The 144,179-nt window shown below is 35.6% G+C and overlaps 2 protein-coding genes across 2 annotated transcripts; both read right to left on the minus strand.

Moving 5' to 3' along the window:
• Window positions 1-59,834: 59,834 nt before the first annotated feature.
• On the minus strand, window positions 59,835-67,219 carry LOC143613879 (cullin-1). The gene is made up of 20 exons (XM_077087500.1): window positions 67,115-67,219; window positions 66,244-66,422; window positions 66,058-66,157; window positions 65,785-65,970; window positions 65,294-65,341; window positions 65,009-65,212; window positions 64,833-64,910; window positions 64,665-64,754; window positions 64,500-64,580; window positions 64,343-64,405; window positions 64,222-64,257; window positions 63,582-63,668; window positions 63,352-63,501; window positions 63,210-63,265; window positions 62,166-62,286; window positions 61,443-61,604; window positions 61,218-61,361; window positions 60,912-61,130; window positions 60,354-60,521; window positions 59,835-60,249 (listed from the first exon to the last, which is right to left on the minus strand). The coding sequence occupies exons 2-20, from the start codon at window positions 66,375-66,377 to the stop codon at window positions 60,148-60,150; spliced, it is 2,229 nt and encodes a 742-aa protein (XP_076943615.1). The 5' UTR covers window positions 66,378-66,422; window positions 67,115-67,219; the 3' UTR covers window positions 59,835-60,147.
• An 18,287-nt stretch (window positions 67,220-85,506) lies between these two features.
• LOC143601641 (uncharacterized) lies at window positions 85,507-116,156 on the minus strand. Its single transcript, XM_077079027.1, has 6 exons — window positions 115,679-116,156; window positions 115,479-115,568; window positions 114,366-114,481; window positions 114,174-114,270; window positions 89,110-89,696; window positions 85,507-87,463 (listed from the first exon to the last, which is right to left on the minus strand). The coding sequence occupies exons 1-6, from the start codon at window positions 116,154-116,156 to the stop codon at window positions 85,856-85,858; spliced, it is 2,976 nt and encodes a 991-aa protein (XP_076935142.1). The 3' UTR covers window positions 85,507-85,855.
• Window positions 116,157-144,179: the final 28,023 nt, after the last annotated feature.

Raw genomic sequence — 144,179 nt, forward strand, 5'->3', positions numbered from 1 at the left:
ATAAAATAGTCAACCATTCGATACAATCATCCATAATTTGTCTTTTAAAAACATAACATATAACATAGTGGCAAAACATCACGACCAATCTTCAGATGTCAGCCTCTTCAGTATTGCAATGTGTCTCCCTCAAGCCAGCTGCCTCAGTCGATTAGACTGCGTGCATACTAAAAGTCAGCTACGCTGAGTGAGTTCTAGTTAATCAGGCAACGTATGATTCATTCTCATATCTACATATGCACCCGAAGGTACATACCTTCCTATTATCTAACATACTTACATGCTTATGTACTTTCATTCTTTCTTTCATATTAACATACATACTTTTATTCATACACATAAATTTTATTAAGCCTTCCGCCCTATAACCTTCGCCGATATTATTAAGGTCGGTTCCATACATTCGCCGACATTATTAGGGTCGGTTCCCTACATTCGCCGACATTATTAGGGTCGGTTCCCTACATTCGCCAACATTATTAGGGTCGGTTCCCTACATTCGCCGACATTATTAGGGCCGGTTCCCTCGTTCTATCTATATATTCCGTACCTTTCAATACATTCATAATTAACTATTGCTGCTCATATCGTATTTCTTATCTTTATAAAACCCACAACGAACGGGGGTTCTAGGGGCGGCAGCCCCTAGCGGGGTCCAAGGAGCAGAGCCCCTGGCTGGGGTTAATTAGATTAGGACTCAAATATACGTGGGCTTAATTAGATCATAACCAGCTGCCCATTAAGTATCTGGGCCCAACTGGATTTAGGCCCAAAACCCATCATAATGGGGTGGCCGAGAACTCCAAGCAGAGAACCCTGATGACCAAAAACATGTTCTGGCCGAAGACTCTGGTTTGACCGAGAACCCTGGGTTGACCGAAAACCCATTTTAACCGAAAACTCAGCGGCCGAAGACAAAGTGGCTAAGAACTCGACCAAGATCTCCTGCTAACCGGGTTCTCGTGTTGACCGAGAACCATATGGTTTGACCGAAAATTCTCAAATTCGGCCGAGAACCCCCAGGTTGGATGTTTCTGGTTCATTTTTCTATTCTTAATTCCATTTTAGGCTCAATGACCGTTAACGTTCATGATTACACCTTCAATCATTTATATCCCATTTCCTTAACTGTTTTACCTTCTTAATCGCTCCATCATCAAGTTCCAACCCAATCTAGGTATAAAGTTTCAACCTTTAGTGTCAAAACGCTCTAAGCTTGATCTAGGGTTTCCTTTAAGAACCGTATATAGTTATGAGTTCATTAAGTCGATTTTAATCATCAAGTTTGTATTTTTATGAAACATCTAGACCCGATCTAATCTATGTTCAAGTTTTAAGGCTAATCGTTCACAAAAATGTAACCTTTAAACATAAAGAACATACATTTAGATGTTTCTAGGCTACGGATAGCTTGATTCTTGACCTTGGACTTGCTATCTAGTTGTAAGGTCGAAGATCCGATGGTGTTATAGTCGGTTTAAGGGGTTGGACGGCGGCCGGCGGCTAAGGAGGTGTTTCTTGGCTTAAGTGTGTGTTTTAAGGTGTAGAGAGAATAAGATGGATAAGTTGGATAAAAATGGAAAGATTTAGGGTTTAAGGGGTATTTATACTCCCTTAAGCCCATGGACCTAACGCACATCTTTCCCTTTTAGTCCATGATTAATTATCTTTAATTAATCTCCTTTTCTTTCCCTTTTTACCTTTTTACTATTTATCTATTTACTCAAGTAATTTTCCATTATAAGAAATAATATGTAAAATATTATTATTTGAAAATTCGGGATGTTACATAAGGAGCAGATGACCTGCCAAACAAAGGAATCGGTGTTGCCGGTGATGACAATGTCGTCAACATAAACTAGAAAGTAGCATACGGTTCCCCCGTGATTGTAAATGAACAACGATGGATCAGCAAGAGATTTTGTGAAACCAAGATGTAAAAGTAACTTAGTGAGTTCCAAATACCAAGAACGAGGTGCTTGTTTGAGTCCGTAAAGAGACTTACGAAGACGAAAAATGTGATTAGGAAATTCTGGATGAACGTATCCGGGTGGCTGGGACATGTAAACATCCTCATCTAGAGTACCATGTAAAAATGCATTATTTACATCTAGTTGGCGAAGAGACCAATTTTGAGATAAGGCAATGCTAAGGACCGTACGAATAGTAACGGGCTTTGTGACCGGACTAAAGGTTTCAAAATAATCTTTGCCATGTTCTTGGAGGAAACCTTTTGCAACAAGGTGTGCCTTGTATTTGTCTATGGAGCCATCCGGGCGACGTTTAATGCGAAAGATCCACTTGCATCCAATCGGTTTGTGATGCAAATGAGGAATGAGTTCCCATGTGGCATTTTTGAGGAGTGCATTGAATTCACAATCCATAGCTTTACGCCAATCGGGATCTTTTAAGGCTTGGTTGTGAGTGGTGGGTTCGACAGATGGTGGAATCGGGTGAAGAGTAGTGGTGTTGACAAGGTTGGAGTTGAAATATTTTGGGTTCGGTTTGCGTTTGCATTTCCGACGGGATTGAGTGGGCAAGGTATCGGACGCATTTGGTGATGAGGAGTTGGAAGTGGATGGTGAATTCGATGCAGAGGTAGGAGAGGTTGATTGATGTGACTCAGGTGAGGGTGGGTTGTTGGACAGTGAGGTTAGTGTAGAAGGAGATGGGGTTGAGGATGATTGAGGGAGTGAGTTGTTAGGCTCAGGTTCGGGGCCAGAAGTGGAGTGTTGGGCTGTTGGGCAAAGTAGGCTCTTGGGATGATAGGTGAGGTAAAGAATTTTGTGTGTTTGGAGCACTTGTTACAGTAGGTATTCCGAACAAGGAATCCACCGTAGGAAGATGGGAAGAAGCGCCTTGTGGAGTTTGAAAAGGGAATTGATTTTCTACAAACTCAACATGGCGTGAGTGATAAAGGCGACGGGTTGTAGGAGCATAACATTTATAGGCGGATTTAGAAGGTGAATAACCCAAGAAAATGCATTGCTCGGAGCGCGGGTGAAGCTTGGACTTTCCATACGGGCGTAGCCACGGGTAGCATAGACACCCAAATGGTTTGAGTTTTGTGTAGGTTGGGTGTTTTTGAAAGAGAAGAGTGTAAGGAGTGTTGAAATCAATGATGGGAGTGGGTAACCGATTAATTAGATATATCGCGGTTTGGAAAGCATGTGTCCAAAACGAAAGAGGAAGCCGCGCATGGTGAAGGAGAGATAATCCGGTTTCTACGATGTGTCGATGACGACGTTCGACAACACCATTTTGTTCCAGAGTATGTAACATCCCGAAATTTCCAAGTAATATTAATTATATTACTTATATTAGAGAGAAAGTTTACCCGGGGTATTAGGAAATAAATAATAGATTATGAGTTGGTATGGGTCGGGCTAGTGTTGGATTATTGGAGACGGGTTAAATGAGAATGGGATTTCAGGGATATAAATACCCCCAAGTTCCCAAAATATCTTCATTTTATGTCTATTCCATTCACACACTCAAAACACACACATTCCAACCGATCAAGATTCGAAGCCGAGACCCGAGATTTTGTGATAGATCTGAGTTGGTAAGGTAAGAACAAATCCAACAAAGCTAATATTACTGAAAATGGTTAGGATTGGATGGGTTAACCGGACCCGAAACCCAAACTGCCCAAATCGGACCCCTAAAACGTCGATTTTAGACCGATTTGATGGTTGGGATTTGTAGGCGCCGATCATACGATTCCGTGGGTACCAAAATCGAGTTATTTGGCCAAGAAACGAAGGATTTATGGGCAAACAGATCTGCAGCGCGATAACTTCGCCTGCAAGATTAAGTTCGCCTGATGAACTTCGCCTTCAAGCGTAACTTCGCCTTCAAGCCAAGTTCGCCTAAGGTTTAACTTCGCCTGAAGCCAAGTTCGCCTAAGGTTTAACTTCGCCTGAAGCCAAGTTCGCCTAAGGTTTAACTTCGCCTGAAGCCAAGTTCGCCTAAGGTTTAACTTCGCCTGAAGCCAAGTTCGTCTAAGGTTTAACTTCGCCTGAAGTCAAGTTCGCCTGATGGCAACTTCGCTGTAAAGCTAAGTTCGCCTAGCTGGTAACTTCGCCTAGAGCTAAGTTCGCCCGAGGGTTAACTTCGCCTAAAGCCAAGTTTGTTTAGAAAATAAATTAAAAGCGATAAGTTAAAGTAAGCTAATACTAGGCCACCAGATTAGGTCAGGCGAGTATTGATACGTGTAACTTGTACAGTTAGCCGAGCTCAGTTAAAGAAGGGATTTACAACTATCGGAGGAAGAAGCAGAGTTCAGGTGAGTTTCTAGCCCCATTCCTTGTTATGTTTTCGGGGCTGTGTGCATACTCAATGTGATAGTTAATACACTTATCCTAAGAGATAAGTGTATGCCTTATGTGGATGATGTGAAATGTATGAATGATTGCTTGATGGTACGTGAACGATCTTCGGATATTGCACGTACTGTCAAGTTGTAACGCTATGTATAAGGTAAGTATGTTATGTATGTTTATGTGTATGAACGTGATAAAGATAATAAAAGAAAGAAATGATAATGTATGGTTGTATGGTAACGAAGAGGGAATCGAACCCTACTAATATTCGAGAACTAGGGAACCGAACCCTACTAATATTCGAGGAAGAAGGGTACCGAGCCCTAATAATACTCGAGGAAAGAGGGTACCGAGCCCTAATAATACTCAAGGAAAGAGGGTACCGAGCCCTAATAATACTCGAGGAAAGAGGGTACCGAGCCCTAATAATACTCGAGGAAAGAGGGTACCGAGCCCTAATAATACTCGAGGAAAGAGGGTACCGAGCCCTAATAATACTCGAGGAATGTAGGGCGTGATGCTCTTTATAACGTAAGATATGAAAGTAAGATAATACAAAAGAAAGTAAGAAAGTATGAACGAAAGGATATAATTTTATGTGTATGCCGTGTATGGTACATGTGATAGATATGATTGATTTCATGACGGTACGTGGACGATCTTCGGATATTGCACGTACTGTCAGGATGTAAATAAAGATATTAATATTGTATGTAATGTGAGGATGATGTATAAACATTATGAATGAAAGCTTGTCGGTACATGAACGATCTTCGGATATTGCACGTATCGTCAAGGGAAATGATTAGCTCCTTACATGGATATTAAATAATAACTTATAGATAGTGTTCCTTATATGGATATATATAGAGTTCCTTATATGGAAAGTATAGTGTTCCTTTTATGGAAAGTATAGTGTTCCTTTTATGGAAAGTATAGTGTTCCTTTTATGGAAAGTATAGGGTTCCTTCTATGGAAATTATAGGGTTCCTTCTATGGATAGTAAAGTGTTCCTTCTATGGAAAGTATAGGGTTCCTTCTATGGATAGTAAAGTGTTCCTTCTATGGGAAGTATACAGAGTGTTCCTCCTATGGAAATTCTATATAGTATGGTAATGGCAAAGGTTCTTTTAATAGATATTACGTGATGATCCTCCTATGGACATTTATACGAGGTTAAGGTAGAAATATGTGTCTTCGGATACGTTAAGAAATATATGAGAATAAAATTGTATGTTGCCTGATTAACTAGAACTCACTCAGCGTAGCTGACTTTTAGTATGCACGCAGGTGAGCTGATTATAGAGTTAGCATGAGGATGACACACGGCATGGATTGAACGGCTGGCATCTGAAGAAAGAAGTAAAGATGTTTTAAATATAAAGTTTTGTGTTATGGTATCAAAGAAAAGATTTAATGTTTTGTAACAAATGATTGATGTTTTATATTCCGCGAAAAGTTTTAATAAACTCTGATTTGAAGGACTGTGTTTATGAGTAAATCCGACGCTAAAGTAGGGCTACCGGGTTCGGGGCCTTACAGAGTATGAGGTGGAGTGGTGAAGTGAGAGATCCCTTGGGATTGGAGATACTTGGTGAGACCAATGTATTCACCACCATTGTCGGTAAAGAGAGATATTAATGGTGTTTGAAAAAATTTCTCAACAAGTGTTTTGAACTGGGGAAACAAGACGGATACATCGGATTTATGCTTCATTGGGTATAGCCAAATAAACTTAGTATGAAAATCAACAAAAATCACATAGTAAGTGAAACCATCAATGGATTTTTTTAATCGGTCCCCAAACATCTGAATATATCAATTGCAAAGGTTTGGTAGTGGTAAACGAATTCAAGCCGAATGGGGTTTTATGGCTTTTATTAATAGAGCATGAGTTACAGTGAAAATTGTCAAAGTTGAAATTTAAATCTAAGAATTTGGCTATATTTTTGAAAATCCGAATAAATGGGTGTCCAAGCTTGTGATGCCAATCAAGAGGCGTTGTGGTGGAAACGGCATTTATTTGAGGCGAAGAAGGAAGATTGGCTACATCAAGGTAATTCTCTCCCCGCATTAGACGTGCCCCCGTGCGAAGGTCCTTGACAAAAAAGTGAGTGGGGAAAAATTCCATCGAAACATGGTTAGTCTTACATAATTTAGCAGCAGAAATAAGTTTGTTTTTGAAATGAGGGACACATAATACATCTTTTAGAGAAAGAGAACCATGTGAAATCGGAAGATAGGATTGACCAATGTGAGTGATGGTAAGAGTATTACCATTGCCAAGAACAATCTCCTCGGGCCCACCATAGTCAGAGACGGAATGGAGAAAAGCACGATCGGGCTCAACATGATTTGACGTGCCAGTATCAAACATGTATGAGGAAGTAGCAACATTAGCGGTTGGTGAGGACTTGTTGGAGTTCAAAGAAACTTCTGTTTGGACATGATTGTCACGAAGAAACCTCGCGAGTTTCCTACACTCCTTTGCTTCATGACCTGGAAAGTGACAAAATTGACAATAAACATTAGAACGAGTTTCGCGAGCGCCTCCATTTGAATTGGGAGTCCACTGAGAATGAGCGTTCCTGTTGCGGCGGTCGATGGTAGGTCGGTTGGAGTTACGGTTTTGGCGAGTGGTGTAGTTAAGAGTAGTCATGGTGGGTTGAGACGAGACGGCTGTCATAATGAGTGCTAGTTCATAGTCAACGAGTTTCTCAAACAATTCTGGAAAGGTTTAAAGTCTTCACCCAACTGGCAAAGGATATGGACCATGAGGTCTTCATCCTTGACAGGTTCTTGAACCAATGCGAGTTTGTCAGCAATTGTCTTCATGTCACGAAGATACTCAGCAACAGGACGGCTTCCTTTCGGGTTAGAAGCAAGTTTGGTTTTCAAGGATATTACTCTTGACCGAGATGAGTTTGCGTAGCTCGTTACGAGCAGCTCCCAAGCTTGTCGGGATGTTTCAGTGGATGCAATCAAGGGTTGAATTGCGGTTGAGCAGCTGCCAAGAAGAGCTGCTAAGATCATTTGGTCTTGTCGATACCAAGGGAAGAAATCTGGGTTTGATTTGGTTCGGTCCGCGTCGAGAAATTCTGCCGGTGCCGGTTTGTTTCCAGTAATGAAATGAACCAGGTCCATGCCAATCAGTGTTGATTGAACATGTTTACGCCAACTGGAGAAGTTGTCGGTGGTGAGGGTAATGTTGAAATGGGTGGAGGCGGTGATCTGAATGACTGTTTGTGGTGCCATGGAGGTAACCGGAATTCTGATTGGAGAAAAAAACGACGAGGATCAAGACTCGTTTGAGTGTTTAAGCTCTTGATACCATATAAGCACAGATTTGTGTGAATGAAAAGCTTAATTATACACATCAATTACAAGGCTTAAATAGCCAAAGTTACAATCTGTTACAATCAACTCATTCAATGGGAATGAGGATCTTTAGGCAAAGAATAAGCTATTCAAATACACCATTAATCCAATCTAAAAATATACAAAGGTAATAAGGAATGGTGCTGAAAATCTAGAAATTATTTTGCAATGTTATTCTCATTAATATAATTTGAGCGGAAAATTTTGGGTATGAATGAATTTTCAAATTATATGTGTCCCAGTTTTTTACTTTATTGGAATAGGTAGATATGCTCTAAATTCTCACCATTTCTTTGGTAAACTAATAACACAATTTTATTGTAAAATATGGTAAAATCTTTATACAATTCGTTTATTGTTTAAGAAGATTAACAAAACGTAAAAATTTACCTAAAGCTTACTATTTACACACTTGAATACACATAAATAATTATTAAGCTATTATACTTCACAATAAATGTATCATATAAGTATTAAGATGTATAAATGCGTAATTAATGTGGATAACATTTAGTGTTACAAATCGAAGTGTTACAATTTTAATAAGTAAATTATTTATTTTATAAGGACCAATACTTGATAAATTTTAGATCTCTTGTAAGTGTTAAACAAACGTTAAATCTCATTTAGCATAACCTATATTTGTAGGTTATCACGACTGAAGAGGTAGGTCCCAGCAGAGCCCAGTTGGACCCGCAAGACTCACCTTAAACAGGGACGTCTGCGCAGAGACCAACTGGATCCGCAGGACCAACCATGCTCAGAGACGTGACGTCCTTACGCGCAGTACGCAAGCTGGTCCCGCAGGAAAAGCCTCCCAATGGTGAAGGACTCCGCCTGTCCCCGCAGCCTCGGATACAAGCCATTAGGGAAGGCCACCCGCGCAGCATGGCTACACGCACAAGGCACTTAGCTCTCGATCATTCAGTGTCACCTGAAGGAATGAGCAAAGCCGGGAGCAATCCCGCACAGAGGCGGGAGGGGGAATACTCCCGCCCAAATAAGCCAGTCTGTATACTGAAGGATCTTTTACTGTACCTGACGAGGTATGGGCGAAAGATCTGATCAGAGATACGACAGCTCACTGATACAGTATGGCGAGCAGCATGCTCCTGTACTGTATCACTATTAGCCGCTGCCTACTCACCAACTACTGTCATACCACGTGCGTAGCCGGCAGTTGGTGGAAAGGGAATAGTATACAGCAGGCCTGGTCACTATCAGCCGCTGCCTACCCACCAACTACCAGCAGGGCACGTGCATAGGCTACTGTTGATGAACAGGAACACTGTTGCAGCCGGCCATACCTCCTTGGAAACCTACCTTCGGCTATAAATACCCCAAATGGTATGATCATCTCAACACATTACATTATCTTATATCATCATAATATACCTGATATCTGCTCTAGCAATCTCTTAATATACTTTTATATTTAAAGAGCAATCTAGTCTGATTCTCACGCCGGAGGGTGGTCACAAGGAGGAACCCCCCCTTCTCAGTGACAAGCTCACGGTGTCTGTTTTGCAGGTTATCAGAAGAACCATCTTCCAAGGGTCTAACCCCTCGTGGGAAACAGCTATCCAACCCCCAGGTTACCAGTAATCTGTCAGGGGTTTGGTTAGTGTTTCTTCATTTAGCCAACACTTCAGCCAGCAACGGAAGTATACCGAGGAACAATGGACAATCCTCAAATGCATACGAGAAGAAGATGAATCTCTGCCAAACTTCATTACTCGCTTCAACTCAAAGAAGCTAAGTTTGGGCAGTATCAGCGAAGATCTTGTTCGCGCTGCCTTCATCCAGGGCGCGCATGACCCAGAGCTCATCCGCACCCTAACGGGTAAAGATGGCATGCCATCCACATGGGATGGCATCATGACAGCAGCAAAACGCTATGCGGAAACGGAGAAGCAACTGGGTAAAGATCTCCCGCAGAGCACAAACCTCTACACCCAGAAGACGAGAGAAGACAACGTCCTCACCGCCCGACTAAATAAAAAGCGAAAGCTAGGCATCTGGCAGTCAAGGGTAAACTTTGACACCTCATCCGGCTTGCAACATCGGTTGGGCGGAAGGGATAATGTACAGTCGCACCGGAACTCCAGATGGACGCCACTCACCAAAAGCGTCGCTGAGATATTCGCCACTGAAGAGCTCCCGTGGCCAAAGCCTCCAATAATCCGACATCGTCACGATGCTGATCGGAGCAAGTACTGTGACTTTCACAGGACAAAAGGCCACAACACTGAAGAATGCATAGACGTAAAGGACATGGTCGAAGCATTTGTCAGAGATGGGACGCTCGCGCACCTCGTGGCGCAATAAAGGCTGAGCAGGCGGGTGCGTGTAGAACCCTAGTTGGAAAAAAAAAAAAAAAAAAAACGAATAAAAATTCCAGCTTCAATATCGAGACTACATGCTGCGTAAAGAACGAGATCCCGAACCAGGTGCGTATCGGCTCGATGGCGCTCCCATCCCAACATGGAAGGGAGCTCATTTACACAGTTTGCATGTAAATCAATTCCAATTTGTAAAGGCCAAGAGCCACTTCTAATGGAAATGATTCTCTCTAGAACATCGAAGCTGATGATTTTACATTTATACTTTTCGGAACATTGGTAATGGCATTCACATTATGTGAAGTCGTTGCGTGGGAAGGCGGTTCTACCCGCACAAACCCAATAATGTGAAAAAAACCTTCACGCAGGTCAGTTGAAGGAGAGGTTCAGCACCCAAAATGAAAGTGCAGGTCTATCCGCACGAATCATAATGGGGAAACTGAACAATAACCTATCAACAACCGCGCGTCGAACGGTTAAACTATGCAACACTGGTGACGGCATTCACATTACATGAAGTCGTTGCGTGGGAAGGCGGTCCTACCCGCACGAACCCAAAAACGTGACAAACCTTCACGCAGGTCAGTCATTGGTAAATATTGGCTATCCCACTAAATGAAAGTGCCGGTCTTAACCGCACAAATCGTGAAAGGAAACCAAACCTATTGACATCCGTGCGTTGAACGGTTAATCTGAACTTAAAAAAGGATGAGAAAAACCTACACGCAGGTCAGATATGGGTAAAGTTTTGCCATCCTGCTAAGTGCAAGTGACGGTTCTACCCGCACAATCACGAAAGAGGAAGCAAGACTTCCGGTTATCAACCACGTTCAAAGGTTAACTTATCCTCAAAAGATGAGGAAAACCTACACGCAGGTCAGATATAGGTTTAAAGTTAAGCCATCCTACTAAGTGCAAGTGACGTCCTATCCGCACAATCACGAAAGAGGAAGCGAAACTTTAATCCATTATCAACCACGTTCAAAGGTTAACTTATCCTCAAAAGATGAGGAAAACCTACACGCAGGTCAGATATAGGTTTAAAGTTAAGCCATCCTACTAAGTGCAAGTGACGGTCCTATCCGCACAATCACGAAAGAGGAAGCGAAACTTTAATCCATTATCAACCACGTTCAAAGGTTAACTTATCCTAATGCCTTAGAAATTTCGAAGAAAGATAAGGAAAACCTACACGCAGGCCAGATGAAGGTTAAAGTTTAGCCATCCTACCAAGTGCAAGTGACGGTTCTACCCGCACAATCACGAAGGAGGAAGCGAAACTTTAACCCATTATCAACCACGTTCAAAGGTTAACTTATTCTAAACACTTGGAAAATTGCTAATTTAAACTAAGTATGCAAGTCATAAGTTTATAAAGCAAGGAACCCAAAGAAGGAAATAACAATCTTAGCAAAAAGATTAATATTTCAATAATATATTACAAGAATGGCCGGGTAACTACCCGCCTAAAAGAATAAAACTATACAAGTCTATCTTAGCAATGGGAAGGGATCTTCAGGATCAAGCTTCAGGGCCGCTTCCACTTGGACCCGCTCCGTCAGAAGAACGGGGTGGTTCGAGGAACGCTTTGAGGACAGCTAACCCATCATCAGCAGCAGCTACTTCGTCCACCTTCTCCATCACTGGATGCGGGAAGGCGGCATACTGGTTCACTGCTTGGTCATAAATAGTTTCGGTATCCACATTATACAAAGAGAAGTTGGAAGGCGGGACGCCTTTCTCAGCAAACCCTAGACCAAGCAGGAAGCCGGTCCGTTCCCCATCCTCATGAGAAGCGTTGAGGGCTGCGCTCATAGCATCATCGTAAGAGGTCTCTGAAAAGACCCGACGCACAACCTACAAAGAAAATACAAGTATTAGAACCTTTTCTTACAAAAGAAAAGCGTGAAGATAAAGCTAAACATACTTGAGGCAACGCTTCTCGAAGAAGCCATTGGAGGGCAGCTTGAGCTTCGTTATGGGTGCGTTCGGCTTCGCTCTTGTTAAGGTTGGCAAGTAAAACTTCCTTTGCGGCAGCCTCTTCGACGCCCTTAAGCTTCCTCTCGGTGTGGTCAAGCACCCCCATCTGGTCCAAGATTTCCTGGAGTTTCTTGGCATCTTCCATTGCCAAGGCATCATGAGCGCGTTGGAGAGCCTCTAATTTGGCCTTGAGCTCCTCATTCTCCACACGCAAAGGCTCAGCAACGGCTTCAGCCTTGGCAGCCCTCTCGGTTGCGTTTCGCGCAGTCTCCCTGGCCAGCCGAAGCTGTTCATTCACAGCTTGGGCAGCCTTGGAGCGGGCCTCGAGTCGCGCCTGAACTTCAACCTCGAGGGCCTTGAAGGCCTTCTCCTTGTCGGCGGCAGCTGCCGCCAGCTGTTGGTTCTCCTCCCGAAGAGCCCGCGTTTCAGATACTTCCTTTGCGCGATCTGCTTTTAACTTGTCATTTTCACGACAAAGCAGCTCGACGCGTGGCTGCATCCGGGCCAGGAGAACCCGAAGCTCATTGGTTAGCCTACCCTCCTGGTAGCTAACCATGGCTTCCCCCAACGCACCATGAGGAGCAGCGTGGCGAGCCCAGTCCACGCACTCCACAGGTGTGCGAAGGGTTGTTCCTCGGCGGATGTTCCATCGTGGAACATACACTTCATTGGAATCCGACACTGCAAAAGAAACAAAGGCAGTAAGGAAAAGATGATAAAAAACATAAGGGAAAAAGAAAGGAACCCTACGCACCTGTAGGGTCAATGACAGGCCGATAGCCGCCAAACCCATCACCTGAACCTAAAGGAAATCCATCCAACAGGTCAGGCAGACGGGAAGGTGGCAAAGATCGGCGGGAAGCCCTGCGCGTACCTGATGATCCGGCCGTCGGTGCCGGTGGCGCGGGCATGGTGGCAGCCGCCGTGGTCGCCGTTGTGGTCGCCGCCGTGGTCGCCGCCTCGTAGTCAGCAGCAGCAGTAACCGCCGGCTCTGTGAAGGATACAGTAAAAATCGCACTCACGGCCGGCGGTGACGTCATCTCGGCTGGAACAGTCTGCTCAGAGGGAGCAACTGAACCAGCGGAAGCAGGTGCAGGCACCTGGGTCGACGCCTCAGGTAGGCTGACCAAGCCTACCGTCATTGGCGGAAGGGTACTCCTCTGCGCTTCACCCTGGAATGCGTCAACATCCACGCCTGCACAAAGAAGAAAGTGTTAAATTTATAGTGATAAATCTACAAAGACAGAAATTATGATTGTACTTACGGGTTTTCTTGAGCCTGAACGTACGGACGGGCGGGGAGGAACCCGATGGAGCCGGCCTCTTGGTACCGGTCACCGTCGTCTTCGTTGGTTCTCCGGAGGTAACGGTCGTAGCCTCCGGAGCAGTGGTCTTCTCACCACCGGGGTTCCCCGCCACCTCTTCACTATCCGAGTCAGATAGAACCACCGGATCAGCTGTGGAGGCCTTCTCCTTCCCCTTCCCGCCGGCAGCAGCCTTCTTCTTCCGCACCAACGGAGGAGCATCTGAGGATTCCTCAGAAGACAGGTCAGGAATTCCAGCAGCGGGTACAGCATTGAGGGATTGAGGAAAGAATATCGCCTTACCTGGCCGCCGGTGGCTCAGGATCTCGTGGCCCAGCGGATAGACCTCCACAAACCGATCCGCCGTTTGCTCCAGGATGGGCAACTCGCCCTCGTCCAGAGCACGAGTACCCATCCGCGCGGGACCGTCGGTTTCCTGCGGGTACAGAAGCGACTCCAAATCATTTCCCTCTGAAAGAAAAGAAACAGTTAGAAGACAAACTCGTATCAAAAAGAAAGACAAGACATACCATAGGGAATAGAGTTCAAACCATATTCGAGAAGGATGGGAACCTGAGACGCATCCTTCCACACCCGGCTCATCCCTAACATGACCATCCCGGACTCCGCAAACCGGTAAACCGGAGATTGGACCCGGGATATCTTCGAAAACCATTCCGCCTCCTGGTAGTTGGGGGCGTGAAGGCTCGGTATCGCTTGGCCATTTTTAAACTTCATGGCAAGGGGGATGGCGCGGGCAGAACTGTAGAAGAATTCCTGCTTCCACGCGCGAAGACTGCGCTCGGTGTCGCAAATCTTCAGACCCTTAATACGGGTCGTCAGGGTGTACCACCCCTGGATTCACCTCCAGGTATAGAAGGTCATCAGGCGGTCCACATGGGGCTCGATGCCCAAAATCCGGCACACCCACTCAAAATGGCGAATCTTGGCGATCGCCATGGGGTGCAGCTCGGTCAAATGAACACCGTGCCTCTCAAGGACACGGTAAACAAATTTTGTCAATGGAAATCTAAGATTCCCATAGACAAAAAAATGCAGCATAAACCCCGATCTTGCCTCTGGGGGCATCGTACACGGTCTGGTGGGATTCAGGAAACTCAGGCTCGAGATGATCGAGCATGAACTTCCTGACAACATACCGGTACTGATCGCCGGGCAGAGCACACTGGCACTCGCCAGCAGTACCCCTGTCGTCAGCTATAGCTTCAGCATCACGAGAAGACATCTTGCAGAGGAAGAAGAGAACGATCTCGAGAGAATGCTCGATTGAATAAAGGAGTATTCGCCGGAAATCGCCTTAAAGATGAAGAGAAGAGTGAAAAGTGTGGATTACAAAGAACCCTCTTCCCCTTTATATAGTAATCGCAATTAATGCGGTGAATTTAATGCGGATGAGAGAGAAATCGAATGTGCAATGAAACTATGACACGTGGCAAAAAGCAAGCTGGCAACAGCTGTTGACAGGACGCGCGCCCGAAAAATCGCGCCCACGCGCCTGAAAAAGCGACTGGAATGACCATGTTCTGTCACGTCACCATAACTTCCTGCACGTCCTGACACAGTCAGAAGAAACCGTCGCACGACGTTTCAGAGGTTTGGACTGTTCTTATCCTTTCACCAACTCTTCGAATTTCAAAATTCAAAATTCGAAAATATTAAAAAGTAAGCGGGAAAATACCCCTTACCCCTTGGCAAGCAAGTAACCGTAAGACGGATGCGGGTACAGTGTAAAGGCAAAACCCTTCACATACCTAGCACCCGCAGGGAATTGAAGTCAAGAACCTTGGCAAACAAGTAACCGTAAGACGGATGCGGGTACAGTGTAAAGGCAAAACCCTTCACATACCTAGCACCCGCTGGGAATTGAAGCCAAGTAAACCTTGGCGAACAAGTAACCATAAGACGGATGCGGGTACAGTGTAAAGGCAAAACCCTTCACATACCTAGCACCCGCAGGGAATTGAAGCCAAATATTCCTCGGCTACCAAGTAACTATAAGACAGGTGCGGGTACAGTGTAAAGGCAAAACCCTTCACATACCTAGCACCCGCAGGGAATTGACGCCAGGAATACCTTGGAAGTAAAGTAACCGTAAGACGAGCGCTGGTACAGTGTTAAGGCAAAACCCTTCACATACCTAGCGCTCCGCTGGGAATTGAAACCAGGAAGGATCTTCTGGGCAATGCTTGCGGAAACGGAAATAACATCCCCGCATAGCAGGAACGTCGAGAACTACGTTGTTTGAAACACCAGAATGGAATTAGTGGTTTTAACATAATTGATCACTATGTTCAAAACTACCAAAACCTCATGGAAAATCCATACAACTGGGACTCAATGCTCCTGACTTGCGAGGAGGTTACAGACCTACCCGCATCATACCCAAAGACCAAGCAGGAAACTCGGGCATTTCTGCAAGTGACAAGGACTTCCGCGGAAAGAATCCCCATGGAAAACCTTACAAAACCCTTTTCAAAACCCTTTGCTTAAGTCCAAAAGTTCACCTCACTTTATTAAACACGCATGAGAAGAACATTGGACTGGGGGGACTTGAAGAGGTAGGTCCCAGCAGAGCCCAGTTGGACCCGCAAGACTCACCTTAAACAGGGACGTCTGCGCAGAGACCAACTGGATCCGCAGGACCAACCATGCTCAGAGACGTGACGTCCTTACGCGCAGTACGCAAGCTGGTCCCGCAGGAAAAGCCTCCCAATGGTGAAGGACTCCGCCTGTCCCCGCAGCCTCGGATACAAGCCATTAGGGAAGGCCACCCGCGCAGCATGGCTACACGCACAAGGCACTTAGCTCTCGATCATTCAGTGTCACCTGAAGGAATGAGCAAAGCCGGGAGCAATCCCGCACAGAGGCGGGAGGGGGAATACTCCCGCCCAAATAAGCCAGTCTGTATACTGAAGGATCTTTTACTGTACCTGACGAGGTATGGGCGAAAGATCTGATCAGAGATACGACAGCTCACTGATACAGTATGGCGAGCAGCATGCTCCTGTACTGTATCACTATTAGCCGCTGCCTACTCACCAACTACTGTCATACCACGTGCGTAGCCGGCAGTTGGTGGAAAGGGAATAGTATACAGCAGGCCTGGTCACTATCAGCCGCTGCCTACCCACCAACTACCAGCAGGGCACGTGCGTAGGCTACTGTTGATGAACAGGAACACTGTTGCAGCCGGCCATACCTCCTTGGAAACCTACCTTCGGCTATAAATACCCCAAATGGTATGATCATCTCAACACATTACATTATCTTATATCATCATAATATACCTGATATCTGCTCTAGCAATCTCTTAATATACTTTTATATTTAAAGAGCAATCTAGTCTGATTCTCACGCCGGAGGGTGGTCACAAGGAGGAACCCCCCCCCCCTTCTCAGTGACGAGCTCACGGTGTCTGTTTTGCAGGTTATCAGAAGAACCATCTTCCAAGGGTCTAACCCCTCGTGGGAAACAGCTATCCAACCCCCAGGTTACCAGTAATCTGTCAGGGGTTTGGTTAGTGTTTCTTCAACGACTCTACCTCTTAAAAGAATAATTACATTATTGTAAACTATGTTTCAAGGTAGGGATCCTAATTCCTAACCCTTTCCTTGTTGTTAATTAATATACTCAGATTGTTGTAAATCATATTGATATCATATAACTTTGGGACTCCTAACATTTTTTGACATCCCGATTCATTTGGTCGTCCATTCAATTCATGACCAAATTATGATTTGTTATTTGACATGATAGCATATTATATATCTATTATCATATTGTACTCATTATCGCATATATCTGATTTGACGCTTTGAAAGTGTGCTTGAGATATATTGTTGCAGTACCTTTTCGGTTGTTGTATTATGGTACCCAGAGCATGTTCATGCTTTGTGGGTGACTACAGCCATGACATTGTAGCATCGATGGTGTTGCACCGACCGTGACAATGAGCCTAAATCACGGCGTCTCTTAAAGGAAAGTGTGGCCTATAGTTATTAAGAGGCGTATGGATCGATCATAGGTTTAAGAGGCGTATGGATCGATCATAGGTTATATGAGTATGTATGGTATGTTCATGGGTGGTTGAGTGTATGCCAACACCCCATTGCACTATATTGGGTGCATTTATTTGGTAGGACTATGTAGCCCCACTAGTATGTTGTATGTTTATGCTCCGAGTATCATCCATACGATACAACTTATTTTACTAACTTTCTTTACTTTGCATCGTATCTTTGAATGTAATTTTATACCTTGATTCATTATATTGTTGTTACTTGAGCCCTTTTTATATATATTTGCCATTTCGCTCATGCTGTAAATCTTTTTCAAACACAGGCTCACATGTGACTCTGAGCGGAGTGTGAAGAGAGAAAAATTGAACTCTTTTGGGTAGAGGAAGTTAGTCACATTCTTAGCTTATACTGGTTTATCTAGATTTAATAATTATGTCAAAAAAAAATTATGTCTTATATTTTGATAAATATGATAGTGACACGTCAACAAATTTAGAGTGAGGTGTTTCAGAAATCGTAGTTGAATAAAAACTAAAAGTTTAATAGCAGTATAAGACTTGGTAAAAGTTAAACCAAACTTAAAGTTGAACAAAGCTAAAATCAAACTGAATCATCTGAATATCAAAATATCTAATTGAAAACATAACCGGGGCAATCAAATTGCATGTCTTCTACACCACGTATCTTGTAGGTTTCCTGCCGATTTCAATCATGAATTCTTCAAAATATGCTTGATTGTTGATATAATTTGCCATTTGATGCCCTGCAGGTATGCGTCATACCGCATCATGATGGGGATATTGGGCGGGACCTGGTACCACTACTGGATTTGTTCTCAAAAATTATTGAGGTTCACGGTTAATGGACATGTGAGCTGCGTTTTGCATGGAAAACATTGGTAGGTCTCAAAGTTCAAATACACGTCCCGCCCGATAAAATTCCAACACGAAACGTGTGCTATTTTGAAAATACAAACACAATATAAATTAGATGAAATTTACATATATATATATATAGAGAGAGAGAGAGAGTAAGGATCCTAAGAGAACCCTTTGCAAATTGAGAACTTTGAGAACTATTTTGGACCACTAAAAACACATTTAAAAAAAATATTTAAAAAAATCATAAAACAAAAAATATTAAAAAATTTTAAAAAGTAAAAAAACCAAAAGTCTTATATTTCATTCCGGTTTCATTAAAAAAAACAAAAAAAACGTCGTATTATACACATATGTATAATTTTATATAATCTTTAGTTACGTAATATACACATATGTACAATATCATTTATCTTAAATTATACACATGTGTACAAAAAAAACATGTAAATATACATGTATGTATATATTATACATATGTGTATATAATTTAGCTAAACCGAGTTTTTTTTATGAAACCGGGATGATAAAATAAGAATTTTGGTTTTTTTACTTTTTTTACTTTTGTGTTTTTTTTATTTTATGATTTTTTTTTTATTTTTGAGTTTTTTGTGGTCCAAAATGGTTCTCATAGTTCTCAATTTAAAAAAGGTTCTCTCATGATCCTGATCCTATATATATATATATATGTGTATGATTGATTTCTTTTGAGAATCACTTTGAGCTTTAAGAACTCTAAAGAACTCAACGTAACAATTTTTTTTTCGAATTTTTTTTACACATGTGTAATACGTAAGTGTAAGTGATGTACAAAAAATTACGTTATTTTTTTACACACCGAATCGACTTTTTACACATGTGTAACTAATGTTTAAACTTGTGTAATTATCAAAAATACTTATTCTTTCTCCTGCTTCATTTTTTAATTAAATTTAATCTCAGCCACATATTTCAAATCATTTAATTAAATGTGTGGTTCAAAATTGAGTTCTTAAAGTTTTTAAAACTCACCATGGTTTTCAAAATAACCCTCCCATAAATATATATATATATATATATATATATATATATATATCCATACACTTGCTGGAAAATGATTTTTATTTTTATGCATTCGTTGAATAAAAGGGTGATGATTTTTACCAAATTCTCCGGCGCCATCACTCAGTCAACGGAAGTCAGACAGGTGATGATATTTATCTTCTTGTTTTAGAAATGGGCACGATCAATGAGTCATTACTACCACAGCCACTTGAGGTAAAGGTAGAAGAGGGCAAAGCCAAAGTTTATAAACCTCTCATTGGGCAAACACCAAATAATTATATATATGTTCATGATTTGGGGTACCACAGGTGTCGGACCAGGATATATTCATGCAAACACCAAATCTCCCATTTATGAGGAGGTGTTTCTTTTGCCCGCATTAAGGACGTGGCTCATTCTATTTTGGGTGCACGGAGAATATGAGGAAGACCCATGTGAACGGAAAGTAATCTAGTTTATGGATTACTTTTTGGTAGTATCGATGATGAACCTGATATATTTTTGTGTATTATTGATAATGAATATCCGAAATCAAGGATGATGTTTTTAACATTCCAACAACCTAGTAGCGATTGTCCAATGTTGGACTCATAAATTAAAAAGCTTGTTAAAGCTATTAAGAAGAAAATCCATATGAAAGCAGTGTAATAACTACAGTCTTTCCTTCCCATATGATTCATTTCTCTGCATAAATATGTATTAACTTTACAAATCACTTACATACATAAACATATACATAATAACATGTAACATATGATAGATATATTTCATAATAATAAAAAAAAATAAAGTATCAAAAGTTCTCACCGAGTCAATAGCCTCTAATTTTATGTCCGTAGAACGAATGAACTTGTGAATCTCAGGATCTATAGGTTAGATATATCTTTTGGTCCCATGTATCAAATATTCTGGACTAAAACGTGTACCCACCGTCAAGAATATATGCATTAACAAAAAATTATACAAGTGATTATCATAACACTCCAACACATCAAAAGATCTTAAAATAGTACATAATATTTTCAAACAATAGATAATTTGACATGGCAGTAACAAGTTTACGAATTTAGCAATAATGCAATATATTATGAGCCTGCAAGTTGCCGAATCATCTTACCTGGTATCGGTCGACAGGTCGCACAACTTGAAAGATGGATAGGCTGCACAAAATAAAATAACAAATAATATGTCAATTGAAGCCATGAAAGTAAATTAACAAATTATATATAATAATTAAGAAGTTTGGCGACGCAATCACGTGATTGGTCGCCAAACTTCTTATTTGCTTTTAGTTTGTTTTACAAATTCAAACTCGTATTGGTTCGCTATCGAAAAATGCGAGGGGTTTTTATCGTTGATACCGTCAAATGATTCCGGTCAAGTTCCCGTCAGCTCGCGGTCGCAACCCAAGGTTTTATCCCCGTGAGTTATTTTTAGTCCATCGATTCTGGACGAATCCGCAACGCGCCTATATTTTTGATTTTCTTCATGGTCTTTATGTAAATATGTTAATTTGTTTTATTTTGAGTGTGGACGAATTAACTTATTGCTTTAATTTCGGAGTCGTAACTGACGTGAGGTCGAAGACTCACTCAAAAATAAACCGATTACAACTAATAGATAGCGATAAGCGGGTATTGAACACAGGGAGTTTGTGGAAAATATATTACTAAGTAGCTTTATTATTAAACTATATTAAACTAAGTGTAAAAGTAAATTCAAAGAGTTGGTTGTTTGGTTTTGATTAACAAAAATAACTAAAATAAAAAACGAGTTTTAAACAATATAAAAAAGAATGGCCTCTCCCGATTTCAGGTTTCCAATGTTGATAAATTAACGTTTACTTGTGGGATGAACTATACAAATATAGTTCGGGAAAATGTGTTTGGATGTGACAAAAGAGGACTAAGTACTTGGATTATAAATATGCAAGGTTATCACTCAATAATCAGTTTAGTATTGCTAACCCTAATTCTTTTCTACTAAATCTCGATTGCCTATGGCACCAAGAACGGGTAGTCAAAAACACGAATTTATACCATACTAACAATTACAAAACAAACTCACAATCACCATAGCAAAATAATCATAAGATCAAAATACTATCCCACAAATAAAGTACTTGCACTCCAATATTCGTCCTTAGGGTGTTCTAAAATGAAAGATAATTAAAAGACATGAAAAAACGACTAAAAATAAGAAGAAAATCAGGCAGTTACGACCCCCACCGTGGCCCACGGTTCACACCGTGAGTCACAGTGTCTTTCACCATAATCTTGACCGTGGCCCACGGTGGGCTTCACGGTGGGACAGAGGTGACGGTACGGTGGCCTCTGTCCATTTGCTCCTCTTTGGACAGTGGCCCATGGTTTGAACCGTGGGTCACGGTGGACTCTGACCATGCACCCTTGTATTCACGTTTTGACTTCTTTCGCGTCTCTGGTTCCTTAGGTTTCTTCGTTATACATCTTAATAGCTCCGGAACCTCCTTTGTACCTACAATTCACCGAGAACACCGTAGTTATCTAATTCCACAAAATAAACCAATTCAATACATGATTACTAACGGCTTTAGGTAAATTAAGGGTTGTCCCATGGACCACCCGTCACATTCCCACACTTAATTGTTTCTTGCCCCCAAGCAACATCTCATCACCAACTTTCTATTACATTCAACTTGTATCCACCAATCTTACCACAAATCCGGTTCAGTTAAGGTCCCAAATCATACCCTATTCCCTCGTTTCTATCGGTTGCACTAGTCCACTTGATGTTACATTTAAACCATAGATTTCTAACCAAACCTAACATGCTTTCGGATTTTACCTATACATAACACACATTTACACAATAACCTTTCCTTAGTGATCATCCATACATTTAACATTTAATCAATTCTCCTCGCATACGCTTGTACAATCATCAAATCTCCACCTATGTAAATGCTTTTGACATGAATGCAAATCAAGAGGGCTTAAAACGGGTTATAATGGGGCCAAGTTGTAAGGGTGTGGAAGGGAATATTGAAAGTAGCTCAAGCGATCCGATCTGACTTATTACAAACAAACTAAGTAAACAAAGAAATAAACAACTATATACATCACTAACATCATCATTTTTCAATCTTTTTAAGCTAATATAATACATGAACATTTCATACTTAAACATTGCAACTCTAATACAATATTTTTTTTAAGCATGATAAACATATTGCTTAACATATCTAATTGATAAATACTAAACAATTACATCGAAACCTATTAAGTCGGATCGTTTCGCAATATAACACCGGGGTTGATTGAATAAAAGAATAGGCCTAATAAAGTTTTCTAAAGGAACCAACCCCCCGCCCCTCTCATATCCACGCTCATATATGTAATGTATGAGGCCCAACCCCCCAAAACCTACACTCTCACTCATCCAAACGAGGCTTAACCTAAGTGCCTCTATCAGTTTTGCACAAATGCCATGCTAAGATCTCGAAATGCACTAATTGTACAAGTTCTATCGGAGAACATCAACCATTTCACCAATCCTTTCTTTCTCAGTTATCAAGTATAAACGAACGTGTTATGCAAGTTATTACACCGAAAGCATGCTAACCTTGATTAGAAAACTACATAATCTCCTTATAAAAACAACAAGGCGCATGTTATTTAGGGAATTGTGACATGAAAAGGGACCAAAACCTTTACCCCCCAATCTTACCACTTTCCGGTTTCTTTAACACATTTTTTTTTAAATTTCCTATTTTACTGATTTTTTTTTTTAATTTTTTCTTGATTTTTTTTAAACGAAATTTTTTTCAAAACAAACGAAAATTTCCTCATCCCCACACTTGGGATACATTGTCCCCAATGTACGGTTTTGAGAAAAATGAAACAAACTACTTCATAAACACAACTTTCTTTTCAACACAACCCATAATACTTAATCAAAAGTATTTTTTCCACCACCCATCCACCCAAAAACACAAAAGATAACAACTTATACAATAATATACATAATGGAGTTCACCTGGAATCACGAAGCTCAATCAGTTGTAAGGCGGGTGGGCCGGCCCAAATATAGATGTCATGAAATCTGAGAACTGTCCAAAGTTAAACGCCCCATCGTCGACGCTGCTTCCTTCTTCTTGTGGTGGTGTTGGTGCCATTGATTGCATCGGGTTGATCCACATGGAGTGATGAAGAGGTGGTTCATAATAGCGTACCTAACCGTCATACGGAGGTAAAGTCGTGTAATCTACAATCTGTGGATCCGGTACAACGTGTTCACCTGCATGTCATTGATCATGCATCCTCTGATTCCTATCATCCAAGTATCTCATATTCATTTCATGCTCTCGGCCATAAGCATTGGCACGGTTCCACATCTCTAACATGTCGTGCCTCTCTTTTTCGGCTCATTCAACATAGGCCCCCATGAAGGTCTGATGGTCAAATAATGCACGCGACTCATCCGACCAATTTTCATACGTGGAAGGCCTATGCCTCTGCACCACCTCATTCATTGACCCCACATGGGCCCAATTATTACCATAGGAGTTATAACCATCCGAATAATCCCAACCCTTGTGTTGGGAACTGCTGCCACCACCCACATCCATGTAATCGGGTTCACCTACCTCTTCCACCTGTTCTATCACATCATCGTCCTCTGCCTCTACATCTTCTCTAACCGTTCTCCATCTCACCTTATCATACACAAGCTCGGGATGTCTATCAGTTGTTGTGTATACCCACCCCGGTAAATCCGATAACTTGAACTCTTTGAATACCTTGGTCATTCCAATCGAATCCTCATTTATCACTCCATGATTCTTTAACAATGCCGTGATCAGCCGACAATGCGGTATTAACTTCCGCTTGTTACTTTCTCGGCTGTTCCAAATGTTGTGAATTACTAAATATCGGAAAGAAATGAGAGGCTTCCCGCACATCAATGCGTACAACACCGGAATATCACTGTTCCTCACTACCAAAATGTCCCCCCGACGGGGCACCACATTATACAAGCAAATAGACATCAATAATTGTGCCTCAATCTTCAAATCCTTTCTCTTAATTTGATCTCTCGAACCTCCACCTCTTCTAAGAACCTTTTCAAGCATGCTGTGCCATTGAGGATGCTTGTTGGGACATTCAAACAAATCTTTAACAGAAGGGTAAATATATGAGTTGCTTGGTTTACTGTCAAATAAAGCGATCTGATTGAATGTGTCAAAGGACATCACGACATCCTGTCCACCCACTGTTCCAATTAATTTCATGTCGTGCCCCTTCTTGTAGGTGGGACATCTCAATGTGGACACTCATTCTTCAATTTCTCTATCATACAAAGTCTTACTTTCCTCATCGTAACACTTAAGAGCTGCTTCCCAACCTAAGTCTTTAAATCTGTCAACTATCCCAAATGCCTCAAACCCGGGATCCGTGACCTCTTTCTCACACATGTATCCTTCAATTCTTTTATGCAACGTGGCCATCTTATCAGTGAACAGCTCTGCTTTCCATTCCAACGCGTACTTTGACAATCCCCCACCTTTCCACGTGGGTTTTACCGTTTGTACTTGCACATGTGCTTGCTCTTCCTGCATTCTTTGCCTCTTTAATTGGGCTGCTCGACTGCTAGAAGTTGATGCCTTTCCCATACCCTTGTTAGAGGTTCTACCCATCTACACACTACAAACAATCCACGCAAACCAAGTTAATTCAACATAAACTTCCCCACACTTGCTTGTTACTATGGTTGTGGATAATCACTCGTTAATCAATTTTACCAAAAATTTTAAGAATTTCACCAACACATGATTTCCACATTATCAATTAAAAAACCATAAGTTTGTAACATTTATCCACTATCCACAAACATAATGTATAATCATTATACTGATTACTCAAACAAGCAAGTGGTTTATAGAACAATTATGAACAACTTACAACTTCATTGCAATAATGAAAATAAATTCCATACCTTGGTGTTGTAGGAGATGAAGATAAAGAAAGCTTCAAAATAAACCAAAACCCACAAAATTTTCGGACTAAATTGTCCAAAATCGACCAACAAAACAAGAGCTTCTATCAAATGCAATGATATAATCAAAACCCTTGTGAAATTATAGTCAAAATAGGCTTAAAAATCGGTTTAATTGGTGAAGATATGAGAAAGTTATGAGGGTTTGAAGTATGAATGTTAGGGTTTGTAGAAGAGGGATTATGAGGAAGATGGGTTGAGTTGGTGATAATAAAAGTAAGTAATGTAAGGTAGGTGAAATATGCGGTGTGAATTGGTTAAAAATTGATTTTTAAAAATTGATTTGCTCCAAAAACCGGGTTCCCCTCGTCAGTCGACGCCGAACCGTGGCCCATGGTCTCAACCGTGGGTCACGGTTGAGTCAGATCTGGTCATTGGCTCGAAGTGGATCGTGGCCCACGGTCTCAACCGTGGGTCACGGTTGAATTGTGTCAAATGAAACAGAAGGCACCGTACCGTGGTGCCACTCTTCACCGTGTCTCACGTTATGCACCGTGGGCCACGGTTTAGACCGTGGTCCACGGTTCACCCCTGAACTTTTTTTTTTATTATTATTAATAAAAAAACATACTGAAAGGAACCAAAAATAACCGAAAATGATTAAAAACTTATTTACCAAATTAAAATTTAAAATTACCCTACCCCCCCCCCCCCCCATAAAAAACCCGAGTTGTCCTCAACACAGTAAAAAAATCATAAAGACTTCCACACACTTGATTTGGACAACTCCAAAGCGAGAAAGGTAATTTTGAAAACCAATTGAATAAAAACTAAATTAACCTATACTAAAATATACAACATACCTTGGCATCTTAATTTGTTTCATCATCCGGTGAGCTTAACAAGTAACTCACCCTATCCACACCGAGCATATTGATGTCCTTTCCTTCCAAGTAAGGTTTAAGCCTTTGACCGTTCACCACTTGTTTCGTTTGTTCTTGAACATCTTCGATCTCCACATCGCCAAAATGGACCACTTTTGTGATGACATATGGGCCCATCCACTTACTCTTTAGTTTACCCGGAAATAACTTCAACCTTGAATTGTACAACCACACCTTTTAACCCACTTCAAAAGTCCTTTTTCTCAACTTTGCATCATGGACCTTTTTTAGCTTGTCTTTGTATGCGGAAGCACATTCATACACTTCATCCCGGATTTCCTCAATCTCATTCAACTTCAACTTTCTCAATTCACCAACTTCCTTATAATCCACATTCACATTCTTGATCGCCCAAAACGCCCTATGTGCCAACCCCATTGGTAAATGACACCCTTTCCCATAAACTAACCGATAAGGAGTTGTGCCAATAGGAGTTTTGTAGGCGGTCCAATACGCCCACAATGCATTATTTAACTTAGAATACCAATCCTTTCTATAGACCCGCACCGTCTTCATCAAGATTTCTTTAATTTGGCGATTGGATACTTCAATTTGTCCACTTGTTTGTGGATGATAAGGAGTAGCAATTCGGTGATATACATTGTACCTTTTTAATAATTTCCCAAAGTTGAAATTCTTAAAATGCGACCCGCCATCACTAATAATAACCCGGGGGATACCAAACCGAGCAAAGATGTTTGATTGAACGAATTTGCAAACTACCGAATGGTCATTGGTTCTTGTTGCTACCGCTTCTACCCACTTGGACACATAATCGACCGCAACCAAGATATATAAAAATCCATTAGAATTTGGAAACAGACCCATAAAGTCAATTCCCCATACATCAAAAATCTCTAACACCAAAATCGGTTGCAATGGAATTTCATCCCGTTTTGAGATACTGCCCAACTTTTGACAATTCAAACAATGTCGGGCATACTCACTTGCATCTTTGAAAATGGTGGGCCAATAAAACCCACATTTAAGCACCCAATAGCCCATTTTCTGACCGCTAAAATGACCCCTACATGCCGATGCATGTGCATGAGTCAAAATCTCCCATACCTCAGAATCGGGAATACACCTCCTTATCATTTGATCCGAACCAATCTTGAACAAGTCCGGCTCATCCCTAATATATTGTTTCACTTGGGCCATGAACCGTTGTCTTATTTTCTTCACCCAATGACTTGGAATAGACCCCGTTGCTAAATAATTCACAAAGTGGGCATACCATGGTGTAGTTGACACGGCTAACAATTGTTCATCGGGAAACCGTTCGTTTATCTCCATCGGGTCATCAACACCCTCCAATGGGATTCGGGATAAGTGATCCGCCACTACATTTTCACACCCCTTTTTATCCCGAATCTCTAAATCAAACTCTTGCAAAAGCAATACCCATCGAATTAACCGTGGTTTTGCATCCTTCTTCCCCATCAAATATCGAACCGCACTATGGTCCGAATAAACGATCACCTCACTCCCCCAAATATATTAGCGAAACTTATCCAAAGCATACACCACCGCAAGCAATTCTTTTTCGGTGGTTGAATAATTAAGTTGCGCGTCGGATAATGTTTTACTCGCATAATAAATGACCACCGGTTTTTTATCAACTCGTTGACCCAACACCGCTCCGATAGTAGTATCACTAGCATCACACATGATCTCAAACAGCTTTGACCAATCCGGTGGTTGTAGAATGGGAGCTTTCACCAATTGTTCCTTCAAAACATTAAATGCTTGCAAACACTCATTAGTAAAATCAAAAGGAGCATCTTTTAACAACAAATTACATAAAGGATTTGTGATCACACTAAAGCCTTTAATAAATCTTCTATAAAAACCCGCATGCCCCAAAAATGACCTTACCCCTTTAATGTTTTTAGGTGGAGGTAAAGATGATATTACCCGGAATTTTGCCTTATCCACTTCCATTCCCCTTTCTGAAATAACGTGACCCAACACAATACCCTCTTGCACCATCAAGTGACTTTTCTCCCAACTTAAAACTAAATTTGTCTCAACACATCTTTTTAAAACTTTTTCTAATTCATTGAGACAAGTTTCATAAGTTGGACCAAAAATGGAAAAGTCATCCATAAATACCTCAAGTGAATCCTCGGCCATATCTGAACAAATACTCACCATACAACGTTAGAATGTGGCGGGGGCATTACACAATTTGAATGGCATTCGCCGAAAAGCAAAAGTGCCATACGGACAGGTAAAGGTGGTCTTGTGTTGGCCATCCGGGTGAATAGCAATTTGGTTACAACCCGAGTACCCATCCAAAAAACAGTAATACTTTTGACCCGATAATTTTTCAATAATTTGGTCAAAAAATGGTAATGGAAAATGGTCTTTAGATATAGCGGCATTTAATTTACGATAATCAATGCAAACTCGCCACCCGGTGACCGGTCGGGTGGCGATTTGTTCACCGCTTTCATCTTTAATTACCTGTATACCTGCTTTTTTTGGTACCACCTGTGTAGGACTTACCCATGTGCTATCCGAGATGGGATAGATAATCCCCGCATCTAACCACTTGACTACCTCTTTCTTCACAACTTCTCTCAAATTTGGATTTAACCTTCTTTGAGTCTCTCGAGTTGGTTTTGCATCCTCGTTGGTGATGATTTTGTGCATAACTATAGATGGACTAATGCCTTTTAAGTCGGCAATTATCCAACCTATGGCCTCCTTGTTCATCTTCAACACCTTCAACAATTCTTGCTCTTGAGACTCTTCCAAATTAGATGCAATAATGACCGGTAATGTGTCATTATCCCCCAAAAACGCATACTTCAAGTGGCTAGGCAAATCCTTCAATTCCAATTTCGGTGGGCTTTCCAATGACGGTTTTGTACCTGAATCGATCACAGCAGGCAGACTTTCAATTTGATGAGTCCATGGTGGTTATCCCTCTTTTACTGCCAACACATCTTAATTTTTCTCTTCCATCCTCAATGCACAAAGATGTACCTGTTCAGAAAAATCACAAACACATGCTTCCAAAGCATCTTCCTTATAATCATGCAGTTCACACATGTCAACAATATCTGCCATGAAACACTCATCACCACATAAAGAATTAGATCCGTTAGTGAACACATTTAATCTCATTTTCTGATTTCCAAAAGCCATATCAACTGTACCCGATCGACAGTCAATAATAGTATGAGCGGTGTTTAAAAACGGTCGACCCAATATAACAGTTTGTTGTTGGGTCGAATCAACCGATAAGTAATCTAAGACCAAAAAGTCAACCGGATAATAAAATTCTTCAACTTTTACTATCACATCCTGCACAATCCCTCGGGGGAGTTTATGAGACAAATCGGCTAACACAACCGTTGTCTCAACTCGTTTTAAATGACCAAAATCATATTGGTCATATAACCCCCCCCCCCCGGAAGAATACTTACTCCGGCCCCAAGATCTAGTAACGCCTTAGACATTTGTAAATCGCCTACTTGAATGTTAATTAAGGGCGGTCCCGGATCTTGAAGCTTAGGAGGAAGATCTCCTTTTAAAACCGCACTTACCCGCTCAGTTAAATCCACTCGTAGAGGCACTTTTTGTTGCCTCTTTTGAGTGCATAGTTCCTTTAAAAACTTAGCATACGCGGGCACTTGTTTAATTGCCTCAAGTAAAGGTAAATTTACCTTTACTTGTTTAAAAACTTCCCACATCTCTTCTTTTTGAAAACCCCTTCTTGAAATGATAATTTTCTTACCCGGTTCAAGTAAAGCCAATGGAAATGGAACGCATTTGGTTCCACTTCCATATTTTTATCTTTTAAATTTGAAGTTTGACCAGGTTTTTGTAATGGATTTTCAAAAGTGACGTGTTTAGTGGGTTTATTTGTTACTATTTCATCATCACTTTCATTACCCGTAATATCCTCAAACTTCCCTATCAACCACACCCGGTGATAAATCTTATTTGTATTCTTTACCACTTCTCAAAACACTAACGTGGTTAATAGGAACATTATGAAAAGAACTATGAGAGGGATTTACCTTTTTGTCACTTGGCAATTGACCCTTATTCTTCTTCAATTCCGACACTTCAGTTGCGAGTTGACCCATTTGTGTGGTCAACGATTGGATAGCCTTATCTCTAACTTCATCCTTTTGCATTCTCACTTCATCAAGTTGATTTCTTCGTTGCATGTCTTGTTGCATCAACTTCAACATGTCCATAACCTCATTTCCACTTGATGCACTTTGACCCGTTGACCCGCTTTGACCTTGAAACCCTTGATTATTCCCGCCATGAAAATTACCTTGGTTATTATATTGTTGGCGAGGAACATAATTGTCTTGATTTCCTTGAAAATTTGGGTTATATTGAGTGGCCGGGTTTCCATATCGAAAATTTGGGTGATTTCTTAACCCGGGGTGGTAGGTGTTGGAGTTCATGTTGTAATTCCTACCACCTCCCCCTTGAAGTGCATTAACCTCTTCCACCGGTGCTTGACCTACCGCGCACACCTCCGAAGCATGACCCAACTCGTTACAATTTGTTCAAACATCAATTACCTGATTAGTGGTTTGTACATTTCCTTCTTCCACGGCTTGCACTTGCGGTCTACCAATCTCCGGTCTTGCTCTTCTACCAGTTTGGGCCTTTCTTTATGAAGTAACCGCCATTTGTTCCAAATAAGCCCAATCATCTTGTTTATAATTGGTACCAAATGTACCATTAGTGATCGACCGAAAATCACGTTCATCCTCCATACTCAAACCCTCATGAAACGCATTCAACAATTCCCATAAAGCAATACCGTGAAGAGGATAATTCTTGATCATCATACTGAACCTCTCGAATGCTTCATGAAACATTTCCCCCGATTGTTGTTGGAAGGTTCTCAAACTTCTTCTCGCATCGTTGGTCTTTTGGGCCATATAGAATGCTTCCAAAAATCTTTGTTGCATTTCGGCCCAAGTTTAAATAGATGCTGAAGGCAAAGTATAAAACCATCTCTTTGCTTTTTCTTCCAACGAAAATTTAAATAGAACCAACTTGACTTCATCCGATGTAAAACCTTGACCCCCGATTGTGTTGCAAATGAAGTCATATGCCTCCAAGTGGAAGTAAGGTTCCTCCGTTGCTAGACCCTTATACTTTGGAAGAATTTGAAGGGAATTGGTTCTTACTTCAAATGTCCTTCCTTGTTGATTGTGAGGGATAACCACCGGAGACGGATTATTAGTAATTATGGGTCGGAAATTGGCTTCAATCCCCCTTACAATCTCTCTTACATGCCTTCTTAGTACCCCCATTGGTACTCTTGGTTGACCCATTTGCCTATAAACGGGCCTTGGCTGCGCAAATTGTCGTTGAAACTGTGGTTGGGGCATCTGCGGCTGGAATTGTTGATCTTGAGGTTGCCCTTGCGGTTGTTGAATAATCGGTGGCAGTTGAACTTGATTAACAACAACCGGTGGTTGTTGTTGAGCTTGTTGTTGAACTAGTGGTTGAGCTTGTTGTTGGACAACCGGCGGTGGTTGTTGTCGATTAAGCTCTTGAAACTGTTCCGGTTGATGCCATTGACCATAACCAAGATTTCCCTGATTTACCCTTTTGCTTCCATGTAACATTCGTTACTTTTCAAACTCGAAAATCCGACCCGTTTCAAATTTTCGGTTTTATTTATAAATATATGTATAAATATAAATGTATATATTTCAAGTTACGTTTTATGCATGTTCGTCAACCGACTCATTTTGATGTTTCGATGCATTGGTATTATTCTTTTATTATATATATAATTATTGTTTATTTATTTAATAATATTTAAGACGCGTTATTGTCGTTATTCGTTGTGTATCTATTTCGTATTTTTCAATAATGAATCTCCGATATTAAATGTCTATATTTAAACGAGTCGCAAACTAGCCAGGTATAATATAAAACAATCCATAACATTTTATTACACTATTATATAACATTGAAAAGTACAATGTTCAATTTGTAAACATTCTTTAACTGCAGTTTTAATATAAAATGAAAGTACATGGGCTAAATATGTAAATTGTATTTAAATTAATAATAATAATAAATAATAAAAAAAAGTAGCAGCAGCTCCACCCATCTGTTTTTGTTTCTCACGTTTTTCCGGCGGAAAGTCCAGCGGCCGGATTCCGGCGCCGACGACCTTCAATACATGTATAAACACCTCGTTTAATCCGTTATTTTGCACCAAACGACTTTGCCATTAACGTTAAACATTATTATTCGATTATTTTCACCATTAAACAACCAATTAACTCGTTTTAATCACCCGCTCGTCGGAATATGAACCAAAATCGCAATGACTCAAGTTAAACGATAAGTCTTCAATTACTAGTATAAATAGGACGCCATGTATCAGCTAAACTTGTCCCCAATCATCTTTTTCATCTCAAACACTCTCAACCTCTTGTAATAATCTCTCGAGTTTGTTTTTCGGCGAGGTCTCGTTCTCTGTCAACCCGGAACCATTAGAGGTAATAATTATATGGTTTTGATTGTTTTCAGCCGCATAACGAAACCCCTAAATCGATTTCAGCAAACATGGATTCAATTAGCATATTTGAATCCTAGGTTTGTATGAGAAAAAGATAAACTCCATGTATTATATTTATTTTTTCTTTTCTGTCTAGATTAACAAACAAACAGTCAGCTCTGTTGGTTTGTTACCTTTCTTTGGCCACCAAGACCCAGGTTCGAACCCAGGTGAGGATCATATTCTTTGTTTTTATTTTAAATCATTTTCTTTTATATAATAACCAAACTAAAATCTATAAAAATTATTTAAATCAAATAAAATTAAATTAAATTAATTTTAAACCATATTTATCAATTGTCACCTAAAAACCAATCTTTCAAACTCGTCAAGGCTCGTTTAAACTCATAAAACATTTGTATATCAATTTATAGTTCGTTAAAATTAAAAATTCGTTAACATATTCTTTTCAAAATAAAATATACTAATAGCACCCAAAATTTCGTAACGTTATGATATTCAAACTTGATATTAATCTAGTTACTTAAAGTAATATTAAATTAATAGATCGTTAAAATTCCGTTAAAGCTTAAAATAATATTATCATGTCCAATGCCATAAAATGATATAATATATATTCAACACATCTAAAATCCTGACAACCCGATTTATCTACTTTTTTATAAGTTGTTTGTTAATATTTATTTTGTAATTTTAATTCTAGTTCATGAAGTTCAATTGCTTCGGTTTCATTTACGCACTTTCGGTTTTATTTCAAGTTTGTCTTTAACTTCAAGGTGAGTTTCTCACACCCCCTTTTTACTCTTTTACTACTTTTGGGGGTAGCATATATATCCTATCCAAATTACAATTTCGTTTATTCATTATTTATAAACTACAATTCGCTACATGGACTTGTGTGTTTACTTGTTACTTGCTACAAATTACTTGCTCATGGAATACTTCAGATAGTATGATCATACGCCCCCCCCCCCTTGCGCTCAATACATTTGTTGTTATGAGTGCAAAAGGGCCTCATTATCCGAGTACGTTGGTGCACAATCCCAACTGGAAAGGACCTTACTTGCGCTTATCTGAGTACATTGGTGCCCAATCCCAGTTGGAAAGGACATGACTTGCACATTTACACTTGTTCATGGAATTGTATGATTTTTATATACGTATATCAAAACTTGTGTGAACTCACCAACTATTCATTTAGTTGACATTAATTTATATATATGTTATAGGTACCTTATTTAGAGAACGATGCAATGACGAAGACATTAGTACTTAGGTTATATTAATAAATGGTCAAGATGTTAATTGTTCTTGTATTTTCTGTATTTCTCGTTACAAACTTGTGTACTTAGTGTTTAAATTAATTAATGATAATATTGTCACTTAATAGTGTCACATGTGTTTTTGGCAATATGTACGTCACACTCGGGCGTATTCCGCTTTAGCCGAGGTGTTACAGATTGGTATCTGATATAGGCTAAATTATATATAAATATTATAACTATTTCTCACACTTTTGAGTGGCTTTAAAGTAAATTTTATTGAAAAGTTGACCAAGTTGTCTCATATTCATATTTTTATTGGTTTCAAGGTTTAACGAACTAAAACGAAATATTTTTATCAAACTTGAGTTCAACGATTGAATTATTGAAGATTTTCTATTATTACTATTATTATAAGCTTAAGCAATGTAACTTAGTAAAAGAATAATGGTTAAAAGAGAATGAATAAAACTATCGTTGGATTGCAAGAATACTTTGGATCCATTTATTATTTGAATTGATTCATAACTCTAAGTTTTAATTTTTCTTATATTTATTTGAGATATGAGTTGATTTGTGATACATAATATAACAGAAATCAATGGGCTGGATTGGAGCAAACCACAAGAGAGTCGGTGTGGCTGTTAAGGGGCCTAATATGGGCTAGGTCATAATATCATATATATATATATAAACATAATGTGACGAAAGAATGGGGGGATCGGCTGTATTTTTGACTCATTGGTGGTGTCACCTGATACACATTAATTGGGGGACTACTATTGCATAATATACTAAGAATAATTGGAAGTTGTGGTGCTTTGTGAACATAAGTCAACAAGAAAATAATACACCACAAATTTGTGGTGGGTGTTTGTTGGTGGTTTTCTCGAGGGGTCAGCTAACATTCATGTGGTGGAGCTCGTGAGAGAACAAAAGAAAGCAAAGAGCAATCAATAAAATTTGAGTTTTGTTCTACCTGTGCTACTACGGAAGTCAAACGAAGGAGAACAATTGGTTTGTCTTATTTATTTTTATTATAAATCATAATTGTGAACTCTATTTTATTTTTGTTTCTTATTTGATTATGAGTAGCTAAATCTTTATACTGTCTAGGTTTTGGTTGAGCAATATGTTATATTAATAGTTTGATGAACTATTTATTTGACTTTGACTGATTTAATATTATGGTAAAGTTTTTAATTGGTTTGGTCATAATATAGTTAAGTAATTGAATCTAGTTTATTGTTTTAATATTTATTCCACTTGTGTTTAATAGTTTTTTGGTGATTGTTAGACGCTTGATTAGGTTGTTTACTTTGTGTTTTCAACTTGTTTGCGGTTTATGGTCGATATAACCGTAGGGATATTTTATAAAAGTTTATTAGATTTTATTGTTCTTTCACTAGAGAGGTCGGGAGGCAATTTAGTGTTGTGTCATCTTTGTCTTTTGCGGGTTTGGGTAATAATTGCATGGGAGTGGGTTGTCCTAGGTCCCTAAGATTATTGTGATACAAGTTGTGTTCAAGTTAATTAAAAATACCCCCTATATATTAATATATTATATCCGAAGAGACCGGGAGGTGATTTGGGTTGTGGGGTACCATAATATTATTAGGTAAGGTGAGACTTGGAGGTGATCCAACCCTTTAACAATTGAGCTTCACATGTCATTAGAGTTCTAGGGTGTCGTTGGTGAGGCCGGGAGGCGATCTAGCGTATTTTAGTGGTCTTTAATGTCATATTTTTTTAAGATATTGTTTTTCAACCAAGTCAAGTTCGTTAACTATTAATTTAACTAGTATGATTCCATTACCTAGGTAGTCGTTTCTCATATTTGTTTAAACCCCAATTTTTATAAAGTTTTATTTTTATTTTAAATTTTAATTAGTTAACTATTATTAGTTTTATTAATATAAAAAAATATAAAAAAATTCAGAAGAAAGTCTAGGTTAGTAATCATTAAGTTTAATAATAAGAGTTTACCCATAGTGTCCAAGGTTCGATATCCGTTCTTACTTGCTAACTACATTGCGTCCGGTACATTTGCCGATTGTGTGTGGTTTTTTTAGGTGAATTCGGTAAAACTTGGTTTTTAATATTATATACGTTTTTCACACACCAGTATCAGAGCCATGACTATAAGATAGGACATTAGACGTGGTGTTCTAGTAGTGTTCTACTTGGTTGTTACTATTATACTAATGATTCAATTACTTCAATTACACAAGCACACACAAGTCCAAGGCTTATGCCTAACGCAAAGATTTTCAATTTCAATAATCAAATTTTCGATTTTTGGTTTTCCGATATTTCTTCCTCTTAAAGATGGTTCTATATGGCGGGTATGTAGTAAACTGAAAAGGGGGACATGCCTGTTTTCCGAAACTCTTGACACCAAGGTTATTGAAACCTAAGGATAAGCAATGCGTATAAATCCCAAACAGACGCGGGACCCGGTTGCTTACCTGGAGAGTTAGGAAAGAACATGAACTCTATTAAGCCAAAGCATATCACTTTCAACGCCATACGAATCACAACTTTAAGTTTTCACCGCGACCATGTTCTCTTTGTGAAAAGAATATGGTTGCACTCCTCTATGTTTTACAATGTGTTTTAACTGGAAGTCTGTACACGAATACCCAGCTTTCGGTTCGATTTAATTACGCATTTTTTTACGAGAATAGCTAAGTTTAAAAAAAATTTGTGACACGTTTCTTTATATATACGCTCATTTACGGCTTAAACTTTTAAAAGTTGGCAAAGTAATAACCGAATTTCAAACGATTCCTTTGTTATTTTACTAATATGTTTTAGAATTGAAAATTCAAAAATTTATGGTGATATATAGATGGATGAATTTCGATTTGATTACTATTCATTTACTACTACGTTTTATAATTGAAAATTCGTAAGGTCATGGTGATATATGAATGGTTGAATTTCAATTTGATTACCTTATTGTTATATTCATTTACACTTATGTTTTAGAATTGAAAATTTAGAAAGTTATGGTGGTACATGAACACTGGATTTATAATTCGTTTCTACAATTTATTGTTAAGTTTAATATTTATTCCATATGATTATTCAATAATTTCTTAGATTTTCGTTTGTTGAATGTGAAAACTCATGACGTCTCATTGGAATTCCAATTTCGATTTTAAATTTTGTTTCATATGATTTCTTTTCTTTACTTGTTTCATTGATGTATATATTAGTCGTTTTTATACTTACGTCCCAAGTCACGCAAATTCCTCACGTTTCGTATCACGCCTTCTCGTTTTCCTAAGTTGTCACACTCAACCGGCGAAATGACAATCCAAGTTATCAAGCAGATGGCCTACGCGATCCCGATCATTCCACGTTTAACCACACCCACCTCCATCGCTATAGTAAATTCAAATTCAAACCCAACACCATTCTTGGAAACGCAAACTAAACCCAACCGAAAGGCCTCACGCTGAAACACACCCTTTGTATGGTATGTGTAAATCTCACCACTTTACTTCCCTGAAACGTTGATATACTTCAATTTGTGGTAGATTCAATTACCACTTATTGCTAAAGCCCACCCAAACTCAACGCCACTCGCCCATCTGCAAGACCTGTACCTAACCATTTGTCTCAATCACATGTTTGACCTCATGCTTCAAGCCTACTATCATTGTGGTGACCCTAGCACACCCGCTATACTTTGGAAGGCCTAACTTGGTTCCGCCATGCAATATCCTAACCTCGCATCCTTTGTCGACCTTACACGATTTTCCGGTTTCAATACTTAGATCTTTACAAAACTCATCAAACTCGTCTATATTTTCTTTTGCATACATTGCTACATTTTGTCTCTTTTACTAACATCTCGCGCTTAAACCCAAATCTTTGGTTGTTTTTAACTTTCAATCAAATGGGTTTTCTTTAAAGATGATTTATTACCTCTATTACTATTATTATTATTATTATTATTATTACCATTATTATTATTATTAAAGTTATTAACATCATTATTAATATTACTACCACCATTATTATTAGTACCATTACCGTCATCATTATTTTTATTACCATCATTATCAATATTATTATTAAAAAAATTTATTAATACTATTTATTATTATTAGTAATATTATTATATGTAGTATTATCGTCACCATTAATAATAATATAATTATTATTTCAAACCGTATTTAAAGTAAAATTTTTGTTTCAAACAAATCTTAAGCCCTTTAAGGCTATTTTTCATTCAACAAGTCGGATACCTTGACACTCATTTCTTTCCTTTCTACCTAGGTTGCGGGCCAAAAGAAAACATCTGCTTTTATGTGAAAGTTTCATAAAACTTGCAAGTCTTTGCGATAGCTAAAAAAAACCTTTTGTCTAAATAAATTTTATTTTTAGATTTAAAAGCATCACGATTTACAACCAATTTTCGTAAATTAAAGTTCTCCCTTCTTTCCCCTTCGTTAACGCCAATGAGTTTCGGCTAAGAAATCATGGTACCATCTCCCACATCAATCTCTCATACCCCAAATGAATCGACATTCGAGAAGACAAGCGTCACAAGCTACATTTCTTTTCTTTAACTTCTCCTTCACGTATTTTTCAGACGTACCCAAAGTGATTTTTACATTCACTTCTTTAGAATATTGTTTACGAAATTTATTTGGATTGTTCATTGATCTTTGATCCATATTCGTTTGTATTTTACGAAATGTAAATTCGTACATCATTTTTATTCGCTTTATTAAATCGGTTTACGTTTGTTATTTCGAATTCTGTGATCTATTACCAATTACCCATCAACGTAACCGTTAAGTGGAAATTGGGACTATGAACATGTATGTGTACATAGTTACCTAATATAAACCGTATTTTCATTTTATTTCTACGTTTTACTATCGGTGACCGATTCTCTCCAAACGAATTCGTTTACATAGAACCGGGACTGTGTCCCATGTACATGCCGAGTTTATCTGATATTATATTTTTTTACACAAATTGTTTTGTTTATTCTTGTACTTCTCTTCCACTCAATGTTTTATTTGAACCATTTTATTGTTCTTGATTTCATCAATTTAAGACAGTTACTTTATTTTAATTTCGAAGTTCTAATTATATACTTAATAAGCACAAAGTTACTATTGAATATTTTTCTCTTCACAAACTTAATCGATTTCAATATGTTAATATCAAATTTTCGTTTATCCATTTCATTACAAGTTATTATCAATTTACATGTTGATTAGATATAATTGTTTGTTCATCTCAACGTTGCCATTGGTCACGTAGATATTTTATTGGAGATTTTCATTTGATAAACATCATGATATTATGATACTTAAAAGTGTCGTCTATCTAAGCTATTCTCAAACCCAATGCGTTATCAATTTACATATTATATTTCGTTGGTTAAATGCTGCGTTTGTGTAACATCCCAGTTTTTCATTCGGTTAATGATATAGTAATATATCTTAAGGAGTAGCGGGCTTGGTTAATAGAATTAAAGATGGACCAAAAAGGAAAGATGGGCCTTAGGTCCATGGGCTTAAGGGAGTATAAAAACCCCTTAAACCCTAATCCTTTTCATTTTTATCACTACACCATAGCCTACACCTTGATAAACACACACAAACACTATCCTAAAACCCGATCCGAAATCCGAAGGTGAAAACCGGAGCTTGTTGGTGCTAGAACATCGTGAAGAACCAAGACAACATCAAGGCTTAACCGTGTCCGTTGTTCGACTCGTTTAAGGTACGTTTAGGATCGGAAATCATTTATTTAGGTTCGGATTCATCTAGAAGTCATAGATCTGGGTTAGTATGGTAAAAACGAATCCAACGAAGCTAAACTTGCTGAAATTGATTACAGTTTAATAGGTTAATTGTTAGTATGACGAACCCATAACCTATATGCCCAAATCGCATCCCTTAAACATGATTATTTGGATGAACAAAAGGTTAGGGTTTGTAGGCGCTGTAATTCCGAATCCAATGATACCAAAATCGTGATGTTTTGTTAAGAAACGAGGATTTAATTGCAGATCTAAGATTTGGTTGACCAGTTCGTGTTCTTGATAATTTAGACTTTGACCTTAAGTCAAAGTCTAGATAAGAACAGGAGTGATTCGTTATTATTTATCAATTCGTTATACGTTCATAACGAAGAGGACTAATTCGTGTGATTTTATAACGAATGACCTTTAATTCGTTGTCTGCCCATTCGTTATGTCAATATAACGAATCAGGTCACGTTGGATAACGAATTAAGACAATGATCGAGGATAGAGAACCAGATAACGAATCAAGTGATTCGTTATTTGCCCAATTCGTCATGACAAGGTAACGAATCAGAGGGCGAATCTGATGATGAAAATTAACGAATTAAACTAACGAATCAGGTATGAATGATAACGAATTAGCCAACAAATTAGGCTTAATTCGTTATAGAGATTTGGTTAGCGAATTAAATAATAGTTTAAAATCCTAATGGAAAATTTGTTAAGACAGTTAATGTAAATAAAATTTTTTCAAGCTGACCTGGCAGCTCGACCCCAGCCAGGGGCTCTGCCCCTTGGACCCTGCTAGGGGTTGCCGCCCATAGAACCCCGCTGTCAGGGGCGCTGCCCCCGAACCCCTGTTCGTTGAGGGTTGTAAATAGACTAGAAACGGGATATAGATAGTAATAGTTAATTGATATGTGTAATCGTTATACAGTTAACCGTGCCAGCTAAAGAAAGGATAACTACTATCAGTGAACGTAGCAGTATTCAGACTTCCTTGTTATGTTTTTGGCGCTGTGTGCATACTCGATGTGATAGTTAATACACTTACCTTAAGTGGTAAGTGTATGCTTAGTATGATTTCTGTATGATGACTTCTTGGCGGTGCGTGAACGATCTTCGGATATTGCATGTACCGCTAGGTGGTAGTTAAAGATATGATTGCTATATATAATGTAGGAATGATATATGTATGATATATACATGAACTATCTTCGGTTATTGCATGTACTATTGAGTTCTGATTACAGATATGTATGGTATAATGTATGGATGATACGTGTATGATATGAGTAAATATAAGGGATAACTAGGTTCAGGTAGAAAGGGACTGAGCCCTAATAATACTCAAGGCAGAAGGGACTGAGCCCTAATAATACTCAAGGCAGAAGGGACTGAGCCCTAATAATACTCAAGGCAGAAAGGGACTGAGCCCTAATAATACTCAAGGCAGAAGGGACTAAGCCCTAATAATACTCAAGGCAGAAACGGACTGATCCCTAATAACACTCAAGGCAGAAAGGGACCGGACCCTAATAATATTCGAGGCAGAAAAGGGACCAAGCCCTAATAATACTCGAGGCAGTAGGGCGTGATGCTCTTTAAAACATAGAAGTATGTACAGTAGGATAAAATATAGAAGTACGTGAGTATGTATGAAAAAAGATAAGCGAATTAAGAATATAGTAAGTATCTTCGGAGGCATATGTTATGAACATAAATGTATGTATTGTATGATGTATGATCAACTAGAACTCACTCAGCGTAGCTGACCTTTAGTATGCACGCAAGTGATCAGACTAAAAAGCTAGCATGAGGACGGCACATGGCATGGATTGAAGGGCTGGCATCTGAAGATAGAAGAAATGTTGTTTTAAATATAATGTTTTGTATTATGGTACCAAAGAAAAAGGTTTAATGTTGTAACAAATGATTTAAGTTAACGATTCCGCGAAAGTTTTAATAAACTCTGATTTGTAGAACTGTGTTTATGAGTAAATCCGACGTTAAAGTAAGGCTACCGAGAACGGGGCCTTACAAGTTGGTATCAGAGCATAAGTTCGAGATATTTAAGCATCCTACATGCTTAGACTCGAACAGAAAATGATACTTAATTAATAAAAGAAAGAAGATGCCAATTCAAGATAGCCATGTGTCACTCAAACAAGCTCAGTAACGGTAAAGTTTGTTAAATATCGTATAAATATGTTTGCTTAATGGTTGGAGGAAGGATATATGCAGTTTAGGGATAGGATTTCTTGATTGTTTGATTGATTAACTGTTTAAGAGTAGAAACCAGCACAAGTGAAATCATGAAGGGAAGTATGTAGAACCTGAGGAGTAACGCAAATAGTTAATTACACTTGATCAACGTCATTAACTACTTACCTTACGAATCAAGTGCTAAATAATTCCTAGAGTGATAACATTTGTGTTTCCTTATAGATACGAATGGCTGGAGCAAGAAGGTTTGTTGGTAAAGGAGGTCATACTGGACATCCTTGTGAGCCACGTATTGTCCGGGAGCCTTCCGAGAAACCAGTTACTACCACGAGAAAGGAGAGAAGTGAAACTCTCCATGGACCAGGCGGCAATAAAGGGTATCAACTGGATCATGTTGTTCAATATGCCATTTCCTGTGCTGTGGCTGCTGCAGCAAAGAAAATTCCGTCCTGGCAAATCTGCTGAAAGTCATGCAAGGGCCACCGAGAGGGCAGAGGAAGACGGTAAGAAAGTTGATGATAATAAGATAGGGACAAAAGGAACCAAACGGCCTGCAGATGTCGTGGAGTACGTGGAGAAGAAAGTTTATTTCAAGTTTGTCTTCAACTTCAAGGTGAGTTTCTCACACCCCCTTTTTACTCTTTTACTACTTTTGGTGGTAGCATATATATCCTATCCAAATTACAATTTCGTGTATTCATTATTTACAAACTACAATTCGCTACATGGACTTGTGTGTTTACTTGTTACTTGCTACAAATTACTTGCTCATGGATTACTTCAAGATAGTATGATCATACGCCCCCCCCCCCCCCCTTTGCGCTCAATACATTTGTTGTTATGAGTGGAAAAGGGCCTTATTATCCGATTACGTTGGTGCATAATCCCAACTAGAAAGGACCTTACCTGCGCTTATCTGAGTACGCTGGTGCACAATCCCAGTTGGAAAGGACATGACTTGCTCATTTACACTTGTTCATGGAATTGTATGATTTTTATGTACGTTTATCAAAACTTGTGTGAACTCACCAACTATTCATTTAGTTAACATTATTTTATATATATGCTACATGTACCTTATTTAGAGAACGATGCAATGACGAAGACATTAGTACTTAGGTTATATTAATAAATGGTCAAGATTTTAATTGTTCTTGTATTTTCTTGTATTTCTCGTTACAAACTTGTGTACTTGGTGTTTAAATTAATTAATGATAATATTGTCACTTAATAGTGTCACATGTGTTTTGGGAAATCTATACGTCACACTCGGGCATATTCCGCTTTAGCCGGGGTGTTACATTCCATAACCTCCCATGTAGTAACCTTACACTTCATACCCCTCAAATTCACTATCAAACCCATATCCGTATCCGTCACCTTGTGTTCTTGAATGTTGCATAAAAGGTTGGGGTTGGTATTGGTAGCTTGATTGTGATTGTTGAAAGGGTGGTGGTTGATATTGTTGAGATGATGATGACGCACCAAAGTTAGGAAAAAGGTTGGTAATAGGTGGTAATGTTGATGATGTTGAGTAGGTGTATTTGGCAGCTATGGGTTCGGTTGTGGGTGGTGGTTGGAGTTCACTTGATGCTGTAGGTATATTAGTAGTGATCGGTGGAGGTGGATTTGGTGGAGGTGTAGTCGGGATTGTCTGACCTGAAGTGGGAACTGGTGAATCCATGTTGCTATTTGATGCAGTTGGAGAACCAAGAAGCTTGTTCTCTCTAAGTAAAACTCGGTTTCTTCGAACTGTTCTGTCAATCTCGGGATTAATAACTAGCAGTGATGTCACACCCCGGCTCAGGGCCTAGGAGTGTGACCACAAGTTGGTACCTGTTTTGTAAATAAATCAGAGTTGCGGTTTGTAGCGGAAGTCTTTAAAATATTTATATTGAAAACTTATTAAAATCTCGGGTTTAAATATCTGCTTGATAATTCAAATACATTTCTTAATAAAACATAACTCTTTTTATAATATTTTTCAAATAAAATATCTGAGCCATCAGATAGCATCTAATGACTATAACTCCAATCTTCTATTCCTTCTTGCTTGTCTGTTCTAACCTTTCTTGTTTCCCTGTAACATGGGTGGGAAAATACGTCAGCACAAAGCTGGTGAATAACGCTGACTCTAAAATCTCTTTTCAATACCTTTGTGAAACCAACAATAATACCTTTGTGACTACTCATTAGGCACCCAACTATATTGGGATCAAATTACCCTAAGTACCATGTACAATTAATTATATACACAATATCATTTCTCTGAACAGTCCGGTAGACCTTTAGAGGCATGTTGATGATATGCATGGCCTTGGGGAAATGCCGAGTTACCATGTATGTTTGGATCCAGACACATGTATACTCTTAATCAGAGTGTCCGTTTCTTATTATTGTACACAAAGTTTTTAAGGATTCGTAAATCCTATGCAAACATTCTGACTCGATATAAAAGGTTTGAGGCTTATTCACCTTGTCAGTTTATAATCAGTTTCTGATAGTGATTCCTGTTTTTCTGATTTCTGCTTCTTGTTTTGTTACCTCGGACCTATAGTACAAGAATAACATTTTTGTATAAATATCTAGATCAACGATCTTGATTTAGACCTTTAGTCTATTTCGTATAACTTCAACCTTGATAAAATCATTTGTTTATTTAGAACATTTGGACCTTTAGTCCTTTCTTCATTTACTAATTATATGCTACGTTTCTTCTTCAAGAAGAAACGTCTATACTGAGTTTCTTCTTCAAGAAGAAACATTGATTTCATAACTATAATCTCTTGTATTACATTTCTTAGTCATAAAGAAATATTATTTTGACTATAACCTTCGCTTAAGAAAAGTTATATTAGTCTTAACCGTAATCAAGGTTCGGGCTATACCCTCGACTATGGTCTAAGCCATTTATAATAATAAAATAATAACTTAGGCAGAGCCCCTTACCTCGCACGGGTATTCGGAGTTAGATCTCCTAAGTTTATACGGGCAGCACTTCTACTCTATATGCACGTCTATCGAGGCGTTCATGATCCACCTTCCTTGGCACGCAAATCGAGGCGATGTTCACGTGTCGCCGGGTCGTGCACGTACTTCGAGGCGGATGTCGGGTTACTTTTGGGTGGCACGCACTTCGAGGAAAACACCGAATTTTTGGCACGGATTACGAGGTAATGATTGTCGGGTCTGGGCACGCAAAACGGTGTTTGGCACGCAAACCGAGGTAGATAGAGACCGAATTCTAGAGAGTGTGGGAGTGTGTGTGAAAATGAGCCGTGACCCCGTCTATTTATAGCTGATTTTGGATCCCATCGCGGTACGCGATGGGTCCTCTTCCTGGCTTCGTCGCGTACCACGACCAACACGTGGTCTGACACATTCTGCCACGTGTCCTGGTATGCTGCCACATGAAGTGCAAAGTGCGCCATCAAAGCGCCACATTGCGCCCAACGCCCTTCGCCGTCCCCGTCGCCTTCGCCTTCGCCATCGTCCTCGTCCTCGCCCGAGCCCGAGCGCGTGCGCGTCGGGTGCTACGCACCCTCTTCTAGGACCACTTGGTGCAGATATTTATAAAAGAATATTATTATGGAAAATCTCTTTCTTATAAAGAGCTTCAATTTCTTTACCACTTTCCATGTGGGATGGATTCCATCTTCCTTATTTATACCTTAGTGGAATGCTTCCACTTTCTTACATCTTCCAATGTGGAATGGAGTTTTATTATTTTCCTTCATATAAGAATACTTAACTTAAGAAATATTTTTATTTCCTTATTTTTCTTATAATTCCTTATTTAATATTTTCCTATTACTTATCTTAAGATTATTTTTGATCCCTCAACTTTCCTAAGTTGTCAAATTTGGATCAAAATTTTGGGGATGTTACAAGTGATGACCTGTTAGAGCTTCTAGTATGCATACACCTGTAGGTACCTGCACACTAACACAACCAGCTTAAACCCAAAAATAACAAACAAAAATTACTAAAGCTAACACACGTTGCGCACTACTCCCCAGCAACGGCGCCAAAATTTGACGTAAGGTCGAAGACTCACTCAAAAATAAACCGATTACAACTATTAGATAGCGATAAGCGGGTATCGAACACATGGAGTTTGTGGAAAATGTATTACTAAGTAGCTTTATGATTAAACTATATTAAACTAAGTGCAAAAGTAAATTAAAAGAGTTGGTTGTTTGGTTTTGATTAACAAAAATAACTAAAACAATAAATGAGTTTTAAACAATATAAGAAAGAATGCCCTCTCCCGATTTCAGGTTTCCAATGTTGATAAAATTAACGTTTACTTGTGGGATGAACTATACAAATATAATTCGGGAAAATGTGTTTGGATGTGACAAAAGAGGACTAAGTACTTGGATTATAAAAATGCAAGGTTATCACTGAATAATCAGTTTAGTATTGCTAACCCTAATTCTCTTCTACTAAATCTCGAGTGTCTATGGCACTAAGAACGGATAGTCAAGAACATGAATTTATACCATACTAACAATTACAAAACAAACTCACAATAACCATAGCAAAATAATCATAAGATCATAATACTATCCCACAAATAACATAAACGATTAACAAATATCTAATTGAAAACCTTACAATTCGGGAGAGAACATAAAGAGTACTAGTCACTCATCATTCGGTTCATCATAGCATAAATCAAAGTATGTAGATGAATCTCCAATCCAATTCAACGATTACAATCACCAAAATAAAGTACTTGCACTCCAATATTCGTCCTTAGGGTGTTCTAAGATGGAAGATAATGAAAAGACATGAAAAAACGACTAAAAATAAAAAGAAAATCAGGCAGTTACGACCTAACCGTGGCCCACGGTTCACACCGTGAGTCACGGTGTCTTTCACCATAATCTGGACCGTGGCCCACGGTCTCCACCGTGGGCCACGGTGGGCTTCACGGTGGGACAGAGGTGACGGTACGGTGGCCTCTGTCCATTTGCTCCTCTTTGGACCGTGGCCCACGGTTTGAACCGTGGGTCACGGTGGACTCCAACCATGCACCCTTGTATTCACGTGTTTGACTTCTTTCGCGTCTCCGGTTTCTTAGGTTTCTTCGTTATACGTCTTAATAGCTCCGGAACCTCCTTTGTACCTACAATTCACCGAGAACACCGTAGTTATCTAATTCCACAAAATAAACCAATTCAATACATGATTACTAACGGCTTTAGATCAATTAAGGGTTGTCCCATGGACCACCCATCAGTAACCTGATACCAACAGAACCCATGTCGGTTCACCACCACAACACATGGTTTTCTATGAACGTTTTAGTCTCATCAACGTCGATTCCGACTGAATTCGCGTTAGTTCGCAAATGCAATGCGTGGGGTTTTTTATAACTTTTTTATCCTTCAATTCCATAATCAATGAATTCATATCACTTCGCAACCGCAACGCGCGTGTTTTTTTTTGTTCACCACATTTTTTTTAAATTTTTAAATACGCTCAGTTGTTGTATATTTAAGAGTAGACGAATTTATGATTTGTTTTATTTTTTGGGTCGTAACCAGATACCAATCAAAGTGTCATCGGTTCGTAACCGCAACGCTTATTTTGTTGTATTTTTGCGTTAACAAAGTTTTTTTTTGAGGGGGGGATTAATGGTTTCGTAACTTGGCACCGATCAAATTCACCTCAACTCTCAGATGCATTACACGATTTGATAAGTTGTATGAGTATTACTGTCAATAACATCAATCTGACGCAACGCGCCGAGAAACTTCCTAGTTACTAATATACATGAATTAGTAATTCAGCTAACAAATTACCCTGTTGTTAAATTACCAATATGTATATTCCCATGTGAATTTGTTTTTCTATATGTTATCTTCGATCAGTCATGACTTTCTACAAGGATTGTATTTTATATCTATCAAGTGTGTCCCATTATGATATTTGTATTTATGTGTGTCATCTTGAACCAATCATTGTCAGCTACAAACTTTGTGTTTTCTCTCTCTTGTAGTTGTCCATATGTAAACTTTGTTTTTCCGTGTATCACTCTGAACCAATCATCGCTTGCTATAAGAATTGTATTTTTTTTTCTCTCGTAATTGTCCCTATTTTAACTTTGTTTTTCTACCGTCTCTCACAATTGTCCTATGTTAACTTTATTTTTTTACAATGTGGTGTCACTTTCAAACAGATAATATTATGTTGCATCTATAATTTTCAAAAAAACTTACTTTTGTGAGAGAAATAACAAAAGGACAAAAAGAAAAATAATAATAAATAAATAATCATACGTTTAGTATCATAAATAGTCTTAGAACTTTTATGGTGAGAAATAACAAAAGGACAAAAGGAAAAATAATAAAAAATAAATAATCAGACGTTTAGTATCATAAATAGTCTTGAACTTTTATGGTAAAGCAGTGACGTGAGTTTGGTCGGCATCGTTTAGGTTATTTATGGTAATGACACTAAACCCAAAATGTAAATTAGTAAATGTCCAGAATAGTATTGATATTCGTATAGTTTATACACAAAAAAAAAATTTAAGCATGTATTCAGTTGGTAAAACCACTCATTGTCATGAATTCAGTCAAAACAAAGTTAACATAGTTGTCCGTATGTGAATTTTGTTTTTCTGTGTCACTTTGAACCAATTATCGCTTACTATAAGGATTGTGTTTTCTATCTCTCACAATTGTCTCTATGTTAATTTTGTTTTTCTACATTGTGTTGTCACTTTCAAAAAGATAATATTATGTTGCATTTATAATTCTCAAAAACTTAAAAAAAAAACTCTTACTTTTGGGGAGAGAAATAACAAAAAGAAAAAACAATAAAAAATCAAACGTTTAATATCATAAATAGTCTTGAATTTTTATGGTGAAGCAGTGACGTGAGTTTGGTCAGCATCGTTTAGATTCTTTATGATAATGACACTAAACCCAAAATGTAAATTAGTAAACGCCCAGAATAGTATTGATATTCGTATAGCTTACAACACACAAAGAAAAAATTTTAAGAGTGTATTCAGTTGGTAAAACCCCTCATTATCATGAATTTTATCGATATCGGTTACATTCATAGAGTGACGTCGACAATGTGGGTAGAAGTGGCCCATTTTCAAAACCATTTTGAAAACAACCATTTTGCCATTTGTAAAAAACTTAAAAGAACAATTTTTTAGTAATATTTTCATTAAAAATGGTTTGTTTTAGTAAACTTTTCACCCGAAAACAACGAAACGAACCGTTTTTTAGTAACTTTTCAACCGAAAACAACCAAACGAACCGTTTTTTAGTAAACTTTTCACCAGAAAACAACCAAACGAACCGTTTTGTTGTAAACTTTTAACCCGAGAATAACGAAACGAGCCGTTTTATAGTAAACTTTCGCCCGGAAACAACAAAACGCGCCGTTTTTTAGTAAACTTTTTGCCCGAAAACAACGGAACAAGCCGTTTTTAATAAACTTTTCACCCGAAAACAACGAAATTGACCGTTTTTTAGTAAACTTTTCACCCGAAAACAACCAAACGAACCCTTTTTTAGTAAACTTTTCACTCGAAAACAACCAAACGAATCGTTTTTTAGTAAACTTTTAACCCGAAAACAACCAAACGAACCGTTTTTTAATAAACTTTTAACCCGAAAACAACCAAACGAACCGTTTTGTTGTGAACTTTTAACCCGAAAACAACGAAACGAGCCGTTTTTTAGTAAACTTTTCGCCCGGAAATAACAAAACGCGCCGTTTTTTAGTAAACTTTCCGCCCGAAAACAACGGAACAAGCCGTTTTTTAGTAATTTTTTTGTCCGAAAACAACGAAACGGGCCGTTTTTTAGTAAACTTTTCACCCGAAAACAACCAAACGATCCGTTTTTTAGTAAACTTTTAACCCGAAAACAACCAAAACGAGCCGTTTTTTAGTAAACTTTTCACCCGAAAACAACCAAAATGAACAACCAAACGAGTCGTTTTTTAGTAAACTTTTCACCCGAAAACAACCAAACGAACCGTTTTTTAGTAAACTTTTAACCCGAAAACAACCAAACGAACCGTTTTTAAGTAAAATTTTAACCCGAAAACAACGAAACGAGACGTTTTTTAGTAAACTTTTCGCCCGAAAACAACGGAACAAGCCGTTTTTTAGTAAACTTTTCGCCCGAAAACAACGAAACGGGCCATTTTTTAGTAAATTTTTAACCCGAAAACAACCAAAACGAACCGTTTTTTAGTAAACTTTTCACCCGAAAACAACGAAACGGGCCGTTTTTTAGTAAATTTTTAACCCGAAAACAACGAAACGGGCCGTTTTTTAGTAAATTTTTAACCCGAAAACAACCAAAACGAACCGTTTTTTATTAAACTTTTCACCCGAAAACGACAAACGAACCGTTTTTAGTAAACTTTTAACCCGAAAACAAGCAAAACGAACCGTTTTTTAGTAAAATTTTCACCCGGAAACAACCAAAACGAACTGTTTTTTAGTAAAACTTTCACCCGAAAACAACTAAGCGAACCGTTTATTAGTAAAATTTTAACCCGAAAACAACAAAACGAACCGTTTTTTAGTAAACTTTTCACCCGAAAACAATAAACGAACTATTTTTTAGTAAACTTTTCACCCGAATGACTGGAAAAACGAGATGGCCGGAAAAACGAGTTGGCCAGAAAAACGAGTTGGCCGGAAAAACGAGATGGCCGGAATCCATGGCGACGTGGTGCCGGAGGTTAGGGGTTTTGGTCGGAATGACTTATGGGTTTGAGGATTTGATAGATTCGATTACTTGTAATGAAACTGATGATGATGAAGAACATCAAGTATGTTTGAGGTTGATGATGATGAAGATGAGCTGATGATAAATATGATGATCTGCTCTGATAATGAAGATGAGTATTATTATTATTATTATTATTATTATTATTATATTTATAATTTATTAAAAGAAGATTACTAAAATACCCTTAATATATTGGTATTATTACTAAAATATCAACGGTCAACGGACGGTCAACTGACGGTAGGAGTCAGAAGAACCGGCCGGAGAAACATAGGGGCACAAAGTTCGCAAAATCTTTTTCAGGGGTTAACCCATCTCGCAACGATATAAACAAGGGAGACAAAATGCAGATTTCTCTAATAATAATATGGTGTTAGGTCAACTTGCCGAAGCATTTACAACCTTAGTAACCTATTTACGTCTACAACTCGTTTACAATATAACTACTACCCGTTTAGATAAATGGTTATACGGGTCTTGTTTAGGTTAAAAAAATTTATAGTATATTCATAGTTGATGATTTTGACATAAATAAATGCATGAGTGGTATTAATGTTACCCGATTGTCACCCTAGTTTTTACTTGGTTTAACTTATTACCTACTTTACCTGTATCTCTTAATATATTATCAAAGTCGCATATCATATTAACAAATAAGTGAATAATAGAATACTTAACCGTTTGTGTCAACTACAAGAATCGTGTGTAACACACAATTTTCGTACATGTACTGTGTTGTCTTTGATGGGATTTGGTGTATTTTGACTTGAATTTTCAAAATAATGTATGAAAATTTTTAGATTAAAAGTTATTTGGTAGTTCTTTAAACACTTTAATCGGATAAATCTCTGAATTGAAATCAAAAACTTCGTATGGCCGTTAGGAACCGGTTCCAACGGCTATATAGCCGTTTTTGACCGTTGGAACCGGTTTTTTAACTATATACAACTTACGAACATACTATAAATAGCAAGGTGTTGTGTATAATTTGTTAAACCACTTTCAAAACTCTAAATCACAATTAAGCTTAAATCGACAAACAATGGCAAGTGACTACGATGTTGTTATGGTCATCGAACAATACGATGCCCCGAGGTTTGGGTTCATTACGATTTGTGTGTCATGACCGACTCACAAGAGTCGACCCGGTGCAAGTATTGTTCCAAGTTTTTGAAAGCGAGGTCGAACTCCATCTTACGCAAGCATACCAATAAGTATTGTCGTGAGAAAAAAAGTTTGGATGCCAAGAAAGCGGAAGCGTGAGAGTCGCCCGGCTCTACAACTCAAGCACCTACCGCCGCCGGTAACAACGCTTATCTTTGTAGAACGCCGAATTAAAACGACAGACCTTGTTTTTATTTATTTTAACGTGTTATGTTTAGTATCGTCATGTTTTAATAATGTTTGTAATATGTTTTGTTTTTTTATAATAAAATGTTCGTTGTTATTGTAATCAATTGAAAAGGTAACAAAAAAATAAAACATGACTAATAAGAAATAAATCATTACTAGTAATAAACAAAGCAAAACTAAATATTACTTGAAATTTGATCGTGTTACAAATTATTTTACTAATACAAATAAAAATTACAAGTCCTCATCCTCGTCTTCTTCACCACCCGAATTCCCGGAAGAAAACCCTTCCACCACCTCCTCATCATGAATAGGACGCTCTATTGGTATTTCATCTTCAAAGTTTGCCTCGTGTTCTATACGATCAACCGCATCCAAATGATCCTTTAGGAGAATGCAAACCTCTAGAGGCTCGGGAGTTAGTTTTGTTCTTCGCATTGATAATACCCTCTCACTAAGAGAAAAAACCGATTCGGAAGCAACCGTTGAGACTTGGACGCTAAGCAAGTCACGAGCCATGGCGGATAGAATAGGAAATTCGTTTTGTTTTCCTTTCCACCAAGCCAAAATATCAATGTCGCGAATTTTGTCGACCGTTGCGGCCTCAACATAGTTTGCTCAACTATATCGACCGAGTTCACTAGTTGGTGTGTTTTCTCTTTGCCTCTTAGCGGCCGATTCACGTACTGCATTCATCAAATTTATAAGCTTGTCCTTGCACGGCTTACTTTTCGTTGTTTGCCTTATAAAAGACGACCTTGCGCTTGAACCATATAGTTGAAAATAATGGCCATAAAGTTCTTGGAGGTTTTTGTTAAACTTTTCCTTCGCTTCCGTCGACAACTTCAGGTCGATCTCGTGCATGCCCATGTTGTCAAATATTTCCTCGATCAATGTCTCAACCCCGTTAACAATCCAATATGGGTTTATAGCGGCGGCACAAGTAAACACCGGCGGTATGTCTTCATAATATTTTAAGAACTTTTCCTTCATTATCAAAACAATATCATTGAAGAGTTTTTTTTTTTCTCCTCAAACTCTCTAAAATTCAAAGACATGTTGTACAATTCTTGCAAAACCCAACAACTGGTAGGATAATAAATTCCCGATAACTTAGTTGTTGCGGTTTTGAATACATCAAGATACTCCAACAAATAACCGACATTCACCCAAACACGGTCGGGACTCGTGAAGCAAATCGGCCTCGCATTGTTCAACAAGATTGTTATGAAAACTTTGTAATGTTTGGCGTTGGGCAAAAGCACACTTGAGCATATGAAAACTTGAGTTCCAACGGGTTGGAACGTCACAATTCGGCCCCAGATATTTTCTTTCAACCAATTTGCAATAGTTCTTATATTCAAGATGTCTTCTTTTACCACTTTTGAAAACATCTTGTAACATAAGTATAAAGCAAGTCAAATTGACACCCATGCTTTCATTGCCGAGACCTTATTGAACAACCAAATTGATAATATGTGCAACACATCGAACATGAAAAATATTTCCGTAACAAGGTGGTGAATATTTTATGATAAATTTTTCTAGCGTCGTTGTATTGTTTGATGCGTTGTCAAACGACATCGAAAATATTTTATTTTTCAAGTTATAAGTCGCTATAACCTCATCAACCAATTCAAACAATTTTTCTGCGGTATGTGGGTACAGGAAGTTTTCAAAAGCGATGGTGCGTTTCATCAATTGCCAAGACGCCGGATCAACCCAATGAGCGGTGACACATATGTATGATTCGGGTAACCCATGTGGTGCCGACCAAACATCGCTAGTTAAACTCACCATCGATTCTAAAGTTTGAAAAAAGTCGATTAACTCTTTTTTTTGCACACTCCCACAATTTGATACAATAACGTCTTAGAGTAGTACGACTTACATGTGTGTATCGCGGTTGTAGAGTTTCTCGAATCAAGGACGTCAACTCCGGGCCGTCAAAGTGGTTAAATGGCAAACCTCGTTGAATAACGAACTTTGCCATTCTATCTTGAACATGGTTCGTGTTGTAACGAAAGAGTGTACCATCTTTACCCAAGTCCACTTGGTCGGTTGCGCAAACGCCTTTCAAGGCCTTGCAAAATGGCTTATCGATGTGCTTTTTTAAAGTCGAGTTCGAATCGTGCTTTAAGAAAGTTCCACAAAATTTGCAACGAGCCTTAGTATCACCATAGATCACTATAACCAAATCCCAATTCTTCCATATTTCTTTGTTGCGGTTATGGCCGAGGACCCCAATAACTTGTGGGTCATCTTCAACACGAACCGGGCCAATAAAAACGGATGAAGTAGCGTTGTTGTTAGCCTTGTTGTTAGACTTTTTGGTGGTTGCCATAGTATTTTTGAGTCGGATGGTCGGGTTTGTAAAACGAGAAGTATTTTAGATTGTTTTTGAGTTTGGTGGTGAAACAAGGGGTAAATAATCAAATTATATAAGAAAAAATCACAATTTTTGTCCTTTTGAATTAACAAAATTATGGAATGAGTTCTTTTTGAAAATGTGTTTCAATCTTTATCCTTTATTTGGATGTTTCCCTCGATTTTTGTTCTTTATACTAACGAATGTTAACTTTTCAGTTAACTCACCCCCAGTGCATTGCACATGAGTGTATTTTAGTCTTTTTACCCTTTAAAGGCCTACTTGTGCAAACATAATAAAAATGTAGAGTTAATCAAAAATCTATAGGGACTATACATGTAATTATAGGAACCATTATTTTGTTTTATTAAAAATGAAAAAGAAAAATAAACATATCAAATTCATCTCTCCCTTCTGCTACCAACTCCACAACATCCTTACCTGTAATAAAAATACAACTCCCTCGTTCTGCTGGAGATCACAACCACCCCACCCAAAACCCCTAATTCTCTCAATGACCCACCGCCAATGATTATGGAAGAAAAGGAGACTGCATCCTTTGCTTAGCGTTGACGTATCTCCGTTCATTTTCATCGTCGTCACCGACTCAGTCAGTGACCAAACAACAATTAAGAGTCCAACGACCACCGACATGTGAACCATCACATATCCGATCTAAAACGACCAAATACATGAACCATCACTAATCAATTAGATCTGAGACCACCGTCATAGTCTCTTAACCGATGACGCCCAGATCTATGAACCAACATTCACACTCCGCCCACACTTGAACACGATAACTCCCCTACTCATCTTTTTTCCTTTGATTTTGATCACCGATGTTTGATTTTATTAATCCCCCCCCCCCAAAAAAAAAAAAAATAGCTCAGTTTAATTTTGTTCTAAGGTTGTGGTCGTAGAGAGAGAGAAAGACAATTGTGAATCTGAATTAATAGAGAGATGAAGAGTATTTGGGTATGTGTTTGTATAGTGGGTCTCAAGATTAAATTTTAATAAATAACATAAATGGCCTCTAGGTTATAGTAATTACATATATAGACCTTTTCAGGTAAAATTACAAAAACGCCCTCATGTGCATGGCACATGAGAAGACTTAACTGAGAAAGCGGATGATCGTTAGTGTAAAGGACAAAAATCGAGGGAAACATACAAATAAAGGATAAAGATTAAAACTAATTTTCAAAAAGGACCCATTCCATAATTTTGTTAATTCAAAATGACAAAAAATGTAATTTTTTTATATAAGGTTTTGGACAACAAAAACCGGTTCCAATGGCTGTATTACCGTTGTAACCGGTTACAACAGCTACTTTGCATTCAAAAACCGGTTCCAACGGCTATATTACCGTTGGAACCGGTTCCAACAGCTAGTTTTTGGACTGCAACTGTATTTAATGTACAATATCCGGCGGAACCGGTTATTCCGGGTAGGAACCGATTACTGATATAATATATAGAACCGGGTTGGGATTTCGGGTATATAAATACCCAAACCGGGTTTTGGATACACCGGGTATAACCTGGAACCGATTTCGAGTCGGGTACCCCAGTTCGGGTCCGGAACCGGTTTTTTTTGGACGTCTAATGTTGTTTTCTTTTGTTGGAAAGTGCGAAAGTCAAAGACTATTGTTAACTTTAAAAACCTACTTTGTTTTTACTTTTCTAGTTTTTATTGTTATTACTAACAATGGGTAAAGTTAAAATACAAAGGACAACAAAAATGAGAAGGATGTGAAGGAATCTAGTCTATTGATTTTAGATTTAAATGACTGGATTAATTTAATAAATAAAAATTGATAGAAAGGGCATTAAGGTAATAACCCACATTTGTTGACTTTCTCTCTCCACATGCAAGGCACATGTCAATTCCCCTATCATTTTAAATTGTCCATAACTTTTTCATACGACATTATTTTTTTTTTAAAAAAATTAACCATAATAATAAGCGTTTTTTTTATCTTTAATATGATATCATATTGTTATATAAAAATAAAAAAAAACTAATAGGTTTTTTTAATTGTGTTTTTTTGTTGTTCAATGTGTCAGTGTGTAATATGTTGTTTGCATTGTGTTTTACGTTTCAAATCATTGTGTTATATATATTCATCATTGTGTCTTACGTTTTAGATCATTGTGTTATACGTATTCACCATTTGGTCTTACGTTTTAAGTCATTGTGTTATACGTATTCACCATTGTGTTTTACGTTTCAAGTTATTGTGTAACATGTATTAATCATTGTGTTTTATGTATTAGATAATTTGTTGTTATTTTATCATTATTTTTACATATTATTATTACACAACGGTGTTATTAGTATTTAAAAAAACATAATGATGAGTTGAAAGACACAGTGACAAAAAAACACAATGACGAAAAAAGACACAGTGATAAGCGAAAAGACACAAAGGTGTGCGAAAAGACACAATAGTGTGCGAAAAAAGACACAATGCTAAGCGAAAATACACAATGGTGTGCGAAAAGACACAATGGCGAAAAAAGACACAATGACGAAAAAAGACACAATGGTGTGCAAAAAGACACAATGACAAAAAAAAACACAATGATAAGCGAAAAGACACAATGGTGTGCGAAAAGACAAAATGACGAAAAAAACACAATGATAAGCGAAAAGACACAATGGTGGGCGAAAAGACACAATGATAAGCGAAAAGACACAATGGTGTGCGAAAAGCCACAATGACGAAAAAAGACACAATGATAAGCGAAAAGACACAATGGTGTGCGAAAAGACACAATGACGAAAAAAGACACAATGATAAGCGAAAAGACATAATGGTGTGCGAAAAGACACAATGACGTGATTTTTGTTTTAATTTTTATATAACAAAAATCATACTCGTATTAAAGATAAAAAAACGCTTGTTATTATGATAAATTTTTTTAAAAAAAAATATCATACGAAAAATTTATAAACGTTCTAAAATGATGGTGGTATTAACATGTGTCTTGCATGTGAGGAGAAAAATGTATAACCTCTATACCCTTTTTCCTTTGGTCCCCTTTGACACATGTCAATTATTTATGGCTTCTCACACTTCTCATTTTTATTACCCTTTGTAAAATAACTTGACTCACAATATTAGAATCATAAAACAGTTATTACATCTTTATATCTTCTATTTTCTGTAACAAGTATAAATAAAATACTTTATGTTACCGTTGTTTCCTGTATATTCCATAAAAATTATTTTTATACTATGTATAAGTTACATTGTAATATATTTTATTTTTCGTATTTAAATTTAATGACATCGAACGTTCTTAAATCTGGTCAATCGGTTATCAGTAAGACGACCAGTTTGATATTTGGTCCGGTTATAAAAACATTAATTATATGTTTATGTGTAAATTGTAACGTGTTGGGACTTGCTATTAAGTTAACCAATCAAGTTAATTTTGTGTTGAAGTTGTGCATTTATGGTTTACTGCCGATATTTTTAGAAAGATACGTCTAACCCGGCCCAAAAACTTTGACCTCCAGCCTAAAAAGTAAAAACTTTAAAATTGTACATTTTGGGATTATGATTTGTGCTCCGACCCGAAAACTTTAATGTCGGATGGTAATAAGCCCAACCATCGTAAATATCAAACCCATTAAAAAAAGTTTCTGACTTCGTCACTGATCATCCAGTTAATCCAAATACAGTAAAATACTAACCTTCTTCGTGTTTGAATAGTAGGATTTGTTGATGGCACACTACACTAATTATCATTTAACTTTTAGTTAAATCTTAATTTGGGAATTTGAGGGATGCTTTAGTCACTACTTGGTAACTTAAGCGGGAACCGTGTTAATTATTCAATTCTATTATTCTATGGGATGTGATCCTCATACCCCACTCTCATGCCGACTGGACATGATTATACGGCTCGTATAGGCCCATACGAGCCGTAAACGCTATGCATGACTGACATGGGATAAAATAACAGCTTTTTGCAACCTATACGACCGTATAGGTGTTTAATGGCTCGTATTGCTCCCTGGCACACCATAAAATCTATGCGGTCGTATAGGGCAATACGACCGTATAGAAAACTTTTGCAGAAAAAGTCATCCTACCTTCGAACACTGTTAAGCGCTGTTTAGAAACGTTATACGAGCCATATAGTGCTATAAGTTACTTTGCCAAATATGTTATGTATATTTTAATAGACAATTTATTTTACTCTAAAATATCATATCATTCAACTTTTCAATATAAAACATAATTTTATACAAGTGAAACAAAACATGAAAGGGTCGAAAAGGAGAGCGGCTAAAATTGCTAAAGAAAATATAGTGCAATTTAGATAATTTATTTGGATGATGGCTACATAGGATGTTAAATTCATAAATCACATAAATATATGGTTGTCAAAAATTTGTCCAAAAAATTGTCTATACGGCCCGTATGGGCTATATGAGGCACTACAAACAATGACCGGCAAACATCCGACACAAACTGACGTGTTCTAGGTGCTATATGATTGTATAGCCCTATACGAGTCGTACAGGGAAAAGTTGGTGTGGAAGGATCCTAAGCTACACACACGCACGTTCACTAAAGTCGCTATCAACTTGGAATTACCTAATTACCCTTAGATTTATATGGATATCTATTCATTTTATCTAGACACGTCTATAATATTTAGTTTTAAGAAATTCACTCAAATCTGTTTATATATTTTTCCGTTCAATTCTTTTTACATTTTCTTTTAGAAATATAACTTGTAAACACAAATATTTTGTTATTTCAGTTTGAAAAATAACTCTGTTTTGAACTTGATTCTATACCAAAGTAAAATAGATTTATGATAGATATTTGAATAGTGCGTTCTGTTACACTAATGGTGCAAAAGGCTAAATCTAAGAGTAGTTTTTCAAGCTCAAATCGGCTCATCTAACAAAAAGAGCTTTGAGTTTAGCTCCTTTAAGGCGGAGGTCGAACTCTGTTTATTTTGCGCTCCATTTTTATAACTCTAGCTCAACTCATGACTTGTTTCTTAAGCTTGGGCACTTCTTTTTTAAAGCTAATTCATCACAACCTATGTACGTCACAACATAAACTAACTGGAATTAGACATACTTATTCAAATAAGATTACCAAACTAGTTTTTCTTTTTTTTCAGTTTGAACCAACTCCTTAAACCGAAATACAAAAACATAACCATTAACCACTTATTCCGATTCAGGAACCTTTTATCACAAATGCATACAATCACAGTTGTTGATCGTCTTTTCACTCGTATTCATCTCTCCCGCGATAACATCACATCAACTTAACACAGAAAAACTCACAACTTATAGCAAATTCAGTCCTATCACCCTTTTACTTTTTCAACAGAACATTAATCCAAGCAATAAAACAGTAAAGCCAAACATGAAAAGTGAGCCAATTTGTCAACTGTAAACTAATGTAAGCAGCAGCAAAACAGAGAATATTACAATATCCACAAATCAGGATCATCATATTGGCTTATAAAAAAACTTGAAAGAGAGACGTAGGTGGCATGGCATAGTCCGATCATCAATCCAAAACATTGGCAACATCTAGTTCAGCATATCAAACTTCATGCTATTAACTGATCATCCTCAACTGTAACCGTAAATGGAATCATGCCAAGTACCGAAACAAGTTCGCGTTCTCTTTGTCTCTTTCAAGATAATCACGCGTTATCAGATCTTCAATCCTCTTTTTTATTGCTTTTACATCAGGCTACACAACACATGTTCATTAATAAATCAGAAAAACTGGGACCACTTGGGCAGTGTTTTATCTTTAAAGAGTGAAACTGAAGTATTTTGAAGAAAAAAAAATACCTTAAACATGCGTCCCAACTGCTCAACACACTCCATCACCAACTGCTGATATCCCAACACTTTTCTGCTCTTCATGATTCGCACGATTGAAGCATCAATTGCATACCGCCTATCTTTATCAACATCCTCAATTACCTTTTTCTTCTCGTCCACAGGAGGTAGAGGAATCTAAATAAACATATAGATTAAACAATAGTATTGATCATCAAATCAGAAGATATATACACATATATATAGAGGAAGGATCTAGACAAAACACATTTTTTGTGCTAGAACATAAAAAAACAAAATAAATCAGTGTTTATTTCTCTCCTGAAATTAAAAAACAAAAGTATGAACAGATTCTCTTTATTTATAGAACCTACGCATGTGCAAGTAATGAGTAGATTACCTACACATGTATAGATAAACGTTCAAACTAAATTAACATATAAACAAATTTGTTTAATGGATTTTTATGCAGATAACATATGAATTCGTATGTAAGAAACGAAAAATTTTAATTACTACTAATATAAAAATCAAACACATATATATAGTAAAATCACTCTCAAGTACCTTGATCCTCCTCATTTTATCTGTAAACTTGGAGTTGAACTCAAAGTAATCAGTTGGAGAGATACTTTTGGTATTCGGCTCCTTGGTAAGAATTTTATATTTTGCACACGACAGAGAGTGAAGAAGCCTAACAACATCATCATCTGACAAGTTCAACTGACTCATAATTTCCTGATAACTCAATCGGTCTGACAAGTTGAACAGCAGTAACGCAGATGCCTTCATCAATCAAAGTCAACCCCTTAGACATTAACAACTATTGCACATACATAAGTAAATACATAAAAGTGTTTTTATCAAAGAAACCTGGTAGGTTGTGACAATGAGCTCCATAGTTTTCGGATCAAACTTCCCATTGATGTTGCAGGTACCCAATGAATATATCCATGTAAGTTTTCTGTGCTTTGTTTTGGTTTGATAAAATTCTCTGAAAACTTCAACACACTTCACCTAAAAGAAATATTTTAACAAATTAAACATGTAACAGAGCTATTGTTTCTTATAAAAATGAAGTTAAAGGTTGTATTGTACCATCTCTGCTGGGAGATTTAGGTCAAAAGATTTGTAGCTTGGCCAGAAGCCAGTGGTCAACACAGTCACAGTCAAGTCAATCCCGGGGCTAACATTTGAATTATTGCTCAAGTATTCCTCAAAGTGGGATTGGTTTTCCTTTGCTAATGTTAGATCTGTAACCTGAAAAGTAGATACGGCAGATAAATGGGTCAATTCGAGTTATGATTTATCCATATCATGTTAAGTTGTTAGAATAAAAAGTAACTAAAACGGAGAGATCAATTTCTGACACGACCCAATCAGGTTTTGGGTTACCATATCTAACCTGTTTAAAAAATGGGTCGGGTTTGAGTTGACTTGTTGCTTAGTCGAACTTGCAGACCCATTAACCCGTTTATGACTCGTTTAACCTATTTTTTTACAGGCTACCAAGTCGATTGACATGTTTACAGCTTTCTTATTACCCACAAACTTGTTTAGAAAAATGATTACACAGTTTGTATTCAGTTTATCAAGTTCGTGCAGGTTAGTGTTAACATTTCATAACACGAATAAAAATACGGGTCATGTTTGGGTTGAACAAATCAACCAGCAAACCTGCCATCTGTTAACCCTGACGCCCCTTAGATAGAATGGGTCGAACCAGATCCAAAATGCATTAAAATCATATAACTTAAGACTATTTATGAAGGTTTTAAAAGTTTGGACAACAGGTGATTCTAAATACTTATCCATGCTTACCATTCCTTCCATCTTAGATGTGAATTGACCACCGCATTGTTGCTTCAGTTTGGTCAAAATGCTTCTCTCATGCTCATCATTGGCACTTTTGTCGAACAAAAGCCGTCGAGCGAGTTTTTTCCTGCAAGTAGAATACAGTATCAAAAATTAAACGAGTTAGCAATTTTGACCCATACAAATATGAACAAGATCAATTCAGTTTATGTTTTAATAGGTACAAAAAACAGATTGATAGAGATACGTGTCGAAGCTATCAAGCGTCATCAAAGTGTATTTTTTATGCATAGAACCTCCTATATCATTTTATTCAAGCAAATATAGTACCATTGAAACAAAATAATGTTTTGTGATCACATTTATTAAAAATAGTACATATAGAAGTGTTAGTCAACTAGGCCTGCAACCAAACTGAACATTCTGTAAACTGTTCGTGAACCGTCCAGTGAAAAGTTAACATGTAGAACATTGTTTATTCATTTAGTTAAAACAAACAAACATGAACAATTATGTTCGTAACTGTTTATTTAAGTTTGTTTATGCTCATTCAAATGGGTTCATTTATGTTTGTTTTGAGTTAATTTGTATATTCATTAAAAAATTTTAAGTCAATTACAATTTAGTCTAGTTTTATTATTTTTCCCCCAACAGACTGGTATCCACGATTACTTTTAATTGGTGTTCACTTAAGTATGTTATTTATGTTCGTTCATCTATGTTCAGTAATGCTTGTTTGTTAACAGTCATGAACTGTTCGCTTATATTGTTCATCTATGTTCAGTAATGTTTGTTTGCTTATAATGTTAAGGAACAACGTACACAAACATGTTCATGTTCTTAACAAACAAACATGAAAAAGAAAACCATGTTCATTTAACTGTTCGTGTTTGACCATTTGTTCGGTTCAAGTTAAACAAACACGTCAGTTACTTTATAGGCCTACAGTCAGCCCATCCATTTGCAATTCTAATTGTTAAATGAAAGCAAAAAATGAAATTATTATACTAACCAATTAACGTTCATCAAAATTTAAATAACTAATTTTACCTATAAAATTCAGCAAATAGATCTTTATCACTAATGTAGGCAAGCAGCTTTACAACCTGCAAGTTAATCAGACAGCTCAGATGTCACAACCTGAATCAACAATTTTAGAAAAAGAACGGCATCTATAACAATTAGACATTACCTTCTCAAGTGTGTCTTCAATGGCTTCATCACTCAATTTCTCACTTCCACCCTTCTTAAGAATATTATCACAAAATGTGGCAAGTAACTCTGCACTTGAACTTCCAGCAACACCCTTGTTGCAGAATATTTCAAATGCTTCTTTAAGTGCCTAGACACAAATTAATAGTTAATAACAAGAGTTAAAAAAAAATCATATTAGTCATTAATTAGTGAAACTAACAAACATACCTTGTGGAAGAGGGTATGGTTACTAAAACAGTCATTTACATATGCCAGATACTTATCATGAAGCTCAATCACTTTTCTAACAAAAACCTGAACACGGACCCAAGAATAAACACATAAGTTTAACAATTAATATATATTACTAACTGCAGATTATAGGTGTGAATTTCTAACATGACACATACCTAACACGAAACTCATGATTTTTGGTTAGTATAAAAGGGGTTCAGGTCATTTTCAGGTTGAACCCGCAAACCTATTTACAGCTAAACAAGTCGTGTTTGTGTCAACCCGGCGGGTTTGCAGGTTGACTGATTTAACCCGTTTTTTTTTTATTTTATACTAACAAAATGAGTAATATAAATTAATTGGGTAGTTTATCCCAAAATTCAAAACTTAAAATTAAAAATGACATAATATTTCATAGCTAAAATGTAATTACTTTATATACATTTCTATCTTTTGTTGTAAAACTGTAATTGCGAAGCATTAATATGCAAAAAAATAGAGTTAAACAGGTTGCGTTGGTGTCAACCCGTGAGCACTCGTGACATGTAACACAATTTTCGGGCTTATGTCAAGTTGGACCAGCAAACACAGCCTGTTTAGCACCCCTCAGCAAATACCACATTATCAATATTACCTGTTCCTGCAAGCCAACCACGTCTCTCTTTTCAGCCTGAAAGGAGCCACAAAACAGCTTAACAAACATGTGATTTAAATAGATTGTGAATTAACATGTTTAGCATGTACAAAGTACAAACCTTCTTGTTGCTTGCAGCATCTTCAGCTTGTTTGACCAAAGTTGTACCTTCAGCAGTGACATGCTGTACAACATAGAAATGCATCGTGCATATAAAACAATACTGAAAAAAGAATATAAAATCAGCAAACATGTGATTAAGATAACAATTAACAAACCTGCTTAAACATACTAGACACAGGTTCTAGTCCTTTTGGTATCTTTGAAAAGAGTCTGTACATCCTTGACAAATCATCAACCTAAATAGAAGTAAAAAGCCAATACTCATATAAACAAAACCAAACCAAATATTAAAAGAAAAAACTCAAATGATAAATGTACACCTTGTCATCCCTGAGCAATGCATGACAACCAGAGTGTTCTTTCTCAAGCAATTGAGTCGCATAAACAGACAGCAACTCATTTTGAACTTTCTACGAATACCAATAAAGTATACACACAACAAATTAATAACCATCAAAAGTAAATAAGATAAACCTTAAAAAACAAACCTCAAGCAGCTTTGGCTCACTGCTGACATGAAGATAATGAGACACTCGGTCTTTTTCTCTTTTCAAGCACTCCTCTGCCTGAAACATTTTATAAAAGATGCTTACAATTCACAAAATATTTGAGAAAGAAAGCCTAATATCATAAGTTCACTTTCAAAATGAAGTTTTTTTTTTACTTTGAGCATGTAATCTGGACAAGAATCTTCTAAGATCCAGTTTGAAGCCTTGCGTGAATAATATGCAGCAGTATCTTTAAGCATAGATGATTCAAAATCATTCTCATAATACTCCATTTGCCCCATTCCAATCTCAACAAATATATCTAGAACATTCTTCAGTAAAGCTCGGTCTATCTGCTCGCCTTCACGTTCTTGATCAATCTGGTTACAAATCATTAAATAATAACATGATAAAACTTATCACAACCAAATTTGAAGAAAACACGTTAAAAAAGAACATACCAGAGATATCACAGCATCTCTCACTTTCCCATTCACCTCTCTGTACACCTAACAGCCATATCCGACAGTAAAATCAACACAAAATATTTCAAGAAATTAAAGAAAGATGAAATAGAATGATTCATGTCAAAGTAGTTGACACATGTATCCGTCCTAATTTGAAATGAACACTAGAAGTTAAAACAAGCCAAGTCGCTCGTAAACTACTCAAGATCGGCTCGCTAAAAATTTGAAAAGAACCAAGCTTAAACGAGCATGGGCCTAAAACTAAGCTTGTTTAAACAAGCACGAGCTTCACTTATAGAGCTCGAAACGAGCACTCGTAAGTCAAACGAGCCGAGCTCAGACCTAGCCGAGCTCTGGCTCAGCTTGGTTGTTTACACCCCTAACATAGATGTTACAAATATTATTCGGATACTTGAAGAATTTACTCTCGTTCAATATTATTCTTGATTACTTTGTAACTCTTTACTAAATATACACATTATTACCAGATCACGGAAACAAGCAAGTCCAACTTCATGAAGTGGAGGCAGAGAACGGCGGGCGATGAAATAACGGTCAAGATAATGGAAGAATCTAGAAAGCCACCTAACCATGATCTTATGATTAGACCACCTTCTAACAAGCTCTCTTAGCATGAACTCATCATGTTTCTCCCTTAAGGAAGGCAACACCTGCGTAACAAAATTCACCATTATAACCAACATAGATAATAACGATCTTACCATAAATAAATGAATAACATAAAACAACAATCCTACCGTTGACGTAATGTACTCTTCGAAAGACTCGCGATACTTATCATACAACTGCTGAGAGTAGTCATGTGGCGGTTTCTGCGTGCACATGTTGTAGATGGTTCTAGAAAAACAAATTACACAAGATTTAGCTTAGTAGTCCGTACAATAAGTGAGAAATAAAATCACAAGAACTATAGTGAATAATACGTGTAGAGCATCATGTAGTCTTCTGAGCTAAACTGCGGCTCGGGAAGACCTTCTAGAATGTTCTTCAATTTTGTAATTCCTTTCTGCATGAAGTCCCATCCCTGCTCTAAATCTATCGTTTTCCGCTCATTCATTTTTATTAGATTTCACACCAGACTATTATTCAAAACCTATTAAACCTGTCCGAATATTAGATAACAACAACAATAATAATAAGTATATAAATCTTGTATTCTGTTAAACAGAAAGAGAACAAAACAAAACTTATAGAATAGCCAAAATCAATGTTCAATAAACTTATAATAAAACACAAACCATAATTTACAAACGACGAGCTTAGCATAAACTCTACAAGTCTAGAAGCCCTAAATCCAACACAAACATAACCTAAACCTGACAACAATGCATCAACACATATCGATAAACATAAACAAGCAGTCACAATCGAACACAAAAACGATGTCATCAAATAGCTTCGAAACATAATCCGACTTTGCATAAAAAAAATATCAGAAATCAAACACACGCAAAATTGCATAAACTTAGGTTGGTAAAACACGTAGGGAAAATTGCATAACAAAATGAAACAATCTGCAGCTGGAATAACCTAATTGCAAAACACAAACCCTAATACTAACCTGTTATAAACCCCAGAAGTCCAGAAACCCCAAATCCGTAACCTAAAGCTAACAACAAGGCGTCAACATGTATCGATGAGTGTAAACAATCGATCGATATCAAAGGCACAGCTGATTTGAAGGGAAGATATGATCGTAAGAAACTGAATCGGATAAAAGTGAGAAATCAAATAGATAATAAAGTAAACGGCAGAAGGTGATTGAATTGAAATGAATAGTACTACTACTACTACCTGAGTCGATTGACTGGAATTGGAATGAATCGAAGAGCAGAGTATACGAGTGAAAGAGAAAGAGAGAGATGAAGGATTTTGGATCTTCTTCGGTGGTTTCTTTCTCTCTCTGCTTTTATTACAAGCCCTCCCTTTCCTTGTTCCTTTTACTTTCGTGCATATCTTCCCTTCCCACACAATTATTATTATTGTTGTAAAAATCAATATCCTCTAGTGGAATACGGGATAGGGACCAGTGATTAATCGAGTTTAACTGGATCGAACTTTAATGTATAATTTTCAATTTTATATGTGCAGCACATTTTATGTCATTTTCAGTTTTATACATGCATAAACACATTTTGGCTGGAAATAAGCTTGAATCTCGCCGAAAACCGTTGTTTTCTATCGAATCTCTTTGGAACCACTAATTTTGTTCGGAATCTCATCAAAAACCGCATATTTTTGTCAGTATCTCGTCGGAAACAGTCGCTTTTGGCCGGACATGACCATTTACCGATTAATTTGGCCGATTAGCCCAAAATTAATTAGTGAAGTAGGAACTAGCGATTAATCGACGTCTAGTCGGGATTTTTGCAACACTGGTGGGCTTACGATGAAAGTTAAAGTACATACTTGCGAGCTAACTGTACGAATCAAGTATAGGATAATTGCATTATATTATATATATATATATATATATATATATAATTATATTACTTAATTCGCATAGTCCGCAAGTTAGTTTAATTTATATTTGATCCAAACTTTTTTATTATTATTATTATTATTTAGTTTGTATTTTCTTTATAGAAAAATGAAGTGATGGTATAGTATACTAGTATGAGTTTAAATTTTAATGGATTTAGATACTAAAATGTTGTTTAAATTGATAAAATTTCCTTTCATATTTTGAAAACTGTGTTTTTATTAGAGGTGTCAATTCTTGACACGGCCCAAAATCCAACCCGAAACCGACAAAAAAAAAACAGGTTTTGGGTCGGCTAACACGACCCGTTTAAAAACGGGTTGGGTTCGGGTTGACCAGTTTTCTAAACAGGTCGGGTTTGGGTTGACCTATATAAAAACGGGTTGACCCGCTCACCCGTTTAATTTTAGATATTTTAAAATTAATTTTATATTCTCTCTTTAGTTTTAAAATGTGTTAAAGAAGTTAATTATTTTTCATTCCCCATATTACATTTTTAGGTTTCCTCTTAAATTCTATTTTTCGTGAATGACATTTTTAAATTCTCAACCAGAATTTGATTACCCAATATGCATTTATTCTGTTCATTCACCAATATAAATGAACATATCGTCAAATCCATCTATATCTGAATCGACTCATGTTAAATTGCATTTGAATTTTGCAATATATGGTTTTGATTTTATTATAATTTGTATGTCTGATTATATAAATTAAGTTGTGTAAAAAATATGGGTTAAACAGGTCGTGTTCGCGTCGACCCGAATTTATGTGTGTGCGGGTTAGGGTTGACATATTTGACACAAATAATAATATAGGTCGGGTTCGGGTTTCACATTTCAACCCGTCAATCCGTCAACCCGCAACCCGTTAACCCGCCAACTTACCAACCCGACACGTTTGACCGCCCTAGTTTTTATTCGGTTTAAGACCACATTATATTTTCTCTCTAAAGCATGATAATGATAAAAGTGCAATTTTAGTCATTTTCTTACGTATGATGTTTTTTTTCTTAAGTTGGTTGTTTCTTTAAATTTATGTCACATTTGATCCTCTTTGAACGAAAGATCTTGAATTCATTAGTCAATTATTAAGAGTGTTTTCTTACATTTATGATCTGATTCAAAAATTATATGGGATAATAGAAATTTTTTTGTCTAGGTTTGATATTTTAGTAAATATTGGTATGCGTGACGTCTAAGATTTAAAGACATGTGTGAATCTAATAACATTAGGATGACAACTAAAATTTGTGTTTCGTCGTCGAGTTGTTAACTTGGTATTGTTATGTTTGATATATATGTCAGTTTGAACATTCATTTAAGTTTTTGAAGAAAATCAAACGTTAGATTGAAGCTCCAGCACTATGCATGACATTACTCACGCAGTAAGTATAAGATGTGTAAATACGATCATCAATTAACAAGCTACCATACATTGTATTTGGGAATCATCGTTGTTGATCATACCTCCTACTAAGTGGATCTATCATATTACTTACTATGTTTTCGCCATTGCAATGGTCAAAATGTCTTATTATGTGTTTACAGTCTCCCAATGAGTCCATTAAAGAACGTCCATATGTGAAAGACTAACATAACTTTATTGTGCATTATGCTTGAATGTATCTAGAAGAATGAGATGAAGTGTATGTTTTAGGTGGTGTTTTATCTTCTCTTATTTACTTCGTGTAAAGTAAATTGGTTTAAATGTAAAATATTTGTGTTTCATTTTTTGAAATGTCAAAATATAAATAAATTTTCAAAGTTATAAATTTAAATATAGTTTAAAATAAGTCACATAATAATGTAATTTTAATCATGTAGTACGCTTTCTCATTAGAATTTTGTGTATATGACATCCACATATGCATGTTTTGTATAGGTCGACCTTCACATGTTTCACGTGAAAATCTATATGTTTGATTTTGAGTCAAATAATTTAGAGATTTAGTAGTTGATATAAAATTTTTAAAGGTTTATAAGTGAACACGAAAGTGTGATAATTCTTAAGTATTAAGTAGGTAAAAAATAAATACTCCAATAAAGAAGATCAGTGGAGAGTTAAAATGGCTCAGATCAGTGGAGAGTTAAATTGAATCTCACATTCACATTCTTTGGTGTGGTATTAAAAATAAAGAAGATAAGTTATCAAGAAACAACTTGCATATGATATTTCCAAGAAAGTGAGTACAAATCAATAAGATATTTCTTTTAAGAGCATATTCTACGAAGTTTTGTTTCATTATCATTTATCATTATACTAGTTTGAGACCCGTATATTACACGGCAATTAATGAAAATTTTAATATTTAAACAATAAGCAAAATACAATCAATAACACAATTATCATATAGTGTTAGTACAATTACAAGTTACATTAAAATTACAGGAATTACAAACGAAAAGTTACCCAAGTATTTTACAAATAAGAAAAAATTTCCTTGTATACAACATTTGTGGTTGTATTGGTCAAATTACCTTGTTTATCAAGGAATCAGAATCTTTAGCCCACACCTGCTTGTAACTCTTGACAAGGCGACGTATAGTTGTCTATGTGAGAACACGGGTTCTTTTAAGTACAAACCAACCCTATATAATGATTGACCTTGACTTTGTTTATCGTCATCGCGAAACATACTGCAAGGGAAAATTGTTGTCTTTGAAATTTGTATGTTATTTTGTTGTCTGATTAGGGATGACAGTGAAACCCGAACCTGATGGGAATACCCGATACCCGACATAATTGGGACGGGTCTTACCCGTCCCATTAGGGTATGGGACGGGTCTGGGATTAGTTTTTAAATTTTTCGCGGGTCTGGGACGGGTCTGGGATTTCTAATATACCCGATTACCAGATAATATGGACCCGTTTACCCGATTATATACCCGATATAATTTTATATATATATACACACACACACAAACACATAGTAACAATAAAAAATGGTATTTGTGTTCAATTGTTCTTTGTGTGTCCTCCATGAATATTAAAATTATATATATATATGTATATATATGTATTGATTGTATTACATCCCGCCACTTACTCATCCTCTATAAACTACGTAGGTCTTTTTTATATATATTTTTTTGTATAATTTTTTTCTTTTTGTTGAATTGAGTGTATCATGAAACTAGTAAAATAAATTTTTTTGTGTTGAATTTTCAAAACCCGATGGGATTTGAGTCGGTCATACCCGACGGGTATTTTTAATAAACTAATGGGTATCCCCGAAACCCGCGGGTATACCCGATAGCCGATGGGTATTTACCCGATAAATACCCGATGGGCCTGGGACGGAGTTTTATAATCGGGTCCGGGTCTAGGAATACCTAGACCCGTCCCAGACCCGATCCATTGCCATCAGTATGTCTGATGAAGTCAGTGGCGATCTATGGATCAAAACTTTATGACCAGTGTTAGTTCCAGAAATAATTTTTCCTTCATCCACACGAGTACCTAAAGATATAATTTGTAGTCGAGTACCTGAGAGAATGTCATAGAGACCAAGATCTAGCCGCTAATACGATACATCAACACGAAATCGATACTTTAAATATATACTTTATTGATAGATATGGATGAATACATTAGAGAGAATAATGAGTTATGGAGAGGATAATTTAGATATATGTACAAGTTCTCTACTAAATTATGAGCATGAGCTTCCTATTTATAGGCTATTTTACAATATACATTAAATACACATACTAGACAACCTATAACTTATTCGATCGCTACGGACACCGAAACCGTGCACTAACATACTCCCCCTTTTCCGTAGCTATCGAATACTTTATCCTTGAATACCTTAACTGCAAATCACCAGTCACAAACCGTGCACTGACAGACTCCCCCTTGACTGATGATTTTCGGGCTTGTGTAGACAAACCATCTTTAAATCTTTTTCAGCAAACCAATAACTTGTAACTTCTCATATTAGATCTCCCCCTCAAAGTGAGCAACTCTTGGAGATCATCCCGATCATCCACTAGCGTATAATATGGTTCAATCTTTTAACAATCAGCAACAAGTCATCAGTTATCTGTCAGCACTGGTAAAGAAAACATATCTTTACGTTTAACCTCGTCACACATCTTCGTGAACAACTCGATCATTCAACATCTTTCACTTCGGTTTTCCCTCTCTTGATAACGTGTATCCCAAATATACCCTTTGAAGCTCTTCCACATCCCATATGCAAAGATGCACTAATGTTTGGGCATAAGATTCAGAATTTCAACCTCCATTAATAAACCCCAAATGATCAAACCTCAATCCAATGACAAGACTCGTATATTCTTCAATAAAATCAACTCGTTCGATGATCGTCCCCCCTCAACAGAAGTAATCCGCCATTTACTCGTAGCCAACATAGTCAGGATCAAAGTCCCTCAGAAAGAAGTAAACGAACAGACACTCGTATCCCACATAGTCAGGTTTCAATCTTGAACAGATCAATCACCAATCGAAGAACACTTGCAGTCTTGAACTCAGTCAAACGTAGCTTTGCAAGCATGAATTACCACCCGAATTGCAGTAATTTTTCAAGAAACCTTGCAAACGTAGGAAGATGCAAGCTAAATAAACTCAGATGAAAGTTTTATCTCCCCCTTTTCTTGACAAAATAAGCAAGGTCTTTGAACAATCTTCACATATCACTAATAAGCTCCTCTTTAAATTACTCGTGGGCTCCCCCTCGGGCAATTGAAACGCGTAAAAAGTCGGTCGGAAAATATATTACCAAAAGTTGAGAGAAGAGTGCCTAATACATTAGGAACATTCCAGAAAAATTTCGATTAAGAAATTTTTTCCCGATTTTCCCGCCAAAAATTCACCGAAAATTTTTGAAAAATAAATATTGTCGCCAAAATTTTCAAGAATGAAATCTCACTTACGAGGAGTATTCATGAAAAAATTCGCGCAAGAAAAATTTTCCAGCCAAATAACTCTTTTTTTTAACGAATCACCTCTCTAATTCGTTATAAATATCCACCTCATTCGTTAACTTAGTTCGTGCTCTCCAATTCGTTATAAATTAAACTCCAATTCATTATAGATATCCGCCATTCGTCAACCATTCACTGATTCGTTACATACTTAATGAATATTCTCAATTCGTTATAACTTACCTTTCTAATTCGTTATAACAGTTACACGAATGGCCTCCAATTCGTTAATATTTCCACTTTGTCATACACATAACGAATTATCTTAATTCGTTACCATTAACTTAACGAATTGCCTTAACTAAATAACTTAACGAATCTCCTTAATTCGTTATCATTAACTTAACGAATTAACTTGACGAATTACCTTAATTCGTTAAGTTTACCTTAACGAATTACCTTAACGAATTAACTTAGTTTGTTAAATTCCCATAACGAATTAGCTACAGTAGATTAACGAATCAGACAGTTGGATCTAAACTGTTCACCAGAAAAATGAATTTCGCCGGAAAATTCAGTTACAGTGGCCGGAAAAGGTAGATCTGGCCGGAATCTGCATTTTCAAGCTGCATCCATGGGGAAATTATCAAAACACCATCATAAATCATGAAATTCTATCCGAACACCCGGATTTTCATCACGATTCCGAATCCATAATCAGTTTAACTTAACAATCACTTATTCATCACCAAATAAATAAACCCGAAACCATGCTCTTTCATGGCAAAACCTTCAACACACCATAATTAACCACCAAAATCCACAAAAACATGCGGATTTCAATAATAAACACAAATCCATAATCCAATTAACTTAACACTCACTAAATCATCGTAAATCGAATAAAAAAGGAACATACTCTTCCATGGTGAATCACTCAATACACCATAACTTAACACCAAATTACACAGGAAGTTTCCTCTTCCATCAATAAACACGAATTCACCAACAAATCCATCAATAACACACTAATTTACACCAGATCTGACCAAAACCCGAAGAACACGAAAAACTCAGATTCAATACATTATTATTGATGCATCGAGAGCAGCCCCTGCTCTGATACCAATTGAGAGAACGTCATAGAGACCAAGATCTAGCCGCTAATACGATACATCAACACGAAATCGATACTTTAAATATATACTTTATTGATAGATATGGATGAATACATTAGAGAGAATAATAAGTTATGGAGAAGATAATTTAGACCTATGTACAAGTTCTCAACTAAATTATAAGCATGAGCTCCCTATTTATAGGCTATTTTACAATATACATTAAATACACATACTAGACAACCTATAACTTATTCGATCGCTACGGACACCGAAACCGTGCACTAACAGTACCTGTTGATCAATTCCTCATGGTGATAATGGAAAACATGATAATATGATAAACCCATTAATCATATGTGTACCTGTTATAGCATGGAGAGTAGTAACCACATCGGAGAAGGATGTAGACGACATAGTTGTCAACTTGATTGAGTTCCCCTTTAGGATGTATAGTTATGGATGGTGTTAGGGTTCTTGAGAGGAACCCGGTTTTGGAGAGAGTAGGCACACAAATTGTTATGTGTGTGAGATTAGGTTATGATGTTAATATTTATCTCTCTTTATATACACCCAAGGGAAAACCCTTTATTAGTTAATTAAAGGTAATCTGACCCATCAACAATTACCAAACTAATATATAATAAGGTAAATTAATATTTTGATTTAATATTATATAAATATAATGATGGCCATATAAATAAATATATATTATATTTATTCTTACATTCTCCTACTTGTCCGAATAATCATTTATTATGAGTGTTAGATTAGTCTGATCAGAAGTTAATAATCATTTTAGCTTTAAACTCAAACTAAAGCAAAGAAATACAATCATTGAATTGAATATCAGCTCAAGACCCCATTAATCATACTGCAGTCCTTATATAAAACACAAGTAGTTATGATCAAAATTTTCAAGTAAGCCCTTCAGAATGTTTGATTTGTATATTAATTCGTCTATATGTCATTATGCATGCAGAACATATTAAGAGACGTACAAAATCAAAACTGATGAGGAAATTTAATAGTTACTCATTCTAGTATGATATGAAATTGCACATCGTCTTCAATAACCCGTCATTATTATAAGCGCTTTCATAATATTTATGGGCGAGACTTTTATTTATCGGATCCTTAAGCATATCATGAATGTATTAGATACGAAAATTTAGATTCCTCAATTCGTTCATAAACGAATAATTAGTTTCATATCGAAATTTAATGCAGCACCTCTCGAACTGTTATCGTTTGAGAAACCCGGTTTTGGAGAGAGTAGGCACACAAATTGTTATGTGTGTGAGATTAGGTTATGATGTTAATATTTATCTCTCTTTATATACACCCAAGGGAAAACCCTTTATTAGTTAATTAAAGGTAATCTGACCCATCAACAATTACCAAACTAATATATAATAAGGTAAATTAATATTTTGATCTAATATTATATAAATATAATGATTGCCATATAAATAAATATATATTATATTTATTCTTACATTCTCCTACTTGTCCGAATAATCATTTATTATGAGTGTTAGATTAGTCTGATCAGAAGTTAATAATCATTTTAGCTTTAAACTCAAACTAAAGCAGAGAAATACAATCACTGAATTGAACATCAGCTCAAGACCCCATTAATCATACTGCAGTCCTTATATAAAACACAAGTAGTTATGATCAAAATTTTCAAGTAAGCCCTTCAGAACGTTTGATTTGTATATTAATTCGTCTATATGTCATTATGCATGCAGAACATATTAAGAGACGTACAAAATCAAAACTGATGAGGAAATTTAATAGTTACTCATTCTAGTATGATATGTAATTGCACATCGTCTTCAATAACCCGTCATTATTATAAGCGCTTTCATAATATTTATGGGCGAGACTTTTATTTATCGGATCCTTAAGCATATCATGAATGTATTAGATACGAAAATTTAGATTCCTCAATTCGTTTATAAACGAATAATTAGTTTCATATCGAAATTTAATGCAGCACCTCTCGAAATGTTATCGTTTGAGAAAACATGGTCGTTGACTTTATCATAGTAAGTCTTCAATACATAATTTATGTGGAGTTAATAAACTTATGAGTCCACTAATAAATTTTCAACAACATTTATTGCTAATTGCGTTGTGATTAATCAACATATTATGTCATTATAACTTAGATTGTTGTTATCAGTTCATTATGACTCCTCCATGAGATAGATTTATCTGCTGACATAAGAATATATCCCGAAAATTACATTATGTTATCTTTGAATATAACAAAGTTTAGGGTAATCAATCGTTTGAGTTCTCACTTCTTCATTTTAAATTATAGTCTCTCGTTTCCTTTAAAGATATTTTAATACTCTTTTAGATGCTTCACATTAACCTAGACATATCTAGTGTGTTGCAATTTGAGTAATATCCGAACTAGTATAGACTTGAACCTACATGAGGCTTCTACTTAATGAAGCATAAGGAAATAATCTCAATGATCATTTATCCTCTAAAGGAGAGCAATATTGTTTGTTACATGTGAAATTACCCATTTAAGGTAAAACTTATCAAACTAACTAACGTTCATTCGGGTCTATCTCAGAATGTTATGATATCTATTACGTAAGAGATATCTCTGAGATCTATCATATCAAAGTATGTACTAACAATGCTTTATGTAGCATATACTTGTCAGAAGAATGCCATTTATATAAAGACAAGTTTGTTTTTAGCTGCTCCCACTCATCTTGAGGTAGGTACATTAATCCACTTGGTTTTTGATGAAAAATAAGTGTATAAAGATTTCATCACATTATGATGTATGCATTAACCCATACATGGATTTTATTGACTTACATACTAAGTGTTCTTTGACCTTCAGTTTAGAACTTTCAGGTTGTTTTATGAACATGTAAATATGTAAGTCATTTGTTAGGGAAAGTTGTTTTAATGTTCTTCTAACGTAGCTCTTTAACTATTATAAGCTACTTGAACAATGATGATCCTCAAAGAAAACTTTTGTAAATATAGGTTATAAGATTCTTTTATGATTTATTCCCCTTTGCATATAACATTTAACAACCAATCGTGCTTCTTAGTGTCTTTAACGTTTGTATTAAGATTTAGTTTAGTTATGAAAACCCTTAGGTGTTTCAACAAAATCTCAAAAGTTATTTTGACTTATGAAGTTATTTGCTAATAATAGCTTTATTCCCATAGAAGATTGATTGATGTTGATGGTTTAATTAGAAAGGGTAGGATCATTAAACATTCCAACATCCATTTCAACTTAGATAAAGAGGTTGCATAATCATCAAAGTTAATTGACTATAAAACATAGATGACATCATAAGTTGATTATTGGGTTTATTAGAAGTTTTCATTTTATGAAATAGCTCTTGGTTAGGTTGCTATCATTTTTAGGAATCTAAGTGTGTAAGAGTTGGTGCAGTATGGTGTACAAGAGGTGTAATTGGAGTTAAATTTGGAGTAAAATTTAATGACTCGCTTCCCCCTGCCTCTTGTAATTTTATCAAGTCATTATAAGGACTTTTACTACTCCCAATGAGCTTAGAAACTTTTAGGAAATTAGCATGCTTAGTTTCAATATTTAAAGACCAATAAATTCTAATAGAGAAACAAGTTAATAATATAAGTTGTTGTAGTTTCTCTTGGTGAGGATTAATTTAGTAAGAAATATGAATTTGCCCACGTTTAAGCAACAATGAAATTTTGTAAAAGCAGTAGTAAATTCTAAAGAGATAAGTTTTGATGAAATAGTGTTGTGATGGAGCAGTGTCTTGTACAAGAGGTGTAATTGAGCTAATATCAAGTTTTCACTCCCCCATCTCTTGCAAATCTTGTAAGTTATGATTGAGACACTTAAGGCTCCCACTGATCTTTAATATCTCTAGAAAAACTACATAAGGAGTTTCAATGATGTACGTGATGTGGGAATTTCTCATATATATGTTAGGCTTGATCTGATTTCATTAACGTCCGGATGTCATAATAAACTAAGGGACATATTTAGAAGAAATCGTATTAGGTATACATGAATTGATCTCTTAAAAACCATGGACCATAGAAGTCATATTAGATACAAGTAAATAACCTTTTAAATGATAAAAGAATTATGTCTGAATATTCCGTTTTGTATACGTTCCACGAATGTCAGTAAAATATAACTTATGGTGGACCCACACTTATTCCTTAAGCCAAATAATGTTTAGGGCATCTAACACATAATTTAAATCACTAAAAATGAGATTAGATGAAGAAATCACCCTCATCAACCATGTCATGATTTCTCATGAAATTTGGTTTTAATTGATGAATTTTATAAGTTTCATTTGTATTATGTTAAATTCTTATTTTCATGATAACAAAACTTGTGAAAGTATGTAGTATCATCTAGTTCTATTTTATTAATGCTTCAATCCAAATATTGATAACAAATAATATGAGAGTTTAAGGTAAGAGTGACTTTATGTTGGCTATGCAAACCTCATAACTGTCATAATGTAGCTTAAGTATTGATACTAAATTCTGATTAATCTCCAGAATATTTAAGGTATCATAAAGTGTAATTAAAAGACAGTTTATCATGGTTCTAATAACCTAAACATGTAAATTTATCACTGACACTCGTGTTAGTTATTTGTTGATTTCGGGTAAACATATAAAACTAGACTCAACCAATCATGTGTTGATGGGAATATTAAGATTAACATACTTAAATATCATTTATACAACTATCAGTTTTAGCTAGTTGTTATTTTGAATTATGGATAGTCTTGTAATACTTATGCCTAATCTAATGACATATATTTGCAATGAGACTTCTCCTTATAGAACTTAAAGCTGGAAATAATACTTGTATTTTGTCTATGAACCTTAAAATTATCCTCTTTTAAGTTTTAGTGGTGTGAGTTGAATAATGTGACATTTGTCAAATTCTGGTCTCGATTGTATTCGTATTGGTATTGTTTTATGTTGTAAACCGACCCGTTTTGTAAACCGAAACTCATGATATATAAAATATTGGATTTTTATGTTACCAAATCATCCTCCTTGGTTCAATTTGAAAAACCCCTTTTATGGATTCGAAAACGGCTTTAAAACGAGCAAATTACATAAAAAACAAACTTCCGGACGCATAACGAACCACACTAGACGAGCTGGACCATCCCCCCTGGGCATGCCGCGCCGCGAGTTCAGGGCAAGGGAGGCCGTCACGCGGCGCCTAGCTAACTCTGCACATTATTACGGATTTTGTTTGTTGTTTTGTGCTTTGCTTGTTTGTTTAACCAATCTATTTACATGCAAACATGAAAGAGAACCTTGCAAAGAAGCTTTGATGTGACACCCGGTAATTTCTAGTTAACACCGTTAATACAAGCTCCGTTATCTCAGACACTCATTCATGCATTTCACTTATTAGGGTTAATTAAGTGTGTCGGTTATTGAACAAACATTCACGTACCAGTAATTAGGGAATTACTGAATCACTCGGGTCTGACCCCGAACGTTGGTGAAAATATTAAAATAATATCTCGAGCATATGTTTATAATATTATCTATGTGAAATTAGCATGCGCGTAATTTGTATGTTTTTACTTTTTAAAAGGTAATATTTATGATAAAACAACGAGGCTTTAGTTTTATGAACTTGGGTTAGAATTTTATTTGTAATGATTCGTTATAATCCAGTTGTGGTGTTATAAAGTTCGTTTAAAGCCAAAACTGATTCTGGAAGGACCATTCTTGTAAATATAATTTAATATAATATTAAAATAAATAATCCAACCCTAATACCCACCCCAAACCGTCGCCTCTTCCTCCCTGCTCCCTCTCATCGATCGCAACTCACAAACCATCTCCACCATCTTCAATTCAACCTTGGGTCTTGCAATTAGTGGTGTATTTGAGTGATTCTCAGCATTCCTAACACTAGTTGGTAAGTTTTTATGCATTAATTTCATGTTTTAATGAGTTATAATGAAACCCTATATGTTCAATGTCTGTATTATTGATGATTATGATGCTAATTGATGAATTAGAACCCTAGGAATGTCACAAACATGTTAGCGATTGAGTTTTGATGACAACAGTTTGCTGACAGATTCGTTATTGTTTATTGACTGGTATGTAACTTGATTTTAAATGATGATTTTTGATCGATTCTTGATTCCATGATGTTCTACTTTGAGTCTAGTTTCCAGAAAGATATAGTTTGTAATTTTTGGACGGGTTTTGAATAGTTTTTATGATTTTACAAAACTATGTGTCAAGGCTGACGTGAGGAGTCAAATTCTGGTCTGTATTCCCGATATCATAACTCTTTTATGGCAAAGTCAAATGGGTTGGTTTTACTTCTGAAACTTCAAATTTTTAGTTAGGATTCTAACCCAATTGGTCTTGATTAATTTGGTTAAGTATTTATTTTTAACCAAATAAAAACTTAGTGTTGCGCACTGAAATAGCTGCACGTGCCTTTCTGGTTTGGATGAATTTTTGTGATTTTTGTGTGCATTGGAAAAATATAAAATAAATATATTTAGAAATATAAGATATTTATTCTACTGTGGTAAATATTTTATAATTTATTTCTATTATTTGCCTATGTAATAAAATACACCTTTGCATGCTAAAATCTGTCTTATAAATCCAGAATTTGTTCATGTGTTATTTGATGAGATGCATGTTTATTTGGCTAATACTAGATATATGAATTGTGTTAGAACATGTTTTCACTCATCAAAGTAATATAATCACCAACGGGTCATCGGGTCAAACTTGTTGCATTGTGAGTCATTACGTGAACTATATGACTATGTGTTGTTATACACTTGAGTTGTCTAGTTGCATGATCGCACTCTCATAACTTAAACACTTGTACTAGGTAACATTTAGCAAGTCAAGTGCATTCTTTTGTTTTTGAGGAAAGTCTGTTACACGCGTCAACATGTGAGTTCATACTTTTCATACTTGTTTTCGGGGAGAAAACACGAACTTACTTACTGGTTTTCTGTAGGAAAACGCAGTGACTCATTTTAGATTTTTCGTAATTTCTTATATATTACAAGTTTATACTAGATGCCCTTATATCACTTAATGTCCTTACGTTACCTTGAACCGATAGGATGGGATCGCGGGGTTATATTGAGTAGTACTACTGGGTTTGACAAACCCCACTCGGGCTAGTCGCGCTAGCATGGCTGTGATGTCGTAAAACGAGTGTTATATTTACCTAACTTTTATACGCCAGTGTTGGTGATAGACCTGGTAGGAAGGCACACATACAGTCAGCTTCGGTTCAAACGTCTAGTAGCTTGTGAATGGGTTAGCTACCCTGGTATATTTGAAATGGGCTAAATCTACTTACATTACTCTTTACTATAACTTATGAACTCACCAACCTTGTGTTGACCCTTGAGTATTTATACTTGCCAGGTTACTAGGTATGCTAAGGAGCACGTGCATGCATTTGTTTGGAGTTTCATTATAGCATAGATATTTACCTTACATTGTTTTACACTTGGATGGGTTGTACATGTTTGAGCATGTAACTACTTTGTTTTTAAATTGTTTACATTTACGCTTCCGCAAACGCAATTACATTGTAACTAGATTTTCTCATATTAATGAGTGATAATAAATGGTATCTTTCATATTAAATGATTGTTTAGTATAACAAGTGGCTAGATCCTGGTATGTCACGCGCCTCGCGGTAAAACCCCGTTAGTTGAAATTTGAGGGTGTGACATTTAACCCTTACTCTCTATATACACACCCATCTTCTTCATTTTACACTTGCTCATACTCCAAATTCTCTCTTAATTCTTAATATTCAAAGGTTGTTCTTCATATTCTTGGTAGTTTGACTTCCCAAGTCAAACTAACCATAGTCTTTCATTTTAATTAACTTGCTAACTCTTATTAATACTTGAAGCTTATGGCGCAACATATATATAATATACACCCTTGTTACCTTTGGTAGTTACTTATCCGACCCCGGTTGGTTAAGTTTCGGACCTTGTAAGGCAAGGCTTCATGGAGAACTTCGTGTTCTTGATATATATATACTTATATAACCTGTTTATACATACTAACCATGCTTAAATTCTGCTCATTTTAGTTTATTTACAAGTTCCATGGTTATGGGTTGAGGGTCTATGCTTCGGTTTAACCGTAAATAGCTCAAAATCGTAAACCAAACTTTTGCTTACTAGTTTTGTTAAAATAGTTGTTTAAACATGTTTAATGTTAGATTTGAGTTTCTAAAATCATTTTTTACAAGTTCTTTGATATTGGGCATGTGAAAACCATCTATGAACTTATTGGGAGATGGAAACCAAACCAAAACCGAACTCTTGTTTAAAGACTTTATTGTTAACTTTTTGGTTGTAAAACTTAAGTTTCTTCAATTATAATTTTTTATACAAATTCTTAGATATTTGGGCATGTGGAAACCATCAATGAACTATTTGTGAGATGGAAACCGAACCAAAACGAACTAAACCGACTTTTACTCGCTTAAGACACACAAGTGTGTTTTTAGCTACCAAGACTTATATATTTCTTTAAAAATAGTTTACAAACTGATTTTAATTATTTTCCTAAGTACTTGGAAATGTTGGATCCAACTTGATCTCATAACAAAGTTTGGACCGACAAAACCGAACACTCGCTTAACATACGTTGTTAGTTTTAAAACAATAGATCTACATACTTGGTAAAGCTTACTTGATTTTTATGAGTTATTTCATAACTCTTAATATTTTGGAAAGTTGACTTTGGGTTTGACCAATCGTCAAGACCCGAACCAACAACCCGAACACTCGATAAAAACCCCGCTTTAGTATCTTTATCCCAAAGGGACTTGCATTCTTGCATTTTACCCACCTTATTACTTAACATAGGTTGAGTAAATATTAAGGTTAGATACTTTAACCCGGTTTCGAGCAAACTTACATTTTAAAGGGCTATTATTATAAGTTCTTAAATAGTTACATTTTAAACATTGAACTTTAATTGTTTACATTTCTCAACATTTATTTTACTTAAAGATTTCAAGACAACCTTTCTAAATCCGAGACTTCTTTCCTTTTAGGCTTTGGTCGTTAAACCCTTCGTTCCGACAAATCTCCAAATTATCAACTTTCACGTTTATTACTTGAACGTGAGTACTTTCATACCCTGTTTTCTATATTTTATTTTGGGCACATTTCATACTTATTCAACTAAATTTTTTATACTTGAATCTTAAACCACAAACGTTATTGTATACTTTACTTGAATAATTGCTCGATTTGGTGTTCTATGATTCTATGCCTATGTGTTTATCGCTTTTGGTTGATTGATCTATAAATCCTAGACTACTTGGCATCCCCTTGTAGCAAGGTGTCGTTAACGTAATGCAATTAACGATAACTATTAAATCCTAGACTATTTGGCATCCCCTTATAGTTAGGTGTCGCTAATGTATTTCTATTCGCGGTTTTATCCAAATTATTGCTTTTATTTATTGTTTCGTATACTAGTTTTGTGGCTTTTCCTAACTATATATTATATGCTCAAACCTATGAATTGCTCACCAACCTTTGTGTTGATAAACTTTATTTTATGAAATGTTACAGGTTTACATCTTGGTTGATTATGGAGCTTGTGGAGAAAACGTCACAAATAAATGAAATGAGTTTATTAAATATTGTCGCTTTAAATAGTGTCATGTGTTTATGGGCAATCGTTACACCTCGGCATGTTCCGCCGCCTTTGGTCGGGGTGTGACAAATAACATCTTATTTATCCAGTACCATACATTTCTTTTCTTGTACATATGTTGATGATCAACACACTCAATTACCTTTGGTACTTTTGAGTGTTATAGTTTACTCTTAAGACACCAAATTGTACTATTGAAAATTTTAGTATGTAATATACTTGAAAATTGTATTTATTTTCATGTGTGAGCCCTTAATTTTATGGGTCATAGTATTATACATTATGATGTATTAAGGGATACCATTTAACCTTATAGTTAGAATTCAGAAAGAATGCTTGCATCTTAGGAGTTACTTTAATTATTTTATAGATATTAGATTAGTTTTAGGAAAAACTAAATCCATAATAACTCTATTTGATAGCATGAGTTTATTGATTATTATAAGAGACATTATATTTGACTCATCCCATTTTTCATGCTCTAAGTTTCTTCTTTATTACTATTATTAGAAGGAGCAACGAGATGGTTATGTCTTGAGGATAATAAAAAAACGAGAAAAGCTAAAAGTTAATGAAACTCTTTATGAAGCAAAACATATTTGGGTTTGAGATTAGAGTGGATGAACTGAATGAGATAATAATTTATAAGAAAATTATAGTGAGTAATGTTATGGGATACTAAAATAATACATATTAAAATTTATGATCATTAGATGTGAGAATCATTATAATTTATTGAAGATGTGATATGTCTATTATTAACATCAAACTAATAGATTATAATTTAATGTGAGAATCATTATAATTTATTGAAGATGTGATATGTCTATTATTAACATCAAACTAATAGACTATAATTTAAAGTTATACTTAAACAAAAAATAAAGCACCTTTGGCAGAATTAAAATTTATTTAAGTATGTGTGCAAAACAATTATAACACATCACCATTGGACAGAAGTGAGACAATTATTTTAATTATGCACGAATTAACTTTGCTAGATATAAATGTAACACATCACCTTTTGGCAGAAATGAGACATTTAAATCATGTAGGCAAAATTAACAAAGCTTTGTAATTAAACTTGAATGAGGGGTAGAACACATCACTTTGAGCAGAAGTAATACATCAAAATTCATTCAAGTAAAGCTTTTATGTTTGTAAAAGGTTTTAAGATTTAAGTATTTACAAAACATTTAATTAGTTAACAATAACCTGTTTAGTTTAGAAAAGTTTTGATTTTCGGTTTTGTAATGAGTTCTCGGTCAAATTATGAGTTCTCGGTTTTTATTGGGTTTTCGATTTTTAATATATATATTTTTTCTAGAGTTTATGGATAAAGGTATTTATTTATTTTTTTCAAAATAGGAATGGTCCAAATGGCTAATGACTTGAAGCTCATTCAAAGTTGGCTCGGTTTATAAACGAGCCGAGGTCAACCCAAAGTTGGCTCGCTTAAGTAAACCCCCCCACCTTTAACATGACCCAGATAAAAGACATTCAATCTTTTAAACTAGCTCTCCATCATTATCCATTCTAATTTTTCTTTCTTCTATATTCTAAGAATCAACTGAGTCAAACCAAGTTGAGCTACACTCAAGTTTTCGATTTAAAATTTGAGGCAAGCTCGAGCTGGCCTAGCTCATAAACAACCCTATTCAAAAGACCATTATGAACCCATACTTGAAATCAGTCCCAACCGATCCTTGAAGCAAGCCCTGAACCAACCTGTACGAAACGGATGGATCTAACCATGTATGGACCGGTTATGGAACTGGTTTAACCCTAGTCCTATTCATGCATCTCCACTCTGTAGCCATCAATGACTAAAGCTACAAAAGACTATGTAATGCATTTTCTAGATTCACACATACATTTGTCAAATTCTCATAAACAATTCTATGAACATAAACAACCTGTACGAAACGGATGGATCTAACCATGTATGGACCGGTTATGGAACTGGTTTAACCCTAGTCCTATTCATGCATCTCCACTCTGTAGCCATCAATGACTAAAGCTACAAAAGACTATGTAATGCATTTTCTAGATTCACACATACATTTGTCAAATTCTCATAAACAATTCTATGAACAAAAACACAAAGTTCACCTATATAAACCTCTTTTAGAATTTTCAGTCAAATCTTAGCAGGTCAAAGATATTTAAAAAAAAATAAAAAAAAAGTCAACCAGTATAACCAAGTCTAACCGAATCTGAAACAGGGTATAATCTCAAGCCCTTTCTATTCGATGGGTCGCCATCAAGATCGAATTTTGATAACTTTACCCAACTCTGCAACATATACAAATGTATTTTCCCACTATTTCTCAATTTCACCATTTTCATCATCTCCTTTAACGGCAGAAGAAGCATCCCCTGTGCTAGACTCGCTTATAACCGCAACTTCAGGGGTATTTTGGTAATTTCTCGTTTTTGATTCTTGTTTATCTTTACTCCCCTTCCTGGTGTTAACTGTCAAGAACCCATTGGCAATAGCTTCCAATGCTTTAGCAGTTGGTGGTCTGGTTCTGGTACTGTGCCTCCTTGAACCACCATTTTCTTGCTCGGTGGGACCCACAAGATTCTCAGATTGTCTCAGCGAGACCCGCTCGTTTCTTTCATCTTTAACTTCTGTCACAAACTCACTGTTTCCAAATTCGGGGGTCACATTCAAGTCGATTAAATTCATCTTTTGAGGCCGCTTTTGTTCATCAACAGTGTCGATTGAGCTGCATCTTGATGTAAAACTTAAATTGGATGACAGTTTATGATTATTAATATTAGCTTGAGATGATGAACCCGCATGAGAATCCAAGCTAGAACCCGCCTTTGAATCCACACGTATGCATGCAGTTAATCGCCTTCGTCTTTTTGCATGATTCCCTGAATTTTCTAGGCTCGGTTTCCTGCTCAATTTGACAGTCTTCAAATCTTGTTTTTCAAAATTCTTGTTTTCATCAGTTTTGTGTTTCTTGGTAGGCTCCTGACGGTTAAAAATCGTTTCTTGATTTGCAAGAAACATGTTTTCACAATCTGAAACATCATTCACATGTTTTTTTCCAAGATTCTTGCTTTCATCAGAGATTTTCTGTTTCTTGGCAGGCTTTTGACGGTTAAAGTTTGTTTCTTCATCCTCAAGAAACACGTTTTCACAGTCTGAAACATCACTAGAAACCAACTCACTATGAGATTCATCAGAACGAGACGTTAAGCTTAAACCCAACTTCTTGGTTTCCAATTCTTTAACCCTATAGACTTTCCTGCCATGGAAACTTGTATCAACCACTGTAAGCTTCACTACAACATTACCAAGATTCAAACTTGGAGCTCGAGGTTGAAGATAATGGCTTTTTGGTTTCTCAACAAACCCATCTTCTTCTTCCTCCTCCTCATCTTCCAATGTCATTTCCTTTTGACCATTTTGACCATTATCAAACTCAAGAAGTTGAGGGTCAGAAGCAACTTTGTTCAACACATCAGTAACACAATCCAGATAATCATCCCCTTTGACTAGTTTCCTTGAAAACTTTTTGACACCTGGCATCAAGAACACCAAAGGAGTCTTCCCATTTGCAGCATAATTGTACCCGCTTGGTTGTTCTGAGTGCCACCCTCTTGCAAGCAATATGGGCCAAACCGCTTCCCAAAATAGGTCATTGGACCGGGCTTTGCTTAACCGATAATCACCCGTGAGAAATTGAATGATTTCTGGTGGAGTAAGTGAAGAACACGCTTGTCCAATTGGGATTTCGGGGCGGATGCGGATTGCTTGGTTTTGCTTAGTTGGCTCTACGGCATTGCCCGTTAAGTCTTGTTTTCCTTTTCCAATTGCAACTGCATCGATCATTTTTTGGATCCCAATTAATGTTTTTATGGAGGTAACATATTGCTCGAGTGATATCTTTGCATCTCCAAATGTCCTAGAAACCTGACAAAATATTACAAAAGAAAAATAAGATATATTGTTCCATTAATAAAAGAGATCATCCCTTACAAGATACACACACACACATGCATATAAAGTTCGAATGGGGGTGCAAATGATCCGAGTCGCTTGCGGGTTAATCGAGAGGGGATCGATAAAATGCTTGAAACGAGCCAAGCCTTATCGAGCCCAAGCTGAGCCCAAGCATCAAAGAAAGCTCGTTTAGTTATCGAGCCCGGTCCCTAGCTTGAGTCTTGTATGGGAAGATCGTTTAGGCGCCGAGTCTTAACGAACCTTGTGTATTTTTAAGTTAACTCTTTTGAGCTTCTATGTATTACTTACAAATTGCACAGCTGAGCTCGAGCCGAGCTTTGACTCGTTTAAGGTATCACACACGAGCTCGAGCTGAGCTTAGGCCCTTTTTAAGGTTTTTCACAAATTAGCTCAAGCCAAGCCGATCCCAAGTTTCAATTTCTGTATACGATTCAAGCTTGAGCCCAAAAACATAGGCTCGAAATCGAGTTCAGCTCACGCTCGTGATTCAGAAAAGCCTAACGAGCCGAGCTCAAGTAGTGTAAGACTCGGGATCGACTCGGCTCATTTGCACTCTTAGTAGTGTAAGACTGGGTCAAGTCAAAATGGGTAGACTAGGTCAAAGAAACAGCATATGATGATAATATAATATTAAACGATTTAATATAACTAACAAACACAAACAACAGGAAGAAACTTGAGAACCAATTTATTTGTGACTAAGAGAAAAAAAAAACTTATAAACTTATTTTTTTAAAACAGTCCATAAAGTCAAAATTCAACTTACATTTTACATTTTTTTAGTGTTTTTCAGAAAGATTTCCTAAAAGTAGGTCCCAGTTTACCAATACTGCCCCCAACCTTGATAGAAAATGACCAGTGATGCCCCATTTGCATAGTAAATATCAGTAATACCCTTGATTCTCAGAACAAAAAATGACTATTAAAGGGAAGCACAATTGGCCATTTACACCTATTGCTTTAAATGTGATATACAAGACATCTTACAGTATCATCTTAAATTAGACATTCATTATTTTAGGATGACATTGTTGATTCAAACGCCTTAAGATTTACAATCCAACTGCTCATTTTCATCTTATTTTTAGGTGTCCATGTAACAATATATATATATGATTCCCTTACAAAAAAATATGATAAATGTTATTCTTATATCATTAGCTAGTAGAGGTTGAAATTCGGCGGGTTGTGTTGGGTAGTGACAAGTGAAAACCGGTTTGGATCGGTTACATCTGATTTTAAATATTGTTATTGTTTCTTTAATAATATTTATAACTCAAATAAAATTACAAATAATAAATAAATTATTAATAAAACAAGAATATTACTTTGATCTTAATAATTAAAAGAAGATCATGTCTAAAATCAAGACCCTCATTGCATTTCTATGCAGAAACACTTACAATGTGGTTTCAAAACTTTGTCCACTCTTTCAGTACTAATCGTAAAGAAGGTTAAAATGGGTAACTACAGCATTCATACTATCCATTCATAATACTTATCAAACACATCTTACTAAATCACTTAATAAGTAATTTCAAGCAAACAAGAAACATATAAAATTAGCATCATAACATAAGTTCTGATTAACATACCTCCAAAAGATCATTGAGGCATTCTTGAGACACGTGAGGAACTAAACGCGCAAGAAATTCCTGTTGCCTCAAACCACTAAATATCCTCTGTCCTATTATACACCTTTTCCCTCTACGCTCCCTACGTTTTGACCATCTTTTATATTCACCAGACCTATAAAAATTACCATAATAATATGCCAATATATCCCCAATCTTTTTACTCTCCATAAATCTACTCAATCGTACAAAATCCTTCCTAAAAGTATACAACCCGAGGACGAAACCACCCTTCTCCACCTCACTCCATGATTCCAAAACGCGCCCCGGAACAACAACATTATCTTTCATATTTTCTTGCTTGATCCAAACAATTGGTATATCTAATCCTATCAAGAAATCAATGGGTGTTTCTGACTTTGCTTCTTCAAGAAAGGGGGTTTTCATGTAATCAAGAAACTCGGACTTTGTAAGCAATGGTGGGATTTCGGCTTGGTACTCGTCACCAACACGAGAAAGGTTTCTAAACGGTCCGTATAGACTGGATGCATAAGTCTTTGAAGGACTAATGTCACAATCATCATTCGGATCCATTGTTTTGAAATTATCTGCACAATATATCAGGGGAAACAAAAGTCAGCTCAACTATCAGCAATAAAATCACAATAGTCAGTCTAAAAGAGAGAACATTTTCAAATACATGTGTGTTTATGGACATTAACTAAGCATGGGCTTGGTTTTTGTGAGAAATTTAAACAAATAAACAAACGCACGCAATAAAACCCCACTCCGTGGTGGGGTCAGGGGAGGTATGATGAGGGCAAACCCTTCCTTGCGTTGAGACCTTGGTCTTGAAAAACCTTATCTTAATATGTAAAGTATAGTATCCAAATAACATACAATGTGGCCTAGGACACCGAAACCACAACGAAACAAAAAAGTATAAAAGTACTAGGAACACATTTTTTTTCAAAACCAGCATTATGTTGAGAAAATGGAAACCACAAGAACCGCATAATGTTCTTGTACAAAGTACATAAAAGATAGCGAGTGGTAATGGTAGAGAAAATACGGACGTTAAGCAGCTGCCTTATCTACCACATTCAAAGCAACATGTACAAATGCATTATGCGGTCCTTGCGTTCCTCAATATTATTGGTTCTTAAATGAACACGTCCCAACACTACTAAAAGTACCAAAAATAATAATAGAAAACTATTACCCAGTAAAACAACCACCATACCCAGTAAAATCCCAAGCATAGCAAAGCTATTGATAGGGTCTGAGGAGGGTGGAATGTAATCAAACCATACCTCTATCCCAGAGGATAAAGAAACTGCTTCCTAGGAGACCCCGACTCCAAACATGAAAAGTATATCGAAAACATAGAGTACGTATATCTAGCATGAATCTAAATAGCCAAAACAATATCCACATGAAAACTACCAACAATATAGCCCTAGTGAACTATCGTTAAGCGAACAAGGTATGAAAGGATAATAATAACACATAAAACAACATAGAATGACAACGACAATAGGAAGGTAACATACAAATTTAACCCCCCTCCCCCCCCCCAAAAAAAAAAGGTCCTTAATCCTAATCCTACGTCCCCACAAAGTCCTACCGGACCATGTCCCTAACACAGGTGAAAATCTAGCAAATCCTGCCTAATCTGCTCATCCCAATAACCGCAAACCATTGATAACACAAAATGATGGTAAAACTATAGTAATAACAGATAAAAGCTCATATAGACATGAATAAGGTAGCGCAAATCCCTTCAAAATAACCAACACCCTCCTCTAAAAGAATCTACACGCCACGACTGCGTTAAGGGAAACTAAGGCTAAAGCAACTTTTTTAACAACACCCAATTTGACTATGCATATAAGTTGTTAAAACCGACAATATTTGACGGTACTAGGGGTCCGATGTTACAACAACAAAGCAAAAAAAAAAAAAAAACTTAACTTTAAGAAACCAGGCCACAACATCAATCAAAATCGAAGAAAGCACAAACCCCATGAAATGAAAAACCCAAATCCCTAAAACCAATACATACATACATAGATAGACGCAAGAAATAAAGATTGTAACAACAAGACGGGTGGGTTGAAAACCGCAATGCGAGTCAATCACGCTAACCCGCATCTAATTTGTCGGTAAACCCAAACTCCAGAAGAAAGCAAAGCAAAAGAAGTGTTGTTGAGATAAATTAGTGGGTATTATGAGGATGGAAGCATGCAAAACGTGAAGCATGAGTAAGAGTGGTTACCTGGGGTTGAGGCGAACCCAAATGAGGAATAATAAGAGGATTGAGAGGGTTTTGTAGAGAGGTTGAGAATAATATGATATGAGTTTGAGAGAATGAATGAATGAATGGAGATCGGGTCTGGTTTGGTCTGGTCTGGTCTGCTCCGTCTACGAGACGAAACAAAGAAAGAAAGTGAAACACATACTTTCAGATGCGGTGACAGCGCGTGGACTTTACATACACCCTTACTTTTACTTTGCATGCAATTTATATTACTTGGCACGCCTTAGATAAGAGGTAAAAGGAGTATATATACGCCCATATACATACGGACTGCTATCCTTATGTTATGTGTATGTATACGTCCGTAGGTGTAAGATGATAGTAATGCATACATACGCTTGGTTTTAATGTTCGCTTAACTAAATGTATATACTTTGAAGGTGTTTGGGTAAACTTGCTTATTGGTTTGGGTAAACTTTTCTAAACGCTTGATTGAAGTTTTTCAAAAGTGGTTTTTGTTTTTCAAAAAACAAATAGACAAATTTAAAAGCTCACCCAAACACCTCGTTACTTCGTTTTACATGTTACAGTATATAGTAGGGGCATAAAGAGCATTCACATCCTATCCTCATTTTTAGTGAGGTTCACATCCTATCCTCATTTATAGTGAGATGTGTTTTTATAAATTGAGGAGTGGTTTAAGGTGTTGTGGGTGGATGAGAGAAAATATGCAGTTATTTTTCTGTATGTATGAAAAGTTATTGTTCAATTCCTATAAATTTTAAATATTTTTTAAAGGTGGTTGTAAGTGGAGGAGAGATAAAAAGTTAATGATAAATGTATAAAATTATATTATTTAATTGAAAAATAAAGAGAAATGTATCTTTCTTTTTTTCTTTCTTTTTATGCGTATAATGCTAGAGAGTATCCAAAAATCTAGGATATAGATGATATGAAATGATAATAGGCGTGAGGCCTTCCTTCTTAGCTTGTGACCATCAGTGAGTTACGAATTCTCAAAATATCCACCTTCAACAAAACTCATAATACATGACCCCTGGTTTAGTTTTAAACCTTATAAAACCGGAAGCTCAAATTCTTGGCTATATTACATATTTACATTTGGCCAATCTTTTTGGTACTTTATTTATTTATTTTTACTATTTTTCATCATCTGTTTAGTTTTTTTCCCCTTATTTACACATTTTAAAGCGTTATTCACATTATTAGTGTTTAATTTGATAGAACTAATACATGAATTTATGTGAATGATGGCATGTATATGGTAATCATAAAAAGAATAAAGACTTATTTACGAGGACGATACATGTGATTATATTATATATTATGATTATGATTTTGATAAAACGTGATCCATAGAATGAAGATTATTTATTACTTTCACTTTTATTTTGGTTATAAAGTGAAATAGGGTTTTTGTATTTTGAATTTCTTGATGAATGAACTATATCCCCTCCATCTTTACCAAATGCGTCACTTATCATATTACTCATTTCATCTTTTTTTTATTAACATGCTATACGTTTGTATACATGTTGTTATACGTCTATATAATGCATGTGTCTGTATAAAACGATGTTAAGCATGTTTTGTGTCCATATAACACAATGTATCATATATGTGTCACATCAATAGGGATATAACAAATATACTGGATGCATTTAGCCAAGTTGTATTCTTTTATTGATATATTTTTTTAATTCCGTATACTCTTTTAAGCTTTATGTACATGACAAGCATTTAATTTATTAGAGTTAATGTGCTTATCATATAGTATGCAGTTCTGATATGCATGATGCATCATTGGGAAAAATAAATAAATATAAGGAGTTATTTATGAGAACGGTACATGTGAATATGTGATAATATCATATGACAATTTTGGTCCTTTTTTATACATATTTATATTTTAGCTTTTATTGTTGATTGAGTTGTAGGACATTTGGGCTTTGACGTTACCAACCGCTAATAAACATGTTAAAGTTTACCAAATGATCATTATAACATTTTTAATTTTAAAAAAATAATAAAAAAAGAGAGAGTTAATTATATATTTTTTGTCTTATAAGTTTACACAATTTTATAGTAGTTGTCATTTATCTTTAAAAATATCAATATAATAGTTTATTTTTAAAATCTTATACGTTTCGTCCTTTCATTAATGGGTGTTAAAATTTGCATTTAAATTTGGTTAAGTAGAAGACACATGAGGTTATATAAGGTGTTGTTTGTTTTTTTAGAGGTAAATGTCTGCAATCTGCGGACCATATCTACAGACATTTATAAAAGAAGAGGTGGATTAAACATCTGCAGTCTGTAAGAAGAAGACTGTTTATTTTTTTAACGTCCGCAAACTGTTAAACAATAACATTCATTATACCTAAACTTTCTACAAACTTTCATTATACCTAAACATTTTACAAACTTTCTACAACAAAAAAACTAATACCTAAACAAACAAAAACACCAACAACACTTATATATAAAAATTACAATATGATTAATCCAAGGCATAATATTATTCACAACCACAACATTTATTGCAATCAAATATTATTAAATTTAAAACACTTGACTTCAAAATTCAAATCAATATCAACATTAATATGTTCAAAAATAAAATAAAATATACCAATACGAATATCCTAACCCGACAATAATGCATGAAATCCTTCACCTAGCATAACTCATCCTCCACCGATCACCATCATTGTAGCATCCCAAATTTCGTTTGATACTTTAAATAAATCGGGGTTTAAATGAAGTATAAAAGATAAATGTAATTATCTAAAGTATGAGGGTAATAAGTGTCATTATATGAAAGGTTAAACATGAAGCCATAACCCTATCTTATAAGAATAACCACCATCTCATTTCATTTCCATCCTTGCCTCCACACCTCAAGAAACACACACTTCCTCATTCTTTACCAAATTCCCATTTTTGAGAATTAGCCCACAAAGACACGAAGATTCCTGGAGATCTTACCGTCGGATCGGTCTCAAATTTTAACTGGGCGTTCATGGAATATAAATGAAGATTTCCGCCGATCAGATCTTCGATCAGAGGTCGCGAAGTCCGGTTTTTATCAGCAAACCGTAACAACAAAAATGGAGTTTTTCTGGCAACTGTTTCAGTTTTCCGGCAACTGTAGTGGCGGCAGTAGACGGCGCTGGTAGATCTCGGTGAGATGGTTCCGTGGCCGCTTTAATCACTCAATTACAAGTTCGTTTGATATGGTTTTAGTCTATTCGATTGATTTCAAACATAAACATCAAAGGTATGTTTTTGTTAAAAAGGTTTATGTTTCGTGTACGGATTTACATGAAATTTGGTAGGATGATAGAACGGGCCACGATTATTGATAAAGTAATGAACTTGTGAGTAAACAGGTTAGTTGCTTCGTTTCGGGTAAAACGAGTAGTGTTCGGTTCGTGAAAAGAACGGGTAAACGAAGTCGGTTTTGAATGAACCTTGGCAGGATAGTAAATCGGACCTTATTATGTGAGAAAAATGTAAACTTGAACGTAAACAAAATTTTTGGAAAGAAACGGGACAAACGGGTAACGTCTGGACCGGGTTAGTGCAAGAAAACAATGCGGTTATAGACCAATGCTTGTTTCTTATGTAAAACGCGCAAAACAAGTCGAAAGGAAAGGCTGGAAAGTGATAAGAATGGAAACCATATATGAATCGAGTCCTTAAGAAACTTGATTCAAAAGAAAAAGTAACCGAATCGAATGAGCAAGTAATCGAATTGAATGGGAAAAGTAATCGAATCGAATGGGTAAAGTAATCAAATTGAATATAAAAAGTAATTGAATCGAATGGTCATTCGATTAGAATCTGCCATTCGATTAGAATTGCGATTCAATTAGAATCTGCCATTCGATTAGAACTGTAATTCGATTAGCACTGTCATTCGATTAGAACCGTCATTCGATTAGAACTGTCATTCGATTATAATGGTCATTCGATTATAATGGTTATTCGATTAGAACTGTCATGCGATTAGAATCTACCATCCGATTGGAATTGCGATTCAATTAGAATTGTGATTCGATTATAATGGTGATTCAATTAGATGATATAGTTGGAGGTATTTAATTGATACTTATAATTATTACACAGTTAGCCGTGCCCAACTGAAGAAATGTATTACAATCAATTCCGAAAGAAGCAGGACTCAGGTGAGTTTCTAGCCCCATTTCCTTGTCATGTTTTCGGGGCCGTGTGCATACTCGATGTGATTAGTTAATACAGTTATGTTAAGTAGTAAGTGTATGATATGTGATTGTTTTATAGATGATGTACGAATGATATAGAAAAGATTAAGAGTATGTATGAAAGTATATAAATATATATAAATATGTATGGTTGTATGGTACGAGGGTGGCAGACCCTAATTATATCTGTGAAGAAAGGTGGCAGACCCTAATAATACATGTGAAGAAGGGCGACAGACCCTTATAAAAACCTGCGTAAGAAGGGCGACATGCCCTTATAAAACCTGCGTAAGAAGGGCGACCGACCCTTATAAAACCTGCTAAGAAGGGCGACAGACCCTTATAAAAACCTGCGTAAGAATGGCAACAGACCCTTATAAAAACATGTGTAAGAAGGGCGACGAACCCTTATAAAACCTGCAAAAGAAGGGACCAGACCCTAATAATATCTGTGAGGTTATAGGGTGAAAGGCTCTTTAAAACGTATGCGTATGTATGTAAAGTAAGATAAAATATGAAAGTATGACAGAATGAAAGTATGTATGTACGAAAGAAAGGTAAACAAGTTAAGTATATAAATATGTATCTTATGATATGTATATGTAAGTATGAGAAGTTGTATTTTGCCTGATTAACTAGAACTCATTCAGCGTAGCTTACTTTTATTATGCACGCATGTGAATAGGCTAAGGCGGCTCGCTTGAATGAAAACAGGTGACATTGGACTGAAGATACTGGCATATTGAAGAATGTTTTGATGTTTTAAAATGACTTTTTAAATTATGTTTCAAAACAAGAGTTTAGTTGTTGAGACTATTAGAATGATTTGTAATATATGGTTGATGTTTTTATATTCCGTGAAAAGTTTTTAATTAACTCTGATATTTAGAACTATGTATGAGTAAATCCAACGCCAAAGTAGGGTACCGGGACCGGGGCCTTACAACCATACAACTCGATTCATCCTCCAATAAAAACCGATGAGCCAAAACTCTGATTTACACACTCCCCTTAATCCCATGGATCCACACCTGCCAAATCCTACTGACGAGGAGGCGGCAGTGGTGGTGGGGAGGCCGGCGGAGGCGGGAGTGGACGGGGAAGAGGGTGGAGGAGAGTTGTGGAGGAGAGGTATGGAGAGAAGTGATGTGGTGCTGCGTGCAGTTAGAATATAATGGATGAGATTTAGCTTTTGCACAAGATCGTGTTTTAAATTTATAAAAGTGATTTCTATTAAGACTAAGCACACACAAAATAGGCAAGTGTACCTATCGTATATGTAGAATAGTATTGGTAAGAACCAAATATCGATCTGTGGACACAAATGTTTCTAATAATGAATCTTCGTTTTACTTTAATCAGAGAGTTTAATCATTTTGGGGTTGATTTTCAAACTTTTTATAAAATATAAATACTTATATAATATATATAAGTGAGAAGAAGAGAATTTTTAAATTAGTAATTCAACTATAGGAAGGTTACCATCTAAGATCAAGAATCCACTCCATCATTCCTTGATGATTATTAAGTAAACACGTGATGAACTTGCCCTAATAATATATGATAGAATAGTCCCTCATTTCTAAGTGAACATATTCTATGACATAAAAGAAAGTAGCATGCGTATTTTCAAGTCTATCCTTGCTTAATCTCATACTACCACGAGAATATCAATCTAAATAGGCAAGTAGTTTGGTAAAGTAGAAAGATTAGGATTGACTTCGATTTCTCAAATATAAATTCTAACAAATTCGGGTGATTGTAGTTAACTCACACAACCCCCCTTTGGTTGATTTGATTAGGTTACAATTACATATTCCGTTAACATATGATTTCTTTAACTAGCATGATAACCTAAGCAATCGTGTTAACAATGTTATTTCAGAATTATCAAAACTAGAGAAATAGATCATAACTTATATCTAATCATTTCTAAGTACAATATAAGGATCCATGTTTTATATTGAATAAGTTATCAAGGTATTCTTTTTACCATTTCTAGTCTCCAAGAACGTGAGTTAATCATGAATGATTATTAATCATCAACCTTGATATATTGAATGACACTTTCTTATCTGAAAGAGTTTCAATTTGTCATAGTAAGAAAAAAGAAATTTTCAGTTTGTCATAGTTTCAATTTGAATGACACTTTCTTATCTGAAGGAGTTAGACCACTATGGGTTATATAAGTGTAATAACCAATGTTAATGCCTGAAATAACCTTTACTACGATAAACCCCCTCCCCCAATTTAATTAATTTTAATCTAGTTCCGTTGCATAAACCATTCTTTTGATCAATATTCCTTAGTAACATTATTGACACACCAACTTTTAGAATCAATCTATGATTAGGCATACCAGACATTTTTAAACCATTAAGAAAATCTGGTGATGTAATGCTTGATCGAAACCAGGCCCAACACTATCAGACTGATCTATACTATCAGAACTGAGATATTCATCTTCTTCTCTGGGAAATAAAGCCAAAAATTTGTCATTAATGTCTTGGACAACTTCATTTAAAGGTGTAAGTATGACCTTTCTTGAAAATATGAAATATCATTAAAATTTTCCAATAATGATGGAAATACAAAATCAATCAGATAAGAAATCAGATCGGATGAATCACCAATCAAAAGATCATCTGGTATATCTATAACGTTGTTCCTGTCATTGTGACTACCAAGTTTTCCTTCACCAAGTTCCAACGACCATTCGTGAAATCTATTGGTCTCTTCCAAATTTTATTCCTGACACTAGACAGTTAAACTCATGTTTTTTGTTAACCTAAGAACCTTGCATTTGGACCAAATGTTGGACGAACTAAGTGAAGCATTAACAATGTCACCCCGTGATCCATTTTGTACTACTGGTAGGATTTGTCTAAATCACCCCCCAAAAAATAACTTTTCCCCCAAATGGATCTTGACAACTGTTAACGTTGCCATCTTTTAAAATATCTTTTAAAGTCCTATCCAAGGATTCAAAAGTATGTTTATGTATCATAGGAGTCTCGTCTTAGATAATCAGATCAGTTTTCTTCATTAAGTTGCAAATATATGGATGTCTTGTTATTGAACAGGTAGAATCCTCATTTAGATTTATAGGAATTAAAAGTCGAGGGTGAGCGGTTCTACCTCCCTCAAGTAACAAAGATGCTATACCGCTAGAGGCAATGTTTAAAACGATTTTAGCTTTAGATCTTATGGAAGTCGATAAAATCTTCCATACCATCTAACAATCTAACAATAACACTATGTTCATATTATATTGTAATACACTAACAAACATTGAATACATTAATATTAAAGTTATATGAAAACACACAAAAATAATATATATATATATATATATGTTTAAGTTCAAAAAAGAAATAAAATTACTGCGAGAAATGAATACGAACCACTAGTTTTATTTTAGGTTTTAAAAGTTTAAATATAAATGAAAAAGATATAAATGTAACAATAAATGCACACACTCTCTCCAATTAATACAACTAATATAACCATAATAAATCTCTCTCTAATTAATATATCTACATAATTTAGCTAAAATAATTAAAAAGATAAAAACACTAATTTATTTTTCATAAATAATAAAAAAAATGTCATACAAATGTGTCCATTAAATATAAACAATAAATATACAACCTACACAAAATTATATAACATACACTTGTTTTGAGCAATAAAAACGTACAATATAAAAAAAACATACAACTTACATATTAAATTCGACACCAACAATTATATAAACTACACAAATATACACATATCCTACAAATGTGTAGATTATATGTTTTTCGTGTGTATGTTATGTTTTCTTATTCTTAGAACAAGTGTGAGTTATATGTTAGTGTGTAGGTTGTATATTTCACATTAAATGCAAACATATGTAAGATAGGTTTCTGTATTATTCATCACAATGTAACTACGTGTTGATGGATATTGATAAGTTGAGTTGGAAGAAATTGGTTTTAATAGAATTTTTTTTAATCTATGAATAAATTGTATTTGTGTAGGATAAAGTTTTCATGTGTAGGTTATATGTTTTCGTGTGCGTGTATATTTTATTGATGATGAATTTTGTGTGTATGTTATATGTTTTCTTATTCTCATAACAAGTGTAGGCTATATATTTTTGTGTATGTTGTATTTTTTTGTTGATATTTAATGCTACCATATGTAAAATAGTTTTTTATATTATTTATCACAATGTAACTACGTGTTGATGGATATTTATATATTGAGTTGGAAGAAATCTGGATCGAAAGAAATTTTAACGTATGAATATTGTACTTGTGTAGGTTAAATTGTACTTGTGTAGGATAAAAATTTGGAAAGAAAATAAATGAATTCTTAATATTTTTCAATTATAGTAATTTGATTAGTTATATTAATTTAATAGATATATTAATTGAAGAGAGAGATGCATTTATAGTTTCTTAATTAATCTTGAAGCTTTTAAAACCTAAAATAAAACTAGTGGCCCATATTAATTTCTCGTAGTAATTTCATTTTTCTCTTGAACCATCCTCTATATATATATATATGTTAGGGTTAACGTAAAAAATAATTGTTTTGTGAAAATCATAAGAATAGATATACACCATTGGATCTAAGATCTAGTGGTTGAGATTAGTAGTTTCTAAAAGTTGTAAAGTTTTCTATTTATATGTTATAGTGTCCTATTTGGGTGGTGTACTTTATTTTAAAGCATTTTCACACTTCTGACAAACCAATTGTTTTTTATTTGAAACATTATATATATATATATATATATATATATATATATATATATATATATATATAAAAGAGAGAGAGAGAGAGTTTGGATCAAATAAAAATGAAATTAATGTGCTAAACGTGAGAATCAAGTAGAGTAATTATATATACAAGTAGAGTAATTATGTAATTACTCTATGATGTAATTACATAATTACTCTACTTGTATATTTAATTACTTTACTTGATTCTCACGTTTAGCACGTTAATTTCATTTGTACATTAACCTTTATATATATATATATATATATATATATCGTGTGAATAACCGAAAAAACCAAGTTTAGGTATTTTTGATTAAAACAAAAACAATAATAAAAATACTCACAAAATAAAAACAAATGTGTTGTTCGAAAACAATCCAATACTAAATAACTGTTATGCAAATTATACGTCCGATAAATTAACATAATATGGTTCAATAACTTTATTAAATATCCAAAAAAAAACGTCTAATAACTCATCAATATCAAATTAAACGACGTTTAACAACTTAACAGAATATTAGATTAACATAAACGTCCAATTTAGCCTAATTTAGAGGGATACCTGTTAGTCATATAAGGTTCAATTAAATCATAAGATTCAGGGTAACAAATATAATATAATATAATATAATATAATATAATATAATATAATATAATATAATATAATATAATATAATATAATATAATATAATATAATATAATATAATATAATATAATATAATATAATATAATATAATATTATATAATATAATATAATATAATATTATATAATATAATATAATATAAACGAAAACATAAAAATCCTACGTGTCGTGATGTGGTCGCTCCCCCTTTTTTGGAGTCATCAGATTTGCTTGATTTTTAAATGGAGGTTTCTCATGCATTTGACCAGAATTCCTTAAACGGGTTATTACATCTCATTGAATTATAAATTATTCTTATCAAATTATTGATGTGAAAATCCTATAAAATAGGATATAATAAAAATTATTATATGATTTTTTTTTAAAATATTATTTATAGTTAAGAAACAATTTCATAGTAAAAAAAATAAGCGGGTCTTGGGTCTTACCAAACCCAGATAACTTTTAAACGGGTTATAACATCTTAGTTATTTGTGAAACCTTTTTATCATCAAACTCTAAGTATATTATAAATTCCATTACAATAAATAAAAGTAAACCCAAAAAAATATATAAATAATAAAAACGAGTAATGTAAAATAGCCCTCGTAATACGTGGGATAAAAACTAGTATATATATATATAATTAGGAAAGAAAAACACAATCCTTGATTATCTAATATAAAATCATAATAAAATAGAAAAAACCGTCAAATTTAGCCTAATTTTAAGAGATACCTTTGTTTTTTTTCAATTTAGTCCATTTAAATTATAAGATTCATGGTCAAGAAAAATATATAGATAATTAGGAAACAAAAATGTAATGTTTGACTATCTAATATAAAATCATAGGTAAAATTAAAAAATCACCAAATTTAGGCTAATTTTAAGGGATATCTTTTAATCAATTTAGTGCATTTGAATTATAAGATTCATGGTCAATATATATATATATATATATATATATATATATATAATTAGGAAACAAAAGTTAATATTTGACTATCTAATATAAAATCATCGCTTATCGCTTATAAACATTATATGATCCTTAAAAAAGCATATCATCTAAAAAAATAACTTTTGTAAAAAGAAAACGTCGAACCGGTAATTTATCATGTAAGTATCTTACATACGAAATTATATGGTAACATAAAAAAAATATTAATCATTACGGTAGTACATATTAAAAAATGCAGTATAAATTAACTTATTTAAAATTACATATAATTGGATTTATGGTAACTCCTTATATATTTAAAAACACCAATATTGTGTATTGAATATGAGTATTGTTGTCATAAATTGGAATGAATAAAAATGTCCTTAAAAAAACTGTAAACTCTTCGTAGTGAAATTACTACTAAAATATAAATAGTTTAGTGGTACACATTTGAGTAACAAATCCACAAATTGATTTTTTTTAAATGACTGAGTGGGTTAATTTTATTTGAATTTTACAAAAAACAATAAGCAACAAATCAACATTTAATGATAAGTTAAAATAATTCTACACAAAAATGATATGTTACAAAAAAATAAAATAAAAATGAAACGGATAACTAAATTATGTAGTTGTAAAATATTAAAAATACGTTAATTGTTTTTTAGTAAATATTATAGTTCCCATGGTTATAAATAAAATTGAAGCTTCAATAAACAACATAACATACCATCTAACAATCTAACAATAACACTATGTTCATATTATATTGTTGTTCACTAACAAACATTGTATACATTAATATTAAAATTATATGAAAACACACATTAATGGAATATATATATATATATATATATATATGTGTTTAAGTTCAAGAGAGAAATGATATTATTGCGAGAAATGAATATGAGCCACTAGTTTTTTTTAGATTTTAAATATTTAAAAATAAATAAAAAATATAAATGCAACAATAAATGCACTCTTTCTCCCCAATTAATACAACTAATATAACCATAATAAATCTCTCTCTAATTAATATATTTAACTAATTTAACTATAATAATTAAAAAGATAAAAAGACTATTTTAGTTTTATTTTTTTATTTACATACTCTTCAATTCAACATAAATACAATTTATTTATATAATACTATTTTTTATATTAAAAATAATTTCCACTCAATTTATTAGCATATATCAACGTGTTTTTTTAACACCAAATATCAAAACATATTTTTTTTGAATTGGTATTCCTATAAAAATTATTATCATAAATAATAAAAAAAATACCATACAAATGTGTCCATTAAATGTAAACAATAAATATACAACCTACACAAAGTTATATAACCTACACTTGTTTTGAGCAATAAAAACGTACAACATACAAAAAGTGTACAACTTACATATGTAATTCTACATCAACAATTATATAAACTACACAAATATACACATATCCTACACATGCGTAGGTTATATGTTTTTCGTATGTAGGTTATATGTTTTCTTATTCTTAGAACAAGTGTAAGTTATATGTTTTTATGTAGGTTGTATATTTTTTATTGACATTTAATGCAAACATGTGTAAGATACTTTTTTGTATTATTCATCACAATGTAACTAAGTGTTGATGGATATTGATATGTTGAGTTTGAAAAAATTGGTTTTGAATAAAAAGAAATTAATGTATGAATAAATTGTATTTGTGTAAGATAAAATTTTCGTGTGTAGGTTATATATTTTTCATGTGTAGGTTATATGCTTTCGTGTGCGTGTGTATCTTATTGATGATGAATTTTGTGTGTAGGTTATATGTTTTTCGTGTGTAGGTTATATGTTGTCTTATTCTTAGAACAAGTGTAGATTATACGTTTTTGTGTAGGTTTTATGTTTTTTTGTTGATATCTAATGCAAACACATGTAAAATAGTTTTTTGGTATTATTCATTATAATGTAAGTATGTGTTGATTGGTATTAATATATTGAGTTGGAAGAAATTAGTTGTGGATATAAAGAAATTTTAATGTATGAATAAGTTATACTTGTGTAGGATAGAAATTCAAGACACAAAAAATAAGTTATAAAAATAAATGAGTTCTTAATATTTTCCAATTATAATAATTTAATTAGTTATATTAATTAAGTAGATAAGTATTATGGTTTATTAGTTATATTAATTGAAGAAAATTAATGATTAATACTTTCTTTATTTAGCTTTAAGCATTTAAAACTTAAAACAAAACTAGTGGCCTATATTCATTTCTCGCATTTCTTGCAGTAATTTCATTTCTCTCTTGAACCATCCCACATATATATATATATATATATATATATATATATATATATATATATATATATCTCGCGTGAATAACTGGAAAAATCAGGTTTAAGTATTTTAGATAAAAACAAAAACAATAATAAAAATACCCACAAAATAAAAACAAATGTGATGTTTGAAAACAATCCAATGCTAAATGAAAAACATCAAACAAAATGTGTAGGTAAGGTTATTATTCAACATCGCCATCATCGTATATAGGAAAAAATGGTTAAGTATGAGAATCTTGCAGACCTGTCATCCTTGTCATCTACAAAATACAAATGGTTTTAAGACATCTAATATTCATGTAAAGCATGTATTTGTAAAATAATAAATTAAACCAAAAGACACTAACCATTCCAATATAATCAAAACTGGTTGTACGTGCTCATCATTGAGTCCGTGTTCGACGTTTTGTAATGACAATACTTCAAGATTATGTGACGTTGGATTTAAGGATGCTGTAGCATACACATTATCAACAACAAAATTAATGCGTTCAATACCATCAATGTTAAAGACATGCAATACTAAGTCATTGTAATGTTTGGTATCAAATACTATATAATCATTGGTTCTTAAGTTAACATGATGGGCACCTTAGATTATCTAGTAGTAAATCCATGCCTATTAGTATTGTGATGTGTTGTAAAACACACTTATCTTCCGCACCTTTTAGCGTCATTTTAATCGCTTAATTATATAATAAATAATGAATTTTAACTTGTTTTAACTTGATATTACAAAGTTTATTATCTTGTGTAGGTTATGAGATTTAAAAGAGAAAAAGATCGGGTTTTGGAAGACATAAGAGGCTTTATGATCAAGTTAACAAGACAAAACTCAAGGCCCGACCCAAGCATGCTAGAGGAAAGCCTTTCATGCCATATTATAACATAACACAAAAAAAAAAAACCCTAACACCCCCCATAGGGCCGATCGGAACTGCAGCAACAAGAAGAAGAAGAAAATTATTATTTTGAAGCTTGTGGCGGCCAAGGGAAGAAGGATTAATCTAAGGGTGACTCGGGACAGCAGCTAGGGTCATTTCTCATCATTTATCTCAGCCCCAAACAAGAGTATAACGTCCATAAACTTTGTGTTCTTGTTAGTGTTCATAGCTCTTGTGATTTTGATATTTAAAGTTGAATTCTTTTGCAATTGAGTTAGGGTTGAGTTTGTATTGATTATCATTGATTGTTGAATGATTTGGACTATGTTTTTGATGATTTATATAATGTTTTTATTGAGTATATGCTGCTGTCCAAAACTTATGAGTAGCTAAACTTTGTTGTTCTACCTAGGTTAGATGATTTTTGTTCGGTTTTAATGAGTTTAGTGGATTGTTTGATCAATATGACTTGATTTGCTATTGAAAGTTTGGTTTTATGATGAATTAGGTTGTGTTTAGTGGCTGTGATATTATTGGTTTTATCTCATAATCTCATACTTCGATTAATTGAATTGGTTTTGATTGAGAGTTGTATGTTCAATTCTTTACTTTGTATGTTCAATTCATAATCTCATCTCACTCGCATTGCACGTATTTACGACACTTTTCATCTTGCCAGCGTATATGAAGACGCCATCAAACTCCGTGTCTTTCCATTCTCACTCGTTGATCATGAGATTTGTGGCTTGAGTCCCTTCCGCAGGGCTCCATATCCACTTGAGCCACCATGCAGACCCAGTTTCTTGAGAAATACGATCCTCCGTCTAAGGCCGCTCGTTTGCGTAACCAGATTCATTATTTTCAGATGGAGGACACCGAGAGTTTCTATGAGGCGTGGGAGAGATTCAAAAATCTACTTTCTTTATGTCCGAACCACGGCCTGCAAGACCGGGCAGTTGTTGAGAAGTTCTATAACGGGGTGACGTACGCGACACAAAGTATGCTAGAAACGGTTGCGGGAGGTAATTTATTGATGACTAAGGATACAGATGAGAGAATTGCTTTGTTTAACGGTTTAGCCATGAGTGGATACTGGCGACTATTAGCCAAGAGCACCAAGACTGTCGACTCCCTATTACGCGACATACATTTGGTCGACACGAACACCGCACTTGCGGCACAGGTTGAGGCGTTGGCTGTCACACCCCGACCAAAGGCGGGCGGAACATGCCGGGGTGTAACGTATTGATTGGACAGTAGCTCAAAAGACACTAATTAAAGCGACAATGAATATTTAGTTTCATTAACATTAAACACGTACACAAATTCAATAATTATAACAATTACATCATATTCTTGTATGTTGAATAATATCCTAAGTTCAAACTATTGTCTTCCAACTTGAATAATATCAACTACTTGTACCTGTAACATGTATGAAAATAGAGTTTGTCAACACGGATGTTGGTGAGAATGCATAAGTTTTAGTTATATATATATATATATATAGATAAATCACAATTCATATGTAAATGATGAGTATTACAATTCCTATGAAAATGTAAACAACTAAATAGATATGGACCCGTTATTATTGATAATAAATCAAAGTACTTGGGTAAATGTATGATCATACTAGATGAGGATAGATGATGATGAGATACCAACCACTAAACATAAAATAAACAATTAAGCACATAGAGCATTATCATAGAGCATGCAATAATCACACATAAACATATATTGAATTGTGTTATGAATAGATAAGTAAATAAAAATGAGTAATTTAAATAGGGTATACATGCCACCCCCAAAAATTTAAAAGCTGAAAAAGGGAAATATGTAAACTCACCTTTGAGATTAAAGCCAAACTTGAAATGACAACCGAAAGCACGTTAAAGAAAATGAACGATCGAACCTCACGAACTATAAATAAACAAGATATAATAACTAAAGATTAACTATGGGATTGGAAAGTTTAAAGAATACTAAATCTAATGTATAAATATTAAGATAGAAACAAGGAAAATATAAAAAAGGAAGATGAAATACAAAATCAGTTTTTGGACAACAAACTATTCTGTTTTGATTAAGGTATTTAAAATATCAAAAAATTTTATTATAAATCAAGACTTTCCAATCTACTAATATAGAATGTTTTAAACAACTTTCATTTAGAAAAGTTTTGCAAATTCGTAACCTAAATAGGCCAAAACAACCATGTAAATAAGAGGGTATGAATATGCGCACTGTTTTTAAAATATTTATTGCGAATTCATAGGAATGAATTAAAATGCGTAAAAATAGTTTTTAGAACCGTATTTCATCGAAGTATATCACAGAATTTGGTGTTGCACTTTTTCAGTTTGTTATAAACAATATATGCCTCTTTCTTTGACGGCTATATCTAATGTCAAAACTGAAATATTGCAAAAAGCAATATTCTAACGATTTCGAAAAGAATTTTGATGAAATAAAATTATGGACTTTTTTGGATATGATTATATAACAATTAGCAATATTTTAACAATTTCGAAAAGGATTTTGATGAAATAAAATTATGCACTTTTTTGGATATGATTATATAACATTTATTAGCATATATCATCAAAAATCCTTGGGTCATTTGAACATAAAAATAATTATTCAAAACAGAAAAACAAAGATGTAAGAACGTTACATATATCATAAAAAATCCTTGGGTGATTTGAAAATAAAAATAATGATTCAAAACAGAAACACAAAGATGTAAGAACGTTTCAAGTGTGACCTTCGTGTAATCGATCATCTCCTTGTGTTCTTTGTCTCATACACCCTATACACCATGGTGTATGGATTATGTGGATTCCTAGACATGATTGTGCTATGGTCATATGACCATTTGATTAACTAGTATGAACAAGAATTTAAAATAAATAGACATAAGATGAAGAAGACTTGAATAATTAAAACCCTACCTTTGAAATGGAAAAAAATAATCTCTTGAATGTGTCAAAGAGCGGTGCAAGAATGAAAGGGGTGAGAGTGAGTTCTTATTCATACTAAAATAAGGAGGTTATTGTTTAGAATGTTTTAATGATAAAATTGATTGTGAGAGTGATTTGGGGGAGGAGGTTTGACCAAAATTTGAATGGTGTAGGAAGATATTTGATTCGTTAAACATCCTTAACGAATCAGGAGGAACTTAACTTAAGGTCTAGTTCATTGAACATCCTTAACGAACTAGACATGTCCCTTAACGAACTAGATTAAATATAATTAACTTTTACATTAAATAAACGATAAATACAAAATGATAAATACAAAGACTCGAGACGCAAAACCGTGTATTAACAAAAACTTATGAGTAGCTAAACTTTGTTGTTCTACCTAGGTTAGATGATTTTTGTTTGGTTTTAATAAGTTTAGGGGATTGTTTGATCAATATGACTTGATTTGCTATTGAAAGTTTGGTTTAATGATAAATTAGGTTGTGTTTAGTGGCTGTGATTTTATTGGTTTTATCTCATAATCTCATACTTCAGTTAATTAAATTGGTTTTGATTGATAGTTGTATGTTCAATTCTTTACTTTGTGTTTAGAGTTTGATTGAGGTAGGATCAACCGTAGGGTTTTGTTGAGATTGTTAATTGGTATAATTAAGCGGGTGAACATCTTCTTAGAGACCGAGAGGTGATAGGAAGTAAAGTCGTCTCATAGCTTTTACTTGTTAGAATTAGGATTGCGCGACAACGGGTTTGGTTCTTGTCGGGTTTGGGTTTGTGATCGATTAGTTGGTCTAGTTTATGTTTAAACCAAATTGTTCCTCTATCCTTGGTTGCGTAGTATTCGTTTCCATTAGGTTCGTGTGTTGGTGAGTCCGAGAGGAGAGTCGACGCTAGAACACCTTAACATTCGTTTCCTGGTTTGTTTTTAAAATCAATTAATTGTAAGTTAGGGTTTGTTAGTGAGACCGAGAGGTGATCTAGATTTCTTGAGAAAACCTTAGTTGTGCCATCCTTAGATACCGGTGTCGTGAGATCATTCAATACATTAGCTTGTTAGATCGTCAATATGATTTTTACCTAGGTAGACGTTTTCCCCATTGTCAGTTAAGTTTTTAAGTTAGGAAAGTTTTGATTGTCAGTTCCGTCAGTCTAGTTAATCAATTTAGTTAAAGTAATTTATGTCAAGTAGTTTAATTACTAAAAAAACCAATTTAAAAATATTATTTTTAGGAAGGGTTGCCCATCCGGGAACTCACGGCTTTGTTTTTGGTTGCTCAGGTAGAGACTTCCCTGGTGGTCACCCATCCTAGTACTACTTCCACCTAAGCACGCTTACATGTGGAGTTTTCATGTGCTCCACAACCAACTAAGCCCAAAACGCGTTGGTGATGTTAAGAGGCAGGACATTACTTATGAACCAAGGATCTCTCTTGTCCACGGCCGATGTGGGATAGCCTAAGAGTGGGACGATATTGTGTTTGCCAAGGGTGTTACAGGCGTTTCACGTGTCCTAGTGTTCGATACTCGGACTTCTTAGGTCTATACTACTTGTGATCGGTACACTTGCCGGTTGTGTGTGAATTCATTAGGAGTTTCGTTTTAAATTTAAAGCTTAGATATGAGTTCCATAGAAAGAGCATTCATTAGACACACATCACATTGGGTATAGATGTTAACTAGACATCCCATGACATTCCATCAACAATAGTTAAAACTCATTTGTAATCTTGGTTTAAGGTATATTATATCTTTAGTTGATCATCCCTCATTGCCTAGTCATTTATCGAGAAATAATTAACAAAACTAATAGAAATTACATAATAATTTAGAAATATAATAAAAATATAGCATTTATTAAAAGTATACTAACTATATAGTTTAAAATAGGGTAGTCAACAAATGAGTCAAAAACCCAAAAATCCATACGCGGTTTTTTATGCACACATATAAAGTTCCATCGATTTTGTTCCATTGGTATAAATACCAAATAGTCACCTGTAATACCCCGTTACCGGTGCCTCACATTTGGGCGTTGGATTTACTCATCAACATAGTTCAATTCATTAGAGTTAATAAAAACATACGCGGAATATAAAGACTTTCATAAACATTACATTAATCCATATCTTGTCTTAAAAGAAACACCTTGTCTTTCAAAATATCATAATATTAAACATAAACGTTTTCCGATGCCAGCTTCTTATTCAATGCCACGTGTTCCCCTCAAGCGAGCTGTCTCATTCTACTCACCTGCGTGCATACTAAAAGTCAGCTACGCTGAGTGAGTTCTAGTAAATAACATAACATACTTTACATCCATACGCACTTACATACTATCATTCATACTTTCATATTTAAAATTGTACTTTACTTTATTCTATTCTGCCTCAGATGTTATTAGGGTCCGATCCCATTTCTGCCTTGGATATTATCAGTGTCCAGTCCCTTTTCTGCCTCGAGATTATTAAAGGGCTCGGTCCCTTTTCTGCCTTGGATATTATTAGGGTCCAGTCCCTTTTCTACCTTTCTATCTCTTACATTCATTCATAACATACATACGTATCATTCATAGTTCATACATAACATTCATATTCATTATTATAACTTGGCAGTACGTGCAATATCCGAAGATCGTTCACGTACCGACAAACAATCATTCATACATTATACATAGCATTCATATTCATAACTATAACTTGACAGTACGTGCGATATCCGAAGATCGTTCACGTACCGACAAGCAATCATTCATACATTATACATAGCATTCATATTCATAGCTATAACTTGACAGTACGTGCAATATCCAAAGATCGTTCACGTACCGATAAGCAATCATTCATACCGTTCACATATATCACATAGGGCATACACTTATCACTTAAGATAAGTGTATTAACAAATCACATCGAGTATGCACACATCCTCGAAAACATAACAAGGAATGGGGCTAGAAACTCACCTGAATGCTGTTACCTTCACCGTTAATTGTAATCTCCTTCTTGAGCTGTGCACGACTAACTGTATAACAATTACAGGTATCAATCAACTATCTCTATCTATATTGTGTTTATAGTTCAATTATAACCCACAATGAACGGGGGTCCGGGGGCAGCGCCCCTGGCAGCGGGGTTCTAGGGGCGGCAGCCTCTAGCGGGGTCCAAGGGGCAGAGCCCCTGGCTCGGGTTAAGCTGTCTTAACACATTTTCCATTAGGACTTTAATTTATTTTCTAATTCATTAACACATTCTTCATAACGAATTAAGTCCAATTTGCTATCCGATTCGTTACCTTGTATTTATGAGCGGACATAAATGTAAGCCAACATACATGTTAAGCGAACTTAACTTAAGTGAATTTAATTTAAGAGAACTTAACTTAAGCGAACTTAACATTCAACGAACTTAGCTGTACGCGAACTTGGATTCTGGCGAACTTAACTGTCAGCGATCTTGTATAGCGAAGTTAACAGAAGCAAACTTATTAGTGGGCGAAGTTAACAGCAGCGAACATAGCTGCGGGCGAAGTTGCCCAGATGCAGCCAGTGTTCGTCCTTAACCCCCCATAATCATCTCCGTTCAACGTGAAATCCTTGGATAGGATATTTAACCAACCCGCGATCATTCCTATGGTCGTTTTTGGATATGATTTGGCCCGAAAACGCATAAAGTTTGGACCTTTAAGGTCAAAAACGTTCAATACTAGGTTTAAGGGTTCATTTAATCGAGTCACACAGGTTTATGGGTTCATCAGCTTCACTTTAGCATCAAGTTTACAACTTCACGTTTCGTTTATCCCCGATCTATTCTCGTTCTAACTTTCAAGGCTAAACGTTTATAAAAACATAAACTTTACGGTCGAGAACATACCTTGTTTTCGTTTGGATCTCGTTTTAATTGTTTATGAACTCTAGATCTTGTATAAATCTTGTGTAATAAGGATCTACACGAACTAGCGTCCACTTGATCCCGAACCTCGCTCTACTCTCTCGGGCGTTTATATGTATAGTGATATGTGTGTGTTTTTGAGTGTGTAGGCAAATATGGAAAGATGGAATGAGGATTAGGGTTTTAGGGTGGTTTAAAGGGGTATTTATATCCCTTAAAGCCCATGGACCTAAGGCTCATTACCCCTTTAACCCACCATAATTAATCCAAGTCCATGATCTTTTCTTTGTTAATACTAATTAATTATTTAAACCCAATAACTAAACGCGACTTTCTTTTATTAAACATGAAAATTTAGGATGTTACATCACCAGATTCAGAGCCTGTATCCTTAATTAGTAGCTACCAACTGGATATATAAACATAATTATATTCAACTAATTTAAGTTTAACAACCTATTCGTCCCATATACTTTCAGTAAGAACACAATGAACATGAGATGTATGTAAAAATATTTGGAGACATGCATCATAGGGTAATGCCTATTAGTTAAAAGAAATCATACTATAAAAAATATTAACTTGACCAGTACTTGTGTTTTAATTTTGGATAATAATAATAATAATATAGTACATCATGAAAGATGTTTGAAGTACCGTTAGTTCTAAAGACGAATTATAAAAGATATAAAAGCCAGGATAATCCGTATACAAGACATTTAAAGTATTTAATGTTAAAGAAATAAGAGTAGCTAATGTATGATTATGAGTAATGAATTTACATATAAAAAACTTAAGAAAATAGATTTGAAAGAATTTAAAAAACAAAATTTGATTTCCAGAAACCTTTTTGTTTACGATCATATAATTAGTTAACATATTACTTAACATAACATCAGTAATAAAAAATGACATACCTTTTACTTTCTAACTATCGGAATGGAGGATTACAAAAGTTTAAAGGTAAAATTTGAATTTATAAAGTTATAGATATTAATGCTTTAATGGGAATTGGAATTATAAAAGAAGAATATAATTAATTACCGCACAATATAAGCCTCTAATCAAATTAATTGGGTTGTTTAATAATTTATTTTGTTTTAGAATTATTTTATTGTAAATAAAATCAGTGAAGTGGTTGATATAAATGGAAAGATAAGTATTATACCAATGGGAAGATGGCAAGTGGACACAAACTCAATTGATTTAATTGTATAGGTAGATACTCTTTGAAGTTATCTACCTATACTATTAAAGCAATAGAGTTTATGGACACATGACATATTCTTATTGGTCCAACACTATTGCTTTCATATATAACAACTCATTCTCTGATTTTCTTTCCAATTAATTAATTCAAAAAACAAATTCCAAACCGTAGAATTTCTTGATAATAATTGACGCAACGTGATGATAAAATTGGAAGTCAAACACGTTGATTCTGCAAATACTCGTGTGATTCTTCCCCGAACTTCCAGAAAAGATGTAGATCGTAAATAAGATAGACAATTGAACCTGTTGATTCACACGAATACCAGGATCAATTCTTCCAACTATCGTTGATTCACAAAGAATACCGATAATTAGGTCCTTCACACACTAACACACACTGTGATAGAGAGGAAATGATTTTTTATATATATATATATATATATTCCAAACCTGATTTTTTTACATTACAAAATCCCAAGTATTTAAAAGACACAGAGTACCATTGGGCTTCTAATGATTAAACTAAAAGACATAAAATATTAATTTCAAACTCTTGTAATTCCATAACTCATGTCGTCATTATTTGGTAAACCTCTGATCTCCCCACATCATTCTCTCCACCTTTGAAAAAACTCGCCCTCGAGTTTTTGTCTTTGAACCGTAGCCACCTGGGTCAAATGGACCATCCATCCAATTCTGATTTATAGTTATGATAACCTGCTCAAATAGTTCAACTTTACTAATCAGCTTGTCCGACTCTAGGCTTGTACCACATGGGTTAAAAGGAGTATCGCTACGCTTTCTATTTTCTACAAGTTCGTGTGATCTTGATAATATTTCTTTGCTTGCATATTTAATAATCGGCCCCATTATATCTTGTGCATTTTTAAGATATAATTGATTGACTTCTTACCTTAGAGTGTTGTTTGTGAAACTTGCATACAAATCTTCATAAATGACATTGCTAACCATATTAATATTAGCATTTGGCTAACATCTCTTCCAGTGGTTTTTTTCTTCTTGAGTAATATCCACGCCACCTATCACATTAGGAAAGTCAATCTTTTCTAAAGAAAATAATATTCCCTTCCTTTTGAATAGGCAATATTATTTTCTCAATTGGCATGTATAATACCAAATTCTCCTTAAATGAAGGAATTTCCAAGCAACTATTGGTATTCTCATTAACATTGTTAATCCCATCAACAGCCGCCATACAACCAACAACAGGCACCGGAGGTCGACCACCACCTTTTTCAAAATTATGAACACTAGAAATCAATTCATCAACATATTCCGTGTTCACAATACTTACACTTATCCTTGCATAATGGACACGTCTTTAGTCAAAGATTTCCCGTTAAATTGCATCGTTTCATTGCAACCACATGTACGAGACTTCTAACAATACCAATCTGAATAAATTGTAGACCACTCATGTTTTCTTTTTAAACTTTCAAGAACATCACCGGTTGCCCAAACATACCATTCCTAGTCCTCGTATTCATCAAACACGGGCTAGGAATCATAGATATTGTCCCTCTCACAAGCCATATTGAGCCAGGAATTCGGCTCTGATACCAACTGATGTGGGAACGGAAGCATTCAAATGGCTCATGACACTTTCGTTAATCAAAGACCGATAATCTGAACCATAGGTTCCAAGAACAAAGTTCTCTTCAATTAAAATTCAATCAAAAACTAATGAAACTAAAGACCTAACAACTTTATTTATAAATAAAAATAAACGTTTGGGCCGGGCCAGGCCGACTTAATGGACCGGATGCTCCTGCATCACACTCTCCCTCTTCTAAAAACTTGTCCTCAAGTTTTGTTTTTAGACTGAAGCCGCCTGGGTCAAAAGGAACATCAACTCGCTCCTTATTCAACGACATCATGACCCGCCATAGATAATATGTTCCATCTTCTTTTAATGCATTGAAACTGTTCAAATGCCTTGAAGTTATATCACTGTGCATGCCTAGAGTGTTGAATTTGATTCCACAATTAATGAGACCTACAAACTCCCCACTAACATGGTTTATTTTTGAGATTTTTTCACCATTCTTATCATTATTCTAACTATTAAGTTCAATTGACCCGTTAAATTCGTCAGTTTCTTAATTAATAGGACCTCCTCCACCATCATCATAAACAAAAGTTTGATGACCTTCATCCCTATCTTCAATGTGAATAACACTATATTTAAAATTCAAATTGTTTTGACTTACCAAAATACCCGACTGACCTTCCTTGTTCCTCGGGTTTTGACCATCAACCACAACCGATCCTACGCCACCCGCAGCTACCAGAGAACCACACGTAGCTACCACATCGTCTGCAATATTAATTACAACACCGTTATAGACCGATGCGCCCCTTAGTATTCCATCAATAAAAGGGCATATGTTTTTGCGTATTCCGTCATCTTCCGATCCAAAGATTCACCATACATCCAAGAAAACCGATCCTCGTCCCGGTAATCGTCATACATAGGCAAAGAATTATAGATAGTATCACCACTGGGAGGATCGGTTAACTCGTCCACGACGGGTGTTTCCGGTTCTGTTTCCTTCCATGTTGATGATGATTCAAGATCTCGGATCCTTTGTTGAAGCCGCATGATCTCTTGTTCTATTTCCAGATCTCGGACTCTCTTCCGGAGCCGTTTGATAATCTTAGGATCTCGTGGGTCAGAATAGACTCCACCGCTGCCTCGATCGGCGAATCTGCGAGTAGGATGTCGATCTTCTTCACGAGCACGCGAACAGAAAACACTCGTGTCGTTGCCTATGTCGGCGAATCGACGAACATACAAGTATTTACCTCCATGTTGAGACATTTGAGAACCAAAAGCTCTGATAACAAATGATGCGGCGTGATGATAAAATTGGAAGTCAAACACGTTGATTCTGCAAATACTCATGTGATTCTTCCCCGAACTTCCAAAAAAGATGTAGATCGTAAATAAGATAAATAATTGAACCTATTGATTCACACGAATACCAGGATCAATTCTTCCAACTATCGTTGATTCACAAAGAATACCGATAATTTGGTCCTTCACACACTACCACACACTGTGATAGAGAGGAAATGATTTTTTTTATATATTCCAAACCTGATTTTTTTACATTACAAAATCCCAAGTATTAAAAGAAATAGAATACTATTGGGCTTCTAATGATTAAACCAAAAGACATAAAATATTTATTTCAAACTCTTGTAATTCCATAACTCATGTCGTCATTATTTGGTAAACCTTTGATCTCCCCACATCAATAATATAATTCAAAAATAAATTAAATTGCATTAACTATCCTAAAATCAATTTCTATACCCATTTCATTTATACCTTCATTTTGGTTCAATTCTCCGGTCATTACAAACACAATCCCTAACTTTAGAGCCACCATTCGATATCAATTGATTCTTCAATCGTCTTCAACAACGCTAAATCTCAATTACTTCTTTGAATCAACCCAAACCATTTACTATAAACCCCAATTCGATTATGTTATTCAATATTACCGTTGTCCATCCAAATCCAAAAACCCTAGCGCTCGCTCGATCCTAATTTTCAACCGATTCTTCAAAATGCCAGCTTATCATGATGTTCTATTCGATCAACTTCTTGTAGCTCTCTCGTATTTCCCATCTTTGATTCGATTAATCCATTGTCGGAATTGTAAGTATCATCGACTTTTTGTTGCGTTGTTTAGTTTGGTTTAGGGGTGTTCACGGATCGGTTTGAAACCGTGAAACCATCCAAACTGGTCACCGGTTTGGTTTCATAGTTAGTTTTTTTCATAGCTATTGGTCGATCAGTTTGGAAATTTCCAAATCGTAACGAGCGATTTGGTTTATGGTTTATACCATAAATCAACCGCATAAAACCGGACCAGATTGTGTGATTTAGTTAATTAATTATTTTTAATATTCATATTGTACATTTATATATGCATGTATTCAAATATATTACTACACATAATTATATTAAATTTATTAATGTATATTAGATATATTACTAAATACTAACACTAACAGTTAAGTAAAAAATGGGTTAAGCCCGAATGTATACAAATAATTTACTAGACAACTTGTGGGCATGTGGCTAGATTTGTGTTTTGCTTATATATGGAAGACTTATGTTTAATCGTGTTAAATTCTTCAAAATTTTGACAACTTTACCAGATGTATACAATGTGTTGATTTGGGTTTCTTGTATAAAAACCCAACAACTCCAAACCGTGAAACCAAACTGTTACTAACAGTTTGGTTTAGTTTGGCTCAAGAGTTCTATGGTTTGGTGTGGGTTTACAAAAATTTTAAACCGTTAGTCACGATTTGGTTCACGGTTTGACCTAAAAGCCGTGAAAACCGGACTGTGAACACCCATATTTTGGTACGATAGATTTTAGCTTTGCATTTGCACATCGATTATCTGCCTACAGGTTGCTACTATGTAAACTGATTGTGGTTTTATGGATAGATTATGTAATTAGATTGTAAATCGATTTTAGAGATTCAATTTAACTTAATTCCCACCAACTGTTTGATGAAATGCTATTTATTGACAGGTGAAAATTGTATAAAACGTCGATTGTCTACACGGGTATTGCATCATGTACGTTCCATTGTCTGCATATATGAGCGTCATAAACATGTGTTTTTCTGGCGGTGTTATGCAGGGTTCATTAGGAAGATGAAATTTTTTAGTTTTATCATTTGATATTTTGGGTTTTGCAAATTGGAAAAATCGTATCCGCTTTTTTTATTGTTTATTCCATCTTAAGTAACATGATTTAGATAAATTGGAAGATTTTATCACAATATAATCTAAAGGTTAATATGTTACTTAAGTCATTAAAAGGATCATTTAGTTCATACGACTATATTTGTTTCTTTTGTCAAATGCACATTTTAGTTCTTTTTTTTTCATTCAATGTTTCTTTTGCTTGATTCCTTGGTCACAACTCACTAATATATAATTTACTTGGTGGAGCAGCTATGTCTCATGGTGTGTCCCCAAATATTGTGCACTTCATTTGGTTTCTTTTTAATGAATTATAAATCACTTTCTTTCATTGAAACTTCAAAGATTAATCATTACTGACACGAGTAGGAGCAAGGCCATGTTGATGAATACCTTTAGTTGTCTGGAAAGAAAAAACCATAATTTGCAAGCACTGTTGATGTGTTATGAAATACACACATGTTCGAGCTTGTCTTGTCATGATTTCGGTGTGTTTTAGCGTTTGTTTATCCGTATTTGATGGTGTTTACAAAATTATGTTTGATGTAGGATCATAAGTGAAGGGAGCATGGAAACCAAGCCCTAAAGTGAAGGTTTTTGTTCAGCCGAGCATTGCATCAAAGACGGTGCGTGTATACAAGTTTTAACTAGTCAGAAAACAAAAAAACGCTGAACAAGGGTCTGACCGCGCCACATGACCTGGTTAGCTCTGGTTGGTCGTGTGTGGCGGCGTCCTAGGCTATCCCAAAGCTGCTCAAAATCATTAGCCCGTCTATTTTGTCTTTAGTGGGCTGGTTGGACCGGGTTTTGACCTATTTTGACTTGTTTAATAAGTCTAAACACAACTATATAAGGGGATTAAACCCTAGAACGAAAAATATATCATTCCAGCCACCAAAGAAGCCTGAGGGACGAAGAATTGAAGAGGAGGAGATGTTGGTTCGTTGTTTGATCATTCTTTTGCTCGTTTTGAATATTTTAACGTTTGTATGTTCGTTTTGAAGTTTTAAACTAAAAGACAAGTTTTAATCAGTTATATCTGAACATGTTTATCATTTATATCATTATTATCTGTCATTCGTTTAATACGATTGTCTAAACTTGCTTGAATCACCTAGGTTTGATGTTTAACGGTTAAAATTAACCAGATTAGGGTGCTTAACAAGTGGTTGATTGTTTTTCTATTGTTAAGTTCATATTTTATGATTTAATCCCGTTCATATCCGCTTCCATATATGTATATCAGGTTGCATGTGCCCCGTGTGATTGATTATTGCATGAATTAGTTTTGTGTAGTACGTCGTTAATTGCATAGTTCGGTTAATAATTTGTGTGTTGATCGATTGTGATAGACGTATCATTAGGGTTTATGTTACTTGATTCATTAAAGTTCGTAGATTAACCACCTTTGAGTTGAACCAAAACCTTGGGTTTCGCTTATCCTGCTAGTTAGTTGATCGGGTAAGTCGTTGCGAGACCACATGCGTTTTTCCCACTGTCGGTTAGGTTAAGTTTGTAAGTTGATTTGTTTTATCCTTAGTGTTGAATTAACCCCTTTCTCCTAGGTTTATAATAGCTTGAACCTTAGTGAGTCTTGTAACTTAAACATGGACCAAGTGTTGAGTTAATAGGGTGTAACATTCGTTAATTTTCAAACCCGGAAAATCCGACCCGCTTTAAAATTTTGGTTGTTATTTGTAAATAAATATATAAATATAAATATATATTTCAAGTTTCGTCTCATGTATATTTTTTTTATTATTAAGTCCGTTAACCGACTTGATTTGATGTTTCTAGGTATTATTATTATCATTTGTATACTACATATATAATTATCGTTCATTTGTTTAATAACAATTACGACGTTTAATAGTCACTATTCGTTCTTTTCCTATTTCGTGTGGTTCAATAACGAAACTCCAAGTCCAAACATGCATACTTAAACGAGTCCCGAACTATCCAGGTATAATATGAAAATAATCCGAGTTAAAAACTTTTATTAAATGTAATAACATTAAAAGTCCAAGGTTCAATTTATAAATATGTTTTATATTCTTTTTAAAAGCAATATGAAAGATGAGGGGCCAAAAGTGTAAATAATTCAAAATAATATAAAAAAACAAACTTGCCCAGTCCCTCTCCCGTCTCCCTCTTCTTTTTTCCGGCAGCCATTCCGGCGGTCAGAATCCGGCGAGGAAAACCAAACACCACCTATAAACCTCGTTTAATCCGTTATTTTACACCAAATGACGTCTCCACTAATTTTACACATTTATACACGATTTATTTTGGCATTAAACAACCCAATTAACGCGCATTAATCTCCCACCCGTCGGAATATAATCAAAGTTGTAATTACTTACATTAAACACTAATCGATCCAATTGAAATTATAAATTTGACTTTAACGTACATCTAAACTTTCGATGATCGTAACTTTAATCTGAAACACTCTCAAAAATCACGAATTAGCTCGTCAAAGTTGTTTTCCGGTGAGTTCCGTTCGTCATCAATTCGGCACCATACGAGGTATTTGTTATATGGTTTTGATTCATTTTTGGCCGTCTAATAAAACCCCTAACTTTAAATTAACAACACATGGAACGATTTAATGGAATTGAAATCTAGGTTTTTATGAGGAAGATGAAGAAAATTATAATTTGATATTTAACTTTTCTATTTTGGTACTTAAACACAAATCAAGCCTGGTCTAGTGGTTAGCACATGAGTGTTTCACAGCATAGACCCGGGTCAGAACATATTTTTTTGGCTTAATTATTTAACTCATTCTCTTTGTTTAAAAATCAAACAAATTATTAATAATTATAATAAATAAAATAAAATTTCTTTATGTTAAATAAAAATTAGTTTTAAATTATATTTATCATTTTTTACCTAAAAACCCGACTTTTGTTTCCGTTAAGTTTCGTTAGAAACCTGATTAATATTATATAAATAATTATATTTCGTTAAACTTTACAACACGTCAATGTAATTATTTTCAAACTAAAATTCCATTAAAGATCCATAATTCATAAACATTATAAATCTCAAACCCCGTAAAGTACGTTTAAAACTAGTTTAACTCACACACACACACACACACACACACACACACACACACACACACACATATATATATAGGATTTGGATCATTTCATAAGTGCTCTTATGGTGAGAAGTGCGAGAAGAGGTTCTAACCAATAAAAATTTTTCTATTTAATTTTGGATTATTTAATTATGGAAGTAATTAGTAAAAAGTTTAGGAGTTTATTTTGGTAATTAATACTAACTAATGTTAAGTTATAAATGACTATACATTTATTTTTATTTTTTTAATTTGATTTAATCTTCAAAAAATAAAAATAAAAACAAAAACAAAACCACCATACTCATATTATAAAAATATTACATTAACCATCATAAAAACAAATACCTACACAAATCATAATATTAACCTATACATAAAAAAACTAGTTCATATTATCACCTACACATATCACAATATTAATATACATGCACATAACTAGTTCATGGTAACCTACACAAATCACATTATTAACATATATATACAAATTTTATTACTTCATGTTATAGCCTACCAGTTTATATTTACCTACGCAGATCACAAAATTGACTTACACAAACAAAACCTGTTCATAATATCACATACAATTAATAGTATTAACCTAAACTTGTAAAATATTCGCAGCGTAGGAACATACCATGTTATTTATTTTGATTTTAATTATTCTGTAATGTATATTTTATGTGTAGGCAATACGAGTTATGTGTAGGTGAATATTATTTATATGTAGGTGAAAATAAAATGAACTAGCAATTTGTGAATGTGAATACGAGTTATGTGTAGGTGAATATTAGTTATGTGTTGGTGAAAACAAAATAAATAAAATTTGTGTAGATGAAAATAAGTTATGTTTGTAATATGAGTTACATTTTGATAAAAATAAAAAGAACTAACAATTTGTATAATTAAACATGAGCTATATGTTGATCATTGTGTTACTTGTGTACTTGATCAAGTAATTACAATTCACCTACATATACATTTATTTTCATGTGTAGGTACGTAATAGAAAATTCAAATAAATCTTATGAAACCATGAATGTAAAAAATTTTCTCTCAATTATATTTCATTAAAATTATTCTAGAGGATTTTTTTATATAAAAGTCAATTTATTTTTTCTAAAATTTGTAACTTTTTACAAGATATAATATGAAGAATAATCTAGGAGTAATTAGGGGAATTAATGCTTTGAACAACTAGGGGATAATCAATGGTTGAGATCGGTTTCTAGCTATAATATCACTTCTCGCAATATATATATATATATATATATATATATATATATATATATATATATATATATATATATATAAATACATGTATACATATTTTCATTCGTTAAACTTTAAAATTCATTAACGTGTCGTTGTTTAAAATAAAATATACCGTTAACATCAAAACTCCATAAACGTTATAATATTCAAACTTCATTTTAACCTCGTAATTTAAATTCGTTAAAACTTCGTTAAAATAATATTTTAATATCAAACTTCATAAAATGATAAAAATATATAAAAATCCCGACAACCCGATTTATCTACTTTTTATAAGTCGTTAGTTAATATTAATTTTGTGCTTTTAATTCTAGTTCATGAAGTTCAATTGCTTCGGTTTCATTTACGCACTTTCGGTTTTATTTCAAGTTTGTCTTCAACTTCAAGGTGAGTTTATCACACCCCCTTTTGAACGTTTTTACACATTTTGGGGGTAACATATATATCCTATCAACATTACAATTTCGTTTATTTATTATTTACAAACTACAATTCGTTACATGGACTTGTGTGTTGATTTGCTTATTTGCTCAAAGATTACGTGCTCATAGTTTCCTCATTAAGTATGATCATACGCCCCCTATTCACTCAGGACCTTGATTTTATGAGTGGAATAGGGACCCCCGATCCGAGTACGTTGGTTGTTACAAACAGAAAAGACATTAACTTGCGCTATTATCCGAGTACATTGGTGCACAATCCTAACTAGAAAGGACCTTACTTGCTCATTTACACTTGTTCATAAATTGTATGATTTTTATGTACTTATATCAAAACTTGTGTGAACTCACTAACTATTCATTTAGTTGACATTATTTTATATATATATATATATATATATATGCTACAGGTACCTTATTTAGAAGATGTTGCCGTGAAAAAGAAATTAGTACTTAGGATATTCAACTTAAATGGATGAATTGCTTAAACGAAAAATTGCTTAAATGTGTATTTCTTTGTATTTATCCTGCTTCCAAACTTGTGTACTGTTGTTTAAATAAATTAATGGTAATATTGTCACTTAATAGTGTTACATGTGTTTTGATCAATCTGTACGTCACACTCGGGAATATTCCTCTTTAGCCGGGGTGTTACATAGGGTTCTTAGAAAAAACAACCAAGAATTAAAAGTTAACTAGACGTCGTTAGGGTTTTCTAGTAAAACTGACCTTAGGGATCCAGTTACGTTGACTTCACCTTTGTTAACTCATCTTTAGAGCACTGGTTTCAACCACATGTTAGCACCCGTGTCATTCTACATCCGTTAAATCATCTTACCTAGGCGATTCGTTTTCCCATTATCGTTAAATCGTTAAGTTTTCTAGTTAGTTCCGTTAAGTTGAGTTATTTCTTAGTAGTCTAGTTAATTAAATTATTTTAAAATAAATTAATATAAAATCAATTAAATATAAGTAGGTGGGACTTGGATTAGGGTTTATAATCCGAGCCGTTCTCACGTGTCTTCGAGTTCGATATCCGGACTTTCCTAATATCTGCTATACGCGACCGGTGCACTTGTTGTTTGTGTGAACTAGGATAGATTGTTTGGTTTTTAAAGCTTAGTTGCGATTCATGATTATTTATATATATTTTCGCACTTCAAGTTCTTGGCTCTGCTGGCGGGGACACGGTCTGACGCGATTAGAGAACGACCCGAGTTTGGGGATTTACCTGTTTTCATTTTTACTTGCTTATATATTTTTATTTGTTTTTAGTTTAACTTTAGTCTAGTTAATTTTAGTTTTTCTTTTCAGTCGTATGCCTCATACCCGCTCATAAGGACCGCCGAAGCTTGAAACGTCTGACAATACCTTAAAAATTCATGCCTAAGAGAGAGCTTTCTGTTTCACCGACATGTTCTGATTCTTCTTCTGCTGTTCCTTCCGCATCCTGTAGGGATAGGAACATGGCAGATTAACCACTTAAGTGAGAAGTCAAGCTAACTCTGGTAGGCCGACTCCGAATCCTCATTCTAGCATTGCTTTACCAGATGGTGGCGCCGCTAGCAACTGGTCCATATCTGCCCACGTCACGCAACTCATCAAAACCTCCTTCCAATTCCAAGGGTTAGAGAATGAAGACCCTTCAAACCAGATCGACATGTTTGTTTAAATCTGCGAAACTTTCAATATCGACAACATGAACAATGAAGCTATCTATCTTCATCCTTTTCCCTTCTCACTTGCCGGTAAAGCCTACAAATGTCTGAAGTCATTACCTACTGGATCCATCACCACTTGGGCGGGCCTTCAAGAGAACTTTATGACCAAATTCTTTTCACAATCTAAATCCGCTCGACTCTGTGAGGAGATTTGTTTCTTCCGCGTGAGATCCGACGAGTCTTTGATGGAAGTTTGGGAAATATTCTAGGACCTCCTTCTTAGTTGTCCTCATCATGGTTTATATAAGTGGATGCTCATCGAGAAATGCTATAATGGAGCCACACAACACGTGAGAGAGATGTTGAACCAGACTGCTAATGGGAACCTCCTTGAGAACAAAGATTTCGAGGAGTGCGTCGTTCTTTTTAATGATCTAGCAGCGAGCTACGATGGGCAAGAGGGAAGAAATTTTTCCACGTCATCGAAAGGAGTACTTCAGGTCGATTCGAACACTAGCATGCAGGTGCAGATTGAAGCTTTGAACAAACTCGTTAGAGATCTTACTGTTAAGAGTGTCGTGAAGTATGAGGTTTGTCGAGGAGGTCACGAAACCATTGACTGTCTTGTTGAGCCTGGTAGCCGCCAGGAGGATGTTTACTTCATCAACGATCCCTTGAGGTATCAAAGCCCCGCCTTCGGCAGAAACACTGGTTGGAGAAATCAGAATAACTATCGAGGGGGACAAGCCAGTGGGTACCAAGCCCAATACCAAAACCAGCATCGAGAGAATTTATTCAGGCAGTGGATTTCAGGTCAGGAGAGTTCAGAACAAGTGGGGAGAGAGGAGAAGAAAGCCTCACTGGAGGACATGATGGCGGAGCTACTAAAGCGTGATGAAAGAAACCAAGTGAAAAATGAAGCTAAATTCATGGAACACGATGATATGCTGAAGAACCAAGCCACGCCTCTAGCTAATCTTGAGTGTCACGTCAGAGAGATTGCTAGCCAGTTATCCGAAAGAGCATCAGGTTCACTACCGAGAAATACTGAGAAAACCCAAGAGGGTTCGCCAAAGCAGTGACTACAAGGAGTGGTGCTGGAAGAGGAAGAGAGGCTGATCCTTCGAGAATTGTCACACCTGCGGTCGATGTGGAGGAGCAGGTGGACGAGGAGATCCAGATGGAGTCTCCTCTGGTCGAGGCACACCAACAGCATACTCCAGTGAGTACGAAGTCGTCCGATAAACCTTCATCATCATCATCATCAAACCCACCTCTGTGTGTCTATAAACCCAAATTTCCTTATCGTGGTAAACTTCGAACAGACAAAGACGAGAAAAAAAACTCCAAGTTCCTCAAACTTCTCAAACAGCTTCACCTAAACACTCCTTTCCTTGAGGCACTCACTCAAATGCACAAATATACCAAATTCCTCAAGAACATTCTTTCAATTAAGGAGAAGCTAGTTGAGGTCTCTTCTATTCTATTGAGTGTAGGATGCTATGCAGCGTTGAAGAGAAAGTTGCATGAAAATATAGTCGATCCTAGTAGTTTCATGATTCCCTGCATCATAGGCGACGATACAGTTCGACATGCTTTGGCTAACCTTGGGGCAGCATCAATCTTATGTCGTATTCTGTTTTCAGTAAGTTGGGGCTTGGCGAACCAAGGCCAACTCGAATGAGTATCCAGCTTGCTGATCGTTCTGTGAAATACACGTAAGGGGTGGTTGAGAACATGCTCGTTCGTATCGACAAGTTCATCTTCCCAGTGGACTCTGTCATTCTGGATATGAATGAGGATGATAGTGTCCCGCTCATTTTAGGCGGACCATTCTTTAAAACCGCACAGGCGTTGATCGAATTCCGTGAGGGAAAATTGATTATGAGAGTTGGGGATGACAACGTCACCTTTGACATAAGACAGTCACTCAAACACCCCAAATCGTGGACGAAAACCTGTATTTTGTTGATACCACTGTGTCCCATGTGCGGGAGTTTTTCACTGACATATGTGGAGGACCTTCCTTGGACCCACAGATTCTCGATAGGGAGATTTTAGAGGTCGAGAAGGTTTCCATGACCGCTCAACCATTGAGGATGACACAATGTCACCACCCCTCGATTCAGAGTCAGCTGTTGAGATCGTGCGAGACGATCCGATGGACCGACCTTCCATTGAGAACCCTTCTCCTTCCTTAAAATTTAAGGATTTACCCGCTCATTTGGAGTATGCATTTCTGGACAAGGAGAGAAAGCTACCCGTCATCATTGCATCTACCTTGACGGAGGTCGAGAAGTTGAAGTTGTTGAAGGTGCTGTAAGCGCACAAGGAGGCGATAGCATGGAATATTATGGACATCAAAGGGATTAACCCCTCGTTCTGCATTCACAAAATCCTCATAGAGGATAATTTCAAATCCGTTGTTCAGCCTCAACGGAGGCTTAATCCGAAAATGCTAGAGGTTGTTAAGAAAGAAATCATCAAACTCCTTGATGCGTGACTCATTTTTCCCATCTCTGATAGTGCCTGGGTGAGTCCGATCCAAGTGGTTCCCAAGAAGGGTGGCATGACTGTCGTCACCAATGACAAGAATGAGCTTATTCCCACTAGGACCTTGACCTGTTGGAGAGTCTGCATGGAATACCGCAGACTGAACAATGCCACTAGGAAATATCACTTTCTTCTGCCCTTCATTGATAAGATGCTGGAGCGTTTGCCGGGTCATCAGTACTATTGTTTTCTGGATGGTTTTTCCGGGTATTTCCAAATCCCAATCTCCCCCGATGATCAGGAGAAAACCACATTCAACTGCCCCTACGACACGTTTGCCTATAAACGCATGCCCTTTTGACTCTGTAACGCTTCTGCCACTTTATAGCGATGTATGGTGGCGATCTTTCATGACATGATCGATGATTCCATGGAGGTCTTCATGGACAATTTTATAGTTTTCGGGAATTCTTTCGATCATTGTCTCTCCAGCCTTGATAGGATAATGGCTCGTTGCTTCGACACCAACCTAGTCCTCAACTGGGATAAATGTCACTTCATGTTACGCGAGGGCATCGTTCTAGGACATAGGATCTCGAGTGCGAGGATCAAGGTCGATCGAGCTAAAATTGAAACCATTTCTAATCTTCCCCCACTAACTTCTGTTAGATCCATCCGTAGCTTCTTAGGTCATGCTGGTTTCTATCGCCGGTTCATCCAAGATTTCTCGAAAATTGCGAGACCGATGACCAATCTACTTGAGAAAGAAGCTCCATTGTCTTCTCTGAACAGTGTATCGAGGTGTTCGATCTTCTAAAAGACAAACTCGTTAACGGCCCGATCATGATTGTTTCCGACTGGTCGTTGCCATTCCAATTGAGGTGAGACGCGAGTGACTATGCCGTCGGAGCAGTGCTTGGACAGCGGAAGGAAAAGTATTTCCATCCGAGCTACTATGCGACCCGGACCCTTAACAATGCTCAGGAGAAGTACACCACCACCGAGAAAGAAATGTTAGCCGTGGTTTTTGCATTTGATAAGTTTAGGTCCTATCTTGTTCTGTCCAAAACTGTCGTCTAGATGATCATACTAATATTCGTTATCTTTTCAGCAAGCAGGACGCTAAGCTTCGTCTTATCCGATGGATCTTGTTGCTTCAAGATTTTGATATCGAAATCTGTGATAAAAAAGGGGGCGAGAATGTGGCGGCCGATCACTTGCCACGTCTTGAGAGAGTCGATATTGGAGATGTTGGGTCAACATCAATGACTATTTCCGGATAGAGAATCTCATGTTTGTCCGAGCCCAGGATGACGGCTACTTGTGGTTTGCCGATATCGCAAACTTTCTCATCGATGGTTACCTCCCTAGGAAGATGTCTCACCAGAAAAAAAAGAAATTATTTGATGACGTAAAATTCTACATATGGGAAGACCTGTTTCTTTTTCGTATAGGTGTTGATCAGTTGATGAGGAGATGTGTTGATGTTGAAGAGGGGTGCCCGATTCTAAGCCACTGTCATGATGGACCGACCTGAGGTCACCATGGTGCTGTTCTTACTGCTAAGAGGGTATTCGATTCATGATTCTATTGGCATTCGATTATCAAATATGCTCATGTGTTTATTAAAAGCTGTGATCGATGCCAATGTATCGATAACATCTCATCCCGAAATGAGATACCCCAAAATTCTATTCAGGTTTGCGAGTTTTTTGACATTTGGGGTATTGATTTTATGGTCCTGTTACCGTCGTCTAAAGGGAACAAGTACATACTTGTGCCAGTTGATTACGTATCAAAGTGGGTTGAGGCCAAAGCCTTGCTCACTAACGATGCCCAACTTGTAGTGAGAATTGGGAAAAAATCTCTTCTCTCGTTTAGGTGTACCAAAAGCCTTGATTAGTGATCGAGGTACTCACTTCTACAATGCGCAGATGGAGAAGGTGTTCAACACGCTGGGGTCACCCATCGCCTTGCGACTGCCTACCATCCACAGACCAGTGGATAAGTGGATGTGAGTAACCGGGGCATCAAACGCATCGTACAGAAAAACAGTCGGAATTAATCGAAAGGATTGGTTCGACAAATTAGATGATTCTTTGTGGTTTTTTCGTAAAGTGTATAAAACTCTGACCGGTTCCACACCATTTCAGTAAATTAATGGGAAAGGCTGCCATCTGCCTATTGAGTTGGAGCACCGTGCTTCTAGGGCACTTCAAACAGTTAACCTCAATCTTTCAACTGCAGGATTTCTCCGTTTCCATCAGATACATGAGTTAGAGGAACTCCGCGATCATGCCTATGCACACTCATACAGTTATACGCTAAAGACCAAAAAGCTGCATGACAGGAAGTTGAGAGGCGATAAACAGTTCAAGTGTAGGGACGCCATACTCTTGTTTAATTCCCGACTCAAGTTTCATCTGGGAAAGTTGTGTTCTCGATGGTATGGACCATACACTGTTAAGGAAGTCTTCCCATTAGAGTGATCAAAATTAAAGACAAGAATGAGAGCTTCAAAGTTAATGATCACCGTCTTAAGCACTACATTGGTCAGAAGGCGACCATTGAGAAAGGCGAAGTTTTGCGCCTTACAGCATCTTTGGGTTAGACGTGAGAGAGGGGTCAGGTTGAGGACCCGTTAAACCAAACGCTCTCGAAAGGCAGCCTGAGTTTTTGATTTATATGTTTTTATTTTTGTTTGTTACTATGGATCCCTCCCGATTGAAGCCGCTTGTACTCAATCTCCATTCGAGCAGCTGATTTTGAGGGTACTCTATTTGTATATAAATATATGGGTAGGGTTAACGTAAAAAACAATAGTTTTGTGAGAAGCATAAGAATAAATCTAGGCCATTGGATCTAGGATCTAGTGGTTAAGATTTGTAGTTTTTAAAGACCGTATAGTTTCCTATTTACATGGTATAATGTCCTATTTAGGTGGTGTGTTTTATTTTAAAGCCTTCTCACACTTCTCACAAAGCAATTATTTTTTATTTGAACCCTTTTATATATATATATATATAATAAAATAACAAAATAAAAAACCAACAAAATAAAAAAAATTTATAAAATCATAAAAGTACAAAAACATGTTTATTAGTTACCTTTGTTTTAGTTATGTAAGCCGCTATATGCAAGCGACTTTGCTTAGTACATGTTATATCTTTCCGCATGATAGCTCTGGATGGCGTTTCAGAAATTTGCTCCCAAGTTTGCGGCCGCGAATGAAATGCTATACGGCCGTTGATACACATATTATGAAGACATGCACATAAACCAGGGGAGTAACACATTATTTTATTATTTTCTTTTGTTTATAGTTTCTTTTATTTATGTTCTTTTCCTAATGCTCATCGGGGACGATTCATCGTTCAAGTATGGGGATGAGAGTTTAGTATATTTATTTGTAGAAAAAAATAAAAAAATATATAAAAATTTTTTAAAAAAACAAAGATATTATAAAATGTTTTGGTCCCTTGTTTTCAAATTTTTTGCATTAAACATGAAATGATAGTAAGTACCGATCATTATCACTCTTGAATTCTTAAAAGAAAAAGAAGTTTTTAAATCAGAGCATATAATTTGGGACATGTCGGTGGGCTCAGCTCTTTAGTTCGTATAGACAATACATGTTTGACTTTAATTGGATCTTAATTTACTAGAACTTTACTGGGATGCGTTAAAATTATTTTGGGATGAAAGCATGGGCCATACTCAAGCCTCCTATTTAATCTGATTGCTAAATTTTTATGCAAATATGAATGTTGGAATACGATGCTTGGGTAGGTTTAACGTTAGGGTATACTAGTTAGCCCATGATATAATTAAACATAAAAAACATACTTCTAGTTTTAGTGGCAGACACTTCATAGGTTTATGGTTTTATAACCTTAAATCCTGTATTGATGGGATGCTCCAGGGTTCAGAGACTATGGTTGGGTATACGGTATATCATCTGGGTATTCACATCGCCTAAGTGGATTTGTGAATATATAAATAAGCTAAAAATAGCAAACTTGCAATTTATTGCCAAATCATAAGCCATAAAACTTGATCACTCGTTCTTTAAAGTACAAATTACATTACTGACTTGATTAAACCACGTTGTTAGCCATATGAGATCTCCTTTCTCGCGTCCTATTACCATTAAGAAACGGACCATAAGGCTCATGTCATATGTAAACCCACAGATGAATTCGTGTATACTTACTGATGGTGATGGTCCTGGGTTGTTGCTTGATAACAGGGGTATGCCATGTAGTGGGGAACACTAGCTAGTTAGTTCTTAATTGCACTTAATTGAGTATCTGAACAGTGTACTTGATCGTTTCAGTTCTGTTTAAATGTTATATTCTGTTTTGATCAGTTAGATATGAGGTTTAAGTCAACTTGGGGTGGCTCCGGGTCAGTAAAACCAAAGAAGAAAAAAAATATTCTAACTAATTTTGGCTTCCACTAGTTCATACAATGTTGAAAAACTGTCAAATGTTATTCGTCTCGTTGCATATGGCAAGGGCATGGGTTTAAATTGGACCAACATACTGACAAACGTAGTTAATGTTTTGATAATGTTTTTGAAAATTTAAAAAAAGTTAAGAGTTGAGTTGCTACTATCTATCGGTTATGATCCAGTGCATACTTCTTTTTCAGGGACGAAAAAGGTTTAAGTGTGGGAATGTTTAATGTGTTATTAAATACACACATATTTTGAGCTTGTTTTGTCATGATTTTCGGTATGTTTTAGCGTTTGTTTATCCCTATTCGACGGTGTTTACAAAATTATGTTAGATGTAGGATTACAGGTGAAAAGAGCATGGAAATCAAGCCCTAAAGTGATGGTTTTCATTCACCCGAGGATTGGATCGAAGACGATGCGCGTATACAAGTTTTAACTAGTCAAAAATGAAAAAACGACGAACAGGGCCTGACCGCACCACGCGACCAGGTTAGCCCTGGTTGGTCGCAGCTGGCGACGTCCTAGGCTGTCCCAAAGCTGCTCAAAATCATTAGCGCCTCTATTTTGTCTTTAGCGGGATGGTTGGACCGGGTTTTGACCTATTTTGACTTGTTTAACAAGTTTAAGCACAACTATATATGGGGATTAAACCCTAGAACGAAAAATATATCATTCCAGCCACCAAAGAAGCCGGAGGGATGAAGAATTGAAGAGGAGGAGATGTCGGTTCGTTGTTTGATCATTCTTTTGTTCGTTTTGAATATATTAATGTTTGTATGTTCGTTTTGAAGTTTTAAACTAAAAGACAAGTTTTAATCAGTTATATCTGAACATATTTATCATTTATATCATTATTATTTGTCATTCGTTTAATACGATTGTCTAAACTTGCTTGAATCACCTAGGTTTGATGTTTAACGGTTAAAATTAACCAGTTTAGGGTGCTTAACAAGTGGTTGATTATTTTTCTATTGTCAAGTTCATATTTTGTGATTTAATCCTGTTCATATCCGCTGCCATATAAGTATATCAGATTGCATGTGCCTCGTGTGATTGATTATTGTATGAATTAGTTTTGTGTAGTCGTTAATTGCATAGTTTGGTTAATACTTTGTGTGTTGATCGATTGTGATAGACGTATCATTAGTTTTTATGTTACCTGATTCATTAAAGTCATTAGATTAACCACCTTTGAGTTGGACCAAAACCTTAGGTGTCTTCTTATCTTGCTAGTTAGTTGATCGGGTTATTCGTTGCGAGACCACGTGCGTTTTTTCCACTGTCGTCTAGGTTAAGTTTGTAAGCTGAGTTGTTTTATCCTTAGTGTTGAACTATCCCTTTTCTCCTAGGTTTATAATAGCTTGAACCTTAGTGAGTCTTGTAACTTAAACATGGACCAAGTGTTGAGTTATTAGGGTGCTTAGAACTAACAACCAAAAATTAAAAGTTAACTAGATGTCGTTAGGGTTTTCTTGTAAAACTGACCGTAGGGATCCAGTTACCTTGGCTTCACCTTTTTTAATACCATCACCTACTTAAAGTACGGTATCGGTATTTACAATCTTTACTTTTCTATTATATTGCTCAACATGTTCACGGATAATATCACTAATTCCGTCGGCTTGAATGGTTACCATGAGTATTTCTTAATTCTTTTTTGAAAAAAAAATCAATTAAAAAAAAAATCAAAAGTTTACTCATCTTTAGAACCCTGGTTTCAACCACATGTTAGCACCTAGGTCATCCTACAGCCGCTAAATCATCTTACCTAGGTTATTCGTTTTCCAATTATCGTTAAATCCCGTTAAGTTTTCCAGTTAGTTCCGTTAAGTTGAGTTATTTCTTAGTAATCTAGTTAATTAATTTAGTTTAAAACAAATTTATACAAAATTAATTAAATATAATTAGGTAGGACTTGGATTAGGGTTTATAATCTGAGCCGTTCTCACGTGTCTTCGAGTTAGATATCCGAACTTTCCTAATCTTTGCTATACGCGACTGGTACACTTGCCGTTTGTGTGAACTAGAATAAATTGTTTGGTTTTTATAGCTTAGTTACGATTCGTGATTATTTATATATATTTTCGCGCATCAACTGTAATTTCCATATTCGTATTCAAGGTTTGATAATCACATTAATATTATAGTTTGATATGTTTTGATGATATACATTATTGCATAAATTAATGATATATATTTTAATGTATCTTATAGAATTTTTTAAGGATATATGAAAATTGGACACATGGGACCAAACATAAAAACTATACAACATGTATGATATTGTTTGTATGCTTACAATTTTTCATAATTGACACTATTTTCCATTCTTATGAATAATTTACATTTTTTCCCTACAGATTCCAAATATATTGGGCAGAGCAGCTCTATAACAAATCAGCAATTGACACGGTTTCCGGTGACGATAAGGTATAAGCATATTATTAAATTATTATGTTCATTTTTGCTTTTAGTTTTCTTCATATTGTGGACATGATTCACATTCTTTTGTCATTAAGGAAAAATAATCATATGTTTAATATTTATTTATTAATTTAATGCTTTCTAACTAACCGATGTCATATTATTATTGTTTCAAAGTAATAACTATAGATCAACTACATTTATTACCAGTTAATACTTACTAATATTATTACAAAACAATATTCCTAAATTTAAATACTAATTACTACCTTAATTAAGCTTTCCATGATGTTGAAAAACTATAACTAAGCTTTTCATTAAGTTGAAAATGATTATTAAACATTCTTTTAATTAAATATTTTCGAAAATGATACATTTGACATGTCTACTGTTGAGTTTATTTTAATATTTTAAGTTATATAATTATATAGCTATATACATTCCTAATTTATATGTATCATCATGTATCATTTTTTCTAAATAATGCACTATTGGTTATTCATTTAATCTTCTATATAGTTATAAACATTTCTCAGCAACTTATTTTCATACTGCAATTTCATTTCATTTATCTTCTTTCCTAATATGGTTCACACGATATCCTTCTACAGCAAAATATAGATTCTTCAAATTCCCTTTCCGACATACTTCTTTATGTGATATTAATTTACAATCACTTTCTTTATGTGAAATATTTTTGGATTTCAACATATTAATTTAAAGTCATTTTCACATTTATGATTAAAAAAGAAATAATATACCCTCTAAATTTATTTCAAACCTTTTGTTTGTAAGTTACTACTAAACTTTTTTTTTCTGTGTTTGTTTCATATATCAAGATGATTGAGTATTGAAAGTTTTCGATTGATATGACCATAAAGTAGTGTTGGGCCTAGATTAGTTTGGTTTGTACTTAGTGTATGTGTGTGTGTTTGGGCCGCGTATGTAAACCTAGATCCCTTGGGATCTCGGTGGGATTTTGGTTGTTACTGGTCTAGTGTGTTGGTTCCCTATATATAGAACACATTGTATAGGGTTTAGGGTTGTTCATCGAGTTGTTTGTTTTGTCCGTCTAAGTGCTTTACTAGACGGGTTTGTAATCATTGTGATTAAGCACCCGACATATAATAATACATGTGTTTTGAAGCAACTATTGTGTTACTCATTTGTGTTCTTTTGTGTTCTTGAATCACCTAGTATTGGAATTCCGCACCAATACTTAGTTTGTTGATATCATAATTGTAGTGATCCAGATTCGGGACTTACAATTGGTATCAGATCCTTGGACGAATCAAGCTCGTTATTGTGATATTAATGGATTCAAGATCTTGATCCTTTGGTGGTTCATTTATTTTTCCGGTGAAAAGGGTGGCCGGAGAAGAAGGATTTTGTTCTTTGGAAAGGATTGGTTTTGGCTTGAAAACAAATCAAAATCCCTACTTTCTCGGAAGTTTGTTACACTGAAGATTTTGTTGATTGTGTTGTTCTCGGCCAAGATTAGATTCGCTGAACAAGTAATCATAGTTCTCGGCAAGAATCAAGAGTTTTCGGCCAAAATCAACTGATTCAATCTTGATCGTTCTCGGCTCAATTTAAGCGTTTTCTGTCAAAGTCATAGGTTCTCGGTCAAAGATTTGGGTTTTCGGTCAAAGATTTGTGTTCTCGGTCAAATCTCTGGTTCTAGGTCAACTCTTTTAGCCAGTTCTCGGTCAACTCTTGGTCAACGACATTTTGTTCTCAGCCCAGTAAGCTGTGAACTCTGTTCTCGGCCCAGTATTTTACGAACTATGTTAGGCCCTGACTAATTTAATTTGGCCTTTTTGCTTGGACTATAAGACCTTTGGACTGAAATTACTTGTGAACTAATTTAAAAATGGATCAATTAACTAATGGTAATGGTTCAACAAACTCTTCACTTCATCAACAACTCGACTCCATCATGGGGACCACCACTCATATACCCCGTCTCTTGTCTCATGAGGGGTTAGTGAATGGAAGTTTCGGTTTGAGAAATATGTTAAGATAAAAGATCCCAAAGTTTGGAGAAGCATTGTTAGGGGCTCAAAGAATTACCTATCAACGTGACAACTCAACTAAAATCATTGTTAAGCCCGTTTCCATGTACGATGATGATGACTTTGCTAAAGTTGAGGAAGATGAAAAGTCTCTTTCAACTCCCATGGCACTCTCACCTTAGATTTCCCTTGGCTTTAGAGAACTACAATCTGCTAAAGAGTTATGGGAGGCGTTAATTGAGGTGTATGAGGGAAACAAAGACAAGAAAAGGAGTCGCCAAGACCTGCTGCGACAAAAGTTCAACATGTTTAATCATATTTTGTGGGAAACGTTGGAAACGCAACTCCAAAGGTTCATAGCATTAGTGACTGAAATGAGATCAACAAGTATATACCTAGCAACCTCTGACATAAACAATAAGTTGGTGAACTCGTTGCCAAAGAGTTGGGATATGAATGTTGCTGTCATCAAGAAGACTAAAGATCTCAACTGAATGTCTATCTCTGAGATGATGGCTACTATCAAGGCATGTGATATGGATGACAAGAAGCGTGCAATAAATCATGCAAACTCCTATAGTGCAGCTGGGTACAATGTTGCTTCCAACAGTGCTCTTATTTCTCAAGACAGTTTCTCCATGTTTAAAGCTACTCAGCAACTTCCACCACAAGGAAACTTTCAAATGTTTAAACCTTCACAAGGGCAATCATCCTTCACTCCTCCTCAACCCGCTCCAGCTTTCTTCACCAAGTCTACTCAATCGTCATCCTCTGGCATTGCTCTTGGTCAGAACTCCAGTCAGAATCCCTCTATTCCGAAGGAGACTCAGGAAAACATAGCTCTAATGGCGGGATTCATGAACTGTTACAATGCTTTTCTAGCTGGAGACTTGGTCCAACCTGTAGAAAATCTTTCTTCTTTATAGAATATAGAACTTATTGCTGCTGAACTCGATCAGATCCATCTTGATGATGTTGAGGAAATAGACATCTCTTGGCAGATCACCATGGCGGTTTTTCGTGCCAAGAAGTTCACTAAGAGGACTGGCAGAAACAACAGGAATATGCCGAATAATTAAAGGTGGGTTTTAACAAGGACACTCTGAGATGCTACAACTGTCACGAGCCGGGTCATTTTTCTCGTGAGTGTACTAACCCAGCAAAGGAAGGAAACACAGAAAGGGCACTGGCTCCAGTGGGTAATGCTAGAGGTGAGGCTGGAAGTAGTTCGGGAAATGGTGAAAGGGGTTTGGTTGCTCAACAATTCTCTTGGGAGGATCAGATGGCTGCTCTCAACATTGGAAATCAGACTGCGAACTTCGCAAATGTTAAAGACACTGAAGAAGAGAATGTTGCTGAGGAGCAAGTCAAGGAACTTCAATTCGCGTATATGGCTTTCATCTCTCCCAACTCATCTGAGGTAAGTTTTCAACCTTGTTCTCTAGATTGTGTTGAGAAGATAGAGTTATATAAGCTCCATAATGATAAATTAATTAGATACATGGAAAGATTAAAATATGAATTTCAAACTTAAGAAAAATGAAAAAGGCTTTCTTGATAAGATAGAAGTGAATCAAAAGGATTTCTCAAAGCCTAAGTCTGAATTTAGTTTAAAATGTTGTCATTACCTAGATGCCAAACAAGAAATCGTTGAACTAACTACTAAACTGGAAGCCTCCAAGTTAGAAATTTTAAATCTAACTAGAAAATTTGAAAGGGCTGAACTTTATTTTAAAAAATTCGATGTCTCCAGTGAAGTGGTTAACTCAATGATTGAAAATTAATTATGGTGGAAAGAAAATGAGGGTGAAGGCATAGGATATAGTCAAGTTCCCCCACCTTATAATCAAAATTATGTCAGTATTCCTGTTACCAAATAACATGAAGAAAAGATAAAAGGGATGAAGTACGGTAAACAAGATAAATGCGATGAAACTAGTTCTGTGAATGCTAGTGCCTCTACTTCAGGAGTGAATGTTTGCGTGTGCAAAAAAAGTAATTGTGAAGTAATGGACTGATGAAGACGACGACCCTTGTTTTGAATTTAATGACTTTGTTATTCGATGTTTCTTTAAAACTACCTGTTTTGAATTCTGTTATTCGGAATATTTGTGTGGGATCTGTTTTAAAGAGCAAGGATTCTTGTGTGGTTGATTCTGTTAAAACTTTGAATTCTGATGATTTGGTTTCAAATAATATTAAAATTCTAAAAAATCCAATAAATATTTACCACCTAAATTTTTTAAAGAGAGATGCTCCAATGACAAACAAGGTGACAAGTTCAAAAAGGTGAAAAATGGTCCTCGCAATTTTAAGCAAACTGGTCCACACAACCAGTCCAGACGAGGAGCTGCCCAAAATGATTTCTACATAAAACGTCAAACGTGTTTTAATTGTGGCACTCCTGTTCATATTGCCATAAACTGTCCACATCGTCCATATGTTCCTTATTATGGATTCTATCAGAGGAATATGTCTTATATGCCTCATAATTCGTACTGGCAAAGATTCAGGCATAATCAGGCTAATCCCTCTAACGATGATTGGAATCGAAACAAGTCTGGCAGGTTTAGTCCTCATCAGACCAAGCCTGACATATTTCGCAATAGGGCTAGAAAATATGCTTCGGTTTCAAAAACGAACACACATTCTAAACCGAAACAGGTAGAGAATACAAAATCTCGTTCCTCTAGCCCAAAAACACCGGAGATGAAGCAAACCATTCATACTTATAATGTCAAATCCCACAATGGTAGACATAAATGGCTGCCCAAACCTCCGGTGAAAGAAACCGCAAGCCAAATGTCTAATGATCAAAAGGATATGTCATGGCAACCCGTGACAACTTTAGGTGAATCAGGGTCACCTAGTGTAACTATGGACTGGGTACCAAAATCTAACTAATCTCGCGCTTTGTGCATGGACAGCTATGGAGGAATATCATTAGACCTTGGTATGTTGATAGTGGTTGTTTCAGGCACATTACATGAGACATTTCCCAACTTCATGACATTCAAACATTCAATGGTTGGTATGTGTCCTTTGCGGGAGGAGAGAAGGGGAAGATTACTCAGAAGGGTACTGTAAGTAACGGTGATCTAAAATTCGAGAATGTTAATTTTGTTCCAGAATTGAAGCACAGTTTGTTGAGCGTTTCTTAAATATGTGATAAAGACTTTTCACATATGTGATAAAGACTTTTCACATATCAGAAGGGTACTGTAAGTAACGAGTGCTTGATTTGAAACCTGGTATAAGTATAGAAGACTGGATTCTTGTTCGATCATAACGAAAAGATAATGCTTATGTGATCGACATGAACAAAAATGTTCCTGATGAAATAACATGTTTGTTTTCAAAATTGTCGGAACACAATGCTATGCATTGGCATCGTCGTCTTGATCATGCTAATACAAAGAATTTAAACCGTCTTGCTAAAAATGATTTGGTCCATGGTTTACCCATTAAATATTTTGTTACTGTTGAAAAATGTGTGGCCTGTGCTTTGGGTAAACATCATCGAAAAACTCATAAACCAAAATTGATCAACTCCATTTCATCAGTTTTTCAATTGTTACATATAGATCTTTTTGGTCCAGTTCATGTTTTGAGTCTCCCACGCAGCTCTTATTGTCTTGTTATTACTAATGACTACTCACGTTTCACTTGAGTGTTTTTCTTGTCAAATAAGAGTGAAACTGCAGATTTGATCAAGAAGTTCGTGGTGCTCATGGAGAACCAACTGAATTTGAAGCTGAAGGGAATACGTTTTGATAATGGCCTGGAATTCAAGAATGCGTCTTTAAATCATTTCTGCTCAGAAAAGGGGGTGATGCGTCAGTATATCTCAGTGCGGACACCACAACAAAATGGTGTGGCTGAAAGGAGAAACATAACTCTTATCGAAGCAGCAAGGACTATGTTATGTGATTCCAAGCTGCCATTGTTCTTCTGGGTAGAAGCTTTTAATACGTCATGTTATGTTCAGAATCGGGTGATAATCAATAAATCTAAGTTGAAAACTCCATATGAGATCGTTTATGGTCACAAACTTACTGTTGCACATTTCAGAGCATTTGGTTGTCATTGCACTTTACTAAACCTAGAGTCTACTCTAAAATTTGAGGCCGCAGCTGATGCTTTGTTACTTTGTTGGCTATGCGGGTAATACAACATACAGAGTCTACAATAAGTCAACCAAGCAGATTATAGAGTCCTATGAAATTTGTTGGTTGGAAGAAAACGAGACTGATGCTCGTGTTGGTCAAGACTGGTTATTCGACTACAATGAACTCTTCAAACCGTTCAACGTTCTTCCTGTCACCAACTCAAACATCTCAGGTGAAACTTCCGTAGACACTGTGAAAGAAGATCAAAATGTTGTGTCTCATATATCTCCAGTTCTGGATGATGATTTGACATAACAAATCGATGTCACTCCATCCATGCCTGTAAATCAACCTGAACCCGTCACAACTCCATCATCTTATCCAACTCCATCAGAAAATGCTTCATCAGTTGAGGGGGAGAGTCATATTTGTCATATTTTCGGGAGAACACTCTTTCCTGATGTTATTCCAAATGAATATGTCGTCGGTACCTCGTACTCACACAGTACAGCGACCTCTGGATGGAAGAACCCTCAGATTGATATTGATGAGAATTTGTCAAACTTACAATCTACCTATGATGTTTCTGATCACTCAATTCCATCGAGGATTCAGAAAAATCATCCAATTGAGAATGTCATCGGTCCTCTGGAAATGGGTGTGTCCACCAGAAGTCAGACTGGACACATCAACACCTGTCTGTTTTCCTGCTTCATTTCTCAAATTGAACCAAAGACGGTAGAAATGGCACTTCAAGAACCAAGTTGGGTTGACGCTATGCATGAAGAGTTGAATCAGTTTGATAAGTTGAAGGTGTGGAGATTGGTTGAGTTGCCGGAAGGAAAGAAAGCTTTTGACACGAGATGGTTATTCCGAAACAAACAAGATGACACCGGGGGTCATTGTTAGATACAAGGCACGGTTGGTAGTTCGTGGTTTTCGTCAAGTTGAGGGACTAGACTAAACTAAAGTCTATGCTCCAGTGACTATACTTGAGGCCATCCGAATCTTTCTGGCCTACGCGTCATTCATGGGGTTCACAGTATATCAGATGGATGTCAAGACCGCGTTTCTGTATGGGGAAGTCAAATAAGAGATCTATGTGGATCAACCACCGGGTTTTGTCGATTCCAAGAAACCAAAGCACGTCTACAAGCTAGATAAGGCATTATATGGGTTACAGTAGGCTCCTCGGGCGTGGTATGCTACGTTGACCTCACATCTTTTAGATGATGGATACAAGCGAGAAACCATTGATCAAACCTTGTTCCGGAAAACTGTCGGAAAGGATTTGATTCTAGTCCATATCTATGTAGATGACATTATTTTCGGATCCACCAGTGCAATTTGTGTGCAGAGTTTGATGAAGTAATGAAGAAAAGATTTGAGATGAGTTCGCTGGCTGAAATGACAACATTTCTGGGGTTACAAGTTCGCCAAAGCTCTGCAGGAATTTTACTACATCAAGGGAAGTATGTTGAGGATATGCTCACAAAATTCGAGTTTCAAGATTCCAAGAGTGCTAACACTCCCATGGCGGAAAGGCATTTACTGTCATCTGATCCAGAAGGAAGTCCCGTAGATCAAACGTTCTATCGATCGATGATCGGGTCTCTGGTGTACCTCACTGCAAGTCGTCCTGACATCATGTTTACAGTCTGCCAGTGTGCTCGTTTCCAGGTTAATCCTAAACTCTCTCATTTAATTGTTGTTAAACGTATTTTTAGATATCTGAAGGGACAACCGAAGTTAGGTCTTTGGTATCCCAAACAATCAGAATTTGATCTGTATGCTTTTGCTGATAGCAATTATGGTGGAGATGACATTGCCAGGAAATATACATCTTCCAGATGTCAGTTCTTAGGAGATCGTCTCATTTCTTAGCAGTGTAAGAACCAACAAATGGTGTCCACCTCCACCGCCGAGTCGGAGTATGTTGCTGCATCAGCTTTCTGCTCTCGGGTCATCTGGATGCAAAATCAACTGTTGGATTACGGTTTGGAAATTCTTGATACTCCAATATTTTGTGATAATGATGCTGCCAATACAATTGGGAAAAATCCTATTCAACATTCTAAAACCAAGCACATCGATATTAAAATTCATTTTATTCGTGACTGTTACGACCGAAAACTGATTCACCTTGAACAAGTTCACACTGATAACAATGTGGTGGACTTATTTACAAAACCGGTCGAAACAGCCAAATTTAATATGCTTGTGAGTTTTCTTAAAATGCTTTGTTTCGAGAATTGAGTCTTTTTGGGAATAAATTTGTACATATTTGTTTAATTTGCACAAATTTAGGGGGAGAAAAATCATAAAGTCAAAAATAGTGTGTGTGCGTTGTTTTATTTTTTTTTTTAAAAAAAGGTTTGCTTTTCAAGATTCACTCTCGCTTAAAATTATGTTGGTTGCTCAAGTTTGAAGGACATATACTTGTATATGGTTGGTCCGGTGTTCTACTCGTAGACTCACAGGATAGCGATTTACCTAAAGGCTGAAAGCATCCGGGGCGATTGTGATATGTTTTGTGTCTTGTGTTTTGTATTCTTTCACTTAAAATTATGTCGGTAACTCTGAGCTGGAAGGACATGTATCTTCATACATGTTTGGTCCAGTTAACCACTTGTGGTCATACATGATAGCCATTTACCTGAAAGCTTAACGTGGCCGGGGTGATTGAATTCTTAATACTCATGTTTTCTGTAACTCCTTGGGAAATGATATTACTATACAGTTAATAGCTTTTTAGAAGCTTCAAAATATTTTAAAATGAAAATTGATCCAACCTTTGGAAAATGAAAGGTAAATTGTTTTTGTGTGCCTAACGGGTGAAGTTATTAAGCTTAAAAGGCTCTAGAACAGTCATTGATTTGTATGCTAGCTTTCCATGATGCGTAAAAGTTGAAGTGATATACACTAAATTTGCTAAACTTATCGTGGAGAGTCATTTTGAAGAAATCTGCATGTCTCCATATACATCTCTCCGAAGGATAGGCAGAAAGCAATTACCCAGTCATACACGAGCCCGTTAGTGTCTAGATCACCAAAAATATCATGTTATTATGTTATTTAAAAAAAATCTACAAAAGAGTTTATATTATCTTATTAAAATCTTTGTTTTAAATGTTTTAAAAATCTTAGAGGGTCAAACTAGAACTACAGAGATGGAGGCACACAAGTAAGTCCTGTCATGCCTCGAATGAAAGGCTTGTCAGTTCACTGGCTTGTAAGTCCAACGTTCAACCTTAAAGCTTAAAATTCCTGTTTGTTTATCTATAAAAAATATTTTGATCAAGCACGAGGGGGTTGGAGTTAAATTGGGGTGATCTGGGGAATGCCAAATACGCTTTGAGAAGATATAGCAGGCATCACAGGTCCATTAGTGATGTCCATCTAAGCTTTATGCCGAACTAAACCTAACTCATATCACTGATGCAATGAAAATCATGCTAAGTTTGTTATACCTGCTATCAACCTGTTTTTTATGTCATAATTGTTGGGTTTTATACAAAATTATCAAAGTTCAAGTTAACCATATTTAACTAGAAAACGCAACAGAAGCTTAGATTTTAAAACTTGTTATGAACATACCATTATGTTAAAACTAAAACCCAAAGAACAAGGATCAATATTACAAGAACAATATGCTTACAAAATGTAAATGGTACCTTCTTATACCTTATAAGAAGATGTAGATGGATGAAGAAGATGATGTCTTCAAATGGCAAGGTTGCAAAGAGAAACCCTCAAGCTTTGTATACCCCAAGCTTTGAGCAACAACACCAACTAGTTGCTAGGATTTTGAACACTTGAACTAGCCCACAAAACTCCCAAATGATGCCCAAGTGAGCCGTGGGTTTTGGAGAGAAAGAGAGAGAGTTTGTTTGCTTGTTACAACACTTGAAAAATATCAAAGAACAAGACCATTTGCATGTATGGGGAATGGAGGATTAAAAGGAACCCAAGACAAGTTACATAGAGCATCTTGTTATTGATTGGGTAAAACCACCACCCCCACATGGGTGGCCGGTTTTGTTTGTTTTTTTTTTTTTTTTTTTGTTTTGTGTTTTAACATTTAAAACTTCTCCATTCATTTTATAAAACTCATTTTCATAAAATGTGCATACATCTATTTAATTATTTAACCAATTAAATAATTAGTTTATATAAACAAATTATCCAAATAATTTATTTGAATCCTCAAGTGTGTTTGTTTAGAAAAC

This window comes from Bidens hawaiensis, unplaced genomic scaffold (genome assembly GCF_021521415.1).
Source record: "Bidens hawaiensis isolate Kalapana, Puna unplaced genomic scaffold, B.hawaiensis_p1.1 tig00000237_1, whole genome shotgun sequence".
NCBI classification, from domain to species: domain Eukaryota; kingdom Viridiplantae; phylum Streptophyta; class Magnoliopsida; order Asterales; family Asteraceae; genus Bidens; species Bidens hawaiensis.

Bases quoted from the DNA above. Each gene is read 5' to 3' on its own strand.
- LOC143613879 (XM_077087500.1), bottom strand. From the start codon at position 66,377: ATGAATGAGCGGAAAACGATAGATTTAGAGCAGGGATGGGACTTCATG. The intron at 66,158-66,243 runs GTATTATTCACT...TTGTTTTTCTAG, and splicing joins GACTACATGATGCTCTACAC to AACCATCTACAACATGTGCA. The intron at 60,250-60,353 runs GTATTTTTTTTT...TGTGTTGTGTAG, and splicing joins AGTTGGGACGCATGTTTAAG to CCTGATGTAAAAGCAATAAA.
- LOC143601641 (XM_077079027.1), bottom strand. From the start codon at position 116,156: ATGAGTATTTGCAGAATCAACGTGTTTGACTTCCAATTTTATCATCAC. The intron at 114,271-114,365 runs GTATTATACATG...CTAATGTGATAG, and splicing joins CTTCATTTAAGGAGAATTTG to GTGGCGTGGATATTACTCAA. The intron at 89,697-114,173 runs GTATGCAAGTTT...TATATTGTGCAG, and splicing joins AATGTCATTTATGAAGATTT to ATAATTTCAAAACAATGGAT.